At 49.3% G+C, this 142,280-nt stretch overlaps 2 protein-coding genes across 13 annotated transcripts; one reads left to right on the top strand and one right to left on the bottom strand.

Moving 5' to 3' along the window:
* Positions 1 to 25,979: 25,979 nt before the first annotated feature.
* PNMA5 (PNMA family member 5) lies at positions 25,980 to 29,895 on the top strand. Of its 4 annotated transcripts, none has more exons than XM_012477360.1 (3): positions 25,980 to 26,219; positions 26,904 to 26,965; positions 27,162 to 29,895. In XM_012477360.1, the coding sequence occupies exon 3, from the start codon at positions 27,283 to 27,285 to the stop codon at positions 28,615 to 28,617; it is 1,335 nt and encodes a 444-aa protein (XP_012332783.1). In that variant the 5' UTR covers positions 25,980 to 26,219; positions 26,904 to 26,965; positions 27,162 to 27,282; the 3' UTR covers positions 28,618 to 29,895. The 4 variants fall into 4 exon arrangements, with proteins under 4 accessions (XP_012332783.1, XP_012332785.1, XP_012332782.1 ...); XM_012477362.1 differs by lacking the exon at positions 25,980 to 26,219 and adding an exon at positions 26,677 to 26,778; XM_012477359.1 differs by lacking the exon at positions 25,980 to 26,219 and adding an exon at positions 26,677 to 26,799.
* Positions 29,896 to 40,569: 10,674 nt separating this feature from the next.
* On the bottom strand, positions 40,570 to 116,293 carry ZNF185 (zinc finger protein 185 with LIM domain). Of its 9 annotated transcripts, XM_064371536.1 has the most exons (25): positions 116,269 to 116,293; positions 104,332 to 104,404; positions 104,023 to 104,146; positions 103,647 to 103,712; positions 101,884 to 101,922; positions 101,692 to 101,769; positions 100,918 to 101,007; positions 100,047 to 100,136; positions 98,739 to 98,822; positions 98,406 to 98,447; positions 97,015 to 97,077; positions 96,556 to 96,645; positions 91,918 to 92,004; positions 89,001 to 89,105; positions 87,891 to 87,989; positions 82,831 to 82,920; positions 74,568 to 74,765; positions 71,133 to 71,219; positions 54,883 to 55,080; positions 50,932 to 51,042; positions 49,731 to 49,811; positions 47,901 to 47,972; positions 45,302 to 45,404; positions 43,448 to 43,546; positions 40,570 to 42,715 (listed from the first exon to the last, which is right to left on the bottom strand). In XM_064371536.1, the coding sequence occupies exons 2-24, from the start codon at positions 104,363 to 104,365 to the stop codon at positions 43,448 to 43,450; spliced, it is 2,130 nt and encodes a 709-aa protein (XP_064227606.1). In that variant the 5' UTR covers positions 104,366 to 104,404; positions 116,269 to 116,293; the 3' UTR covers positions 40,570 to 42,715. The 9 variants fall into 9 exon arrangements, with proteins under 9 accessions (XP_064227606.1, XP_064227605.1, XP_064227608.1 ...); XM_064371535.1 differs by lacking the exon at positions 116,269 to 116,293 and having other exon boundaries at positions 104,332 to 104,560; XM_064371538.1 differs by lacking the exons at positions 47,901 to 47,972; positions 116,269 to 116,293 and having other exon boundaries at positions 104,332 to 104,560.
* Positions 116,294 to 142,280: the final 25,987 nt, after the last annotated feature.

The raw sequence follows: 142,280 nt of genomic DNA, 5'->3' as shown, positions 1-142,280 counted from the left end.
GAATTGCTGGGTCTTATGGCCATTATATTTCTAATTTTCTGAGGAATCTCCATACTTATTTAATAATGGCTACACCAATCTACATTCCCATCAGCAGTGTACAGGAGTTTCCTTTTCTCCACATCCTTACCAACACGTATGGTCTTTTGACTTTTTGATAACAGCTATCCTAACAGATGTAAGGTGATACCTCACAGTGTTTTCGATTGGCATTTCCCTGATGATAGTGATGTGAGCACCCTTTCATGTGCCTCGTGGCCATTTGTATGTCTTCTATGGAAAAAATGTCTATTGGGTCCTTTGTGTATTTTATAATTGGATTATTTGGTTTTTGCTATTGAGTTCTGTGAGCTGCTTATGTATTTCAGATAGCAACTCCTCATCTGACATATTTTCTCCAGTTCTGGAGTCTGCCTTCTCATTTTGTTGTTTCCTTTGCTGTGTAGAAGCTCTCTATTTTGATGTAGTCACACTGATTTATTTTTGCTTTTGTTGCCTGAGCTTTTGGTGTCATATTGAAACTATAATTGTCAAGACCAATGTCAAGGAGCTTTCCCCTTGTGTTTTACTTGAGGAATTTTGTGGTATCAGGGCTTATATTTAAGTAATCCATTTTGAATTAATTATTGTGTATGGTGTAAGGGTAGGGTCTAATTTCTCTTTTTTTATGCATGTGGATATATAGGTTTCCATAAAATTTATTTAAAAGTTTATATTTTTGTTATCAAACTGAATTGGGGTCCACTCGCTTGGCACAGTAAGACCAGATATCCACACCAAGGTTTGCAGTGGTAGAAATGAAGGTGTTTATTTCAGGGCACTAAGCAAAGATGATCAGGCAGCTAATGCTCAAATCCAGGCCTCCCCAGACGCTTGCAGGTAAGAGCTTTCACAGGCAGGAGCAAATTTCACGAAAGCAGAAGTTACAGGCCAATTCATAGATTAATACACGGTAGTTACACGTTGGTTTTGGCCTAAAAGGATGGGATATCTTTAAGTGATGGGGATATCTGGAAGTGAGGACTTACAGGCCATAAATAGATTCAGAGATCTTCTGATTTGCATTTGGTTAAGGAAGAGAAACTTCATTTAAAATTTTGGGGTCAGCAGAAAAGAATGTTACCTCTGGCTCATGGATGTAACTTCCTCCGGGCCCCTCATGAAGAAATTCGGAACAAAGAACATTGGTCAGAGTTCAGTCCTCAGCTCTAGCTTTTCTGAGGTTTGCATGCCACAGCATCCATTTGGTTGGGGGAGTCCAAGTTTCTGAAAAGCAACTCAGAGACATATGTTAAGATGTTATCTTTAGTTTCTACAAGGGAACAAATCACCCTGTGATTCTAGCTTCCTCAGCTATTGTGGGGTTTTTCTGTATGTTTTGTTTTGTTTTTTTCTTTCCAACATTTAAGTTCGGGGGTACATGTGCAGCTTTGTTACATAGGTAAGCTGTGTGTCGCGGCGGTTTGGTGAACAGATTGTTTTGTCACGCAGGTAATGAGCACAGTACTCAGCAGGTAGTTTTTCACTTGTCACCCTCCTTCTACCTCCACCCTCAAGTAAGTCCCAGTGTCTCTTGTCCCCTTTCTTATGTCCATGTGTGCTCAATGCTTACCTCCCACTTAGAAGTGAGAACATGTGGTATTTCGTTTTCCCTTCCTGCATCAATTCACTTAGGATAATAGCATCCAGTCCATCCATGTTGCTACAAAGAAAATTATTTCATTCATTTTTATGGCTGCGTAGTAGTCTGTGGTGTATATGTACCATGTTTTATTTACGCAGTCTACAGTTGATGGCCATTTACATTGATTCCGTGTCTTTGCTATTGTCAATGGCACTGTAGAGAACATACACGTGCAGGTGTCTTATAGTAGAACTATTTATATTTCTTTGGATATATACCCAGTAATGGGGTTGATGGGTCAAAGATTAGTTTGGTTTTAAGTTCTTCGAGGAATCGCCACACTGCTTTCCACAGTGGCTGACCTAATTTCCACTCCCACCAGCAGTGCATAAGTGTCCCTTTTTCTCCACAGCCTTGCCAGCATCTGTTGTTCTTTGACTTTTTAATAATAGCCATTCTGACTGGTGTGAGAAGGTATCTCATTGTGGTTTGGATTTGCATTTCTCTAATGATCAGTGATACTGAGAATTTTATCATATGTTTGTTGGCCACTTGTATGTCTTTTTTTGAGAAGTATCTTTTCATGTCTTTTGCCTGCTTTTTAATGGGATTCTTTGGGTTTTTTCTTATTGATTTAAGTTCCTTATAGATTTTGGATATTAGACCTTTGTCAGATGCATAGTTTCCAAATATTTTCTCCCATTCTGTAGATTGTCTGTTTACTCTCTTGACAGTTTCTTTTGCTGTGCAGAAGCTCTTTAATTAGATGCTTCTTGTCTATTTTTGGTTTTGTTGCAGTTGCTTTTCTGACTTCATCATGAAACATTTGCCAATGCCTATGTCTAGAATTGTATTTCCCAGATTTTATTCTACAGTTTTCATAGTTTAAGTCTTACATTGAAGTTTTAATTCATCTTGAGTTGATTTTTGTATATGGTGAAAGAAATGGATCTTGTTTGTCTTCTGCATATGGCTAGCCAATTATTTCAGCATGATTTATTGAATAGGGAGTCCTTTCCTCATTACTTGCTTTTCTTAACTTTGTTGAAGATAAGATGCTTGTAATTGTGCAGCTTTATTTCTGGGGTCCCTATCCTGTTCCATTTGTGTAAGTGCCTGTTTCATATCAGTATCACACAGTTTTAGTAAATGTAGTACAGTTTGAAGTCGGGTAGTGTGATGCCTCCGGCTTTGTTCGTTTTGCTTTTTTTCTAATCTGAGAAAAATGACACTAGTAGTTTGATAGAAATCACATTGAATCTGCAAATTTCTTTGGGCAGTATGCTCATTTTAATGATATCGATTCTTCCTATTCATGAAGATGGAATGTTTTTCCATTTGTTCGTGTCATCTCTGATTTCTTTGAGCAATGTTTTGTAATTTTCCTTGTGGAGATCTTTTACCTCCCTGATTAGCTGTGTTTTCTTCATTTTGTGGCAGTTGTGAATGGGATTGCATTCTTGATTTGCCTTTCAGCTTGGATGTTATTGGTGTATAGAAATATTACTGATTATTGTACCGTGAAATTTTGCTGAAGTAGTTTATCACATCTAGGAGCCTTTGCGCAGAGACTATGAGATTTTTCTTGGCTTAAAATTATATCATTTGTGAAGAGAGACAGTTTGACCTCCTCTCTTCCTATTTGTATGCCTTTTATTTACTTCTCTTGCCTGATTGTTCTGGCTACGACTTCCAGTCCTATGTTGAACAATAGTGGTGAGAGTGGGCATTCTTGTCTCATTCCAGTTCTCAAGGGGAATGCTTTTGGCTTGTCCCCAGAGATCACATGTTTAAAAATGTCCTTGGGAGCTCGACTTTATAACACTCTCTTGGTCTCTGCCATCCAGGGAACAGGAATTTTGGGGTTCACGTCAATTACCCTTAAACGAGCAGTTAAAAACTTTTGCAATCTCAAAATTGACTGTTCTAGGCTCCTTCTGGGAAGAGCAGTGGGAACTGCTCAGTGCTGTAGCCCAGCAGCTAAGGTTTTGTCATATTATAATGGCTACCCAGATTCAATTCCTGGCTTAAGGAATGAGTCCTTTGTGGTTGATATCTGTGGAAGCTTTACCATTTGTTAATTTTCTTCCTCTCCAAGAAGTGTCTTGAATTTTCCTTTCTTTGAGCCAGAAATATTGGTCATTTGGCCTCGCTAAAGTTGGGTAATAAGAAATTTAAAATAACTTTTTAAAAAGAGCACTATGGTTAAAAGTCAGCTTAATTGAAAGTGGATATTCAAGCTCTGACAGCCTGGACTCCTTGGGAAAAACCTCCTCTTTGCTATGTAATAACTAGGCAGGAAATAAACTTTTATGGATGGCTAATGGCAGTTATGAGGGAATATGTGGCTCTTGATATGTTTGGATTAGAAAAGCATGCTCCTGGCCACCTGGAAGGTATGTAGATATCCCCCAACTGACAGATAAGACTCCCCTGGGAGATGGACTGATTCCCTCTTTATGGGATCCAAGATCAGGTATAAAAATGGGACCCTTAATTTTGGGGAATCTGTTTTTGCCTTTCAGCTGTGCCTACTTAATAGGCCCTCCAAACTGCATCTTTTAAAGGAAACTTAAGAAACCAGCAAACAAAAATTCTTACAATTACCAGATATTCTTCTGTCTGTGTATTTATATGTGTTTTGTGTGTGACGTTTGTATATGAAAGAGCTTTAATTAATTGGTTTAAAAATAGTAAGTGCTTAAATAAAATATTTTGTCAGAAAAATGAAAAGCATAATGCTTTTTAGTTCACATTACTTTAGTAATCTTTAGGAAATAAAAACAGTTTTAGAAGCAAGGTGTGTAAGGAAGGTGAAATGTGTTTTTGGTAAAACAATATAATAATGCATAAGAATGTGGATTTTTTAGAGGGTTAAACTATTGTTTTAAGTTAGAAAAAAGCTGAAGATTTGAGCAAGTTCTGGAAGGTTTGTAAAAAATTAATCTTGTAAAAGAAATTCTGTGTGTGACAAAACTGGCTAATGTTAAAGGGTATTCAGTTTTTCTGTAAATTGAATATTGGAATAAAAGCACAACAGGTTTTTCTTAAAGCACTAATCTTCTCTTTAACAAAAATTTGTAAAGGGTTTATAAGAATCTTACTTTATGGTCAGACATTAAAATTGTATAGATTTGTCTGTAACGTTTTATTGAGAATTGGGTTTGATATCAATAGTGCACTAATGTGAAGAGTGAAATGTGGCTTTTTCTCTTGAACAGGATTTTCATGTTTTATTCAAAAATAATGAAAGATTTTGTTTGCCTTTTAAATAAACTACGGGGAAATAAGGGAAAGAAAAGAGACATTCTTTGGAAAGCTAGATCTTCCCTCTTCACGAGTGAGGGATTTTGTCTTTTTGAAAATTTTTAAGTTATTATTTTGGTGAAATGAATGACTTATGGTGACGTAGAATTCTATTTTGTGATATCTAGTGTTTTATTTTTCTGACCTAATTAATCTTTTAGATATTAGGAGTTCATCTAAAGGCCAAAAGTGACATTTGGCTTATTTGGTATAAAAGTCATACAGGAAGTATTGTCAAATATGAAATAGTGTTTGGCTTTCTTTGGGTAGTGTTTGTATAAATATATTATTGGTGTGTATTCCAAAATTATAGGAAACTCCTATAATTCTGATATAACTTAGTGTGTGTTATTAGTAGTTATACTTGTTATGTAAAGTTGTTGTATACCATAGAGGTGACCAAAATTTTTTGTCAATTGTGGCTTTAATAGAGGCTGTCCTAAAATTTTGTCATCCACAGACAATTGTTATCTTGTTTTAATACTCTTCAGAAGATGGTTTTATAATTAACATAGAACTAACAGGTGTTCTTAAATGCAGGTTTTCTGATAACTTTGGCGAGTGTGAAGTTCAGATAGAAGGAAAATTTTCAGGACTCATGGACAGCTGAAGTGTTCATGAATATCAAACAGGACAGGAGTTAACTGCATAGATTGAGCTAATGTAAGACTGAAGTAATCTTCTTGGCTTTTTACTTAAAACATTGCTGATCCTTTGTTTTGTTTTCCAGAGTCAAGGAAACTTTTGAGCTATTTACAGCTTTTAGCAATTAAGTAAAGTATACACCTATGAACAAAATTTGGAGCATATTTGATTCTCTCTACCTGATTTCTCCAAAATCTGTAAACTAGTTGTGAGTATTCTAAACTTATGGCAATATAGTTATTTGCATAAGTGCAATAAGAATCTGTTTTCTTTTGCAACAGAACACAATTGGAGAAACTGGTTATTTTACCAAGGCTTTGACTAGAATAGTGTGATTTCTTTTAAGGAACAAAACTTGACTTATAGAGACAATAAAAGCCCCTTGGGAAAACTTTCCTCATACCTTGCCTATACAGTCCCTGTACAGGGTTCCTGACCTGTGGTAAGTAAAGAATATCACTTTCTGACAGGCCCAGGAACCCCAAGTTATCTTAGGACCTCTAGAGGAGAGGAATTTACCCAACTCATAGGTATTTGAGGGTATAAACTCATGGCTGAGCTTGGCTTTTAAAAAAAAAGTCTTATCTGAGATTCTTTCTATGGAACAGAGTTCCATCAAAGCTAATCTTAGAAGACTTTATGTGAAGAATAATTTTTCTTGCTGCATTTCATATGAATGATCAGGCCAAGTATAATAAAGTAAATTGGTCTTACCATTATTTGTTTTTAATAAAAATCAGAGACTAGAGATAGAAAAATTACATTTCAAAAACTGTGGTACCCATGTTATTATATTCTAGGCTCATCAATTGTTTTGGGGCTTTGTTTCTTCAATTTAGACTAACCCTGCTTATCCCTGTGAACCAACCAGTGATCTGTGACTGCTATTCAGAAGAAACAAGAGGGATGGGTAATGTAAAAATCTGGATCAATATTCTAATTCTGGGCATTTATTGGGATCAGCTAACAACCCCATATCAACTCGGTTCCAACAAATGCCCAGTTCATGGAAAGCCTTTTCTAATTTAATTTACTTGAGATAATTTTACTCATTTTGCTTTACTATTGTGGAATATATTGCTGTTGTACTCTTTGTTCAGGACTGCAGGACACGCTTACTGAATGTTTTCATAAATTGAACACTTACTAATCTTCCAGATATCACCTTGTGATATATTGGATATATAAATATATTGTGATATATAAATATATATATATATTTATAATTCAAGAGTTATAAATGGCCTTCACCATACCAACGTCTTCTAACTGAGCTCCTCTCTACCCTGAATGCAAGAGACCCAATATTTAGGTAGGAATACCATCTCCCCTGTTCAGCATAAAGAAGTTACAAAAGATGTATCTTCATCCATCTGCAACCCTTAGGATTAAGGGTTCTCTTGTAAAAGGGAGGAAGGAAATGTCAGAGGCATTTGAACCAGAGCAACTCCATCTTGAATAGGGACTGGATAAAATGAGGCTGAGACCTACTGGGCTTCATTCCCAGATGGTTAAGGCATTCTAAGTCACAGGATGAGATAGGTCAGCACAAGTTACAGGTCATAAAGACCTTGCTGATAAAACAGATTGCAGTAAAGAAGCTGGCCCAAACCCACGAAAAACAAAATGGTGACTGTGGGAGTTCAGTCAGGGCGGTGGGAAAAATTTTAAAGGAAAAATTATAAAGATAGTTATAGGAAAGAGTCACAAAACTTCTTGGAAGGCCAGGGGTGGGAGTTGCATAGCCTCAGTAAAAGGTTTGACTGAAGGCAGCCTAATCCTCTTTACCTTGATAGCAGAAAAGCAAATAACAGGAATATAGAGAAGTTTATCTTTTTTTTTCTTGTCCTTAGAATATATGCTACTTGAGATGTATAGTCAGATATTGTCTTTTTTTTAAGATAAAAAAAGGAAGAAAGTGAGAAAGAAAAAAAAGAATGAAGAAGAGGGAGAAAGAGGGAGAGAGAACGGGAGTCTTGCTTTATTGCCCAGGCTAGAATGCAGTCTAAAAATGGGAATTGAAAACCTCTTTTATGCCAATAATTGTGCTTAACAATGGAGACCGGAAGGAATAAGGGAAGAAAATAACAAACAAGCAACCAACCAATATTTCATTTAAACCTATGAAATGCTATGCAATTATCGAGGAGTGATTTACTTCCAATTACATAGTCACTTTTAGAGTAGGTGTGATGTGGTACTGATAAGAATGTATGTTTTATGGATTTGGGGTGGAGAGTTCTATATATGTTTATTAAATTTATTTGTTCCGGGTCTGAGTTCAAGTCCTGGGTATCCTTGTTAATTTTCTGTCTCGTTGATCAGTCTAATATTGACAATGTGATGTTACAGTCTCCCACTATTATTGTGTGGGAGGCTAAGTCTCTTTATAAGTCATTAAGAACTTGTCTTATGTATCTGGGTGCTCCTGTATTGGGTACGTGTATATATAGGATCATTAGCTCTTCTTGTTGCATTGATCCTTTTACCATTATGTAATGTCCTTCTTTGCCTCTTTTGATCTTTGTTGCGTTAAATTCTATTCTATCAGAGGTGAGAATTGCAACTCCTGCTTTTTATTTATGTATTTATTTTTGCTCTCCGTTTGGTTGGTAAATCTTCCTCCGTCCCTTTGTTTTGAGTCTTTGTGTATCATTGCATGTGAGAAGGGTCTGGATACCATGTACCGATGCGTTTTGGCTTTTTATCCAGTTAATAGTATATATGAGTTTAATACTGCCACTTGATGCTAGCTGGATATATTTTTGGAAAGGCTGATACTGGTTGCTCCTTTATATGTATAGTGCTTCTTTCAGAAGCTTCTGCAAAGCAGGCCTGGTGATGGTGAAATCTCTAAGTACTTGCTTGTTTGCAAAAAATTTTATTTTTCCTTCGCTTTTGAAGCTCAGTTTGGCTGGATATGAAATTCTGGGTTGAAAGTTCTTTTCTTTAAGGATGTTGAATATTGGCCCCCACTCTTTTCTGGCTTGTAAGGTTTCTGCTGAGAGATCTGCTGTAAGTCTGATAGGCTTCCCTTTGTGGGTAACCTGACCTTTCTCTCTGGCTGCTCTTAGTGTTTTCTCCTTTAAGTTGGTTTAAGTTGGCAGATGGGATGGGCATCTCTACAAGTTTTGAGGAGCACCCAGTTTCATGCATCATTCTGAAAGAGGCAAATTCATGGGTGGCATCCATATTAGGCCATTCTTACACTGCTATTAATAACTGAGACTGGGTAATTTATAAAGGTTTAATTGGCTCAGGGTTCTGCAGGCTGTACAGACAGCTTGGCACAGTATCTTCTTGGAGAGGCCTCAGGGAGCTTTTACACATGGAAGAAGACAAAGCAGGAACAAGTACATCAAATGGCAAAAGCAGAAGCAAGATAGGGGAGCAAGGGAGGTGCCACACACTTTTAAACAACCAGATAGTGCAAAAGTTCCCTATCACAAGAACAGTACCAACAGCCATGGTGCTAAACCATTCATGAGAAAACCACCCTCATGAACCAATCACCTCCCACCAGGCGCCACCTCTGACAGTGGGGATTAAAATTCAACATGAGATTTGGGTGAGGACACAGATCCAGATAATATCAGCATTTAAAGTTAGATCCAAAAGTTGTACATACCTCACAGTGTCCAACTCTGATTTTTAAATTTTATTTTATTTTATTTTTACTGTATTTGGGCTCCGGGGTACATGTGCACGTCCTGCATCCTGCAGGATTTTTGCGTAGGTACATACATGCCATGGTGGTTTGCTCTTTCCATTCCCCCGACCCGTTGCCTACATCAGGCACTTCTCCCAGTGTTATCCCTCCCCCTCCTCACCACCCCCTGTTATCCCCCTCCCCTCCCCTCCACCACCCCACCTAGCCCAGTGAGTGTTTCTCCCTTCCCTGTGCCCAAGTGTTCTCATTGTTCATCACCCTCCTATGAGTGAAAACATGCGGTGTTTGGTTTTGTGTTCTTGTATCAGTTTGCTGAGAATGATGGTTTCTAGGTTCATCCATGCCCCTACAAAGGACACGAACTCATCGTTTTTTATGGCTGCATAGTATTCCATGGTGTATGTGTGCCACATTTTTTTTGTTCAGTCTATCATCGATGGGCATTTGGGTTGGTTCCAGGTCTTTTATATTGTAAACAGCGCTGCAATGAACATACGTGTGCATGTGTCTTTATAATAGAACAATTTATAATCCTTTGGGTATATACCCAGAAATGGGATTGCTGGGTCAGATGGAATTTCTATTTCTAGATCCTTGAGGAATTGCCACACTATCTTCCACAATGGTTGAACTAATTTACACTCCCACCAACAACTCTGATTTTTAAATCACTTACCTGTTTGCCTAGTGGTTCAGAATATATAAAGGGTCTCCCATATAAGATTTCATAAGTGCTTAATTGAAGCCTGCTTCTAGGGCCTACTCTAATCCTAAGCAGTGCAACTGGCAATACCTTGTCCCATGTCAGATTTGTTTCCTGACAAATTTTTGCAACAATATTTTTAGGTGTGGTTCACCTTTTCAGTCTTCCAATGGACTGTGGTTGCCAAGAGGCATGTAATTTAATTTCCAGCCATTTGGACACCTCCTAGGTTATCTTGGCAATAAAGACACTCCTGTTATTGCTCTGGATGGTGAATGGCAACCCACATCTGAGGATAATTTCCTCCATTAAGATCCTTACTACTTCTGAAGCCCTCTCAGTGTGGCAAGAAAAGCCTTCCACCTATCCAATAAATGTGTCCACTATTACTAACAAGAATCTAAAATTCCCTTTGGCTCTTGGCATTACAGTAAAATCTATTTGCCAACTTTCTGCTAGTCCGTCACTTCTTGCATGGATTCCCTTTGGTGTGGATGAACCTGATTTTGGATTATTCTTGGCACAGATTACACATTTCTATATGACCTTCTGTGCAATGCTTTGCATATTAGGACCTATGATGCCATTCTGAATCCACTTAAGTGTGGCATCTCTTCCATAGTGGGTGCTCCAGTGAACCAAATTAATTATTTTTTCCATTGAAATCTCAGGGATCAGGGCTGGGCAAGGTAGTTAACACCTGTAATCCCAGCACTTTGGGAGGCCAAGGCGAGAGGATCGCTTGAGACCAGCCTGGGCAACATGGCCTTGGGAGATCATCCCTTGAAGAAGTACGCCCTGGATGTGGGACATGGAATCAAAGGAGACTGTTTTGAAGTTTTAAGATTCAATGAATGCCCTGCTGAGTTTCAGACTTGGGTGGCACCTGTAGCACCTTTCTTTTGGAATGGAAATGTTTACCCACTGCTTGTACATGCATTGTATCTTGGAAGTAAATAACTCATTTTGATTTTATAGGCTCATAGGTGGAAAGAACTCATTTCCAGAAAGACTTTGGACTGGGGACTTGGGACTTTTGAGTTAATGTAACCACCCAATAGGTTCACCTTGCCTGCTGCCTAGATAGAGCTGATTTATTAAGACAGAGGAGATGCAATGAAAAAAGAGTAATTCACACAGAGCCAGCAGTGCGGGAGACTAGAGTTTTATTATTACTCAAATCAGTTTCCCTGAGCATTAGGGAGTCAAAGTTTTTAAAGATAATTTGGTGGGTAGGGGCTTGGGAAGTAGGAAGTGCTGATTGGTCAGGCTGGAGATGGAATCATGGTGGGTTGAAGTGAGTTTTTCTTGCTGTTTTCTATTCCTGGATGGGATGACAGAACTGATTGAGCCAGATTACTGGTCTGGGTGGTGTCAGCTGATCCATCGAGTGCAGGGTCTGCAAAATGCCTCAAGCACTGATCTTAGATTTTACAATAGAGATTTATCCCTAGGAGCAATTTGGGGAGGTTCTGACTCTAGTAGCCAGAGGCTACATGTCCCCTAAACTGTAATTTCTAATTTTGCAGCCAATTTGTTAGTCATGCAAAGGCATACTGGTCCCCAGGCAAGAAAGGGGTCTTTTGGGGAAATGGCTATTATCAATTTTGTTTCAGAGTCAAACCATGGACTAAATTCCTTCCCAAAGTTAGTTTGGGCTGTACTCAGGAATGAAGAAGGATAAACGTTAGAAGCAAGATGGAGTTGGTTAGGTCTGATTTCTTTCACTTTCATAATTTCTTTAGTTATAATTTTGCAAAGGCAGTTTCATTAATGCTGGAATGTGTTGAGACTTTGGAGGACTATTGGGATGAGATTATTGTATTTCTCATGTTGAGATACAGTCCCCAATGCTGGAGGTTGGGCCTTATGGGAAATGTTTGGATCATGGGGGTAGATCTCTTAGGGTTTGGTGCTGTCCTCATGATAGTGAATTCTCACAAGATCTGGTTGTTTAAAATTGTGTGGCACCCTCTCTGCTCTCTCTCTCTCTCTTGCTCCTTCTCTTACCATATGATGTGTGTGCTCCTGCTTTGCCTTCCATCATGAGTAAAAGCTCCCTAAGGCCTCCCAGAAGCTGAGAAAATGCCAACACCATACTTCCTGCACAAGCTGGAGAACAGTGAGCCAAATAAACCTTATTTCTTTATAAATACCCAGTCTCAGGTATTTCTTTATAGCAATGCAAGAATGTCCTAACACAAGCAGTCTTAGCCCTTCCTAGCCTCCCATTACCCCAAGCATCTGGGCTTATCTGCTTTGTGATATTCTCCATATTGATGGTGTGTTTTTCTGCTCTGTGGTCAAAAAGGGCATTTTGGAGTGCACAAGCTTGTTCTGGTAGCACCTCATTTTCCCCAAAGCAAAGGTTACTGTGGTAATTCACTTAGTTAGCAAGTCCCGTCCCAATGAAGGGATTGGGCATTCTGGCATGTACAAGAACTGTGCTTTAGTTTGACTGTGCCCAGTTGGCAGTCCGTAGCTTGTTAAAAGGACTTTTTCATAGGTGTTCCAGACACCTGTGACAGTCATACTGTTGGGTGACAATTTTGTTATTTTGATATTTAGGACTGTATTAGTCTGTTTTCACACTGCTGATAAAGATATACCTGAGACTGGGCAATTTACAAAAGAAGAGGTTTAATGGACTTACAGTTCCACGTGGCTGGGGAAGCCTCACAATCATGGCAGAAGGCAAGGAAGAGCAAGTCACGTCTCACATAGATGACAGCAGGCAAACAGATGGCAGCAGGCAAAGAGTGAGAGAGAGAGCTTATGCAGGGAAATCCCCAAGATTCAATTATTTCCCACGAGGTCCCTCCCATAACACATGGGAATTATGGGAGCTACAAGATGATATTTGGATAGGGACACAGAGCCAAGCCATATCATTCTACCCCTGACCCCTCCCAAACCTCGTGTTCTCACATTTCAAAACCAGTCATGGCTTCCCAACTATACCCCAAAATCCTAACTCATTTCAGCATTAACTCCAAAGTCCACAGTTTGAAGTCTCATCTGAGACAAACCAAGTCCCTTTTGCTTATGAGCCTGTAAAATCAAAAGAAAGTTAATTACTTCCTAGACACAATGGGGGTACAGGCATTAAGTAAATGGCTCCCATTCTAAATGGGAGAAATTGGCCAAAACAAAGGGACTATAAGCCCCATGCAACTCTGAAATGCAGCTCCAAAATGATCTTCTTTGACTCCATGTCTCACATCCAGGTCACGCTTGTTAAGATTCACTTGGGGTGGCTGGCAAAATATTAGAGAAATATTAGGAAAAGTTATAGATTAGTCTCAAACCTTTTGTAAGGCTGAAAGGTTTTATTGGGACAGGATGAAGGTAGCTGCCTCATTTACATTAACATAGAAAAAAGAGAGAGATGATAAAAGGGTTTCCCAGTTTAAGTCTGTTTACCCCACATCCCTTTGTCACTACTCTGTTTACTCATGTAAATTTTGTGCTGGATGGTCTTCTCAGAGGGAGATCAAAGGGGAATTATCTGTTAATAGTGTTTACTCTGGGCCTGGAACCTAAAGTTTTTATCAGTTATAAAACCATTCTTTTAACCATGTTAATTATTTGCAAGCATGTTGACTTAGAACCTCTGTATGAATAAATGTGTGGATGCACAGGGAGTCTTGGTCAATTGGTTGCTTTTCACCCTTGGAAAGCAGACAACAACCATCCCTAGCCCACTTGAATCACTGAACCAGGTGTGAGAATGCATTCATTCATCCATCATTGAGTCAGGATCTGCAGGCCAGACCTCCACAGGTGGTGGTCAACGTCTCACATGCTGATGCAAGAGGTGGGTTCTCATGGCTTGGGCATCTCCACCCCTGTGGCTTTGCAGAGTACAGCCTGCCTCCTGGCTGTTTTCATTGGCTGGTTTTGAGTGTCTATGACTTTTCCAGGTTCACAGTGCAAGCTGTTGGTGGATCTACCATTCTGGGATCTGGAGAATAATGGCTTTCTTCTCACAGCTCCACTAGGCAGTGCCCCAGTGGGGACTCTTTTGGGGGCCTCCCATCCGACATTTACCTTCTAGACTGCCGTAACAGAGGTTCTCCATGGCCACCCCACCCCTGCAGCAAACATCTGCCTGGACATCCAGGTGTTTCGTACATCCTCTGGAACCTAAGCAGAGGTTCCCAAACCTCAATTCTTGACTTCTGTTCACCCGCAGGTTCAACATCACATGGAAACTTCCAAGGCTTGGAGCTTGCACCATCTGAAGCCACAGCCCAACTGTACCTTGGCCCCTTTTAGTCATGGCTGGAGCAGCTTGGACACAGGGCACCAAGTCCCTCGACTGCACACAGCACGGGGACCCAGGGCCCAGACCATGAAACCATTCTTTCCTCCTAGGTCTCCAGACCTGTGACGGGAGGGGCTGCAGCAAACGTCTTTGACATGACCTGAAGACATTTTCCCCATTTTCTTATGGATTAACATTTAGCTTCTCATTATTTATGCAAATTTCTGCACCAACTTGAATATCGCCTAAGAAAATAGGATGTTCTTTTCTATTGCACTGTCAGTCTGCAAATTTTCCAAACTTTTATGCTCTGTTTCCCTTTTAAAATTGAATACATTTAACACACCCAAGTCACGTCTTGAATACTTGGCTACTTAGAAATTTCTTCCACCAGATACCCTAAATCATCTCTCTCAATTTCAAAGCTCCACAAACCTCTAGGACAGGGGCAAAATGCTGCCAGTCTCTTTGCTAAAACACAACAAGAGTCACCTTTGCTCCAGTTTCCAACAAGTTCCTCCTCTCCATCTGAGATTACCTCAGCCTGGATTTCACTGTCCATATAATTATCAGCATTTTGGTCAAAGCCATTCAACAAGTCTCTAAGAAGTTTCAAACTGTCCCACATTTTCCTTTCTTCTGAGCCCTCCAAACTGTTCCAACCTTTGCCTCTTACCCAGTTCCAAAGTCACTTCCACACTTCTGGATATCTTTTCAGGAGCACCTCACTCTACTGATACCAATTTACTATATTAGTCTGTTATCACATTGCTGATAAAGATATACCTGAGATTGGGCAATTTACAAAATAAAGAGGTTTAATGGACTTATAGTTCCATGTGGCTGTGGAAGCCTCACAATCATGGCAGAAGGCAGAGAGGAACAAATCACATCTTACATGGATGGCAGCAGGCAAAGAGAGAGAGAGAGCTTGTGCAGGGAAACCCCCATGATTCAATTATCTCCCACCAGATTTCTCCCACAACACATGGGAATTATGGGAGCAACAAATGAGATTTAGGTAGGGACACAAAGTCAAACCATATTAAAGACAAAATACGTGTCTCCAATATCAATCAAGAAATCAATTTGTCTTTTTCCCACCAAAGAGTTACCCAGGGTTCCAGGTGGGAGATGGGGATGCAGCCTTATTCCCCTATTGTACCCCCTGAGCCCCCATCACTCTCTTGGATACCTCTGGCATAAGTAAAGCCTTTTCTTCTCTCTTTCTCCTGGGATTGCCCTTTTAAACTCAGAAAGTCATTTTTCCAATGGTCCTCTTGTTTACAATACACACACTGCTTGGGTCCCATCTATGGATCCCCTTTCTAGAGGCCTTTCTTGTTTCCAGGGGTGCCTATCTTTTCAGTGGGCTTCTTTTCTTTAAGTGCTGTGGACAGGGCAACAGCCAGCAAAGATGCCTGTTTTTCCATTCTCTATTGCTCTTTATGATCCAGTGCTTGATCTCAGTTTTTGAACACCTTAAAAGCAATCTATAGAGTTGAGACGTAGAGATTCCAAAAGCACCTTCCAATTTTTGTAGCCATTTCTGAATGCCAGGAGTGCTTTGACTGATAAAAGTTATGTTGTGGAGAAAAGGAACATTTATACACTGCTGGTGGGAGTGTAAATTAGTTCAACCATTGTGGAAGACTATGTGATGATTCCTCAAGTCCTAAAGACAGAACTACCATTTGACCCAGCAATCCTATTACTGGGTATATACCCAAAGGAATATAAATCATTCTAAATAAAGACACACACACACGTATGTTCATTGCAGCACTATTCACAATAGCAAAGACATGGAATCAACCTAAATGCCCATCAGTGATAGACTGGATAAAGAAAATGTGGTGCATATACACCATGGAATACTATGTTGCCATTAAAAAGAATGGTATCATGTTCTTTGCTGGACATGGATGGAGTGGGAGGACATTATTCTTAGCAAACTAATGCAGGAACGGAAAATTGAACACTGCATGTTCTCAATTATAAGTGGGGGTTGAATGATGAGAAGACAGAAATACATAAAGGGTAACAACAAACAAACACTAGGGTCTATTGTAGGGAGGAGGGTGGGAGGTGGAAGAGGGTCAGGAAAAATAACTATTGGGTACCAGGGTTAATACTTGGGTGATGAAATAATTTGTACAACTCCCATGACACAAGTTTACCTATATAACAAACCTGCACATATGCCCTGAAACTTAAAATAAAACTTAAGAAAAAACACAACTTATTTGGGCCTAAACTCAAAAAAATAAAAATAAAAAAAGAATAAGTCCTGCTGTGAAAGCCAGGGCTTAGCAAGCTTTGAATAAAGGAATCATGGCCCAGAAGCAAGAGCCTGGACTTCATGATCTGCTCACAGCTCTCTTGGTTGGAAGATTCTATGAATTGACTGCTTTTGAGAGACCGACATGTTTACAGGAAATTTCTTTCCCTCCTCTTGATCTTTTAATGGTAACAAAAACATGGCAAATAAGATGATCTTGGCCAGTTTAAGCCCAAGGAAGCTATTTTTGCATCAGCACACAATAAATGATGCTGCATATGGAAGCGTTTTTTGATCCCTTGTTACAAAGTAGCATCATAGCCATAAGTGGAGGGAAGTATGCAGGTTGATTGACTGACCCCAGGACACAAAAGGAGCATTCTAAAGTTAGAGATGCTTGTTCTGGATTACAAGAGAGAAATACTGCATGATTCCAAGCCCTCAAACCTGAGGATATGGATGACAGAAGAGATAAGAGGTAACCTGGTTACTTCTGGAAAAGTCTACAGTCGTGCTGACTCTGGCTCCTAGGGAAATAGAAGGTCAGTGTGAGAACACTGCAGTTCAGGGTTCTGTGGCATTGAATTGTCCATTCACTACTGTGGAAACCCGTCATCTTTTAAACGTTTACCTCACGCCTGTAATCCCAACACTTTGGGAGGCCGAGGCGGGCGGATCACGAGGTCAAGAGATCGAGACCATCCTGGTCAACATGGTGAAACCCCGTCTCTACTAAAAATACAAAAAATCAGCTGGGCACGGTGGCGCGTGCCTGTAATCCCAGCTACTCAGGAGGCTGAGGCAGGAGAATTGCCTGAACCCAGGAGGCGGAGGTTGTGGTGAGCTGAGATCGTGCCATTGCACTCCAACCTGGGTAATAAGAACGAAACTCTGTCTCAGAAAAAAAAATAAAATAAAAAATAAACGTTTACCTCTCACTCAGCCCTTTGGACATGTTTACAGATCTCCTCATGCTCTGTGCTGACCTTTGCCCTCTGTTTTAAATGTGCTCACCCTGCCCTGTGGCTCAGCATCATGCACTGGTAAAAACACCCTTATATTTGGGGAATAAGGAAATAAGGAAACCCAAGTTCTACTTCTGACTGCCATTAAATTTTCTGTGCAAATGTTAAAAAAAAAAAGTTATGTTAAGTAATCTGAGGTTCTAAGTGCCTCACGGTCTATCTTCAGCTGCCAGGAGGCTTCAAAAATTCTCTCCAAAAACTTTCAGATGAGTTTTCATTTGGCCTCTGTCATATTTCCTGAACTTTACTAAAGCTACACTGCTTTGAGACCCCTTTCTAAGGACTGCTAAAATTCAATCTCTTTAATGCTCTAAGTGAGCTTGACTCTCATGATTTGGATCCCATCAGCATCTAGTACATGTCAGAATGCCCAAACCCTTTGTTGGAACAGGACTTGTCAACTAAGTTAATTGCCATAGTAACCTTTGCTCTGGGAAAAGTGGATATTGAGGTGCCACCAGAACAAGCATGTGCACTCCAAGATGCCATATTGACCACAGAGCAGAAAAAACACACCGTCAGTATTATTCAGAACATCTTAAAGCAGATAAATCCAGACACTTGGGCTGATGGGAGGCATTTCTTTCAACCATGGCTCTATGCAAATTATAGTTTCTTTGACTTGGCTAACTTTGGTACAAAAGTATAGAAGCTTGTATGTACATTCAGAATTTCATCCCATTTACCTTCTTGTTCACAAAACAATTCTAATTAAAAAATTGTAACATAATTTAGATATCTAAATTCTGGCTACGATTCCTTGGATCCTAGGGGACACTGTGGTCAGGCAGAATTTCAATATTAAAACCATATTTTTCTTTTTCATGGGCTCAAAGCTAAAATTGGCCCAAATCTGCAGAATGCATCATCATGGGCTACAAGGAGGAATAGAATTTGTAGTTCCCATTTTAGGTGACAAGACCTTAGGTGAAAAACCCTTCATGCCTCAGCTGGGCTTTAGGCAGATTTTCAAGCAAGCAAATCGAAATCAAAATGTGATTTCTCAAAGTCTCCATCCCTTTAGTTGTTTATGGAGTATTCCCTACTAAATGCACTCTGATGAAGCAAAGTCCAGTAAACTGCCGAAGGCCAGATGTCCTGCCAAAGCAGAACACAGTGTTTGAAGAAAATATACCGTGGAACTATTGCCCACAAATTTGCCACCTACCAAAAAATATCTTTCCAGCCAAGTGTCTCATTTTTAATGCTGCAAAAGTAAAAGCACCACAGGCCCGTGATGCCTGGGCGTCAGCCAAATGCACACATCCATCCCTGAATCAAATAACTCAGGCAGCTACTGGACGGGGTCCAAGGGTGTCTATAGCCAGGGGCTGCTGTGCCATTGGCAAGATGCCCACTCAGGGCTTTTGTCCTTTTGCGTCATAGCTAAATGTTATTGAACTGAAGTGGAGTTCTCTTGCCCATCACAGTAAGATCAGATATCCACACAGGTTTGCAGTGATAGAAGGGAAGACGTTTATTTGCAGGGCACTGAGCAAGGAGGATCAGGCAGCTAATACTCAAATCTAGACCTCCCTGACAGCTTGTAGGTAAGGGCTTGTAAAGGCAGGTGTAAATTTCAGGAAAGCAGAAGTTACAGGCCAATCTATAAATCATTACACAGAGGTTACACATTGGTTTTGGCCTAAAAGGGTTGGATATCTTGAAGTGAGGACATACAGGCCATAAGTAGATTCAAATAGTTTTTGATTTGCAGTTGGTTAAGCAAGAGAAGCTTTGTTTAAAATTTTGGAGTCAGCAGAAAAGAATATCAGCTCTGACAAATGGGTGTGATTTCCTTCCGGCTCCTCATGAAGAAATTTGGAACAAAGAGTGATGGTCAGAGTTCAGTCCTCAGCTCCCTCTTTTCTGGGATCTGTACACCAGCAGATCCGTTTGGTGGGGATCCAAGTTTCTGAAAAACAACTCAGAGACATATGCTAACATATTAGCTTTAGTTTCTGTAGGGAAAGAAAATATCCTGTGATTCTAGCTTCCTTGGCTATTAAGCTATTATCTTATTGCTTATCAAGTTGCTTATTTAGTTCTCCGGGCTAGCTAGGTGCCTGGCATTTCTCCTGAAAGAACTCAAGTTTCTCCTTTATTTACATGCTTAAGGGGTCCTGCAAGCCCCTAAGACAGGGCCCCTGCTCCATCTCACTTTCCTCATTGTGTATTCTTGGCAGCTTTGTTGAAAATTAGTTGTCCACATACGCCACTATATGATCCAGCAATTCCACTACTGGGTATATATTCTAAGTGAATAAAATCACTATTTCTAAGTGGCATCTGGACTATCCTGTTCAATTCAGCATTATTCACAATAGCTAAGATAACAACCTAAGTGCTCATTGACAGATGAATGGAAAAAGAAAATGTGATATGTATATATAACCAAGCAGCTTTAAAAAAGAAGGAAAAACTGCCCTTGGCAATAACGTGAATGAACCTTGAGTGAAATCAGCCAGACACAGGAAGACGCTGCATGCTCTTGTATGTGAAATCTTTCTTTTGTTTGTTTTTTGAGACAGGGTCTCCTTCTGTTGCCCAGGCTAGCGTGCAGTCACGGCTCACTACAGCCTTGACTCCTGAGCTCAAGTGACCCTCCTATCTCAGCCTTAGGAGTAGCTGAGATCACAGGCATGTGCCACCACACCCAGCTAGTGTAAATATTTCTTTTGTAGAGATAGGGGTCTCCCTCTGTTGCCCAGGCTGGTCTCAAACTCTTAGGCTCAGGGGATCCTCTTGTATCAGCCTCCCAAAGTGCTGGGATTGTAGATGTGAACCACCACAGCCAGCCATGTGTGAAGTATTTAAAAAATGAAAGTCAGGCCAGGCATGGTGGCTCACACCTGCAATCCCAGCACTTTGGGAGGCCAAGACAGGCAGATCACAAGGTCAGGAGTTCGAGACTAGCATGGCCAATATAGTGAAACGTCGTCTCTACTAGAAATACAAAAAATTAGCTGGGTGTGGTGGCGTGTGCCTGTAATCCCAGCTACTCAGTAGGCTAGGCCAGGAGAATCACGTGAACCCAGGAGACAGAGGTTGCAGTGAGCCAAGATCACGCCATTGCACTCCAGCCTGGGCAACAGTAGGAGACTCCGTTTCAAAAAAAAAAAAAAGTTAAACTTGTAACAGAAAATAGAATGGCAGTTATCAAGGGCTAAGGGCTAGGATATGAAAAAAAGGGGAGATATTAGTTAAAGAGTACACACTTTCAGCTATAAGATGAGTAAGTATAGTACGTACTGGAAACCTAATGTACAGCATGGTGACTCTAGTTAATACTGTATTGTGTACTTGAAGTTTGGTAAGAAGGCAGAGCTCAAGTGTGTCATCACACATACAAAAAAGGAAGTATGAGAGATGGTGACTATGCTAGCTCGTTGTGGCAATCATTTCACAGTGCATACGCATATTCAAACATCATATCATATGCCCTAAATATATACAATCTATATTTGTCAATCTCACCTCAATAAAGTTTGAGAGGAAAAAAATCACAGGACTTAATGACAGATACATTATTTGAAAGGATTCTTGCAACGGGGGGAGGGGATGTTTCAGTCAGTAGAATAGTCCAACTGTCAGTTCCATAAGCAACTCAAGGCTTAGGCGAAAAGGGGCTTTCTTTCAAAGCGGGGAACAAACAAGCCTAGAAGGAGCTTGGTGTGAGGATGTGGAATGACCAGATGTCAGAGAACGTTTTACCTGGGACCAGCCTATCAGAAGGGCCTGTTAAGATTATCTGTTGGCTCAGACAAATTTCAGGGGTCTAGAGAAAGAAGAGAAGCTACCCAAACTTTGGCTAACAAGCATCTTTTTTTTTTTTTTTGAGACAGTTTCGCTCTGTCGCCAGGTTGGAGTGCAGTGGCATGATCTCGGCTCACTGCAACCTCTGCCTCCCAGGTTCAAGCAATTCTTCTGCCTCAGCCTCCTAAGTAGCTGGAAATACAGGTGCATGCCACCACACCCAGCTAATTTTTGTATTTTTAGTAGAGACAGGGTTTCACCATGTTGGCCATGATGGTCTCGATCTCTTGACCTCATGATCTGCCTGCCTCAGCCTCCCGGTAAGAGGGGAGATCCCCTTGCCTCCTTCAATTTCACCTCCTCCCTCCCCCCTTCCAAATGGGAAGGAGAGTGAAGAAGAAAAAAAATAAATAAAATACCAAAGAGCTGGGAAAATGACTCCCTTTTTGGTTCCCAGCGTCTTTGCTATCTGTTAACCTTGAAAGAGCTGCAAATGAATACTATCTCTGCCGGCTGGAGCCTGGCACTGCTTCACGCCCCCATGTCTCCACAGATCAGGCTCCCTCCTGGAAACGCCTTTGCCAACAAACAGCTTGTTGCTTTTGTCTTGTCTCTGTAAGCCCCCTTCACTGCTGGTCCCCGCTCAGGCTGCATATGAATTGGCAAATCAATGAAGCCAAAAGATTGTAAGGTCGGAGGTCCAGCAAATGGACAATGACATAGTTCTGCTTCAGTTTCCCCTTCAGTGTTGTAAGCCTATAAAAGGGGAGAGAAGCTGAAGCTTGGAGAGCTCGGTGAATGAGTCTATAGACCCTCGCAGCTACCCACCGAATAAAAAGCCACTTCCTGCCTCAGTTTGGTATTCAAGAGGTTTGTTATCCGCAGGTCCTGTTTCACCAAAGTGCTGGGATTACAGGCATGAGCCACCACGCCCAGCCACAAGCATCTTGTACCTATTCATCAGTGAGAATAGGCAGTTCAGCTCATCATTTATTAAGTAAAGAATGGGAATTCGGAGGGTCTTGTGTCTGGCATTGTCATGCATAAACAAGGTTGACATCTCTTAAGTCTTATGTAAGTCATATGGAAAGAAGGATTCTTTGCAGGAAGCTGTTTTCTGGAACACAGAGGGCTGAGGGGTTTCTTAACCTTCACTGTTTTCCAGGATCACAGGGCTTAGGAAAAATTCAACATCGTCACTATCCCTCAATAAGTTTTTTTTTTTTTTTTTGAGATGGAGTCTCACTCTGTTGCCCAGGCTGGAGTGCAGTGGCGTGATCTTGGCTCACTGCAACTTCTGCTGCCCTGGTTCAAGTGATTCTCCTGCCTCATCCTCCCGGGTAGCTGGGACTACAGGGACATGCCACCATATCTGGCTAATTTATGTATTTTTAGTAGAGACGGGTTTCAACATCTTGGCCAGGCTGGTCCTGAACTCCTGACCTCGTGATCCACCCCCTCAGCCTCCCAAAATGCTGGGATTACAGGTGTGAGCCACTGCGCCCAGCTCCTCAATCACTTTTTTAAAGGAAAGTGCTACGGTTTGAATGTGTCCCCCAGAGTTCACGTGTTGGAAAGTTAATCCCCAATGCAACTGTTGAGAAGTGGAACCTTTACCGGTGATTAGGTGAGGAGGACTCTGCCAGTGTGAATGGATGAATGCTGTTATCTTGGGAGTGGGTTTGTTATTGTGGGAGTGGGTTCCTGATTAAAAAAAGAGTTTAGGCCCCTTTCCTCTCTTTCTCTTGCTCACTCTCACACATGCTCTGTTGGCCCTTGGTGGTGCAGCCCCTTGATCCTGGACTCTTCAGCCTTCAGAGGCATGAGCTACAATAAATTTCTGTTCATTATGTGTTATCTGGTCTCAGGTGTTTGATTATAGAAGCTCAAAACAGACTGAGACAGAAAAAAAAAGGAGAGGAATGTAGTCTTCCAGTGACAAGTAGAATGAGCTGCAGTACGCGTCTGGCCAGGGGAGCATTCAGTATCCCAGAGGTGACTGTGAGGCAGAATCTCTTTCCAAGGCTTCAGCTTCTGTGATGTTGTGATACCAGGTAGCTAGGCAGTGGCTTCCAGCACTATTTTCTCCTTGTCACATTAAGGAGATTGATTTAATGGGCTCTCAATTGTCTATTTTTGTCAAGTAGGGAGTATGGAAGTCTGTGTTTTCCTGTCTCAGACATCGGGAACATCTGCAGTTAAAGGGGAAGAAGACGATATCCACCCCCCCTTTTTTTTTAAAGGCAGGATCTCTCTCTGTCATCGGAGCTGGAGTGCAGTGGTGCGATCTGGGTTCACTGCAACCTCCGCTTCCCAGTTCCAAGCAGTTCTCCTGCCTCAGCCTCTTGAGTAGCTGGGATTACAGATCCGCCTCACCACGCCCAGCTAATTTTTGGATTTTTAGTAGAGACAGGATTTCGCCATGTTGGCCAAGCTGATCTCAAGTGATCTGCCCACCTCAGCCTCCCAAAGTGCTGGGATTAGAGGCCTGAGCCACCATACCTGGCTGAAGAAGGTGGTATCTGCAAATTTCTTGCTCAGTGACCTTCAATTTAAAATGTTTTCTGCTTTTAACACATTTATTAAAACATTACCCAAGAGAGCCTGTTCTTTTTTTAATCACAAATTAAGAAAAACAAATATATTCTGTCACCAAAGGTCCATAGCTTCTGGCCCTGAAGTGTAATCATAGGCTTCAGACCCTTGCTACACACAGCCTGGGCAGGGTTAAGCAGCAAATAACCTGGCTTCCAGCAGAATCAGCCCTGCCCCAGACCTCCTCACTGAGATTACCAGGGGATTTGTGTGCATCTTGAAGTAGGCTACCTGTACTGAACCCACACCGTTTTTTGAAACAGCACTTTCAGGCCCCTGTAGGCTCCAGGATTTTCCCACTGGATCTTCCCATCTGAATCTTCCGTCTATGGAAGAAATCTACTTTGGGAAAAAAGGGAAGCAGTTTGGGTACTAGGTGCATAGTGTTTGGTCGTGAAATCAGGAGAATAATGGGAGAGTGGAATATTTTCAGTCATCTGGCTCTCAGTAAGCAGGAAAAAAAAAACAAAACCAAAAACTAATGCCCTTGGGAAATGCAGGCCGTAGCTGTATTTTTTGCACTCCTCCCCCAGAACACAGTCCAATAAAAAATACACAGGTGCTATGACTTTCAGGTAGTACGTAGGCTCACACGGCCTATTCATTATACGTGGCCTATATGTTGCACCCAGTGATTTGCACCAGGCCCTTCACCCACGGCTTCGGATGCCATAGCTCCCGTCCAGTGGAAAAGAACCACAATGGCTGCTGGGCCACGTGGCACGTGGGGAGCCTGGGTGCCACCGTCATCCAGCCAGTAAACTACGGGCTTGGGAGCTAGTCTGCAATGGAAGTGGCACCCAGCTGTTTGTATTCTCTGTTCTCAAAGGTGCGGGCTGGTACGGGCTAGCGTGGGTGGGTGGGGGGGTGAGGAGCTGCCTGGCGCGGGAAGTAGGAGGGTTTATGTCGCCAGCGCGCAACAGTGAGCGCGCCACGTGCAGTTCCGCTGGGCGGGGTTTCGTCAGCCGACGACCTCTTCCCACCACAGCCTGGCGGCGCAGTCGGTACTGATGGCGGCAGCCGCCATAGACGTGTGGTGGTCGCGCTGCGCGATAACTCCGGCTTAGAGGCCTCTCTGACAGGTACGGAGCTGGGCCTGGTCACAGACAGCACCCCGAAGGACCCCTGCCATTTCCAGGCAGAACTTCTGTGAGACCTTAGGCTGGGCACGGCGGCTCAGGCCTGCAACCCCAGCACTTTGGGAGGCTGAGGCGGGTGGATCACCTGAGGTCAGGAGTCATAGCCTAGCCAAGATGGTGAAACCCCGTCTCTAGTAAAAATACCAAAATTAGCCGGGCGTGGTGTCGGGCACCTGTAAACCCAGCTACTCGGGAGGCTGAGGCAGGAAAATCGCTTGAACCCGGGAGGCGGAGGTTGCAGCGACCCGAGATCATACCTGCTGCACTCCAGCCTCGGGGGCAAAGCCAGACTCCGTCTCAAAAAGAAACAAATAAAAAAAAACTTCTGGGAGGCCGGTTCCACCCTCGACCCTGTCCGGAGACACTGCAGTCTAGACCGTGCCTCTTGACCCTTGCCCTTGCAGGAAAGCGGCTTCGGACCTTCCCTCCTTGATCCTGCCAGCTTCCACTGCTGTGGGTAGTGGGTTTATGTAGATAACACGGTGGAGATGGAGGGGAACAGGGGAATGGAGGTAGGGGGTTTGTGGACAGGGGTTAGACTTGCGTGGGGTAAGGAGTTGGGCTTCCTGAGGGGGCAGGGCTTGCCGTAGGAGTTCCACTGTGGGTGAGGGCAGGGTTGAGGCACGAGTTACACTTGGTGGGGAAAGCGGTTGGATTCGGTGGGGGCTGGGCTTGGGGTAGAGGTGCATCTTGGGTGTCGGCTGACCTTGGCAGCAGGCGTGGGGGTTATGGTGAGGTGGCGCTTAGGAAGGGATGAAGCATAGCTGCAGGGGCGGAGCTTGGGAGCCAGTGGAGTTTGCAGTGGGGGTGGGGCAGCAGCCTTAGCCTAGGATCCCTTCTGCCCTAGCAGCAGCCCCCACCAGCCCCCCCTCCACTTCCCTCACCATTCCTCCCCACACTCCCTCTTTCCCCACCCCTCCTCCTTCCCCCCTCCTCCTCCCTCTGCCAGTTGAGCAGTTTCTTCTATCTCTGCACCAGGGTGCTAGCGGACACCTCTGCAGAATCACAATTGGCATGGCCTTAGCAGACACGTGTGTGGGACAGAATCACAGCAAAACACCTCTGCTTTCCCTTGGACAGATCCAGTGAAGCAGGACCTGTCACGCCTAAGTCGGTAGCTGCCTAACTGGACAGAGCTGAAGAGCCCAGCAAGTGTGAAGTGGCTGTTAGTGCAGCCTCCACGCTGCCAGCAGAGCCAGCCCAGCAAGGTGAGCAGCTGTGAGGTGGGCTCTGGTGGGAGGGGCTCTGGAACCCTGGCAAAGAGTAAGGAGACAGGACTGCCTGCAGGGTTCACAGACTGCGGGGGGGCGGCCATCGCTACGGCAAGAGTTGTTGGTTTCCTGCAGCCTGGCAGGGGGGACCCTATGTGGGTCCCTTTTCTGCCCGATTTCAGCTTCCACGCAATTGAAACTATGAGCTCCTGTCCTTTCAGCACTCACTCCTCATGCCTACCTCCCCTCTCCTCTCCCACCCTCCTGTTGCTAGGATGCTTTATTGGTTGGAGAGCAATGACATCACCTGTTGCTTCTCAAGGGCCTTAGCCTTAGCACATGACACTCCCCTGCAATAGCAACCCATGGTCCATGGTATGCTCTGTATCCATGGCAACACTGCAGCTTCTCACACAATCTCCACACCCACCACTCTCATTTCATTGCGCAGAGCTCCGGCCATCTTTCTCCTCTGTCAGGCATTTCCTGAGAAAGAGGGCCACTCCACCTCTCCTGCTGCCAGCCTTCACTTTCACTCCAGCAAGGAGGGTGCCAGGTGACCTGAGCCCACATAGCTGTGAGTGGGCAGTGGGTCAGTCTCCTGCCTTCTTTTGCCTGGTGGGCTTGTCAGTGTCCCCAGGTGTCAGGCCCTGCCTCCTGACGTTGGCCTTTTCACTACAGGCACCTGCAGCACACACGGCTGAGTCCTCTGGACATTGAGGAGGAACCCACAGCAGGAGGAGGTCAGCAGGGAGTGTGGTGAGGTGGGGGGATCTTTGCCTGGGGAGACCCTCCACACTCTATCCTCCACACAATGACTTGGGGAGCCTCGGGAAGCAGGGAGTCTATCCCTGCTGGGGGTGGGGGCAGAGGGAGGGGCGCTTGGGGGTGTAGGTTGGGGTGGGCATTAACAATGCTCTCATCCCATTTGCGTTGCAGGCTGTGGAAACCTGGGACACTTCTGCCTTCCTACGTGGCAGTGGCTCAGAATTCTTTGAGTGCTGTCAAACTGAGCTGATTGCTGCTCTGCTATTAGATCGGTCCATAGAAAGTGGGAGCAATGGCGGCGACACTGCTAGAGGACTGGTGCAAGGGGATGGACATGGACCCCAGAAAGGCCCTGCTGATCCTGGGCATCCCCGTGGACTGTAGTGAGGTGGAAATTATGGAAACCGTGAAGGCAGGCTTGCAGCCCCTGTGCGCGTACAGGGTGGTGGGGAGAATGTTCAGGAGGGAAGACAATGCTAAGGCAGTCTTCATTGAATTGGCTGACACTGTCGATTATGCTACTCTGCCCAGCGAGATACCGGGAAGGGGGGGCTCCTGGGAGGTGGTGGTAAAGCCCCGTAACCCAGATGACGAGTTTCTCAGTAAACTGAACTACTTCCTGAAACATGAGGGCCGAAGAATGATAGATGTGGCCAGAGCCCTGGGATGTGGCAACTTCCCTGCCAGGAGCCTGGAGGCAGAGGTCGTGCCCCGAGTCACACCCGCACCTTTGGAGCCTCTGAAAGAAAGTATGTGGTACCGGAAACTGAAAGTGTTTTCGGGAACTGCTTTCCCTAGCCCAGGCGAAGAGACCTTTGAGGTCTGGCTAGAGCAGGTCACTGAGCTCATGCCCATATGGCAAGTGTCTGAAATGGAGAAGAGGCGTCGTTTGCTGGAGAGCTTACGCGGGCCTGCTCTGTCAATCATGCGGGTGCTCCAGGCCAACGATGACTCCATAACTGTGGAGCAGTGCCTTGATGCCCTAAAGCAGATATTTGGGGATAAAGAGGACATTAGAACCTCCCAGTTCAGGTTTCTGCAGACCTTGCCGAAGAGTGGAGAGAAAACCTCGGCTTTCCTGCTGCGCTTAGAGCCCCTACTGCACAAAGCCGTGCAGCGCAGCCCCATGTCGGTGCGCAGCACAGACATAATTCGCCTGAAACATATCTTAGCTCGGGTCTCCATGACTGCTGCCCTCCGGGGCAAGTTGCAGCTTCTTGATCAGCGAGGGTGTGCTCCCACTTTTCTGGAGTTAATGAAGCTCATTCGAGATGAGGAGGAGTGGGAGACCACTATGGCAGTCATGAAGGCTAAGCATAAGGCCTCAGGGAGAGGCCAGGGGAGAGAGGCAAGGGCAGAAGTCGGTGTGTCTGCCCCTCAGGTCACTGTGCAGCCAGGGTCTTTTACGGACAGCGGCACCCAGACCATACAGGCAGCCTTAACTCCGTTAGTGAAGCGCAGGCGGCTGTCGTGCAGTGAAAGCCCTGGGGAAGACTTCGGCCAGACCATCCGTCCCAAGGAGGAAAACCAGAGTCCAGACAGGGAGGGGCCACAGGACGCAGGAGCGGAGTCGGGAAACGAGGCAGGGGCTGGGGCCATGAGCCATCCCAAGCCCTGGGAAGCATAGGCTCACAAGACTCACGCACTCCTTCCCCTGGCACGCAGCAGGGACATTGTAACAAGGGGAAAGGACAGCTTACACAAATAGGGAACTTGATTGGGGCAGAGGAACAGGGAAGCCAGGTTGAGACCAAGTCCCCTTACTTTCTACCAGTTGGAAGGGACTTTACCAACCAAGACCAAATAGCATGTGGTTCAGTGGGGGCCAAGCCCATGGCCCCTAAGAGGTACAGGAGACACAAACGGGGAGCCGCTACACTTAGCACATGGGGTGCCTGGGCTTTAGATGGGGGCCCCAACATAGCAGAGGCTGAAGAAGGCGTTTCTGAGGGCTCTGGCCTGCCCATGTGGCCACCCCCAAATACCCATCCTGGGGACTTCGATCCCCCAGCCACGTGGGACCTGAAGGAGCCTGCCTGGGGCGTGCACCTGCCAGGAGCCAGGGCTGGTGAGGAAGAGCAGTGGGGCAGAGAAGTAAAGCCCCGCAGGGGAGGCCGCAGGGTTCAGCCCGTCTATAGGATCATCTACACTGCACTAGGAGAGCCCCAGGAAGGCAGCACCCAAGAGCCCCTGCGTCAGTGAGGAGGAGAATTAGAAGGAGGATGATCAGAAGGAGGTGGAGGAGGTTAAGGAGGAACAGGAGGAGGAGGAGGAGAAGGGAGGAGTTGGGGTTGGGTAGTTTTTGGCTTGCATCATCGCCGGGCCCAGGTTCTGTTCGCTGCTGTTCTGTGTCATGAACTCCACCTATTCTTTGCTGGCATAGATCTCAGCCACGGACTGCTGGTTCTCTTGGGGCTGTGTGTGTTCTTATCTGAGCAGCTCTTTTCCAACATACCCCAGCGCAGTTCCGGGAGACAGTGGGAAGGAGGCACAGCAGATGCTCACCTTGTGACTGTGACCTTGACTGCAGGAGGATGAAGTGGACCTGGGATGGAGCAGGGCTGCCTGAGGCTCCCGGGGAAACTTCGTGCTTTGGCTTTCCACCCCTGTTGTTATTTGTGACTCAGTTTCCTCAACTTAGAGTGGTGTTCCCTGCTGTGTTTTCCAGCATCCTGTGACTGTCCTGTGCAAGCCCAGGTGGGTGGGCGCAGGAGGGGGTGACCTGAAGCGAGTAGACCTAGCCAGAGTCCACCATCCTTGGAAGGAGGGATGTGCCAGGGGGCCCACACTGAGGGAGGGGGCCTGGGACTTGGGACCTGTGGCAGCTGTTTGCAGTGTCTCTCTGTGTTAAGATTCCCTTCTCTTCATTACATGTTTCTGTTCAATAAATTTCAGTCAGTGTTCAGCAGTATCTTGCCTCTGCTGTGTGAAACTGGGGTGGGGGTGGTATGCTGGGGACGGGGCCACAGTGGTGGGGCCGACATTGGGGTGAGTGTATGGCGACAGGATGCTGGTGGTCACAAGCAGTGACTGGTTGGGTACTGAAGGCACTCCAGGTGCCCTCAGGAATAAGTGGGTTGGACATCGAAGGCTGGACAAGGGGCAGCAGGTGGGTCCCCAAGCCCCTGATCCCCGGCACCACTGTAGAGCTGTGGCTCAAGGCTTCTGGAAGGGTCAGAGAGGCCACGTGTGTTACCCTAGGCCGGCAACCAAAGAGAAGAACCCCAGAAGGGCCTGCACAAGCGATCAAAGGCCCTGCAAAGAGCTGTGCGCAGGACTTGGGTGTGGGGGAGGGGCTGTTCTGTGCCCATCCTTCCAGTTCAGGCGGCAGGTGGCCAGCTTTGGCCTAACCACCGAGGGATGTTTGGGGACAGGGTGTGTGTGATGGCCAAGGGACAGAGTGTGGGCCAGGCAGGGATCCCACAGTGCTCATGTCTCCGGTAGGGGTGGGGGAAGGGCAGGGAGAGCTGCACTTCATCCTGGGTCCTGTTCAACTCCTTTCCCAGTGTGCTGAGAGCGGCTCCACTCCTGTGTCCGGGGAGCAGGCAGTGGGCCATGAGCAGGAGGCTCAGACGGCCCTGGGGAGTGGCCCCTTTCTGTCCTGCATCCCCAAAGCCCTCTGAGCCCTGGATGCTGCCTGAGAAGGGCTCCCCTAGGGTGGATGGTGCTGCTAATCTGGACACCCCTCCCTCAGCACTGTGGCCAGAGGGGCAATTCTTGGTGGGGGCCTGAAGATCCTGGAACCCGCTCTCCTGAGCCCTCCTGGGACTGGCTGTCTCCCCCAATGGGCCAGTGAGATCACCACAAATTGAGGGCAGTCCTGGATCAGCCATTTAACTAACCCAGAGTCTGTGGGGGAAGGGACTGGAACAAGTGATAGGCCCCTCCCGGCACATGTGCGAAGAGGGGACAGGATCATGGACTCGAAGGTGGCGAGGGTCTCCCGGGAATCGCTCAGTCTGCGCCCACACGCTTCCTCCGGCTGTTCTGGAGCACAGAGTCTCGCACCATCCCCAAGGCTCAGATGACAGCCAGGATCCCCCGAAGCAGCCTCGGAGCCAGTGCTGGGCATGGGTGGCTGCCCGCCTGGCCTGAGGAATCCTGCATGTAGGCGACCTGTCTGCTTGAGCAGAGCTGCAGTGAGCAGAGCTGCAGGGCGGCAGGGTCCCTGGGAGACCCTGGGAGTACACGGACGAGTGCGGGCCTGGGACCTGTAGTTTTGCAGGGCTGTGGGTGAGGGGCAGGGGGCGACAGGTCCCTGGGGCCGGGCCTGCACCCTCCTCGGCCTGAAGGCGCTTGACCAGTGTCTCAGGGACCCTTGGAGTGTGTCCCATGGGGTACCCTGCAGGCACGCCTGGGGCCCCCACTGTGCTCTGCTCTCCCTGCCTTCTTCAGGCTGGGCACGTCCCCGTGTGTCTCTGCAGGGCCGAGCCAACCGCTCACTTGCCAAGGGCCCCTGCAGATCTGGGGGGCAGGACGAGAGGAAAGAGGACAGAGACTGGCTGACCTTGCCAGGGCCTGTCGGGGCTCCTTGGTTTTCCCTGTTCAGAGTGGACCTGTGTGTACCGTGATTCCCCAGCAGGCGTGAGTGTGAGTGTCTGAGTGGGTGTGTTTGGGCGTGTGCGTGTTGAGTGTGCACACGTGCATGTGTTTCTGAGAATCTGTGTGCGTGAATGTGACAGCATGTGACTGCATCACTGAACCTGCGTGAGTGGGAGTGTGTGTGGGAATGAGTGTGTGCCACTGAATGTGAGCGTGCATGTCACTGAATGTGTGTCGAGAGCATGAGTGTGTCACTGAATGTGTGTCATTGTATGTGTGTGAGTTTGTGTCATTGTGAGTGTGCTGACTGCAAATGTGGGTGGGTCAATGAGCATGTATGTGTCAATGTGTGTGAGCATGTATGTGTCAACGTGTGTGAGCATGTGTGTCAATGTGTGTGAGTGAGTCAATGTGTGTACACGTGTCTGGAACGTGAGCGTGTCAGTGAATGTGTGTGTGTCACTGAGCGTGTGAGCACACATGCTGGACAGTTGGGTTGTGAACCCTGGAAGGGATCTAGCCAGGGAGTCTGGAAGGAGGTACCGGGAGGGACCAGTTGCTTCCCCACCAGCCCAGAGCAAGGAGACTGTGTTGGGCCTGAAGGGCGGGCCCCACACCGGGGCCTCCCGCCCCCTTCATCCCCACAGGCCCTTGGCACGTTCCGGCTTGCACAGCTCCCACCATGCAATGTGTTTCACTGCACAGTCCTCAGCAAGTGCCCCTGGCGGGGGGGAGGGTGGCCTGGGGACAGAAGGGTCCACCAAGGTGCCTTCCTCGGCACCCGGGGACTGACCAAGCCCATCCAATAAGCAGCAGCCTCCTGGGCTCACAGAGAGCTTGAGCAGTGGATGAGGGAGCCGGATCAGAGCCCAATCATGGCGGGTGAAGCTGAGCAGAGAGGACTCAGAGAGGTCCTGTCCTCATATCTATCCCCTTAGAACATGGACCGGCAGGGGTCCCATCCTCAGGCCTGTCCCCTGAGCCGAGGGGACCCAGAGAGGTCCTGTCCTCATATCTATCCCCTTAGAACATGGACCGCCAGGGGTCCCATCCTCAGGCCTGTCCCCTGAGCTGAGGGGACGGAGAGAGTTCCTGTTCTCATATTTGCTGAGTAACACGTGCACGTGGAGAGGCGTCCCTTTATGAATCGCCCCTGAGTAGAGAGTACTGAGTGAGGTCACGACCTAAGGTTTGTCCCTTGAGCAGAGGGCACTGAGAAGACCCCTGCTCGCTCCCTGGTTGTCTTGGAGCAGAGAGGGCTGACAGAGGCCATGGCCTTAGCTCTTTCCCTTAGCAGTGGGGACTGAGTTAGGTCCTCACGTCTGTTTCCTGAGCACAGTGGATGGAGAGACGTCCCATCCTCGGGCCTTTCCTCTGAGCAGAGAGAACTAACAGGGGTCCCATCCTCAGGTCTGGCCCTGAGCAGAGAGGGCTGACAGGGGCGCCGTCCTCAGGCCTGTGCCCTGGCCTTCTATGGATGGCACCCCCAGGTCCGTGGAGGGCCAGCATGTGTTGTATTCATTTTAGGCTCATCTGAGTAGTAATTGCCTGCCGACTCGCTGCCTTGGAAGGGAAGTCTGTGTGCCATTGCAGTTGGTTGGGAATGACAAGGCCAGCCTAGGGGCATGGCCGGGACCCCCTGCTGCTTCTGCCACAGGCTCCAGCCCCGCTCTGTGGGCTTTCTGGACTCCTGGCCTCCACCTGTTCCTGGCCTGGGATGACCTGCTCTCGGTGAGCCGTGTGGCGGGTTCCTTTTCCTGGCGATGAAGATGGCACAGAGCAGTCGCTTTCCCGGCCCCTCCCATGGCAGGGTGCCGGGAGGAAGGCCACGCCCCGGGCAGTCTGGCCCTAGATGGGCTCTGGGAATGGGCCCTCTGGCTGCCAGACACAGGAGCAGGGCCTGGCACAGAAGACCGAGACCCCTGGGGGCCGCTTTTTTTCCCAGCCGTCAATCTGTGGCAGGTCAGGTATCACTAATGCAGCCTCCATGACAACTGTTTCAGCACTGACCGCGTGGTGAAGTTAAATATTGAAGGCTGAAAGAGCCAGCGCCCTTATACAAAGGCTGGAATGTAACAAAAGCTCACCAAGAGTTTTGCCCAGGTCTCTCCTGGGCCGTGAAGCAGGAGAAGACAATGAAAGACTTCTTGACGGGACCCGTTTAGGATTAAACACGTTTTATTGAGGGTCTGAAGAAACTCACCAGGCCTCCACAAACAAGTTTTATTGGGGATTAAAGGAATTCTGCAAACCTCCATGACTTAGCAGGAGACAAGATAAGGGTAATCACTCCGGCGCCCAGACCCATTTAGATCAAATAAATTTACTGAGGCTCCGGAGGGAGGTCCTCAGGACTCAGATCTTATTCATAGATTAAAAGAAGTTAACTGGCCGGGCGCGGTGGCTCACTCCTGTAATCCCAGCTACTCGGGAGGCTGCGGTAGGAGAATCGCTTGAACACGGGAGGTGGAGATTGCAGTGAGCCGAGATCGTGCCCCCACACTCCAGCCTGGGCAACAGAGCGAGACTCCGTCTCAAAAACAAACAAAAGTGAATCACTTATGTCTTTTCAGATGAATGCACACCTACGGGTAGACACATAGCTTAGAAGGGATATAAGCTCTGCAAAACTTTGCAATTTTGAGTTGGTCTGGCGATATTTTCCAGGGCTTCTCTCTGTAACCAGTTACAGAAATAAAAACTCTCTTCCTCCCCAGTTCATCTGCATCTCATTATTGAGCCACAAGAAAAAGCAGCCTGACCCTCAGTTTGGTCGGGGAACAAGTCCTCTCCCCCTGAGCAAGATAATCTGGAAAGAGCAGAATGTAAGCTTTTCTCTCCCCCTTTCTCTTTGCCTGTCCAAACCGGGCCACCACCCGGGCCCCGACTCCTTCACCCACAGTGGGTTGTGCAAAGGCCAAAGCCAGGCACCTGCCAGCTGCTTCCCTGGGCCTGCAGGGCAGACCCTGGTCCCCTGCTGCTGCGGTCCCCTGAGCCGTGGGCCCCAGGGGCTCGGCTGGCTCTGGGCCTGGGCTTACACTCTGCCCTCTGAGCTTTTCCCCACCCAAAGACCCCGGCAATTGTGGGGGATCCACTCTGAAGGCTACCATCGTCCTCCAGATCCTATCCCCTCCTCAGGGAGCCTAGAGCGGGGCCTGCCCCCTAGGCCTGCGGTCTCTGCACAAAGCAGTCAGTCCCCTGAGCAGTTTGGCCTCCAGCACGTCCGGCTGCCCTGCTCCTGGCCCCAGGTGCCTGCTGACAATGTTGAACTTTACTCAATCCCTGTGATCCTTGGAAACAGCAATGGTTACAACCCCCCCCCCATCCTTTAGTGTTCCAGAAAATGACTTACTGGAAAAAAAAAAAGACAACACTGTTATGGGTGGGCTGAATTTTATTTAACCTGAAATCCAAAATCCGTATGTTGAAGTCCTAACTCTAGTATCTCAGAATGTGGCCTCATTTAGAGATAGAATCTTTAAAGAAGTAATTAAGGTTAAATGAAGGCATGATGGTGGGCCCCATTCCAATATGACTGGTGTCAGTATAAGAAAAAGAAATTTGGACACATAGACAAACAAACAAGGAAGATAATGGGAAGTGTAACAGCCCTCAGAGAGAACCAAGCCTGCCGGCACCTGGCATCCACAACTGTGACAGAATAGATTTCTGTTTTTCTCTCTTTGTGATAGGTGCTATGGCTCCCATTGAGGTTTGTAGTATTTTGTTATAACGGGTTTAGGAAACTAACAAAATCCCCTTTCCCCGTAAGACTTAGTTAGGACTCAGGATTGCTCTCCTTGTTTACCTATGACAAGGACAGACACAAACCCTCCAAATTCCCATTTGCATTAATCAGAGTTCTCCAGAAAGGCAAAACCAGTAGGAGATGATAGATTTATTATTTTGGGAACTGGCACACATGATTATGGAGGCCAACAAATTCCATGATATGCCATATGCAAGCTGGAGAATAGGGAAAGATGGTGGTGTAATTCAGTCCGAGTTCAAAGGTCTAAGATCCAGGGAAGTTTATGGCGCTACTTCTAATCCAAGGCTGAAGGAGTGGGGAGCGGGGCCCATTGGTGTACATCTTGGAGTTTGAAAACCTCAGATCCAGGAGCTCTGATATCAGAGGACAGAAGATAGACGTTTCAGCTCAAGAAGAGAGAAAAAGAGAGAGAGGGAGAGAGAGAGAAGGAGAGAGAGAGAGAAAGAAACAGAGAGAGACAGAATTTGCTCTTCCTCCATCTTTTTGTTCTCTTTGGCTCCTCGAACAATTAGATGATGCCTTCCTACAATGGTGAGGGTGATATTTATTCATTCTACTGATACAAATGCTAATCCCTCCTGGAAACACCCTCACAGACACACTCAGAAATAATATCTGAGCATCCCTTAGCCCAGTCAAGCTGACACATACAATTAACTAGTGCATCCATCTACCTCAACCTGTTCTGCTCCTTTCATGGCAAAGCTCCTCTGAAGACTTGTCTATGCCTATCAACTACACTTTCTTAGCTCCCATGCTCTCCCTCATTCTCTGTAACACTGGTTTCACCCATTCTGCAACTGAAAGGACTCTTAATAAAGTGACCAAACAACCTAAATCTTGATTAATCCAAAGGTCAGTTGTCTGTCCTCATCTTACTTACACCAATATCTCAGTAGAATTTGTCCCAGGTGACTATTCTTCCTTCAGGAAGCACGTTTTTTTCCCTTGGCTCCTGGGATACCACATGCTTCAGGTGTCCTCCTATTTCACTGGCCATTCCTGGTAGAATTTTCTGGTTCCTCCTTCTCTGCTTGATTCCCCCTAGGACTCAGTGCCCCGGGTGCTCTTCTCTTTACTATCTACATTCACTTCCTTGGTAATCTCAGCCTGTCCATGCTTTAATTATCATTGACAGGCTGCTTCCAGCCCAGTTCCCTCTTAAGCTCTAGACTTATGTATCAAAGTGCCTAACCCACATCTCCACTTAGGCAACAGAACATCTCAATCTCAACTTTCCCAGCACAAAACTCTGGATCCCAAGCTGTGCCATTCAATCAGTGCCAAACTGCTCATAAGCTCTCCCAAGATACTGGCATCACCATCTACCCAGTTGCTCTGATTCCAAACCCAGACTCAATTTGGCTTCTTCTGTTTCCCTCATAGATTTATGTTCCATTATCAGCAAGTACTGAAGTTCTACTTCCCAACACATGTAAACTCCATCCACTTCTATCTCTACCACTGCCATCATTATCCAGGCCACCGTCATTGATACTTGCAGTGCAATAGCCTCCTCTCGCTCTCCTCTTGTTCCTCTATAGTCCATTCTCCAAATAGAACTCAGAGTGATTTTTAAAAATCATATATTAAATGACATCATTTCTTTATTCAGAAGCCATAGATGGCTTCTCATATCACTTAGACTAAAACTCAAACTCCTAACCATGGCCTACAAACCCTACATGATCTGGCCCCAACTCTGCTGTGTGTTTATCACACTCTAGCTCCACTGGCTAGTCCCTCAAACACACCTGGCTCTTAACCATCTCAGGGCCTCTGCCCTCACTGGCCCCTCTACCTGGAAAACTTGTGGGAATGAGAATGTTCTAGACCTGTGCAGTCAAATGGAATAGTCTCTAGCCACGTGTGGATACTAGGTACTTGAGATGGAGCTAGTGTGACAGAGAAACTGGATTTTTAAAGTGTTTTTCAGTTGATTTCTATTTAAACACAAGTAGCCTAATGTGACATGTGGAGACCATATTTAGCATGTGGAGACCACAGCTCTACCCTGTTCTTTATAATTTTCAGAACTTGTCTGAAATCATCTATGGTTGATTTAGATCAATTTAGATCAATCATTGATGTCTATGAAGACATCAATGGGCAGAAGATATTCGTGGGAGGAGATATTGAAGCAGGGGGATCTGCCGAGGGCACTGCAGGCAGAGGACATGATAAGGAGGTGACCTAGTAGCAAAGCATTATGCATCCCATATTGTTCCAAGCTCACAACTGGACAGCTTGTACGATGCAGAGCACAGTGTATGGTGGGCCTCAGAAGTGAAAAGCAATGTGCAGCAGGCTTTCAGAGAGAGGGAGAGGCAGTTCTCAAGCAGGGTTCATTTTTCAGAGGCTGTGAAGGCAGAGGGCAGAGTGGAGAGTGGTCACAGGTAGAGACCCACACAGGCAGCTGTGCAGGGAGAATCCCATGAAAACACATTCACAGCAAAGCACAGGGCCATAAAACAAGCCTCCACCAATTTTAAAAAGTTGAAGTTTCTCATCTGAGGGCTCTAGAAGAAAAGAAAAAAGAGAAAAAAAAAAGAAAAGAGAAAAAGAGAAAAAAAAAGTTGAAGTTATACCAAGTGTAATAACCTACCATAATGGAATGAAATTAGAAACTGATAACCAAAGGAAATTTGGGGAACCCACATTAAGCAACAAACTCCAAAATAACAAGTGGCTCAAATAAGAAGTGACAATGAGAATTAGAAAACCTTTGAGATGAATGGAAAGGAAAACACAGCATGCAGCTAGAGCAGTGCTCAGAGAACAACTTCTAGCTGTAAATGCATACGTTCAAGAAGATGTTGGCCGGGTATGGTGGCTCAAACCTGTAACCCTAGCACTTTGGAAAGTCAAGGTGGTAGGATTGCTTGAGCCCAGGAGTTCTAGACCAGCCTGGGCAATATGGCCAAATCCCATCTCTACAAAAAAATTCAAAGAAAAAAATTAGCCAGTCATGGTGGCACGTGCCTATAATCCCGGCTACTCAGGAGGCTGAAGTGGCAGGATTGCCTGTGCCCAGGAGGTCAGAGCTGCAGTGAGCCATTATTGTGCCACTGCACTCCAGCCTGGGTAACAGAGCTAGACCCTGTCTCCCAAAAAAACGAAAAAGAAGAACAAAAGAAGGATCTCAAATCAATAAGCTAACTTTATACCTTAAAGGAACTAGAAAAAGAAGAGCAAACTAAATCCAAAGCAAGTAGAAAGGAAGAAATGATAAATATTAAAGTAGACATTAATGAAACAGAGATTAGAAAATTACAGAAAAAAATCAATGAAATGATTTAAAAAAAGTCAATGTTGTTCTTTGAAAACAACAAAATCAACAGACCTTAAGTAAGACTAACTAAGCAAAGCACACTATGGCAAGGGCACTTACAGTCAGAAGGCCTTGTGTAGACAGGCCTCATTGGCTGAGCCCTAGATGATGAAATAATTCAGCATCAGATATCAGAAAGCAGAAGGTATCTGCAGGTAGAAGGCACTGTGCAAGAAGCCCGGAGCAGAAGGCATTCTGAGGCAGAGGACAATGGGAAGAAGACATTCGCAGGCAGGTTTGAGACCTTCACAGGCAGAAGATACTGTGCAGAGAAGTTTCACAAGAGGAATACATTCTGGGGAGGAAAATCCACAGGCTGAAGACATTCATAAACAAGGAGCAGTCCCCAGAGGACATAGAGATGCATGGGTAGGGGGCCATCACAGATACATGAGATGTTGACCAGTACCTGCAGAGGTCTCTCCTGCAGACCCTGACTTAACAACAGATGAATAAATGCACTCTCACACCTGGTTCAGTGATTCAAGTGGGCTAGGGATGGTTGTCGGCTGCTTTCCAAGGGCAACAGCTGTCAATTGACCAAGACCTCCTGTTCATCCACACATTTACTCAGTAAAGATTTCATAACAGAGGTTCTAAGTCAACATGTTTGTGGATAATTAACATGGTTAAAAGAGTGGTTTTATGAATGATAAAATCTTTAGGTTCTGGGCCCAGAGTAAACACTATTAACAGGTAATTCCTCTTTGATCTCCCCCTGAGGGGGCCATCCAGCACAAAGTTTACATGAGTAAACAGAGTAGAGACAAAGAGATGTGAGGTAAACAGACTTAACTGGGCAAGCCTCTTATCATCTCTCTTTCCTATGCTAATGTAATGGACCTGCCACCTTTGGCCTGCCCCAATAAAACCTTTCGGCCTTCTAAAAGGTTTGAGACTAATCTATAACTTTCCCCAATATTTTGCTAATATTTTGCCAGCCACCCTGAGTGAATTCCAACAACAAACCCAGGACAGGAAGAAGGAGTTATGGTAACAGAGGAGGCCTTAATACTAGCATTGACTTGCTGTTTCAAAATGACACTCCCCTATTTTTCCTTTAGGTCTTTGTGTCACACACTGTTACCAATTGAGAGTCCTACAAATACCTAGTTAGGAGCTCCTGTTGCAGTCCTTGTCTTTTGAATCAGCAAAAGCTCTTCCTCCCCATTGTAACAAGATGAAGTTCAAGGTTGGGATGAAAAAATAGCTAGAGGAACACTAGTCCAACAGCCCCGAGGTCCCTACTCAGTGGTGGAAGGAGTTCTCTGAGTATCATGTCTATCTTTGGACTTCCTGATCACCCTTTCCTGTCCCTGGGTTGAATGAAGACTTTGATGGCATGTAGATTATATTGGTATGCATCTAGAGGAATGAGTTGGGGTGTGTGTTGGGGTCACCTTTGAGGAGGGCCTTGGAGAGATGTGTATTAAGAATTACTGTCAAGGAAGAGGTGGAGGGACTGGGAGTGTTTAAATGTGAGAAGAGTTGACCAAGACAGAATCTGAGAAGTATTTTCATCTATTTTAGGGGCTGGCATCTAGCAGAGGGATTAAAGAGCACCAGTGGCTGACAAACAGAAATGGACTTTAACTCAACTGAAGAATGCATCGTCTAAACCCAAGGCTGTCCGCAGACAGCAGGGGCTTGGAAAGAACTGAGCTCCTAGCCACTGGAAGTGTGCAGTAACAGCTAGGTGGCTGTCTGTCTGCAGTGGTAGTGAGGAGAATGGACCCCCCCACAATACAGTATTCCTCATTAAGATTTGATGAGTCTAGAATTCCACACTTCCTGTGCATGCATAGTGTGTTGATCTTGCTGTTAAGTACTTGTTTACTTTTGTACAGAGAAATGGCTGCAGGAAATAGGAATAAAGAAATCACACAGCTGAATACACCAAGTTATTACACTTAAAAAGGAAACCTTGATGCTGACACATGTAATATCTTACCATTTATTATAATTGTGCACATTAATGTGGATTAAATATGATTAGAAACACTAAGCAATAAAAAAGAAGCAAAACGTAAGGCAACCATCCCTCTTGCTTAGATCTGCAAAATTCTGTGCCTTTTTAGACATGAAAGAAGCTGTTTTGGATCAAAATCAATAATGCTTATTTCTTTCATTATCTTGCATGTTGGTTCTAAAACTCCCTTAAAGGCAGACTATACTTTGAAGTGAGGAAGCCAGCCTTTCTTGGGCCTCTTTAACTTACATTCCATCCACTGGGCCTGCAATAAGACTCAAGGATAGCACCTCTCACCAAGGGGGTGACATTTCTTTCCTTCACTCATTCATTGAGTAGCTGTGTGTTAGTATCCACCATGTGCAAAGTCTGATGCTGGGGACTACAGCTGAGGGAGAGCAGTTGGTATTTAGTGTGGGTACATGCTCTCCAGAGCAAAATCCAATGCAAATAAATGGAGTGTTCCTCTCTGATCATTTGCCAGGAAGAACAAGTCCACAAGCCAATGTGCATAGGGCTCAGAAGCTGGAGAAAGATGGAGACCTTTTATAATTAAATCAAGAGAAGACACCCTCATTTTGTATCAGAAATATTCTAAGGTTGTTCTTCCTTTCAAGGAACTTACAAAGTGATGCTGGGCCCAAAGGTGGCAGAGTCCAGCTGAACCTGAGCAGAGGGTCATCTGACTACATGAACAGTTGGCTTGTATCTGCCCAGCCATCCGAGTTTCCATGTCCCAAGTACCTGGGGCTCCAGCAGTTGTCAGTAGCTTGAGGCAGAGTCTTAACTGGAAAATGGGTCACTGAATGCTCTCTGCTCAGATCAGCTAGCCCCCTGGAGCTTTTCCTGGATTCACAAGCTCCTCTTTGGTAATATCTGTGAGCCAAATCTGTTCTCAGCTGAAAGCATCTCAGTTTGCAGGCATTTTCATAGGCAGAGGGGAAGGAAAGAGACAGCTTGGCCCTTGAAGTACTTCATGGAGGAGGGGTGGAGATCATTCAGGGATCCAGAATGCTCAGAGGAAGAGTGTGATTTCACACCTTCTGCTCTTAGGGAGGCCTGAAGGGAGGGTATAAACCTGGCAGGAACTATGTACCCCCTGCATAGTGCTTGGCACACACTCAGCACAAAATCAATGCTTGCTTTTGTGGGTGCTGCTCTGGAAAGAGCATGGGCTCTGTAGAGTTCTGCACAATGCAATGACCACCTCTACAAGTTCCAATATCCTCATCTCTAAGATGGGGATGAGAATGTCCCCTTCACGGGATTATTATGGGAACTAATGCCATCACTTTGTGATAGTGCCTGGTATGTGGTAGAGCCTCAAGAAATGTTAGCTGCTTTTCCCTTCCTTACTCGTGCTGGGATCTATACACCCTAAAACCCACCTGGGAGGATTTCTGAGTGAAGTTCAGGGAGTGGAATTGAAGGCAAATTAATCAGCTATCAAGATTTCAACAGACACAGATATCACTTTGGTCAGTAGCCTCCTAAAATCACATCCTATTGAATTAAACCTAATCGTGTAAACTTTCCAATACATGCCAACATACCAACAGGGGAAAACTCAAATATAGTGAAAGGTGGGTGGAAGACAAAATGAAACACTGCTATATAACCCAACAAAAGCAGCTAACTACTTTTTAAAGTGTATGGAAATTAAAAACAAATAGATATGGCAAATAGACAAGCTAAACACTAGCCTATGCCAATCCCTAGCACTCAATGTCTGCAATTTACCCACAAGGGATCATCAATAGTCTTCAACTTGGCCCCTCAGAAGGTTCAAGGGAGTCAGGACACACTGAACCCTACACTTCTGCTCACCTAAACTCATTAGAAAGCCAATCTGTCTTAGGGAAGGCAAGATGGAATTCTTGTTTGATCCTCTTTTGTTGAGCCTAAAATGAGATCATGGATGTAAAGTGCTTTCTAAGCTATAAGAAGCTCCACACACAAGCAATTATCTAGCATCATTAAGATATGACTTCAACTTGAGAAGGGCAAAAGTACGAAGAAATCCAACAGGGAAAGGGAGGAGCAACTTGGGGCGAAACTGGGGACAGCCAAACTTGTCCGGGAGTCATCAGCTTCTGATCAGCCTGGCGGGGCTAAAAGCAAACAGAAGTAGCCATGAGACTGGAAACACATCTGCCAGGGGCCCGCAGGGTGGGTGACTGCTTCAGTAATCAGGGGTTACCGCCTAGCTCAAGGTCACTTCTGGAGAGAAGGCCATCAGCATGGAGCTGGTTTAAAGCCTGGTTGCTATCGATCCCGATTACCTTCAGGGGATATATTCTGCTCTGTGCTCAGAAACTGTGGTAAATTCCACTGGCTATGAGAATGGAAACATGTCTTCAGGCAGTGCTCATAATGCGGCCCAGAGGTTTGTTTTACTGAGCACCATGGCTATGCAGTCCTGATCTGAAGCTATGCAAGCAATGGTGGAATGGAGAGCCCTGGACAAGAATCCAAAGAGCCGGGGTGAGATCCTGATTCTACCTGGGTTTCTCCAGGCCTCCTGCCTTTCTACATCTTTATTTCCTTGTTGCAAAATGAGGCTAACAACAGCGGCCCAGCGAGCATCCCAGGGCAACTAGAGGCCTTGGCTCAGGTGCTGGATGGAAGGTGTGATATGGAAGTGTCCTCACAGAGGGCCTTTGTCTATGCCACCTAATATCTCAAAGTATCACGAGGCATAAGAACATGAGGACACAGGGTCCCCTGAACATAAGGAAGAGCCAAGAAAGGCAACAGTGTCTGGCGCTGAGACTCCAGGCGAGAGCAGGACACATCTAGTCTCCTTAACTTGGCCACTTGTCCTTTGCAGTGTCAGCACTCACCTAGAAGAGCTTCTCGTAGCATTTCCCACAGTGAATGGTGTCATGGTGAATGAAGATTTGATCCAGGAGATCTCCCATCGGTTTACTGCAAATCCCACACTGAAAGAGAAAGCAATCTGGAAGTCAACACACAAAGCAAAGCAACAGTGAGTGAAGTGGGAAGGGGATGCCTGACCAAGGTGGGCAAGCAGATGTTGTGAACCCATGGTACATCCTGGACCTCCAAGAGGTCAAGAAAAAACGATGAAAAGGGATCACTTGTACACCAAGCCTCAGCGACATACAATTTACCCATGCACCAACCCTGCACATGTAACCCCAACCCTAAAATAAAAGTGCAGAACGATGATGAAAACCAGAAGTAAAACACAAACTCAAAAACAATACAAAAACAAAAAACTAAACAACAAAACAAGTCCCATAAAAACTAGCTGGCAGGATGATCATGTAGTGCTTAGGAGGTCAGGTTCAGAATTCAGCCTGGGTTTGAGTTGTGACTTCACTACTCATTAGCTGTGTGAGCCCCAGTTACTGAAACTCTCCCAGCCTCCGTTTCCTCATCTGTAAAGTGGGTGCACCAGCAGGATGGACTTCTCATGATTATTACAAGCATTCAGTGATGTAGTCCACAAAGAGCACGCAGCCTGGGGTCAGGCATCAAGTAAGTGTGCAGTAAGTGTAGCAGGGATTGGAGAATATTAAGAGTGACGTTCAAGGAAGGTGATAGGACAGTCCCACAGAAAGGAAAGATATCTCAGCAGTCCAGCTCCTTCCTCCAATCTCATGACTTTCAAACTTGTCTCCCCAGGAATGCCTATGGAGGAGAAAAGCCAACCATCTGCAGCAGGGGACCCTCCTGGCACTGGGGCTTGGGGCAGCGTGGCCTGCAGACAGCCTCAAATAAGAGGAGTGCAAGAGTCCTCGTGAGTCTGGGTCTGCAGCCCTCTCCAGGCCCCAGGCTGAGTTTTCTGGCTTCAAGCTTTCACAGGTGCTGAGACAGGCAGAGAAGGGGTACTAGGATCCTCCAAGCCCCTTTGCTCATTCTAACCAAGCACCTTTCTGATGGCAATGAGGCTGGCTATTTCGATTTCTCAATTCCCTCCTCCTGGCAGTTTTTTATTTATTTATTTATTTATTTTTTATTTTTATTTTTTATTGCATTTTAGGTTTTGGGGTACATGTGAAGAACATGCAAGATTGTTGCATAGGTGCATACGTGGCAGTGTGATTTGCTGCCTTCCTCCCCTTCACCTATATCTGGCATTTCTCCCCATGCTATCTCTCGGTTCACTATAAATTAATTAGCTCTCTGGTTCATGTATTATGCTTCTCTCATTATAATTATTGTAAACCATCATAGTACTTAGCTGACTGATGATTCCAATCCATTTAGGGAGTCACCTCTGGGTGCACAGAAAAAAACAACAACCTGGGGTTACAAAGTGCTACACATCATGGAGAATGGGGACCCTGATGGCACTTAGAATAAAATCCAAACTCTGTGCCCTCCAAGGCCTACATGATCTAGAGCACCCAGTCACTCATGCCATTCTACCATGCAAGCTAGAACACTCTAGTGCTTCTGCCCCAGGTCCTTTGCACTTGCTGGTCCTCTGCCAGAAAGAGTCTTCCCTGAAAAGACCTCTTTTGTCTCCCCTACAGTACTAAGCATGTGGAACCACCAGCACTCATCCACTCTCTTAGATTTGGAAGCTCATTCAGCTCCCAGTTGTGCAAAGCCTCTGTGACTGTGTGTAATTGCATATGGAGATCAAATCTTCTCTGTATTGTCTGAACCCATAAGACTCCTGCGCTCTACAAAACATTCTTAGCAGCATGGCCCCACTTTCTTACCTTAAAGCAATATTCATGGCAGCAGATGCCAAGATGTTCTAGGGTAATCTTTGGGCAGTCTCGGATCTCACGGTTGCAGTAAGTACAGATCCCTTCGGTTGTCCTGTGAGATGAAGAACAGCAATCTGGTGGTCAGGCTGATGTAGACCTCTGATGTGACACAGCCAGGCCCAGCTTTGCTGCTAGGATCCCAGGCTGCAGTCTTTCTCTGTGGTGTGCAGCATAGCCCTGGGCCAGATCAGTTCTCAGTCTGGGCTGCAGACCCAGACTCACGAGGACTCTTGCACTCCTCTTATTCGAGGCTGTCTGCAGGCCACACTGCCCCAAGCCCCAGTGCCAGGAGGGTCCCCTGCTGCAGATGGTCCCCTGCTGCAGACCTTTGCATTATTTCCAAAAATTAGTCATGTATCTTTTCCTGACTCACTACAGTATGCGTGGACACCTGATGTGGTACTTATTCCACACAGTTTGCCTCCCTCTGACCTTCTGCTTAGAATATTTGCTAGAGGCCAGGTGCGGTGGCTCATGTGTGTAATCCCAGCACTTTGAGAGGCCGAGGCGGGTGGATCACGAGGTTAGGAGTTTGAGACCAGCCTGGCCAACATGGTGAAACCCTGTCTCTACCAAAAATACAAAAAATAGCTGGGCATGGTAGTGGGTGCCTGTAATCCCAGCTACTCGGGAGGCTGAGGCAGGAGAACTGTTTGAACCCGGAAGGCAGAGGTTGCAGTGAGCCAAGATTGTGCCACTGCACTCCAGCCTGGACAACAGGGTGAGACTCCATCTCAAAAAAAAAAAAAAAAAGTATCTGCTGGGGCCTATTACCCTCTACGGCAAGAAGATCGATGCCTTCTCCTACAGGAGACATGTCATTGTGTGCCTGTCTTGATGGCTCTTCTCCTCATGCCTGGGCCAACTGAGCCCTGCCCCCACCTACACTGCTGGACCCACTCTGCCATGCTCTGTCTGTAGAGCCTCCTCAGATCCTATGCTGAAGTTCTAGATACCGAATCCTGAGGTGAGCATCTTTCCAGTTCCAGGATGCCTATTTTTGTTTCTGAGAGTCACGTCTGCTTTTCCTCCTCAGACAGGACTTGCTGAAAGTGACTGCTTGATCTGATCCTATAGGCCAAAATTTGAGGTCCTTTCTTCCAGAGATTTGGGTCTGCTTCTGACAGGAGCCCAGAGCCGGGGGAGGCATTACCAATCTAGATCTACTTTAGCTCTGTCACAGGACCCAGAAGTGCCACGGGCGGCTTACTTGTGGCCTGCCATCTGGCTGCTGGCCCAGGGTTCACTCGGACAGCAGTGCTGCTAACGACCCCTGCCCTTGGCACAGCCCTGCTCCTCCTGCTTCTTTCACCAGCAGCAGCACCAGCTCACAGTTGTTTTTTGTGCAAGTGCATGGGTGTCTGTGCATACACATGTGTGCAACTGACTGAGATTGTCCTTAGAGAGTCCCCTTCCTTTCTCCAAGCTTAGCAATGGATCAGTAACATCTGATTCTGGATTTAGTAGTTGTGCAATGGAAAGGAGGGTCCCTAGGGTATCTGGTCTGTCACTCCACTAGAAGTGGAGGCCTCATTCCATTCACTCCTATTAGGTGGTTAACTCCCAGGTTTCTGACCAACCTGCCCTTCTCTCCTAAGACTTCAACTGATGTGCCTCACTGAGTCATCTGTAGTTACCCAGGACCAACTGCTTCTTCAGCTATACTGGAGGGAATTCCCTGGCCCCATATGCTTGCCTGCCCCTGTATGTTTGCCCTTGAGGCCCAGTAGGATTCTCTTTATCTTAACCCTCTTTCTTCTTTCGTTTTGCTCCCCAGTGTAGCTTTGGCCTCTGAATGTCATCCACAGGAATTTAGATCTATCAATGAGAAGGCAGATGGCAGAGTAGAAACATCCCTAACCTGGGAGTAGTCAGGGCCCTGGGGTTTAGTCCTGGGTCTGCCATATCCAGTCACCGTGGACTGAAGGCTACTTATTCTGCCAGATCTGTTTTCTTCACAGCAGCCTGAGTGAACTCAATCTCTGAGACTCTCTTCTCTCCATTCCAAGAAATTTAACATAGGATTTCTCTGTCATTAAGATGGTCTGGTGACTGTGGCATCATCTACTGACAGCTTTCAAAACTGCTGAACGAGGTGCTCTCTGTTCTTGCATTCTTGGCTCTGTGTGTCTTTTCTGGCTTCTTGATGCCAGCAGCCCACTTTCTTCACTCTCTGCCCACTACTGTCTTTTGTAGTTATTTTATTTTGACTTCTGGTCAGATTTGCAAGTTAATTAAGTGATGGATTAGGTTCTAATCTGAAGGGCCTCTCCTGCTGATGTGAGTCCCCTGGGCTGTCAGACACTACCACTTCCCTTCTCAGTCACCCTGGGTGTCTACCCTGTGGTCTTGGCTCAATTCAAAGGCTTTAGGTGTCACAAGTGTGACATCCCAACAAGGGAAGCACCAGCCTATGTCCCTCACCTTTCTGCAAATGTAGTGGAGGCTGCAAAGCACAAGACAAAAGCAAACAGGCTCAGCAGGAACTCTCCCTTCCCTGTTTTTCCGCTGTAGAACTGCAATCTCCATGCTAAGAAAGTCAACATACCTCTCAGAGTATGGAGTGCTGCCGTATGGGGGTTTCTTCTCTATGGCGAATGTGTCCTCAATGCTGCTGACACTACAGGGAGTGTGATGGGGGAGAGCCAAATCACCATCATAGTTAATGTTCTCATTAACCTTCGGCCACAAGCTGAGACATACGTACGCTGCCAATTGTCATGCATCACGTGGTGCCATAAAGGCCCTTCCATGCCGTTGCGGGGGAGGGGTGGCAAAGGAGACCTTTCACAATGAGGGAGATGATCGGGGCTGGGTGGCTAGGACTACTGAGGTTGTATATGCCAAGGGGACCCAACTGACCAGTGGGAAAAGAGTAAAGTTTCCTTCCTGCCTATGTTATAATGTGACAGTCACCAGGAGCCCACTCAACAGAAATCAGATACTGGGAATGAGAAGAAGGAAGGGAACATTCTGGCATAATACCTGTGCTCAAGTCATGGGTTGAAATTAGGAGGTGCAGATGGGTTCAGGGTTTCTTTTTGGGGTGACAAAAGTGTTCTAGAATATAGTGATGTTTGCATAACTCTGCAAATATACCAAAACTTTGAGACTGTACACTTTAAAGGGTGAATTCGGGAGCCGTAGTGGCTCGGGCCAGTTGTCCTGGCGCTTGAGGAGGCAAAGCTATGCGTTCAAGGGCAACCTGGGCAATATGAGAACCTCTCATTCATTAAAAAAAGGGGGGTGAATTATAACTCAGTAAGCTGTTGAGAAAAACCACCCTAAGGGGCTACAGATGGTGAAACCGAAGCTCAGAGAGGTTGAACATCTCGTCCAAAATGATCCAAACAGGGGGCCTGAGCTGGTGTTTGAACTTGACCCCCACAGCCATGCTCATCATTCCACAGCACCAGTGAAAGCCAGCTCAGAAGTCCCAGAGACCCGATCCTGAAATAAGGCTAGGATGCTCCTCTCTGTTACTAAAATCCTCCAGTGGTGTGATGTGTTGTAAGAAACATTCCGAGGGACCTCATCTCAGTGTGGTAGGTGACAATACACTGAGATGACATGGAAGTGCCCCTCCACATGGCATCAGGAAGCAAGCAGATGAAGAGATGATCAGTGGAAAGGGGAGGCTGAGGTGGGTGGATTGCTTGAGGTCAGGGGTTCGAGACCAGCCTGGCCAACAAGGTGAAACCCCATTTCTACTAAAATACAAAAATTAGCTGGTCATGGTGGTGGACACCAGTAATCCCAGTTACTAGAGAAGGAGGCTGAGGCAGAGGAATTGCTTGAACCCAGGAGGAGTAGGTTGCAGTGAGCTGAGATGGCGCCACTGCACTCTAGGCTGGGCAACAGAGCAAGACTCCATCTCAAAACAGAAATAATGAGAATAAATAAATAAGTAAATAAAATTAAAAAGCAAAGTCACACACGTTATCAGGAACTGCAGTCACATGTGCATTAAAATGAGGTAGGCTGGCATGACAGAAAACATGGGACTCAAAAGAAGAGCTCTGTGATCTGAAAGGAAATAGGATGAACTAGTTGGTCCCCAGGGCTCTGCCAGCTCTGCCAAGAGGGATGCTCTCAGCATTTGACAAAACAAAATAACAAAGACAAGCAGAACAGGATGGCAGTGAAAATGGCGTGCAGGATGAATTTGCTGTAAGGGACAACCCAAAGGTGCCCAGGTAGGCAGAACACCTGAAAATCCATCAATCCCATCAGAGGGCAATTATATCACTCACCCACTCGACCATTACCAGAAGCTACTCTAAGTCAAGCCCTGGACAAGGACCCAGAAATGTAGGGATGAGAATATGGGAGCCAGCAGCAGAAGGCCGATGTGGAAGGGTCTGGGACTCGCTCTTACCTGCTGTAGCGTGCAGATGCTGGCTTCCCAGAAGACACTTCACTAGCATTCACATACTCCTTCACAAAGAGAATCCCTTTGCTGTAGAAAGAGCACAGCAGAAATCAGAGGGATCAGAAGATTCCAGGGAACCAGGCCTGGCCCACAGGAGTGGTTCGGGGCTGGGGAAACCCCAGTCTGGTTTGAAGGAAGTGAAAAAGCTCATGGGAAGGCCCAGGATAGAGGCACTGGCATTGAAGTGGACTCGGGCTACAGTCCCAGCCCATGAGTGTTGCTTGTTGTGTTTGGACTGAGATCTCCAGTAAGGGGCTTCCTGCAACCAATGGCAATGTACTGTCCTTCTCCATGCAGACCTCGGCAAGCCATCTTCAGTCCCGTGAGCTTTCCACCCCTACTTCTGGGCTGCGTCACCTTTACCCTCTACCACAACCAAGATATCCTCCAAGGCTTAATCCTACAGTCAGTCTTCGCCACTCAGCAGCTCCCACAAGGCACTCAGCTACTGTGCAGTTTCCGTCTCACATCTAATCTCTCCCTTCTCACTCCTGGAGTCCAGAGACCTAGAGGGTGCCTCATCCTGGACTGGTCTCTGCAGGACAGGAAACAAGATCTGCCTCATGCTGGGCTCAGCACGACCCCAAATTTGCGCCCTCCTTTCCATGCTGATGTCTGCAGAGGCCCCCTTGGATATGCTCCCCACCCCGCAACAAACACACCTCACTGAGCAGTGTTCCTGTAGTAACATCCCTTCCTGGGATGCAGGTGAAGCAGTGGGCATGTGAGAGAGACATGTGGAAGGTGAGCTAATCAAAATCAAATCTCTTTTCTTTATAAATTACTAGGCTCAGGTATTCCTTTAGAGCAACACAAGAATGGCCTCACGCGCCCGGCCTTCACGGACTTGAGCTGGCTTCCCAGGCATGTTCCACAGTGACATCAGCAAGGACCCATGGATGGCACAGCCCACATCCACTAGAGCACTAGGAAGTACCACTGCAGCCTCTTGCAGGGATAGGAAAAAGGAAATGTGGGAACACGTAGGCCTGCAGATGGGCATTTATATTGGGGGACTAACACTGTCCTGGGTGGCCCTTGCCTCATGGCCTTCTGGGAATTGGGGAAGGCACTAAAGGCCAAGGAGGAAATGGGTAACCCCCATGCCCAGAAAACATCTCCCAGGTTGCTAGATAGCCCTTCTTACGTGGTGGAACTGGAGTCCAATTCACTTGGCGGGGCTGGAATATAAATGTGAGGCTGCTCAGAAGTGGCAGTGACAGTAACAGTGACCATGCAGCTCGGGGTGCTTCTCACCCTGAAAGAAAGAAAGGAGAGGTGGAGATGTCAACCCTGAGAGCTGATACCTTCCAGGGCCAAACAGGCTTTTCTGAGCCTAATCCTTGAGCACTGCTCTTGAAAGTTCCTCTGAGATCAACAAATGGAACTTCTCACTTTACAGATCAGAAAACCCAGGTCACATGGTGGGTTGGTAGCAGGACCCCAATCTCCCTGTATCCACACAGAACTCCTGATTGCAGCCGAGCGCCCTGGCCTCTGTGACTCACTCAGAGTGGAATCATGGGCTCCCAAGGATGTGAGAGTCAGGAGGGAGCAGAAGGGGAAGACACAGCCCAGTTCACCTTCTCACTGGATGGGACAGTCCCTTACTAGGATCAGCTCCTTCTGCCACCCTGCAGGGAACTCTCCAGAGAACACAAGGCCACATGAAACTAGGCATCACTGAGGAGGAGAGTCAGATGCACCTCATTCCCAGCAAACGCAGGAAACTGACAGCTGTCGAAATTTTTCTGAGCCTCCACACTTCAGCTGTCACAGATGGCCCTTGGCCTGGAATTCAGCCTCCTAGGCTGCCCAAAAAGGCTTTTCTCTGGCCAAGCCCATACTGGCTCTCACTCTGCCTGACCCCAGGCTATGAGCCTCGTTACCAAGGCTTCAGGGCATGGTGTTGGGCAGCACCACCGACCACTCGTTTGCACCTTCTAACCTCAGTCTGCCCACCCTCCAGTGGCCTGAGGCCAGTGCTATGGGTGCACACTGCACTGGGCTGATTCTGGCTTCTCTCCAACATACCACGGTTCACATCATACTCAGATATGGCTGCCTCCATCTGTCCCAGGCTATGGGGTATTGTCTCCTTGCCAGAGAATCCGATCCCCAAGATTTCAACTCATTGAAGAGTGGGGAAGGGGAAGAACAATCACAATCTAGCATCTGCCTAACTCTCCGGCCTCGTAGGCTCAAACTAGATCATAGGCTCAAACTAGTGCTACCCAAGCAGAGGTCACACAGACCAGCCTGCAGTTCCCCCGGACTTGCCGAGCTCTCACATGACTTTGCAGACAACATCAGCTTCTCCTCTGGGAAGCCCTTCCTGAGGGCCTGTCCTCCTACCTAACCTCAGTGTACCCAATCATCCTGTGCCTGTTCCTGCTTCAACCTATGACAAAGAAATGTGCCACAGAGACTGGAGGAGGTGGACTGGATGGGAGAGGAGGCCACACAAAAGCCTGAAAAGACTCATAGGGTATAAAATGCAGAGCCAACAAGTGAGAAGGGGATTGATTCTAAGAGGAAGTGAGGCAAGAAGACCTCCTACTGACTGAACAACTACCAGGTGTCTGGTATCCTGTGATCCATGTCAGCAGAACACTGAAGGGGACAGCAGAACTGAAGGGGCAAGGTAAAACATAAATCCCCTGGAGCTACTTGGGAGGCTGAGGCAGGAGGATCACTTGAGGCCAGGAGTTCAAAAACAACCTGGGTAACACAGTGAAACTCTGTCACTTAAAGCAAATCCCCTGGGGATGCCCCCAGGACTGCAATGTGAACTACAGGAGCTCTCCCAATAGCCTCCTCTCCCTCACATACAAGTGCCTACAGGGCCCAGCTCCTGCCCCCTGCTCACACTCACCCCTACCCCCCAAGTACAGGGCTCATTGCTCAGGCCTTCCTTCCGATCTTCCTTGTCCATGGTGCCTCTCCCCAGGCTCTTTGGAAGGCAGGCTCCTCCAGATGTTTCAGGTCTCAGCTGGACTGTCTCCCCCTCGATAGAAAAGCTGTCCCTAACCATCCTTGCTACCACACTCTGCCCTAACCCCTCTCCATCAGAGCACCTGGTTTCTTTCCTCCCTGGGCTTATCACAAATGGAGGAGCAGTATGGATACCACAGCGATGGACAGTATAGGCTCTGAGCTCTGTCTGGGTTCTAATCTTGGTTAGGCCACTTCCTGGTTGCATAACTGCTGGCAAGTTACTTAACTACCATCTGCCTCAGTTTCTCCATAATAAAAGTACCTCCTTCCTAGAGTTGGTGTGAGAATTAAATGAGTGAGTCCACATGAGGCATGGAGAACAGTGCTTATTCCCTAGTGGACTGTGTGCTCTTTGAGGCTGGGTGGATGGGGCCTTAGCCATCGTGTTCACTGTGTACATGGCTGATCACAGGAAGCTTTTAGTATGCAGCATCTCCAGCTGGCGGCCTATGGCTCCTGGTTATTCCCTAACTCATGGCCACTTTGGGAAAAGATCTCTGGGGAACAAAGGGAGCTCTCAACAGACACCTACACCTTCTTTCACCATAGTCAACTGCAGCTCCAGGCAGTGATAAGGGAAGGACCTCTGGCCTCACACAAAAAAGGACCAGAGTGACACCGAGGCTGACTGCTGGCATGCATCCCATCTGTTAGGTCTGACAGACCAGACCCAGGCTGAGAATGCAAGAGGTCAGCAAACACTTGCTTTGCTGAGTTCCTTGGCAACATGAAGCTAGCACAGCCCTCCCCTCACCCTGTTCCTGGAGCCACCCTTTCAAAGCAATGGATCATGGCAGAAGAGTGAAGGCAGGGCCAGAATACTTCATTGGCAGGGACAAGATGAGGAAAGACTGGAAGCTGGTCAAGGGAATGACCTGGAAATGAGAGACAGAGAGAGGACAGAGGTCACAGCAAGGCAGTGGGTCAAAATCAGTTAGGGGTATGGGACAATAGCCACAAAATACCAAAAATAAAGACATCTTGAGAATGCAGCCAGTCCTGCCTCGGACTGGAAGCCTCTGCCACATGTCCTGCTGGTGCAAGAGCCAATGGGTGGGTTCCTAGTGACCAAAGCTGGATGTAAGTGCCACACAGTTGTCATAGAGAGGGAGAGGAAGTTCACCTGGCAGGAATGGGGAAAATGTCATCAAATCATGGCATCCTCTCCTGCCCTCTAGGCCCTGCCCATGTTGCAATGGCTGTGAAGCCCTTCCTGAGGCCACACTGTTTCCAATCTAACAACTCCAGTTTTCTGTGGATTTTTGCAAATGAGAATTGACAGAATGTTTCAGGGTGATATAAAATCTGATACTAGATTGTCTGTAAAAACATTTTAAAAACTCAGTTATTTTTCAAATGTGAAAAAATGCACTACAAGTCACCTAGGATTCCAAAATTGGGAAATCTCTTACAGCTACCAAAAACGTCATAATTTGGTGTGGACCCACACTGCTCTACAGAGGCCAGAAGTCAGGAAACTACCACTTAGGACACCTGAGCTGCTCACGGAAAAGTGTCTGGTGCTGTCTGTTCCCTACTACTTGGCTGCTCCTTGGTTCTTCGTCTCTCTTAGAAAATGCAGAGCCCTGTTTCCTCAGGCTACTGCTGTCAAGTTCTTGCAACCAATGAGCGACCCTGGGTCAGCACCGTGGAGCTGCATTACTACCCAAATCCGTGGCCATCGCAGTGCTGACAGCAGGGGAAGAGCTCTTCCAACTGGTACAGTCGTTATTTCTGGCAGTGGATCCCATCTACACCGTGGCACACTTTGCTCAGAGAGCTTCCATCTCCATAACTGGAAAAAGCAACCCATATCCCTCTTCTGACCCAGCTTTCCGGTCTCGAACTGGCTACCAGACAACATGGTGCTCTGTGCACCTTCTCTGTGCCAGGTTTAGTCTAACAGTTTTGATGCTATGGCTCCAAGCTGAAACCCATGAATATCTACCCCTGGGATGCTGGTTTCTCTGGTTTGCTTCCCTTCTAACTCACCTGCAGAGGTAACAGGCATGCCTAGTGTGTGGGGGTTTGTCCTGGGTTGCTGTGCTGGACAAAAACACTGGCTCTAGCAGGCAGGGGCCCAGTACAGCTCGGCTCTTACCTGCTGGCGCAGCGCTCTTGTCCGACGAGTTGCTCAGATCCGCTGGGGCTGCTCTGCCATTCTGGGGTGCTAGGATCTGCTGGTTGCTGAGTGCGTACAGCTGGGTCTCCTTGGCCACCTCCTGGGGCTTCAGGCCTGTCCTGCCAGGCCTCTCCGACCTCGGTGGCCATATTCTTCCCCTCATAATCAGCTAACACACTGAGGAAGAATAAGTACCCCTATGAAGTGAGTGCCCTGAAATTACCCCTTGTTTGCCCATGTCAGGTGGGCTGGCTGTCATGTCTTGTGGACTTGGAGGGACTCATCTCCCCAAGGGTGGGGCAGACAGGAACCAAGCACAACCGCCACCCCAAGGAGCAGGCAGTCTCCTCCTCAGCAGGACCCCAGCACTGCTGCTCCTTTCTGACAAGGACAAAGTCACCCGACGATTTCAATGAAGTATTAAAAGACATAGTCTCCTGGCTGGAAACACACTGCCATTCCTGTCCTGGTCCTGCCACTGTCATCTCTCCTTTCTCCAATCCTTTCCTGCCTCCCGCCTTCTTCCCTGACCATGGTGCTCAAGACCAGGGTGCTGGCTAGACTCATCAAGGGCCCAGCAATTTAAGGAGGGGCTTCTCCCCCAAGCTACCCTGGAGGGCTCGGTAGGGGCAAAAGTAGGGGAGTGGGTACGTGTTGTTCGCTGTTGAGCCCACAAACAGGGAGAAGGGCCAGGAGAACCCACAATTTCTCGGGTAGGGCCCATATGAGAATTCAGGCCCATTTGTGATCCTCGAGCGCCGTCTCGCGGCAGGCACCGGGACTGCGGCAGAAAAAAGCCTCACCAAGGTCGCCCAAAACCACCATTTTCTTTGTTAATCTTCTCATTTCGAGGCGGGCATCGTTGGCCGAGTCTGTGGCTGCAGGAAATGGCGGTGCGCGCAGGCGCACTCACGCCGGTAGCAGGCCGGCCTGTGCACGCGCAATCTCAGCGAGTGTGCGCGCACCCGCCCACTTATTGTTGTGATAGCGTGTTTTTCACAGCTGGAAGCTTCTTGTCTTCTTTATTGTGAAATAGTTATAGCTATTACTACAAAACAATAGCATTTTCATCTTTTTTATTTTAACAGATGAAAAAGTTGATGTCAGGGTTCAATTGCGACTAGTACATGGTAGTCAAAATGGAACTTCGTTGTTCCCTCTGCTAAGTTTACAGTATCTAAAATTAGTTTAAAATCTCTCAACTTAGTTACCCCCACCTCACCCCAGCTGCTTCTCTTCCCCTTCCAGCAGCCAAACTCCTTAGAAAGAGCTGTCTACACTCACTGTTGTCACCTTTTTCTTCCCTTCTTACCATCAACATTCCATGGAACCTATTAATTGCTTCTCAAACTATCTGCACTGAATGACCTCCCTTTCCCACCTGTCTGGGACTGACATGCGGTCTTAAGGTGCAGCCCCCACACCATGGGACTCACCACAACACCTGAATAGTCTCTCTACCCTGTTCAACCAGAAAGTCTATTGATCTCAAGCTTACATGTCCTGGCAATGTCAAAGTGCTACAAAAGTATAAATATTCTCAATTTCTGTACTTGTCTAAGGTAGTAACAAATTGTTGATGGGGAGTTAGGATGTTTTAATCACAGGATCACTGTGCAGATCACACTACTCTAGACCTTCTTGCAGCTAAGTTCAGTTAACTGGCACAGTTGGTGACTCTCCTTCTTTTATATTTTTCTTCCACAGCAGCATACTGGTTGGCCTCCTACCTCTCTGGTCACTGCTCACTCATCTCTTTCACAAGCTCCTCCTATTCTATCTTACCTCTTAATATGGGGTGCTCTTCCTGTATGTCTTCTTTTCTCACTTTATGCATGCCTCCACAACAATATTATCCATTACCCTGGCTTCAGTTGCACTGACATACAGAGGACTCTCAAATACCTATTTTCAGTCAAGACCTCACCCCAAAGTTCCAGTTCCATTTCTCATTGTTAAAGCAAACTAAATATGACCTGAGAAGGACTCTGAACTTCTACATTTGAGTCCTTGTAAATGAAATGTAACCTAGCTTAATAGGCAGATAAAACTGAAAAGCTAAGTTAGTAGTATGTGCCTGTAACAATAGCTAAGTCTTGGCCAATCCCAGTAGCCATATTTCAACCATTCATACATAGCAATGAACACTCAGCAGAGTGTTCAAACTGTTCAAATAAGGCATACACCAATCTGTAACCAATCCAGCTGTTCTGTACCTCACTTCAAACTTCTGTACATCATTTCCATTTTTTTGTCTATAAATCTTCCATCACGTGTCTGTGCTGGAGTCTGACTCTGCTGTGACTCTGGAAGCTGCCCAATTCTCAACTCATTCATAGCTCAGTTAAACTCCTTTAAATGTAATTCAGCTGGTTTTTCTTTTATCAAATGGTGTCAGAAGTGTGATCCAAAGTGGAGCTTCTACCGACCCCCCCAGGAGTGCTGACTGAACACACAAAGTACCTTCAGGACCCACTTGTGTCCATTGATCTCTCAGAGCAGCTGGTGGTCATCGGTAAGCTCCCTCTCAGATTTCAGAGCTCCAAGGATTTGTGTTTTGAGCAAACTCTCCGAGTTTCTTTGAGCAAATTTTTGATCCAAACTGGGTTTGGAAGTTGTGACAGAAAATGGGCTAGGTACAGGAATGGATTTGATCTGGGAATTAACTGGTTTGGATCCAGTTAGAGGCCTCTCACATCTGACTGGGTCAGAAACAAACCAGTAGTAAGCAGTAATATTGCAGGGCTTATACAATTTGGCTTTTAAAAATTCACAGAGATTGTGTTCTACCCCTTGGTTTCATTTTTGTTGCATGCCTTGGTAGGAAAAATCATTGGCTAAGTTAATCAAGAGAACTTGAGAGTAAGGTCAATATTTTAGGTAAAAATGGGATACTTAATTTCTGGAAAACTGAGTTCTTTCAGCTTATACATTAGGCCCTGGAGGCAGCAAACAAAGTCTTATAGAAAGGATGAAATCTTACAGAAGATAACAGTTGAATGTTCCAAATGAACAACAACACAATGAAGTGCATTTTTAAAAAATTCTTTTGTGTTGTGGCTTGGACCCCAGGGTGATGTTACAGACAGCCAGATCACCAGGGCCACTCAGGGAAAGGGAACCTAGAAGCCTGGCATGCCAGTGAAAGGGTAAGAATTTCTTACCAGTCCGATTTCAGGCTTTTCTCTCTCTGTGTGCAAACTGGTTGTATGAATGGTAAAAATCACTATTTATCTCCTCTGTAAAATTTTAATTAATGCAAAAAAGAATTCTGAGACTAGTCTTAAGCTGTAGTCAATCTGGTGTATTTTGTGTTATAAATTCATTTTTCTGTGTTGAGGGGTACTTTAGGATAAAACATGGGCTTAGGCCCCCATAAGCTCGCTGCTCAAGATGGCCCAGGAAGCTGGTCAGTAACAAACCTTGCTGCAGTTCCCTGAAACAAACAAAAAACTGAATGAGGTCTCCATCTTGCTTTATGTCCCTGGGAGCTTGACCTTGTAACCATGTGGCAGTACTTTTTCCTTGTCTCCAGCTTCCAGGGAACAGGAGTTTTAGGGTTGATATCATAGCTAGCTCTAAAAATTATCTTGAGTAATTAAAGGCCTTTGCAAGCTCAATATTAACTACTCTAGACTCCTTCTGAGCTCAGTAGTTAAGGTTTTGTTCTTTCACATTGGCAGTCCAGGTTCGATTCCTGGCTTAGGAAGTAAGTTCTTTCTGGTTTAATATCTGCGTGACCTTGTCTATTCCCTTCTCCTCCATGGACTATCTTAAATATTCCTTTCTCTGAGCACCTGGGATGTTACCTTTGGTAAAGTTCAAAAGCCAGGAATATTGGGCATGTGGCCTGGCTGAAGTCGGGTAATAAAACATTTTAAAAGGACTTTATTAAAGAGTGCGATGGTTAAAAGTCAGAATAATTAAAAGCAGATATTCAAGCTCTAACAGCCTGGACTCCTGGAAAAACAGGAGGCACCAGAGACCCTTTCTTGACCTTGTTCTTCCAAGGACTCCACCCTAAAGCCAATAACCAATTGAGAAACTTAAAAATTGGCAAATGAAAAATCTTATGGCTGGGCACGATGGCTCACGTCTGTAATCCCAGCACTTTGGGAGGCTGAGGTGGGTGGATCACGAGGTCAGAAGTTTGAGACCAGCCTGACCAACATGGTGAAACCCTGTCTCTACTAAAAATACAAAAATTAGCTGGTGTGGTGGCAGGCACCTGTAATCCCAGCTACTCAGGAGGCTGAAGCAGGAGAATTGCTTGAACCTGGGAGGTGGAGGTTGCAGTGAGCTGAGACTATGCCATTGCACTCCAGCCTGGGCAACAAGAGTGAGACTCTGTCTCAGAAAAAAGAGAAATCTTACAAGTACTGTAGTAATCTTCTGTCTATCTGTGTAGCTATATATGTGTTGGGTGTAATATTTATATAAAAGAGCTCTAATTAATTGGCTTAAACAAAAATAAGCACTTAGGTCAAAATTTTTTTTAAAAAAAACGATAATGCCTTTTAGTTCACGTAACATTAGCAATTTTGGGGAAATAAAAATAGCTTTAAAAATTACTGGCAAAATAAAAATATTTGGTCTAAATTATGCAGTTCAGATATTAGGTTTGCTAAATGCTTTAAGGTCATAAACTGCTTTCACTTTTGAAAATTGCCCAGTTTATTTTGGGTCATTAGATCCTAGATGAGGCCTTGGGACATGTGGAATTAGCCATGCTCCTTAGTTATGCAAAGAAGGTTATAAAGAAAAGAAATTTTACATAAGAAAGGATCTTGTATGGTAAATTCTTGTCCTAAAGTAAAATGACTAATTGTTTAAAAAGAGGGATGTTTAGTACAAGTCAGAAAGTCCAAGAATGTCTTAGGTGGTCTGTATAAGTCATGAAAGAATTTATGAAAGGGGATTTATGCAAAATATATTGTACAATTTAAAGGTGTTTAGGACTCCTGAATGCTTCATAAAATGTTACTATAACTCTTAACTGTACAACCTGTCTGATTTACAGTTAGGTAAGTTCTGAGAGACATGGAGTGAGAAGCTGGAAAGAGTCAGACCTTATCTGCATTTCTGTCTGGGTCCTAGGCTCCACTTAGTACATAATTAAAATCCCGAACTTATCAAGGTTTTTACCAAAAGTAAAAGTCCCTAAAAGTTAACACTGTAACATGTAATTGAGACTACTGAGGAAATAGTTTTACATGCAAGGTGCATAAGAAAAGTGAAATGTGTTTTTGATAAAAGATTATAAGAAGGCATGGGAATGTGGAGCTGTTCTGCTTAAAGAGTAAAAGGATTGTTTTAAATTAAATAAAGCTAAAGGTTTAAACAAGTTGTGAAAAGTTTATAAAAATTAACCTTGTAGGCCAGGTGCAGTGGCTCACACCTGTAATCCCAGCACTTTGGGAGGCCAAGGCAGGTGGATCACCTGAGGTCAGGAGTTGAAGACCAACCTGGCCAACATGGTGAAACCCCCTCTACTAAAAATACAAAAAGAAAATTAGCCAGGCGTGGTGGCACACACCTGTAGTCCCAGGTACTCCAGAGGCTGAGGCAGGAGAATAGCTTGAACCCAGGAGATGGAAGTTGCACTGAGCCAAGATTGTGCCACTGCACTCCAGCTTGAGCAACAGAGCAAGACTCCATCTCAAACAAAACAAAACAAAACAAAACAAAACAAAATTAACTTGTAAAAAATTCTATGTATGAAAACATTGGCTCAATTTAAAGGGGTATTATTTGGTTTTTCCATAAATTGAATCTTGAAATAAAAGCACAACAGATTTTCTTGGAGCACTAATCAGCTCTTTAACAAAAATTGTAAAGGGTTATAAAAGGTTTATAACATTCCTACCTTATGGTCAAACTGATTACGATTGAATATATTTGTCTATAAGGTTTTATTAAGAATTGGGTTTGACATCAATAATGTACTAGTGCAACAGTGACATTTGGCTTATTTTGCATAAAAACCATGGGAAGCATTGTCAAAATAAAAATAACGTTTTCTTTTTTTTGAGACAATTTCACACTCGTTGTCCAGGCTGAAGTGCAATGGCATGATCTCCACTCACTGCAACCTCCACTTCCTGGATTCAAGCAATTCTCCAGCCTCAGCCTCCCGAGTAGCTGGGACTACAGGTGCCTGCCACCATGTCCAGCTAATTTTTGTATTTTTAGTAGAGACGGGGTTGGCCAGGCTGCTCTTGAACTCCTGACCTCAGTTGATCTGCCCTCCTCCTCTTCCCAAAGTGCTGGGATTATAGGCATGAGCCACCATGCCCAGCCTATAAAAATAATGCTTAATCTTCAGGTTATATTTTTAGTGAATGATATTAATATATATTCCAAAATTATATAGGGTTTCTAAAACTCTAATATGTTTGAGTATATGCTATCAATCATAATTAAGGTTATTATGTTAAGTGATTGTAGACCACAGAAATAACCAAATTTCCTTGTCAACTGTGTTTTTATTTAATGTAACTATTTAAAGTCATTTACACAGTTAACTGCTTAATGCTGATGCAGTTTCTCAAAACTTCACAAGCATGCAAAATCCTAGAATATGGTATGTTTTAGAAGGTTCATGAGGGCCAGGCACAGTGGCAAAGGCCTGTAATCCCAGCACTTTGGGAGGCTGAGGTGGGTGGATCACAAGATCAAGAGATCGAGACCATCCTGGCCAATATGGTGGAACCCTGTCTCTACTGAAAATACAAAAATTAGCTGGGCATTGTGGCATGTACCTGTAGTCCCAGCTACTCGGGAGATTGAGGCAGGAGAATTGCTTGAACCCAGGAGGTGGAGGTTGCAGCGAGCTGAGATCATGCCACTGCACTCCAGCCTGGGCGACAGAGTGGGACTCCATCTCAAAAAAAAAAAAAGGTTCGTGAAAGGATGGAAAGGACTCTGAAAAGCAGTCTTGAATACAGGTTTCTGATAACTTTAAAATCATATCATGGGTAAGAATTCCTCATGAATTTCCCAATTCCAAGAATTGAACTGGGTAAGAATTCCTGAAACTTTAACCAAAAGACTGATTGGTTTATACAACTGCTAACCCAAGTAGAACAAAAATTAATTAAATACCAAGAAAATGCTTTACCAGGTTATCATGCTAAATCAGCCAATACTAAAATTGTTTAGATATACAATTTGAATGAACTCCATGGTCTAAGTCAAATTACCTATGACAATCCATCAATTATCAGTACTATGCACCTAAATTGGAGAAACAACTGGTATTCAAGAAGGACATAAGTTCAGTGTTAAGCATGAACTCATGGAGAACTAGGACGGCTGCCTTGTCCTTCCTGGGTCCTTAAAGCTTTTGTTATTAAAGGTTCTGCATTACATGACTCATCATGGAAAAGATAAAATAATCCAAAGTGAATATATTGGTGTGGTGACTTATAAATTGTGGAAATAGTTTAAAACCAATGTTTGGTTCAATATTCCTGGGAAAACAATCAAAACTTCACATACATTTGGCTACCTTATGGCCCATTTAAACATTTATAAAGGGATTTCATTCAATTGTCATTTTCGATGCATGTTTTCTGGTTGTATAAAAGCTCTCCCATGCAAGAGGGTTGATGTTGTAATGGTAGATTATTATGCTACAGTGTATTTTCACCAGGTAAAGAAAGCTTTTTATGGTTCACTGAGGACAACCCCTTCACAATCTAGAACCCAAAGATTGAATCTTCTAAAAACATCAGAAAAAGACTCTCCTTGCAATCCACATTGCAGCAAAAGTTTGGAACCTTAAACTTTGGGTTCATAATTCCACAAGTGAGAAGGGTCCCTCCACATTCTTGGAACTGTACACCCACTGGAACCCTTAAGGTAAAACTAACCAGGGGAGTCTCTCTCCAGAAGAAAATGGCATCCTTAATGTGAACAGCTTTTCCCAAGATCATGGATCAAGGCTTTTCTATCATGAGACTCTTATCTTGGAATATTTTTTCTTGCTTATGCCTCTATAAACAATAGAAGTGGAAAAGGGGTTTGTTATGTGCACTTATGGGGTATACTTTTATTTATGAAGGAGTTTGCAGCCAGCTTTATACGTGGCTAACCTTATACCTTAATAGCTAAAAGATGAAGGCCCGATGTAGGTGAAAAACTTTAATGGTACATACCTTGCCTTATAATCAGTTAGAAACAGAACATTGGTTCACTCCTCTTAACTCACATCATGTGTTAAAGAAAACATTGCCAGGAGGCCTTCACTCTTCTGGAAGGACATCATTTGTTAGGTCCTTTTTCCATGGTTTAGAATGAAAGAGGCAATAATTAGAAATTTCTCTCTCATGATGGGCTATATACCAGATTCTACTATAAAAACTATGGTTATGCAACAGACTTCAATTCTCTTGTGAAAGTTACGCTAAATAATAGAATTAGCTAAACAGAAAAGTACCTGCGCAGCTGCTGGGACTTGTGGCTTATGGAAAAATACATCAAATGCAGATTACAGAAATTCAGTTGTAGGGGATTAATGAAAAGACCACTTAGTTAAGTGAGCAGACTTTTCATCTAGTTCATTCTTTAGTCTATTTAATCTTAGGTGGTTTGGTTTATGGGGACTCTGGGTAAGGAGCATACAACAAACTTTAGGTAGTATCCTACCAATAGTCATAATAGTCTCCTTGGTGCAATTATGAGGATACCATAACCTATGAATGATACACTAAGACTGGAAACCCAAAATGATGGTAACTAAAAGTGGTGCTAAGGCCCTAAGTTTTGGTCACACTCTCACCTAAGTGAGAACCTGGCCAAAAAGGGGGAATTTTTTAAACAAAATTATGGCATGCCATTGTTTTGAACTGAGCTCATGCATTAGGCCCTAACAGACCAAACTAAACAAAATGGAGCCACTCATGCTAAATGCAACATAATCAAACTAAGACTTAAAAAAAAAAGAAAAACAGTTCCTAAAACAGACCAGGTTTTGATTTTCTCCTGTAAACAGAACATTCTAGCATAAAGAGGTACCCTCTACTCAGTCCTTGTTCTCTCCTTCAACAACCCAGTGGGTTTCAAGACCATATAAGTACATTTACAATGGTAATAGTGATACCAATAACTAAAGTTTTGGTCAATCTCTCAAAATTGAGAAAATGACCAAAAGGGAGGAATTGTTAAAGCAAACTAAATACAGCCTGAGAACGACTCCATACTTCTATATTTGAGTCTTTGTAGATAAACTGCAACCTAGTGGCAGACAAAATTGAAAACCTAACTTAGGAGTGTGTATCTGTAACAATAGCTGAGTCTTGGTCAATCCCAGTGGCCATACTTCAACCATTCATACACTGCTGAGTGTTCAAACTGTGTTCAAATAAGGCATATGCCAAGCTGTAACCAATCCAGCTGTTCTGTACCTCACTTCCAATTTGAGTATGTCATTCCCCTTTGTTCAGTACGTATTTCCACCATGTGGCTACACTGGAGTCTATGAAGCTGCTGTGGTTCTTGGGGCTGCCCTGTTCACAAATAGTTCATTGCCCAATGAAACTCCTTAAATTTAATTTGGCTGAAGTTTTTCTTTTATCACCATGCATCTGCCTCCTGCACCTCACCTCTTACATGTCTCATAGGTATCACACTTAACATGCTCCCAAACATTTCTTCCACCTCCCTGGTTGAGAGTCTGAGCCAATGAGGTGATAACATTTTTTTCTGAGATGAGGAACACAGTGGTGAGATGCATAATTACCACATTAGTTAATCTGTTTTATTTGGCTGTTTTTGGTGAGAAGGTGTGTTGGTAAAGATTGGGACATGCTGAGTTTTGGAAGGTGGCAGAAGTCCATAAGGCTACCTCGTGGAACTACACATAGGTGACCCTGCTGCTCCTACCAGCTATGTTTCCCCTTGTTTCTTTTTTTTTTTTTTTTTTTTTTTTTTTTTTTTTGAGACGGAGTTTCGCTTTTGTTACCCAGGCTGGAGTGCAATGGCGCTATCTCGGCTCACTGCAACCTCCGCCTCCTGGGTTCAGGCAATTCTCCTGCCTCAGCCTCCTGAGTAGCTGGGATTACAGGCACGCGCCACCATGCCCAGCTAATTTTTTGTATTTTTTTTTAGTAGAGACGGGGTTTCACCATGTTGACCAGGATGGTCTCGATCTCTTGACCTCGTGATCCACCCGCCTCGGCCTCCCAAAGTGCTGGGATTACAGGCGTGAGCCACCGCGCCCGGCCTGTTTCTTAAGACTCTTGAGCCAGAAACCCAGAATGGGTTATTGCCTGGAGGATGACCAAGTGTTCACAGTTGTCTGCTTTTTACCCTCTCCTTTGCCTTCACAGAATGTTAGGCAGGCTTCTCTCCTCCCCACAGGTCCTGAACTTTGCTTGCTCCTGGTTAATTAAGTGCTAAAATGCAGAATATGCCCCACTTAGCAGCTTACCCTGAGAATTAGCTGACCACAGGAAAACACATTTCTAGTCAAATCATGCCAAATAGGTTCCCCTTTGCTTGCCCACTGTCCTTTGAAAGCAGCTCCTAGCTCTACTTACTACTCCCTACCAAAGAAAAAGAAAAGCCTTTTTTTTTTGGCTTTTTTTCTGTATTATTTTGTGATGTTTGCAAGTCCTGAGGTTGCAGCATCATTTCTATTGCAATGGTCTTTTAAAATAAAGTCTTGACCGGGTGCAGTGGCTCACACCTATATTCCCAGCACTTTGGGAGGCCGAGGCAGGTGAATCATTTGAAGTCAGGAGTTCGAGACCCGCCTGGCCAAGATAGTCAAACCCCATCTCTACTAAAAATACAAAAATTAGCCAGGCGTGATGGTGCACGCCTGTAATTCCAGCTACTCAGGAGGCTGAAGCAGGAGAATTGCTTGAGTCTGGGAGGTGGAGGTTGCAGTGAGCCGGGATAGCACCTGCACTCCAGCCTGGGTGACAGAGCAAGACTCTGTCTCAAAAATAAAATAAAATAATAAATAAATAAAGTCTCTCCTTATCTGAATCCATATTTTCTTTTGTTGTTCTTGTGACAGGGTCTGACTCTGTCACCCAGGCTGGAGTGCAGTGGCACAATAATAGTTCACTGCAGCCTCAAACTCCTGGGCTCAAGCAGTCCTCCACTTCAGCCTCCCAGGTAGCTGGGACTATGGGCACACACCCCCACGCCTGGGTAATTTTTAAAATTTTTGTAGATATAGGGGTCTCGCTATGTTACCCAGGCTGGTCTCAAACTCTTGGGCTCAAGCAGTCTTCCTGCCTCAGTTTCTCAAGTGCTGGGATTACAGTTGTGAGCCATCATACCCTGCCCAGAGTTGGTATTTGTTTTTATTGGACACTTTTTATGGTTCCGTGATTTGGTTACTTTGATTCTGTTAAATGAGCTCTTCCCAGTTCTTTTCTATGTGAGCAAGAATCTTCCCAGACAGAAGTCTTCCTAGCTCTTTTTGAGTGGGAATTTAACCCCTGACTGTTGAGCAGAACGCTTTCTGGTCCTTTTCCATTTGACCCAGAATCTTCCTGGATAGAAGTTTTCTAGGTTCCTTTTGCATGGAGATTTACTCCCTGACTCTTGAGTGGGACATTTCTGGCTCCTTTTTGAGGCCTCATTGATTCTCTTGATGCCTGGTGTAGAGATTGCACAGGGAAAGCTTCAGCTCCTCAATGAAGACTGAAGAGAAACTTTGAGTCCCAGATGAGGGCTGTGTGCAGAACTTTCTAATGAGACTGTCCAGCCTGGCTCCTTTCTCTATTTGATCTTCCTCTTCCCATGGTAACCCTCAATCTACTGGGTTCCCTTCCTCCTCCTCCTCCTCCCTTGCTGACTACATGCTCTGCCCCTAGGGCACTCATTCTGTCCAGTATTTCCAAAACTGGTAAAAAAAGGTAATCACAAAGGGTAATTTGGAACGTAATGACCTTACTGGGGAACTTGGGGCCTCCGCAAACCTGCTCATCTAAGATTCTCCCTTCCCATCTTCCCACCGCATCCCTCCTCCCTCCTTTTCACCACCTTGGATCTTCCTTTCAGCTCCCTGAATCTTTTCATCTGTCCCTTTCAACGCCTCTACCTCCTACATACCCCTATCTACTCTTCACCAGGCTTTCCCCTTCCCACTCAGGCCGCTCAACTGCCTATAGCCAGTAGAGCTTCAGGCCCCTGCCCCCATTAAGGGCTCCCCATTAGATCTCTATTTGTGTCTGTCTGTATGTTTAGTGTACCTGTATGTTGTATATGTGTAGTATTTCAGTACCTCCAGATGGTATTACCAAATTAATTTATGAAATCTCCTCTATTCTATTTGACTTAGAGATAAATAAGTATCTATATAAATTAAATAATTATAAAACACTCGTAAATTAAGGAAACAAATTCCAATACTTCCAATGTAAACAACAAAAAAGTATTCTAATAAAAACTAACCCAAATGCTTTTAAAATTCAGGTTCACTGAATTTACGTAAAATTTGGCAAACAAGACTAGTTTAATATTGTTAGTTTAATAGACAGCTATGTGTCTTGAGTTGTCAGCATTACATATAATACAACAGAATACAAGCATTTATTTTTACTCTACTTGGGTATAGTCCTCCTAAACTTAAACAGGTTTACATGTTGAATAAGTTAGTGTTATATCTACTACATGTTCAAGATTATAAAAATTTAAATTTACTTTTGACCAAACTGAGTCATTATTCTGGCAAACTTTATTTCAATAGTAATTATGTTTTATAATGTGTCAGCTTAAAGACAGTTTCTAAAATCTTTTTGGTAACTTGAAACCTTATACTTATGCTGAATTAAATTAACTAAATTCATTAAATACCTAGATCATTTATAAAGAAGATAAAATACATAATCACTAGACCTAATTTTAAGTTTGTATACTTTTTGCTTCTTTTTTTATGGTACAGTGTGACTGTATTTGGATCTGTTAAATGTGTTCATTTGTCCACATTGCAAAATTGTACTATAAAAAGTATATAACTATAAAAAGTTATAGGATGTATATTCATAAGCTTTACTAGTCTGCTACAAAATGCTGGTATATGATATTTCAAAATTACCTATCTCCTGTTTTCTCTATAAAACAAGTTAGTAATGGTTAAAACTATAATAAGTAAATAAGTATCTACATATATATAAATGAGACTACTAAAAGTAATAATGGCAAAGCAAAACAACTTTGTATGCAAGGTATGTAAATATGCTTTCCTTAAAGGAAAAAGAGAATAGCTTTGTCCTAAATTAAAATGACAAATAATTTTAAAAGGTGTAAGTCAAAATGTAAACATATGTCTTTGAAATTAGAAAATGTTCACAGAAAAGGAATTTTATTTGTCATGGTTAAAACTGCCTAATATTTATTCAGTGTATTTATAAAATTTTCGAAAAAGAACTAGTATCAAATATTATACTTGTATAAAAATTAAAATGTTGATTTCTCTGTTAAAATAACAAAATTTTCTTAGGCTGGGCACAGTGGCTTATGCTTGTAATCCCAGCACTTTGGGAAGCTGAGGTGAGCAGATGACCTGAGGTCAGGAGTTCGAGAGGTCAGCCTGGACAAAATGCTGAAACCCTGTCTCTATCAAAAATACAAAAATTAGCTGGGAGTGGTGGCATGGACCTCCCTGTAGCCTCTCAGGTACTCAGGAGGCTGAGGCAGGAGAATTTCTGGAACCCAGGACGGGGAAGTTGCAGTGAGCCCAGATCATGCCACTGCACTCCAGCCTGGGCAACAGAGCAAGACTCTGTCCATCAAAAAAAAAAAAAAAAATCTTGATCATTGGTCTGTCCCTAATAAAAAGTTATAAATGGTCTGTTTTTCTTCTGAGTAATCTGCCTAAATGTCAAAGATTTTATGTCTTATCAAAATACTGTAATGCCCTATCTGTATGTTGACTTTATTATGTCCTTAATTATTTGTTAAGTCTTTTCAATTTTAAACGAAATAAAGATTCTTTAAAATTTTTATAACTCTAATTCACTAACCAAGTATTATTTTTCACTAACCCATAATCCTAGTCAATCAAATGTTCAAGAACTCCTGACAACTCTTAACATCTGCCTTCCCACAGTTAAATCTTAAGTATATTTTACACCTAAAACTGACTTTGGGATTTTCCAGGGATTTTCTGGAAAATCTCGAAGTTCCTTCACCTTGTAACAAGAAAGGTGCAAAAATGAATTAGTCTTATTTAATATTGTATAACTCGCATTGGAAGCATTGTCAAATGAAAAAAAATGCAGAAGCTTCGGACTGGGTGTGGTGGCTCACGCCAGTAATCCTAGCACTTTGGGAGGCCGAGGTGGGCAGATCACCTGAGGTCAGGAGTTCGAGACCAGCCTGACCAACATGGAGAAACCCTGTCTCTACTAAAAGTACAAAACTAGCCAGGCATGGTGGTACATGCCTGTAGTCCCAGCTGCTCAGGAGGCTAAAGCAGGAGAATCACTTGAACCTGGGAGGCAGAGGTTGCAGTGAGCTGAGATCACGCCTTTGCACTCCAGCCTGGGCAACAAGAGCGAAACTCCATCAAAAAAAAAAAAAAAAAGAAAAAACCAGAGTCTTTCCTAAAGTAGTCTATAATGGGCAAAATGTTCTTAATACAAATATTCTAGAGATTCCATAGAATTCCTAGTGGGTTTTCCGTGTCCTCAGTGCACATGAGATACTGCTCTTTATCACAGCCCCAGTTCTGCTTTACCTTATATTAGACAAGAACAATACAAGGTTATCAGTCATTATGTCAATTACTTTTTAAAACGTTAACTTCATTGCAATTTTGCTTCTTTGATTTGCATCCAGCATATTCTAGGCTAGTGGTTTTCCACTGGAAATTCACATTGCTCACCAATGGAATATTGTTAATATACAGATGTTTAGGACCTTTCTTTAACTGCCAATTTCATTTTATTCTGCACCCAAATCTCATGGTTATAAATATGTTCTTACTAGGATATTTATGTTTTTCTCACTGGTTTGAAGCTTTCCCTTATATAAAAGGAACACTGCCACTAATGTCACTAAGCTTTTGTTAGAACAAGTATTTCCCCACATGGGGAATTCTACTGCTTCTTTCAAATGACTAAGGAATCCATTTCCCCAGTAAAATCATTCAAGAAATATAATGAGTTCTTCCTTTATCCCCCAAATTACATTGTCCTTATCATCCCCAGTCATCTGAAATGATGGAACCAATGGAGTAGTAAAGTGAAAAACTCAATCTCCTATGGCCTAAGGTTTTATCCTTAGCACTGACTGCCCTCTGGTCTTCTTGTGCTGGGTGATACCTACATCCCCCCATATGAAATAATAACTAGCCTACCCACGAGAACTCCCTAGTGTCTAGACTCTCCAAGATTTGAACCTGGTCAATTCAGACATTTAAAAATAATGACAAGGATTTTTTTTCTATTTTTCCATCTACTCTTCCTTGAAGTTCTGCTACTATCATTGCCTACATCCCTGAAGGCTCTCACTCTGCCTGTCTCTGCCCTTCTCGGAACCCCAGGCTAGTTATCCACTAGGAAAGCACATCTAGTGGCTTCCTTCCTGGTGTGTGCTCAGACTAGGGCTGAGGGAACGATTGCTACTTAGAATTATTAGCAGTAAGCAGCCCTTAAGCCCCTGGTCCATAGACTCCAAATGCTGCCCATCAGGTGGCATAACATAGTTGACCCCTCCTGATGAACCTAGCCTACTGGGATGCAATGCCAGCAACCAGACCCGAAGACTGCAAAGAGAGAACTCAGCAGGCCTGGACAGGGGATTTGTCCACAGTCGCACTCCAGCATGCTAAGGATTTAGACCACTAAGAGGAAGAGGAGAAGGGTACTTGCAGAGTGCTGCTGTCCACCTCGGAAACACAGCACAGTGTGCCAGGGCAATGCAGCCAGGCCAGTCTAGGCAGGGCCTCCACCTGAAGGCCAGAGGCTTGCCTCAGGTGCCCTTGTTAGCTTGGGATCTCCATGGACCAGGCATTTGCTGAGTCTGCTGCAGGCGGCATAGTGGCAGGTTAGAGATACTTTGGCCACCCCCTAAGCCAGGAGGGGTCACATACTCCACTCAGTCACTAGACCAGAAATGTGGTTTTTTAAATTGTCACTTCCCTCTCCCTCACTGCCCTCCCAAGTCTTATCTGTCATCCAATTTGGGATCCATTCTACTTATTTTAGTTTTCTCTATCTCCATCTCCACAGCTAGGACCCTAGTGCAGCCCCATAATTTCTTACGTGGAGGATTCTGTAGTCGCTTCCTCTTGTCCCTGCTTCCAGTCTGCCCACTTCAGTCCACTCTTCTCACTGCCACTGGAGAGCCCACTGCAAAGCAAAACTCTCACTGGATCATTCCCTGCTTCAAACCTTCCTGGCTCCTCTTTGCCCTTGAAAGAAAATCTAAAGTCCTTGTTATGGCATGAAGTTCCAGTCCTGCCCATCTGTGTCAGGGCTCCCGAAGCCCATCACTGGGTTTGGTGATTCACAAGGAGAACTCACAGGACACAGCACATCGCCATACTCAAGGCCATGGTTTATTATAGTGAAAGGATACGAAGCCAAACCAGCAAAGGGAAAAAACTATTAAGGCAAATTTCTGGGGAAAGCCAGGAACAAGCTTCCAGAGTCCTCTCCCAGTGGGTCACACAGGATTCACTCAGTTCCCCTCAGCAGTGAGTTGTGACAACATGTGTGAAATGCTGTCGACCAGGGCAATTCATTAGACTCAGAATCCAAAGATTTTATTGGGGACCGGTCACATAGGCACCCTCTGCCCAGCCTTTACCTAACATGCACACGTTGCTTTCACCTATAGGAAACCTTCTCCATTATCTTGTAGCTGTAATTATCTATGCACCCCTCCCACATCCATCACATCATGGCCAATTTCAGAGAGTTGTGTACCCCACCAACTGCACCTCCTTATCTTCCACTCCCTCCTCAATCCATTATAATCCAACTACAGCCTTTCTCACTGCCCCAACCTACTCCCATCAAGGCAGTCATGCATTCCACATCGCCAAATCTGATGTGCTTATTTTAGGATCTGCAGTGCACTGGAAAGTTAGCTCAGTGTGGCTTGGTTTCCATGACTGTAGTCTTTCCTGATTCTTCCATTTATCCAAACTTTTCCTTCTCAATACCTCTCTGCAGCTCCTCTTCCTCCTTAAGACCTTTCAGTATTATTTTCCAAAATTATGGTCCATCTGCCTTTGCTTTTCTCATATTTTTACTTCTTTTCATTTCATATATTCAGCTAGGGTTTTAGGGGATCAATAATTAATACCCCCTCTTTTTTTCTTTTTGAGACAAAAAAGAGAGAAAATGGAGATAAATGTCAGCGGATGAGGCAGATGGCTTTAGATGTACATCCCAAAAGGAAGCCTCCCTCGGCATCCCTGAACCACGTGGACTTACCCACCCAGCCAAGGGCCTGGCTGGACAAGTGGCCCTGGAAGTTTGCAGAGAAAAGCAGAGAATACATGGTCTATACACACCGGCTTCCAAAGGCATTCTCCAGGCAACCTCATCCATTCCCTTCAGTTACTTCTTATGAGCTGGCAACTCCCAGCTCTCTAGCCCCAGGTCAGATCTTTGCTCAACTCCAGATTTGTCTACTCCGTAGCCTACTGGACATCATTGGCTGGAGCCCCTGCAGGCACTTCTCATTCAGCATGGCCCAATGACCTTATCATCTCTGCATCTCTCAGCATCCCTGCGCACAACCTCTTCACCCTCAGCTAGTTCCTATCACCATCTATCCAATTGCCTAGCCCTGAAATCTGGGGAGCAGCCTTGGCTACCACTTTTCCCTCACTGTTATCTTTATTTCTTTAATTTTTGTTTTGGAGACAGGATCTCATTTTGTTACCCATGCTGGAGTGCAGTGGCAGGAACATGGCTCCATGTAGCCTCGACATCCTGGGCTCAAGCAATCCTCCCACCTCAGTCTCCCAAGTAGCTGATACTACAGGCACGTGCCAAATTTTTTGTATAAACAGGTCTTGCTATGTTGCCCGGGCTGGTCTCAAACTCCTGGGCGCTCAAGTGATACTGCCACCTTGGCCTCCCAAAGTGCTGGGATTATAGGCATGAGCCACCACACCAAGCCCACTTTTACCTTTAAGAAGTTAAAACTACCTGTACCCTTATCACCTCACCCCTGGCGTAAACAAACAGTCTCCTGTATGGTCTCCTGCCTTGTCTTGTCGTACACTCCCCTGGCCTAATCCTCCACAGGACAACGGAGGGATCTTCTTTGGACTCAAGTCTGGCTGTGGCACTCTCCTACATGAAAACCATCCGCAGCTCCCAGGCCCCTCAGGATGTGGGTCATGCTCCTTGTCCTAGGAGCAGGGGCCTGAGCAGCCCCCACTCAGTGCTTCCTGCCAAGCCAGGCTGGATTAACCATCCTTTGCTATGGCTACCCTGACTGAATGTTCCCTGTGCACTTTTGTGAGCCTCTACTTGGAATGCCTTCCCAAGCACATCCATCTTGCAAAGTCACCCTCAGCCTTCCAACTCCAACATGAGTCTCCCTGTAAAGAAAGCCTTTCCTGACACTCCCCCTGAAAAATCAAAGTTGTTCACTCCGTGTTTCTGGACTGGGCCCCTCCAGGCCCTGGGGCCAAGGAATCAAAGATGGGTTAGATATTCTTAGAAGGCAAAACTTGTTATCTAACAGTTGAGTCAGGCCCTAAAAATAACCTCCTGTCTAACTATTAATAATTATGGAACCTCTGTGGTACAAGAAGCCCCAGAACAAAGAAGGTGGATGACTGTGTTTATTTCATCCCAGCAAAAGGAGCCCCAGGCCCCACCTGCTCCCCACAGCAGATGTGCTGCTGGACTCCACCAACTCCTCTCTCTTGGGGCAATGTGAGTCTTGGCTCTCTCCTTCTACATTTCTATCTTGTGTAAGAAACTGTTCGCTTTCCACCCCCAGAATCACTGGCCTGGTGACATTTCCAGAGTTGTATGGACGTGTAGTCTTGGCACTGGTAGGCGAGATGCCTTCAAGAGAGCCTGAGTTGAAACTCTCACACCAATGCCACATGGTCAGCTCCAGGCACAGGCACGCTTGTCCTCCTGCTCATGCACCTGCACACAACTGCACACACCTACACATGGCCACCGCATCCTGTGTCAGTATCTCACTCTCTCACGCCTCCTCACATGTGCTCCCTTTCTCTCCTTCTGGCCTCTCTCTCTCTGCTTCACTCTGTAATTCTTTTGCACTTTTACCCTCTCTTTTTTGCTCTTTCACACTCTGTCCTTCTCTGACAATGTCATTTTACCCACGCAAATAGCCCTCACCCTTCCCAGGATGCCCCCTGTAGGGCATCTGGACTCTGGGAGACAGCCTTCCTTCCTGTCCCATGCATTAGGAATTAGCCTGGACTTCTCACACCTGGGGACAGACACATCCACCTATCACAGTCCCCTCCCAGCTCCTTGAGCCACAGGAAGCCCAAGGACAGTGCTCTACTCCCACTGGGTGATTCCCATGGGAATCACCACCATGACCCACTCACAGAACAGGAACCCAGGCACCTGGGTGCACAATGTGTCGGGTACTGGTACGAGGTGTGGGGAAGTGGTTCCTCCACGGGTCGCAGACCTCAATAGAAACACCAGCCCTAGAGGCGGAGCCCAGTGCAGCTCAGCCCTTACCTGCTGGCGCAGCGCTCTTGTCCAATGAGTTGCTCACATCCACTGGGGCTGCTCTGCCGCTCTGGGGTGCTGGGATCTGTAGGTTGCTGAGTGGGTACAGCTGGGTCTCCTTGGTCACCTCCTGGGGCTCCAGGGCTCTCCTGCCAGGCCTCTCTGGCCTTGGTGGCCACATTCTTCTCCTCATAATCAGCCAAGGCACTGAGGAAGAATAAGCACCCTTATGAGGCAAGTGCTCTGAGACTAACCCTGGCTCAGCCACAGCATGCAGGCTGGCTGTAACCTCCTGTGGACTTGGAGGGACTTATCTCCCTGAAAGTGGGGCAGAAAGGAGCCAGGCACAGCCCCCATTCCAGGGAGCAGTCTCCTCCTTGGTAGGAGCCCAGCACCACTGCTCCCTTTTCACTGAAAAGACCTCCATATGTAATAGATGAAGCTGAAGCCTCCGATGCTTTTTTTTTGACAGAGTCTTGCTCTTGTCACCCAGGCTGGAGTGCAGTGGCATGATCTCGGCTCACTGCAACCTCCGCCTCCCAGGTTCAAGCGATTCTCCTGCCTCAGTCTCCTGAGTAGCTGAGATTACAGGTGCCCACCACGCCCAGCTAATGTTTGTATTTTTAGTAGAGACAGGGTTTCACCATGTTGGCCAGGATGGTCTTGATATCTTGATCTTGTGATCTGCCCGCCTCAGCCTCCCAAAGTGCTGGGATTACAGGCGAGAGCCACTGCACGTGGCCACCTCTGATGCCTTTGTGATTGTTGTTGTTTGGAGGCAGGGTCTCACTCTGTGGCCCAGGCTGGACTGCAGTGGCACCATCTCGGCTCACTGTAACCTCTGCCTCCCAGGCTCAAGTCATCCTCCTGTATCAGCCTCCCGAGTAGCTGAGACTACAGGTCCACACTACCATGTCCAGCTAATTATTTATTTATTTGTTATTTTTATTTTTGTAGAGATGGGGTTTCACCAAGTTGCCCAGGCTGGTCTCAAGTAATCCTCCCACCCTGGCCTCCCAAAGTGCAGGGATTGCAGGCATGTACCACTGCATCCGGCCCTCCAATTTTTGGCTTTTGCCACCCCTGAATCCAACAAAAAGGGCAGGGCTTCCCCAGATGTCTCAGGCATCAAGCTCTGCAGGGGTCTTCCCTGGTCTCACCCCATGCTTGCACTGCACCCTCAAGGCTGGGTGCCATGGGAAACAGGCTGCTAGTTGATTTTCCACTTGCATACCCCTCCCACCACCAGCTCCGACCCGAGGTGCAAGGTACTGCTTCCAGAATCTACTAGGCCAGGGGCAAACACCAAGTTGGGTTACTAAGAGTGTGAGCCCAGCATTTCAGAATGAAAATGTAGTTCACCATCACCTCAATCCTAGATCACTCTGAATGTAACTTTCCCAGTATCATCAGCTTGCCTTCAATAGCTAGTGGGGGCTTCCCGGGACAAGAACACACTACCAACTACCCTGGGACTCTTTATATATAGGAGTTAACTTTGTCTAGGCAGACTCGCAGACTTCGAGGTGGAATAACAAGGCAAACGGTGGCCACACTTTTTGGAAAGTACGCCCTGAAAGCAATGTGATTCTTCAGCCTCAGGTGGAGGTGGGGAACTAAAATTCTCCAGCAGGGACAACAAGCTAACTGCCACCTCCAGCTGCACCAGGCAGAACTGCAGGCAAGTGAGTGTGCCGCCACACAGTAACTGGGGAGCCCTCCCATGGGGCCTGTGCTTCTTTGTGCAGTGTCCACCCTTAGGGTGTGCTGCAGCCCATGTAGATGCCGACGGTGGTTTGCACAGGTAACACCAGTCCCAGGGTTGCCAGCAGGCTGCCCTGACACACCCACTTTACCTCTATCAGTGACATGCTTGCTTGAGCCAAAGACAAACATACAAGGCCTGAAGAGCTTGTCTCCCTACAGTGATAGCCCTGAGCTAGCTTTACTGTGGATTTTATCCGAGTGTCACCCTGTCCCATGTCCGCTGTAGAAATACTCTAGTAGAGGTTGCCCTAGCCAAGTTTGTCAATAGAGCTGGGATTATCCACAAAGGGAAATTTGAGGCTCCACTGTGACACAAGGACAAATGGATGAACAAGGCTTCTTCGTTCCTAGACCTGTGGCAGGGCCACTATGACTTTAGGAGATATGACCTATGTGGGTCATAAAAGGGAAATCTTAGGCAAACATTCACAGGAAGCTCTGGTGGACAATGTAACATCCAGGGGAATGACTTCCCAGCTATCCTGTCTGAGCCCCTCATGAACTGCCTGGAAGTCAAGTGGTTAAAGATAGGCAAGGTAACACAGGGGATGGTGACCAATGGGGCTTGGATTTGGGATTAATTTCTCTGAGGCCTTTCCTTCTGAATGTAACTGGACCAAAGATCCAGTAGCCTAGTACAGCCACTGTCAGTTCCTAACTCTACACACTTCCATTCTTGACAAAAAAAAAAACAACAAAACTTGTAGTCCTGGCATAGTGGTTCATGCCTGTAATTTCAGTACTTTGGGAGGCAGAGGGGGTGGATCAGTTGAGGTCAGGAGTTTGAGACCAACCTGGGCAACACGGCAAAAACTCATCTCTACAAAAAATACAAAAATTAGCCAGGTCCAGTGGGGTGTGCCTGTAGTCCCAGCTACTTAGGAGTTTAAGGCAGGAGAATCACTTGAGCCTGGGAGGCAGAGGCTGCAGTAAGCCAAGATCACCCCATTGCACTCCAGCCTGGGGCGACAGAAGTGAAATACTGTTTCAAACACACACACACACACACACACACAAAATATATATGATACATATTTTCATATATACCTTATATATTATATATATTTAATATATATATATATAAATATTTGTAGAGATGAGGTCTCACTATGTTGCTCACGCTGTTCTCAATCCCCGGAACTCAAGTGGTCTTCCCGCCTCGGCCTCTCAAAGTATAGGATTACAGGCAGGCCTGAGCCACTGCACTCAGCTGATACTTCCACTCTTGTACTACCTCCACTAGACTCCTCCACTGGCCAACAACGTTGCCAGTGGTGAGGAAATGTGGTGCCTAAACTTCACCTGATCCTCATGCAGAAAAAACATAAACTTGAGAAGCCCATGCTGGCAACATAATGAGGAAAACAGCATGTTCTAGATGTAAAATTTGATGACAAAAGTTTAATAGGAAGGAGATGAGATATTGTGTCTTGTCAAATGAAATCAAGCCAATAAAGCTGACTTTGTCAGCTTTCCAGGTGTCCCTGAACACCTCTGAGAGAGGAGGTATTCCTCTGGTGCTGCTTCACTTAGCTCACAGGTTTAAATGTCCTACATGCTTTACATATACAAACTCATTTAGCCGTTTCAACAACCCTATATGGTAGGAAGTATGATTACCACTATTCTACATGTGAGGAACCTGAGGCACAGAGGAGATGAGTAACATGCCCAAGGCCGTAGAGCTTGTAAGTGACAGGGCTTGGATTGGAACCCAAAGAACCAGAGTCCAGGCTCTCAACTACATACCATACTCTCTCTCCCTATAGTGTGATGGAGTAGCCCAACGTAGAATAGAGCAGAGTCCCTACAGTTTGGGACAGTTGAAATTGTGTTGTAACCTGTGGGGGTTCAGTTAGGATGGTGGGAGAAATTGTAAAGTTATAGAAAATAGTCACAAACCTTCTTGGAAGGCCCGGTGGGGGGCGGGGGGTTTGCATAGTTTCAGTAAAAGATCTGGCTGAAGGCAGCCTATTCTCTTTAACTTAAGTTGACAGCAGAAAAGCAAATAACAAAGGAATGTAAAGGAGTCTATCTAAATAGCTTCTTTACTCATGTGGTCCCAAGACTAACCTTTAACCATCCGCAGGTGCATGATTGCTCTCTACTCGGGGGGTCAGCAATGTTAATTACCCTCTAGTAGTGTTTACTCACAACCTCTGTCATTTAATCTGTACTAAATAAATGTGAACTTTGCCAATCAAGGCGACGCTGCAGACTGAGGAGCAGAGCCCCTTAGTAGGACTGACAGGTAAGATATCTGTGTCGGTGTATGTTATTCATCCGTCGTGCAAGCCTGGGTCTGCAGGTGAAACCCCAGCAGTAACCTAGGGAAAGTAAGTCTCCACTGCCCTGCAGGATGTCAGGATAATGCCACCCCCATGGCGCTCCATCATCAAACTTCCAGGGAAGGAAACCCCTCCTCACTGAGCCCCACAGCCCAGCCCAGTCAGCCCTAGGGCCCAGCGTGGTTGGAGGGTCCAGCTGCCCTCCCTGTCCGCACGTCCACACCCGCTTCCCCTGGACAGCCCTGACGACCCGTGTCCGGTGTCCCAGAGGCCATGGCCGCCAGGGCTCCCTAAGAAACAACCTCAGGCCGCAGGAGCCCCATTCAGCCCCTCGCGGAACCGCGCTTCCTCCCGCCGGCAACGGTCCACGCGCGGTCACCCCAAGGCCACTCTGGCCGCGGTTGCAGACCTTGCGCGTAAGACCGGGCAGCCAGCGCCTCGTACCCATTGGTGATCCTTGGGCGCCCTCTGGCGGCCGGCGCGGGCACGGCCTCATGAGAATCCCCACCGATGCCGAGCTCGACCCCGGCGGCCATTTCGCTTTGTGGACGGTCGCATTTTCCCGGCGGGCACTGCGACTGAGTTCGCGGCTGCAAGAAATGGCGGCGTGCGCAGGCGCACTCACTACGGGCGCGCGCTCGCCGAGGTGCACTGGCACGCACGCGTCGCGTACGCTGGTGGCGAGTGCGCATTCGTGCAGGCGCACACGTCCTACGCCCGCTACCCAGAACCTGGGGAAGGCAAGGGGTGCCGCTGTGTTCCGTCCCTTTTTCTCTTCCATCCCTTATGTTTTCTCAAAGAGATCGTGAAACCTCTAGAGCAGGGGTTGTCAACCTCAGCACTATTACCAGTTTGAGCCAGATTAATTCTGTGGTGTGTGTTGGGGGATATGGGACGGGTGCTATCCTGTTCACTGTATATTTAGCAGCATCCAACATATCTACACATAAGAAGCCAGTAGTATCTCCTACTCCCGGTTTTGACAACCAAAAATGGCTCCCAGACATTGTACCTTAGCAGGCTGGAAGGTTTGGGAGATTCCTCCTGGTTCAGAACCACTCACTGAGAACAACGGTTCTCAACCTAGCCTGGAAGGAGAATAAACTGGGGAGCTTTGAAAAAGATGCAGATGATGGGGACCCTCCCCAGAAAAATAAAATCCAAATCTCTACCTGGGGCTTAGGAAAGTTTTTGTTGTGTTGTAAACCAAAAATAGAATTCTAAGCTCCCAAACTGACACTTATCTCAGCCAAGGGGACACAACGTGAAAAACTAGTTCAGGTCATGATGAGAAAGGGGAAGGTCGGACATGCCTCAATATATTCTCCTCCCTTTGGAATTCAGGCACAACTGACCAGCATTAACATTGAGAGAGATATTCAGATTGACAAAACAGATTCCTTGAAGCAATAAGATGTGAAATTCCAACCTGAGTCTAGTATAGCATGACAGAGAGCAGGTAATGAAAGAAATTGAAGCATTTTACACCTATATATATAGAGAGAGAGACATATTTTGAAATTACCCTGCAAAGCTGTCTCTCCTGGGGGAAATGTACATTCTGTAGAGAATCTCCTTCCCTTTCCAGGACTTTTTCTGATCTCTAGAGTTTAGCTGAGAGTCTAGCACCTGTTAAAGGTCTGAGTAAGAAACATTTGCCATCTATTGCTTCTAAGGGCGGCCACCTATGAGACTTCATCTATATAAAAGAACCTTGGTCTCCACAACCCCTTATCTTAACCCAGGCATTCCTTTCTATTCATTCCAGGTCCTTAGATAATAACAACTCTTTCAACCAATTGTCAATCAGCAAATCTCTGAATCCACCTATGACCTGGAACCCCACCCCCACCCCCACCCCCACCATACCCCAGCTTCGAGGTGTCCTGCCTTTCTGGACCTAACTAACTGTATACCTCACATATATTGATTGATGTCTTATGTCTCCCTAAAACATATAAAACCAAGCTGTAACTGAACATGCTCTCAGGACCTCCTGAGGCTGTTTCACAGGTCATGGTCCTCACATTTGGCTCAGAATTTCTTCATATATTTTACAGAGTATGGCCTTTTTCATCAGCAGTGTGTTTCAGTCCTTCCTAGTTAATTAGCAAGTACAGCCAGAGTTGTGAAACACCGTAATCAAGAAAGTCTGTATTGGCCTTGCACACTGGCTCACGCCTGTAATCTAAGCACTTTGGGAGGGTAAGGTGGGCAGATTGCTTGAGGTCGGGGGTTCGAGACCAACCTGGCCAACATAGTGAAACCCTGTCTCTACTAAAAATACAAAAATTAGTTGGGCATGGTGGCGCACGCCTGTAATCCCAGCTACTCAGGAGGCTGAGGCGGGAGAATTGCTTGAACCCAGAAGGCAGAGGGTGCAGTCAGCCAAGATCACACCAGTGCACCCCAGCTGGGGCAACAGTGAAACTCCATCTCAGACAGAAAGAGAGAGAGAGAGAGAGAGTCTGATTTTGTAGACATTTAAACATCGGGGGGGGAGAGAGAGAGAGAGAGAGAAAGTCTGATTTTGTAGGCATTTAAAAGTCAAAGGAAAGTAGTTTGAGCCTGGCTCTAGAGTTGGCTGGATCTGGGCTCTGTTCATAGGTGTGTTCATCACAGGAGTGAGTTCCTCAATCTTCTCCTCTGTCAAGTTGCATACTAAGAAGCCTTATCCTTTTCCAGGTTTGGGGAGAATTAAGTACGATCACACAGCATGTTAACCATGTTAACCAGCTGTAAGTTACTGATTCTGGGTCTTGAGACTAGGCTCCAAAGGCAAGATTTCATAAAGTAGTTTTTCGTAGTTTCTCCTGAGGATTTTCTTAGAGCCTCTTCCCTTGGAACTCAGCTCTGCCACTTGTAAGGCCTTAGCTAAGTCACTTAATCTCTCCGTGCTTCAGTTTCCCACCTTACCCATCTCACAGGGTTGCTAAGGAGGCTGTAAGGCACCTAGCACAGCACAGTATTGGTGTCAGCTATTGTTTTCACTCTGATTATTAATTGTCGGTGCAATTTGAAAGAGAAAAGAAACAGAATAAGACCCCATACCTTAGATATCCATTGCCCACCCCAGCTGCCAGCATCCTGGTTTAAATAAAATAGCATCAGCAATGTGGTGTGAAAATGCAAACATGCATTTACCTTTTAAACATCTAAATCACATCAGGCTCCCCTTTGGCTTAAAACTTGAAATAAGATCCTATCTCTTAATCATGGCTTACCAAGGCTCTGCTCCATCTATGCCCCTCCTCACTGGCCAGGCTCCAGCCACTCTGTCCTTTGGACCATACTAAGCATGTTCCCACCTCAGGGTTATTTGGTTTGTGGTTCCTTATCTACAGCTCTCTCCATCATGCTGTTTCGAGAGTTGGCTCCTTCTCCTCTTTAGAGGAGCTCGCCTGAATTGCCTTTTCCACCCTCCTCACCACCATCACTGTATCTCAGTTGTGGCTATTTTCCTCAGAGCACTATCCTTCCCAGGAGACACAGAGACCTAGGCTCCAGACTTTTGGGTTTTGTTGTAATTAGGCATAAACCTTTGAGAGACTGTGAAGAGGACCATATGAGATACTGTGAGTAGAGGGCTGTACACACAGTAGGCTCCAATATCACAGCACAAGAGGCCAATCAAGCCCTACCTAGTTCACTGAGCCTCCTCTGCCAGCACTCCCCGACAAGGACACTCATCGCTGGCTACACCCAGCTAAATACGGTGCCCAGGAAACACCAGGATCTCTTGAGCCCTTTGTGTATCCTGTTCCCTCTGCTTGAAGGACTCCTCCTCACCTCAACATTCCATTCAAAACCCACCTTCCCATGAAGCTCCCTTCCCCTGCTCAAGCGCTGATATATTGCTCTAATCTGGACCAGCCTTTGCCCACTCCCCTGCCTGAGAGCTCCTGGAAGGCAGCGGTGTTTCTGATTTGTTTGTGTGCTTCAGCGTCCAGCAAAAGGCAGGTGCTGTAAGAGTGGTTGCTGACTGAAAGACCCTTTCTGACTATGGGGTACATCCTGGTCAGGCAATAATGTTTCGTGGAAAGCTCCCTGGCCCCAGAAGCAAGAGGGTTCCAGCTGGGGCTTCTGCCTTTGCTATGTGCCTCAGGCCAGCTCACAAACTTTCCTGGCCTCACCTTCCCAACCAAAGGCCAATGGACACACCGCCTAAGCTGCCTCTCTGCACCCAAGAAGCTCAGCACTGTCTGCTCATGTCTTACCCCTTTAGGTCTGCCTTTGCATTCTCCAGGGCTGCTGTGCTGTCGCTCTTCCTATCAGCAGGGACAGCAGAGACTGAAGTGGCACTGGAGCTGAGGAAGTAAACACAGGCTTGCTGAGATCTCAAACCAAAGGAGGTTGCGGCCCAGGTCTTCCCCCTCTAGGCTGCCTTCTCACCAGAAAGGGAGGAACTGTGTCTTCCAGTAAAGGCTGGTGTCAGTCCTGGCATTAGTGTGGCACTGATGCCACTGTGTGTGACAACCTTGTGTCAGCTTGGAACATGGCCTTAGCACCTGAGTTCAAGAGCAAGCACTGCCCCTGACCAACTTTGGTTCCCTGGTAAATTCTCCTCCTGGTTTTTGGTTCTAGTATCCTGTAAGGTACATGGATGTTCTTTGGTCAAGGAATAGGCGGAGGGGATATCCAGGCCTGCATGACTCAGTGAGTCCGGCGTGCAAGTGCATACCTCCACTTGTTATAAAACCTGTTTAAGTTCATACTTGGCTCTAAGCCACAATTGTCTGTAAAAGGTATAACTGCCCTGTTGACGCTGTACATGGGGGACGTGGCTCTTGGGCTCTTGGGGCTCGGCTCAGCTCAACATGGCTTGACATGGCGGGTGTGCGGGCATCCAGAGAAAGAGAGACAATAAGAGCTGTCCATCTTTGCAGATGGACAGAGGGTAGCCAGGACACAGCTTGGCCTGCTTGTGCCCAGGGAGAGGAAAATGTAAGCTGCTGACCCTGAAGGCAAGAGGGAGCTGGCCACGCAGCTGTGCATGGGGGTCGCTGGACTAAGCAGCTGAGACCGGGCAGACAGTGTGAGAGAAAGCTGCTAATGAGAAAGCTAGTTTGAGAAAGCTGTGTAAGAGAGCTTCTGCTGAAAAAAGCCACGTCTCATTTACCTGCTATCTCTCGAGTGTTTTTCCAGCTCCCTGCCCCATGTCCATCCACTCCCTTTAGCCCTCAGCGGGGGCTGGAACCTGACCCTGAGCATGACATATCCTTACCTGACCTACACCTCCTTAGGGTTTGCGAGTCAAGAAAGGTTGTTCCTCACTAGGGTTTGCCAGATGCTCCACATACCCACAGCAAAGTGGCCATGCCCACTGGTGGATTGGTGGGTGAAACAGGGCAGATGCCTACAGCATGGGAATCCATAGCTTCTTCCATTATATCTTTGTGCCCCAGGAGCCATTTGCCCATCCCAGCCACCTATCACATGCTCCTGGGGACTGAGCCCTCTAATGCTGGCTGCCCCGGGGAATCTTCTCCCTGAATCCTGCTTGCTGAACCTAGCTGTAGTCCCAACAGCAGAGGTTCCTGAGACCTCCTAGCAGGATCTCTTCCCAGGCTCTGTCTTCTGATGCCCTCCTCTCTGCCACCTCCGCTTGGGTCCATGTAGGTTGGTGCTGGACTCTCTGGGTGAGCAGACATATCACCAGTCCCTGTTCTTCCACTGCCCCTGGTCAGGGCTCCCCTTGGGATTCCCTGTCTTGCTGTGATCACCTGATGTGAAAGTGGCATGGAGCTGAGAAGTTTGAGGGGGACCTTGGGGTGCTGCAGCTGAGGCTGAGCCCTGAAGGCTGTGTCTGGCAATGGGATAGGGCACTAGGGCAGTTGTCCTGCCCTTACCTGATGGCTGCTGGTCCAGCCTTGCAGGACTGAGAGTTGGCACTGTGCACATCCAGGAAAGAGGCAAAGCTAGCAGCTGAGCATGGCCTGTGGAAGGAGGCCAAGCCTGGTCCAGGTTCAGGACTGTGTCTGTATGTCTACCCTCACTCTCGAGAGTGGCTCCTGCCCCAGATAGATCATGAGGACCAAGAAAATGCTCAAATGGACACTTGGGGCACAATATTTATCTCTCAAGGCAGCCTGACACCTGGGGCTCTTTGACATAGTGGTTGCTCCCTGGCGTTGCCTGCATTCAAATCATGGCTTTCCTATCTCCCATCTGTGTGACCTTGGGCATGTTACCTGACCTTTCTGGGCCTCAGTTTTCTCATCAATGAAATAGGATGATAATCATGTCTATCTCATAAGTACTCTGAGGAAAGTAAATGAGTTCATAGATGCCAAGTACTTTGAATAATGCCTGGGCCATAATATGTGCTAATGTGTTCCTGTTACTACTGGGCCCTGTGGCTGTTTGTGGAAGCCGTGTCCCTTCCCAGTCCACCTGTATTCACCCACTCCATAAGGATTTATTGGGGACTTTCTTACTCAACCTTCCCAGGGTTGAGCCACCTTCTCTGTGTCTCTGTAAACCGGGCATGCTGAACAATCAGTGCCTCTGCAAGCCTGTGCCCTTCACTGACCACTCACTAGGAGGCCCTCTTGTTTGGTCCCAGACCTCTTTATGCCAGTTGTATTTGCACAAGAAGAGGACAGCAGGCCCTGGCCTCTGAAACCAGTGTCTCTGAGCAGGTGCAAGGAAAGGTCCCTGGGCCAGGGACTCGGTTCTTGGTTCTTTGAGCTGCCACTACTGGGGAAGAAACACTAAGTTCAATGATTAAGGAAATCCATGAAAATGAATGGAAAAGAAAAGTGGTTGTTTCCACAAGAAACGGCCTTTCCTTTGGAAAAACAGTAAAGGATTTTGTTGAAAATTATTGTCAAACTAAGTGCGGTCAGCCCTCTGTGTTGTGAGTTCCACATCTATGGATTCAACCAACTTCAGATTGAAAAGATTTGGGGCCGGGTACAGTGGCTCATGCCTGTAATCCCAGCACTTTGGGAGGCTGAAGTGGGTGGACTGTTTCAGCCCACGACTTTGAGATCAGCCTGGGTAACATGGTGAAACCTCGTCACCACTAAAAATACAAAAATTAGCCAGGCATGGTGGTACACGCCTGTAGTCCCAGCTACTCGGGAGGCTGATGTTGGAGGATCTCTTGAGCCTTAGAGGTTGAGGCTGCTGTTAGCTATGATCATTTCACTGCAGTCCAGCCTGGGTGACAGAGAAAAACCCTGTCTGAAAAAGAAAAGAGAAAAGAAGAGGAGAGGAGAGAAGAGGAGGAAAGGACAGGAGAGGACAGGAGAGGAGAGAAAATATATTTGGGAAAAGTTTTAAAAGAATGAGTGCATCTGTACTGCACATGTACAGGCTTTTTTTCTGTCATAATTCCCCAAATAATACAGCATAACAACTATTACATACCACGTACATTGTATGAGGTATTATCCTAATCTAGAGATGTTTTAAGGGTACAGAAGGTTGTGCATAGGTTACATGCAAATGCTACACCATTTTATATCAGAGACTTGAATATGCATGGATTTTGGTATATGAGAGAAGTTCTGGAACCAATGCCCCACCGATACCTAGGGACGACTATATAGTCAGACAACTGTAAAAGACTGGGTTAGGGCGGGCGTGGTGGCTCACACCTGTCATCCCAGCACTTTGGGAGGTCGAGGCAGGCGGACCACCTGAGGTCAGGAGTTCAGGATCATCCTGGCAAACATGGTGAAACCCTGTCTCTACTAAAAATACAAAAATTAGCTGGGCGTGGTGGTGCACGCCTGTAATCCCAGCTACTCAGGAGGCTGAGGGAGGAGAATTGCTTGAACCCAGAAGGCAGAGGTTGCAGTGAGTTGAGATCGCACCACTGCACTCCAGGCTGGCTGATAGAGAGAGACTGCCTCAAAAAAAAAGAAAAAATCCAGAAGATTCTTCAGATAATTTTACAAGTTACTTTGAGGCTTGGTTTCACTTTAAGGAACAGTGGAGAGCACAGGCTTCTTGTTATGAGGGTGCATAAGCAGGAGGGGGCGACGTGGAGGGGACAAGAACCACATACAATCACAGGAGACCAGAAGTCTTTTCTGTGACAGCCATCAGCAAAGCCAGTCAAGCTGCGCCACCGTGCGGAGAGCAGTAGGACCCAGACTGGAGTGAAGGCCATGGGTTCTGCCATGCAGGACCCAGTGGGCCATGGGAAAGCGTTTGGACTTTATTCTAAGGCAAATGGAGGGCCACTACAAGGTTTTAGCGGGGGAGAAATGTGATCTAACTTTATTTTTAAAAGATCCCTCCAATGCCTCTGCAGACAGCAAAAAGATGCAGGCTGCATGGAAAGGGCTCTAGCACAGTCCTCCCCATTAGTGGCAGCTCCAAGAACACAGTCTTAGGTGGCCTTTCCTTGGACCTGCTCAGAGACAGGGATTTCAAATGCCAGGACCTGCTCTCCCCTTCCTGTGTTGACTTGTGGGCCTGGATTTAGAAGTCAGGCTCAAGCTCCAGGCATGAATTGCACACTGTTGAAAAGGGGCTTTTTCAGACAGAGGGAAGCAGGAAAGCAGTCAGACTGCAGTAGGATTCAGGAGGCAGGTGGTATCTTGCGGTTGTAGCTCTTTGCAGACGCTGGCTTTGCCACTCTTCCCTAGCCATCTTCTCTAAACCAGAAGGGCTCTAGCACAGTTTGGAACTAAACTATTTATGCCAACATCTGCATACTTAGCCTTTGCCCCAAAGATGATTCAGGCTTCGTTTGGAACCATTTAGGGACAAGTGGGACCTTGCCACTCCCCAAATTACCTGAGAAAGTGGCCCAGGTCCAGCTGCTTTTCCTCTCCCTGAACCTCAGAGCAGAGCTGGCTGGGGAAGGTATGGGGCAGGAAAAGGAGAGAGGGGAAAAAGCAGGAGCAAAAGGCCTCCTAGCTGGTCCTCGGAGCAAAACCGAGAAGTAACAAGGCGCTGACTCTTCATCATTCAATCATTCACTCATTAGTTTGTCCCTTCATGTAGTCCCCACACGTTCATTGGACCAGCCCAGGACCAGCACCATGTGGGGGAGAGGGCTCCAGCTGTGAGTGGGCCTGGTGCCCACTCTGGAGGAGCTTGAGGGCCAGTGGCAGGGGTCAGAAAAAAGAACAAGATTCCAAGAAGTGGAAAGCCCATGGACACAGGATGTGGTGGAGGGCGGAAGTGTAGGAGAAGCAGTAGACAGGGGCCATGGTAAGTGACCAGGGCCCACCCCCAGCAGCCCAAGCAGCCTGGCAGCTTGACCCTGGCCTGTCACCAGGGGCATGAGAGAACATGCCTCCTCTGGGCAGCTCACCTTCCTCTCTTGGAGCCGATGTCTACTGCAGCCACGCCTTCAGGCTGGGAGCCCAGGGCTCCGGATCCCACATTGCCATCACTCAACTGTGCACTTGACCTGTTATGAGAAGGGGAGCATTTGCTGACTCTGGTTGCGTTTTGATCTCAGCTAACCCAGATGCCATGGCAGTGGGCCTCAGGACCAGAAGCACAGGCCTTTGGCTGCTATTCTGTGTTGCTCTGACCAGAGCTGAGCCAAGCCCAAGTTGACTCTAACAGGAAGTATTTATGTGTTTTTCCCAAACCTGATGGGTTGGTTGGGAGCAAGGTGGAAGATAGGGAGGAGGCCAGATCGTTGGGGGGCTGATTGCCAACAGAGAAAGGGGCATGGCATGTGAGGCTGGTAATAAGCCATAGAGGGCTCCCCTTCCTCATTCCCAGGGCTCAGTGTCCCAACTCGGGGCTCCAGGGATGCACAATGAGAAGAGGGGTGTGTAGGTTCTTAGCTGTAAGTTGCCACCAGGTTTGCATTGAGGAAATGCCCAGGCTGCAGCCACTGCTCACCAGACATATTTGGCGCTGGTCTGGCTTAAAACAATCATCCCATCTGGACTCATCCTCCACCGCTATGGCTCCAACTTCCCTTCCTGGACCCCTCACCCCTTGGACAATGTCTCCCATAGTCCACAGGTCATCTTGACAGTCTCTGCCACATGCTCTATGGGGGCCCGCATACTTTGGTCACTGACTCTCCCAGACTGCCAGCTCGGTGGTCTTGCTTTGCCCTAGCCATTGGCGGGGCTGCTTTACCCTGCAGTAAAAGCATAGTGAGTGTGGAGGCTTCAGGGGAATGGAAGGAACCCAGCACGGGCCAGGAGCTGGGGGTGGCCTGCCCTGGAGTTTGGTCCTGCTCTGCAACTGGCTCCCTGAGGAATCACGGCAGGGGCCCACACCCCTCCAAGCCTCATTTATTTATTCATTAATTCATTCTTTCAACAGATATTCATTAAAGACCTGCGCTACAACAGGCACTGGGGGCACAGCGGGAACAGGACCATTCTGGCCCCAGCTGGGTGTATATGGGCTCTGTGTTCTGGGAATGAAGTGTCTGCTTCCTGTACTGACTTGCCTTTCATCATCTGCGTTGGGGCCCCTGAAGGCCTCCTCGCCAGCCAAGTCCCTCTGGAGCTCTCTGGAGCAGGGAGCCTCCTTGTCTTTGTGGCCTGGGGAAGACCTAGGGAGGAAAAAAATGGAAGTCAACCACGCGGCAGCCATTCACACTGAGGTGTGGGCTGTTACCTTATCTGCAAATGCCAGCTGTCTCCACAGAGCTTAAAACCTGCTACCGGGGTGGGTGCAGTGGCTCACGCCTGTAATCCCAGCATTTTGAGAGGCTGAGGCAAGAGGATCACTTGAGCCCAGGAGTTCAAGACCAGCCTGAGAAACATAGCTAGACTCCATCTCTAAAAAAAATATATTTGAAAGTTAGGAGTGGTGGTGTGTGCCTGTGGTCCCAGCTACTTGGGAGGTTGAGGCAGGAGGATCAGTTGAGCCTGGAAGGTTGAGGCTGCAGTGAGCCGTGATGGCACCACTGCACTTGAGCCTGGGCACAAACAGCAAGATACTGTCTTAAAAAACAAAAACAAACTCTGCGGATTGACAGAGTGGCCGGTTCTCAAAACCTCATTACTAATAGCTACTGTTTTTTGTTTTTATTTTTATTTTTCTTTTGCTGCTATGCTGGAATTACAGGCACGAGCCACTGTGCTTGGCATAGCAGCCTGTTGTCGTGACTTTATATGCATTAACTCTGCAAATCAACCCCAGGTTATGGGCACATTTTTCAGATGAGCAAACAGAGGCACACAAAGCTCATGTGATTTGCCCCAAATTTCACAGGTAGTAAGAGGAGTAACTGGGAATTGAACCCAGGCTTCCTGACTTCAGAGTTCTGGACTATATTCCTTTATGGTGTGAGACTGATCCTAACCTCCTAATTCAAGCCCCCTTCTGTTCTCCTTCAGGTCATCAGGGAACCCCATGTTGTCAAATCCAGCAGAGACAGTCCCATCATTATTTCAAACCACTGTTCAATACTGCCAGCCCTCCTCCCTTGACCCTGTCAACGCCTCCTACCTACCTCCCTGGCCACACCCGTTCCTGGTCTCCACCTTTTTCTCCTCCCCTTCACGTGCTCCACTACCTGCTGGGCCGTCTCCTCCCCTCCCAAGGCGTCAACTGCCACCCTTGAACCAAGGATCTCCACTTGTTCCCGCCTCTCCTCAGGAGGGATGGCCAGGTGGCTGCCACCTGCAAACTGAGGATGGTGCCCAGCTTCCATTGGTTCGCCATGAGCCCCACGAAAAGCTAGTTTATGCTCATGATTCCAGCTCTATTCTGTCTGCATAAATGCGGAAATCTCTGGATCCTTGATCACTCTCTCAAACCTCAATCACAAACCTTCAAATACCTCCCTCCTGGAAATTTTTACTTGAATGCCTACGAATAAACTCATCAAATGAGTTCACTCAGCAAATACCAAGTCTTTCTATCACAATGAGCTGTGGTACAGAAGGTGGGAGGTGGGAGGCGGGCAGGCTGGGCAGATCTGCCTGCTCTGAACCATGTGACCTTAAGCAAGTTACTTAACCATTCAGGGTCTCAGTTTCTTCATTTGCAAAATGGGCATAGTGACTGTATCTACATCCATGCGCAATGGACACTGTGATGCCTGGGGAAGAAACTTAGGAGAAGGAGGTGACCCAGAGGAGAGGACATTTGAGGTGGGACAGGAAAATGAACAGGGGAAAGGGCATCTCAGGCAGCGCCTCCAGCCTGCACAGAGAAAGGCCCAGGGAGGGAGGAGCCTGAAGGTGGGGCCAGGTACTGAGTTCAGGCTGCAGAGGATAGTGGGAGGGGCTTTGCAGGGCTTTCTGCAGGGGCTGGCATAACTACTTCTGCTCTTTGAAACATCATCAAGGTAGATGTGGAAGGCAGTCCCGGGATGGGATAGTAGGAAACGGCTGCAGACAACTAGGCGAGTGGCAGTGGAGGCCTGGACCAGGGGCAGGGAAATAGGGATGGAAACATCTCTAAACTAAAACGGATAGGACTTGCTGCCTTGGGGGTGGAAGTAAAGTGGGAGGTGCCAAGGGGGAGTGTAAAGGGACCTAGAGACAGCTCGGGACTCATCTTGAATGTCACTTCCTCTAGGAAGCCTTCCCCAAGCACGCCCACCCACCACAGTGTTGAGAGGCCTCTGCTCAAAGCTCCTGCCACCCCAGGGATTAAGGGATGACCTTCAGTGTACACTCCTGTTTCCCTCCCTGGTCTCTGGACTTCATAAGGTAGGGGCCCAGTCTCCCTGCTCAGATGTCTCCTAGCCTCCACCCCAGTCCCCAAATCCTGCCTTCATGTCACCTGGCTCTCTGTCCCCTGCCCCAGGGCAGGGGCTGAACCCCTCGTGATCCCTGCTGGTGGCCTCCTTGAGCTATCCTTCCCCAACACAGCACCCAGTGGCATGGAGTCCTGTGGACTCTGACCCAGTGACCCCAATCGATTCCCAGTGGCCCTCTTACACAGTGGCCTTCACGGGCTCCTCAGACCCAATCCTCCTCCCACCCCCACCGAAGACCCCAGCATGGCTTGCTGGTCCCATCTTCAGGGATCGGCAGGGTTGAGCTGTCACTTCCAAGGGGCTCCTGTCACACAGCGAGGTCAGCATCTCTGGCTGACCTTACTCATGCTCATGTTAACATCTGCCTCCCCCCACCAGGCAGACAGCAATTCCAGCCGAGGGTTCTATTCACCACTGTGTCCCAGGGTTGGACTTGCGGCCTTCCACAGACCAAGCGCTTGCTCCATAATGATTTTCTGAGTGAGAGAATGAGATAGGGCAGAGAACCCAGGTCGACCGTGCCTCCCACCAACCTGTTGGCCCCACAGTGGCAGAACCAGCCCTAGGCCTTGTCATTGGCCAGCTGAGGCCGCTGCCTCCATCTCTAGAATGTGTGCAGGGAGCCAGGACAGCAGCAGGAGCCCCGTACCTCATGCCTTCCAGGTCTGGGGCCACCAGGCGGAGTCCTGACCTGGGTGTCAGGATCTGCAGGCGGACAATTTCCTCACCTCGGGAGCTGTGGGCCAAAGGAGAGACTCAGCGGGTTGCAGGTGAGAAGGGCCCCTCCCCGCTGCTGAGTTTTGCGCATCAAGGGCCCCTTCCCCAGTCTCCCGCCCCTGCCCTAAGCCCAGCCCTCCCTCAGGCACAGCAAGGGTCCTTCTGGGTAGAAATGAGACCTCCTGACCCATGATTCTACCAACCATTTGCAGGGGCAACCCCAGCCTGTGGCCCCACCAGGAGATCCAAAGTGGCCATTTGTGAGGCAAGGGGTAATTCTGCATTTGTGGGCTGTTGCAGACTTAGGGGTATGAGAGGCTGAGAAAACCCAAATCTGGAATGAGACCCAGTGGGAGGGGATGTCACAGAGTCAGGGGTGAAGACAAGTGCTCAGGGGTCTGTGAGCTGGAGCCCAGGGAGGAACGACCCAGCCAGTCCACAAAGGGCGCCCGTGAGGTTTCCTCTTGCCAGCCATGCTCAGACCCCTCCCCCAGGTGACCACAGGCCACCCTGGACACACATCCTCCAAATCTGATGCATTCTCTGGCTGCACTGCAAGGCATGACGCTCAGCAGGTTTGGCCATGGTGCTGGCCAGGGCCAGAGAGAATATACAGTTCACAGGCTTTGTGGGGTAGACACTCTACCCCAAACCAGACCTCCTTAGGCCCGTGGAGCAAAGCCTAACCCCAAGTCACATTGCAGTCACTCCTGCCTTTCACTGTCTGTGGCTGCTCATCTCTGTCCCTCCACTTCCGCCCTGGCCAGGGCCTGGCGCACTCAAAGCTACCAGAGGGAAATGGGAGGGCTATCAAGGACAAGGCCTTCCCCAGCATGAAAGCCAGGAGGGGCCCTATACACACAGACAGCTCTGACTTCTCCCCATCTTCTCTCATGATAACGATGATGACATCGTTGTTGAGGATGATGACAGTATAAAAGCCCTGGCTGCCCTGGATGCCACAGAGAAGCACAACATATTTTCTCACTGGCGTTTCTGGTTCTGTCAGGGACGAAATGGGAACAAAGTGTCACCCCAGCCTTTCATGCCCTTGTGCCTCTGCCCAAGCTGATGTCTCTCCCTCAATGACTTCCTCTTCCTCTATCATCCCGCAAACTCAAATGGCACCTCTGCAAGGAGGGCTGTTACGGGGTTGAATGGTGTCCCCCTAAAAGACATACTGAAGTCTCAACTCCTGATGTTTGTAACGTGACCTCATTTGGACAGACGGTCTTTGCGGCTATAATCTAGGTAAGATGAGGTCATGCTGTAGGAGCAGGGTGGGCCCTCATCCAGTGACTGGTGTCAGACCAGGGACATTTGGACACAGACACGGAGGGAAGATGGAGGTGTGAAGATGGAGGCTGAGATGGGACTGAGGCGGGTGCAAGCCAGGAGACAGCAAGGCCTGCAGGCAGCAAAAGGTAAGAGAAAGGTGTAGAACAGATGGTCCCCCAGAGCCTTCGGAGGGAGCATGGTCCTGCCGACACCTTGATCTCAGACTTCCAGCCTCCAGAATTGTGAGAGGATAGATGCCTGTGGTTTTAGGACATTCCGTTTCTGGTACCTTTTTACAGCAGCTCCAGTAAACTAATACAGGGGTCTCTCCTCCCCTGCAAACTGCTACCAGCCCCACCACCACCCCAGACTCTCAGCCACAGGCAGCTCTAGTCCGTCTGAAGTCCAGGACGACGCTGAGAGGCAGCACACCCTCGCAAGGCACTCAAGGAGCAGAGGCATCTGCTGAAGCCGGAGGCCTGAAACTGATCATAACCACCTGTGGGAATACAAGTAACTGTGGCCTGTGCCAAATGGTGTGTGACTCGTGATTCATCCTGCCAAAGAGCAGGGAGGCTGGGGGTGTCGGGGCAGGTGGAGGGGGAACGTCGTTTTCACTGCTTTTGGCTGCATTTCCCTCAGAAGCCAGCAGGTGGAGATATTGGTCTCTTTCTGCGTTTGAATAAGGGCCCTGCAGCTCAGCAGGACTATGACTGGGAGCCCCCGAGGATACCAGCACCCAGGCACTGTGCTAAGTACTTCAACTGCGTTATCTCACTTAGTATTTGGAACAGCCTTGGGAAGTAGCTACTACTGCTCTCCCTATTTTACCCATGGGGAAACTGATGCACGGAGAGACAGAGACTTGCTCAAGGTTACACAGTCGGTCTGATGCAAAGCCAGGGTTTTGTCCCGTGCCCGAAGCTCTGCTCCTACTCCCTGCTCCCCAGACCCACTGCCAGACAGGATTCTGGGCACAGCCTAGGACCAGGACCCAGGGGGCCTTGCCCCGGTCAGGTGAGGCAAGATTGACCAGTGCTGCGGATAAAACAGTCAGGTCTGGGGTTGTCAAGAAGGGGTGCTCGCGCAGAACCAGTTTCTGCAAGACGGGGTCCCTAAGGTGGGCTCAGGTCACAACGGAGGCAAGAGTTCTGAGGAGCCGACCTTTGCACTGTAGCTGAGAGAGACAGGGCAGGGCCAGGGGTGGGGAGAGGGCCGCCTTGATGGGGTCATGCCTGGGGACAGGGCTGTGACATTCTCCTCTTCCACTGTGCCACAAACCAGCCTTTTCTGAGGTGCTGCAGGACTCTGAGTTTGGTTGAGTCATTGCTCCTCACCGGTTGGGCTGCTCAGACGCCAGGCAGATGGGAGCTGGGCCTGGGAGGACTGACGGTGGCTGCCTGGCCAAGTGCAGCACCTAACGGGGTAGGGTCTGAAAAGACGGCCCTCCAGCATCAGGATCAGCCAGCGGCTTTCCTGGAAGCTGCCTGGTGGGCTCCAAATATTGAGTGACCAGAATTGGAGGGAAGAACTATCAGAAGCATCAAGCTGAGCCTCCTGTTGGGAGCTTCCCCTGGACCCTGAATCTCTAGCCTGTATGTGCTACAGCAGCCTGAACAACCTTAAAAAGCCACCCTGCAATGACAACCATATGATGGCTGTTAAACATCCAAAGGAGGTTTTTGGAATAAATGTCAAGGTGCCTCTTAAATCTATAATACAGAGCAATCTAATGATCCTCCATTATCTCTCGTTTCTTTTTTTAGAGGCAGGGTCTTGCTCTGTCGCCCAGGCTGGAGGGTAAGGGTGCAGTCACAGCTCACGGCAGCCTCCAGCTCCTGGGTTCAGGTGGTCCTCCTGCCTCAGCCTTCTGAGTAGCTGGCACTACAGGTATGCATCAGTGCTCCCAACTAATTTTTAATTTTTTTGTAGAGATGGGGTCTTGCTATGTTGCCTAAGCTGGTCTCAAACTCCTGACTTCAAGCCATCCTCCTGCCTTGGCCTCCCAAAGTGTTGAGATTACAGGCACGAGCCACCATGCCCAACCTCCTATATTATCTTTTAAAAGACACCTGAAACCATTTCTTGCCTTTCTTCAGTAGAGAAATAAGGAGGAATGAGAAGTGTAGACTGCTAGGGCTGACCTGTGCCCCTCAAATTTCACACATTGAAGTCTGAACCCCAGGACCTCACAATGTTACTGCATTTGGAGATGAAATCTTTAAAGAAATGATTCAGTTAAAATACAGTTGTTAGGGTGTGCCCTACTCCAATAGGACCAATGTCCTTCTAAGAAGTGATTAGGGTCTGGGCGCGGTGGCTCATGCCTGTAATCCTAGCATTTTGGGAGGACGAGGTGGGCGGATCATGAGGTCAGGAGTTTGAGACCAGTCTGGCCAACATAGTGAAACCTCGTCTCTACTAAAAATACAAAAAATGAGCTGGGTGTGGTGCTGTGTGCCTGTAATCCCAGCTACTTGGGAGGCTGAGGCAGGAGAATCTCATGAACCCGGGAGGCGGAGGTTGCAGAGAGCCGAGATCACGCCATTGCACGCCAGCCCAGGCAACAGTGCAAGACTCCTTCTCAAAAAAAAAAGAGACAATTCTGAACTCTCCCTTTCCACATCTTCAAAGCTTCGTATGGATGGAAGTTCTTATGGCGAGAGTCAGACAAGCAGAGAAGATCAAGAGGGGGAGAGAGTGAAAAGGAGGAGCACTCTGGCAGTCTGCTGCCCAGGGCCATGGAGGAAGCCGGCCTCGAGCTCCTGGCTCCTGCTGCCAGCATTTCTGCCTCCCTCCCGGCACTGAGGAAGTAACCCTGAGAACAGTGGTCACCTGTCTATAAATAGCTGTGCAGCTCAAATTCGGGGATTGCTATGGTATTAGGACAGGCACTCTCCCCTTCCGGCTACAGGGGGCTTCCAAGGGTGCTACAGAGATGTGGCTCTTAAGAGACCTGGATTTGAGCAAAGGTCTCAATCCAGGCAGACACTTTAAACAGCAGCAACAGCAGGGCAGTGGCTCTCCCTGCAGGCGCTAGCACGATTCTGCATAAAGTACAAGAAAGTATTAGTTGTCCACAGACAAGAGAGCACCATTATCTGCCCAGATTCTCAGGGATCAGAAATCAGGACAAATCACGGCCTGTCCTGGAGTGAGATCACCTGCGCTCAGCCTGTCCCTGCTCTGTCACCCCACTGCCAGACCCTCCCCAGCTGGCAGAACCAGCCAGCCAGGCCGGCGGGAAGCCATCACACTTGCTCACAAACCAGAGTAAACCCTCGGCACCCACCTGAGCTCCTGACTCCCAGTGGGGCTAGGCATGCTCGGCAGGGACTCGATCCAAATTGCCCGAGATGCTTTGGTCCTGCCTCCATCCACACTAGCAAAGAAGGTGGCTGTGAGAGGTTCTGGAGATGTCACAGCCTCCCCCTGGGTGAGCAAGTCCGACAGTGGCAGGCTACTGCCATAGTGGCTGGCCCTCTCAAACCCCAAGGTTGGCTCACTGGTGCAAGGGTTAAGGTGACACAGACACGTACTCAACAGACAAGAGCCAGGCACTCTCTCTCTCTGGAGGCTGGACTGTGTTGCTCCTTTCAGCCCTAGGACATTCAGCCAAATGGGCCCTCACTGACTTCTGTGTCCCATCTTGTCACTGGGCACATGGGACACTGATCTCGAAGCCCAACATGGAGGTCCCCTGACAGAGGTTCCTCAGTGACGAGTGGCAGGGATGAGTGCAATGGATTACCTGTTTGAGCTAGGAGCGTCGCGGCTCTTCTCGGAAGGCCCGTCCTCTTCCACCACCTCCACCCTTTGGGCAAGAAGAGAAATGGGGCTCGTGGTCTTCTTGGCTGCCCTGGAGCTTGCAGGCCTCAAAGGACATGCTTTCAATGGCGTCTAACTGGCCCAACCCTTCAGGATCAGGGCCAAGAGGTGGCCCAGGAGGGGGGCTCAGCAACTCCAGCTCAAGATAAGGACAGCATACTGGGTTGAATAGTGTCCCCCCCAAAATTCATGTCCCCAAGAACCTATGACTGTAACCTTATTTGGAAATAGGGTCTTTGCAGGTGTAATCAGGTAAGATGAGGTCATACTGGAGTAGGAGGGTCCTAAATCCAATGACTGCTGTCCTTCTAAGAAGAGGGAAATCTGGACACAGACACACAGAGAAAAGAAGGGCACGTAAAGACAGAGGCACAGACTGGAGTGATGCAGGTACAAGCCGAGGAACGCCAAGGATCACTGACCACCGCCAGAAGCCAGGAGAGTGGCCTGGGACGGTGTCTCCCTCAGAACGTCCAGAAGGAACCCACCCTGCCAACACCTTGATCTAGAGTTCTGATCTCCAGAACTGGGAGAGAATCCCTTTGTGGTGTTTGAAGCCACTCAGTATGTGGTACTGTGTTACAGAAACCACAGGAACCAAATGGGGCCAGCAAAACCCCCACGCGCCATTCTCTGTCACTTCCTTTGTGCTACTCACTGTATTCCTGCCAACCTTCTGTCTTCCAATGCACCGTGGGGCCCTCTGCCTGGGCAGTGGGTATGCTGGCTTCTCCTGGGTTTTCAGTCCCCAGCTAGCCACCTCAGCACGGAGACAGGCCTTCCCTGACCACTCAACTGGAAGTCCCTCAAATTCAACTTTCCAGAAGTTTCTTTCCTGCTTTTCCCCGAATATTTTCCTCCTCCAGAAGGCAGCCTGTGTCAACTAATGGTGACACCCCTCCCTCACTCAGCTGGAATGTCCTGACTTTCTGATCATTCCCTGGTAAGCCTTGTTCACCCTTTAGGGCCTATCTCCAATGTCACAGTCACCTCCCAGGGGAAGTTCTCCTGATGGCCCAGGGGCAGGGGAACAACTCCCAGAGGGCCTTGGAAATGCTCCATCTTGGCTCAAGGGTCCAGTCCCATTAGCCATTGGCAAATGGAAAAGCTTGGCCACATACGCTACCACAGCCACCCGGGTGCTTGCCTGGCCTCCAGACAGAAGCCACAAGCCCCTCACGACTCCCCTTGCTCAGGGACAGTAGTGACCCCACCCACATCCCTTCTGCACAGCTCCCACACTACACCCCTGCGGACGGAAGGCCTTCCTGTGGCCACTAACAGGCTTCCAGGGTATCCCTTGATGACACTTACCTCTTCGCAATAACCGGAGCCTGTGTCTCCTGTGTAGGAGTGCTGGAAAGGAAGCAGAAAGGCAATGTTTTGGGCACAGCCCGTGGACAGGTGACATCACGACTGCTCTACCACAGAGGGTCCTAGGCCCTTTCCCACTCCTGTCACCTCACCTTCCCTGACAGTAGCTGCCAGACCTCTCCATTTTCTAGAAAGTGCATCTGAGAATCTGAGAAGGCTCAGCTAGGAAGGCCTTTGGAGGTGACCTCTCCACCCAGCCTTTCATCAGCCAGAGAAGACTGAGCCCTGAGGAGAGGACAGCTGTCCTTGAGCTTGGAGCTGGCGGCAACTCACCCCGTGCTCTTCTTGGCCGCTGACAGCACGTAGGAGTGCTCCCGGGGAGCTGTCCTCCTCACAACACTGCTCGCAGCCTGTGACCTGGAGTGACACGGTGGGGAGAGAGCATCTGATGGGTGCCAAGCTGGACATGCACTGCCAGCCTAGCCTGCGATGGACTTGGGATGACTCAGGGCCATCCCAGGGAGGCGAGGGTTTAGAGAAGCCAGATTTGTACCTGCTCCAAGGACCATTCAATGTAGAAACTGAAGGAAGGGCAGCCCACATTTATTGAGTGTGTGGCGTGTGCCTGGCCCTGCCCCTGATGCCAACATCCTCACATTGGCTTATTGCTCTTCTCAGTCCAGGAAAGTAGGCGCTAGCATCCTCTGTGATTTACAGATGAGGCAACTGAGGCCAGGAAGCTTTCATTACTTGTCCAAGAGCACTCACCTAGCAGGTGGTAGACCCGGCATTCAGTGCTAGGCGGCTCCTAGCTTCTGGCTCTTTTCCTTGCTCCACCCAGGCCTGGGGGCCCTGCCACTGTGAACTATCCCCTGAAGATTGCCAATCTGCCAGGGCCTTTGGCAATAGGACTTTGCTGTGCTTCCTGAGCCACAGACGGGTCAGCAGATCTGGAACTGGGGGCAGGTTGAGCCCAGGGAGCGAGGGCGCTATTTCCTCAGGGCCCAACTCTGTCCAGGCCCCAAGCCGAAGGCAAACAAAAGGTGCTTGGCAAAGCCTTCCTGTCACAGTTCACTAGCACTGAGGGGTGTGAGGTCAGTCCCCATGGACAGAGGGCTGAGGAGGGGCAAGGGCTGACAGATGAGCCTTTCATCCATTCGGTTCCATGGAGCTTTGCTGGCCTGTGTGGATGAGGCCAGCTTGGCGCAGAGACCGGGGTAGAATGTCAGCAGCATGGGGCACGCTCCCACTGCTGTCCATGCCTAGACCTAAGTTTACGATCCAGGGGGCATTCGGAGCTGTGGCGTCAACACCTTCCCCTAAGGCATGCAGATCATGCAGGTAGAGGGCGCTGTGCAGGCCGTTTCTCCCTGGATGTTTTTGTCCAACTGTCTCAGGGCCCTTTCTAACAAACTGAGGCTTTTCCCTGGACCCGCATTACCTAGGGTCCACCCCACAGAAGCTGAGTGGGTGGCTCTGGTACTCAGAGAATGACACCTATTCTCATGTCCCGTGTGCTACCGCGGATGGCCGACGTGTTGTGCATTTTGTCGCCCCAACCAGTATAGTTCATTCCAGCAGTCTTCAAAGACTCAGGCTCCTGCCCTGCCCCCAGATGCCCAAAAGGCACCATTCCGTTACCTCCGTTTCTGTTCACCTGACGAGAAAGGCACCTCCTCCTCTTCCTCGGTGTCCCCTGATGTAGAGCTGCGCCTGACATTGTAGGGTGCTCTAAGAGAGGGGAGAGCCTTCCTGTCATAGGCTGTCGCCCTCAGCAGCCGGGCTTCCCGGTTTTCAACAACAGTGATACAGCACGTCGGTATCTTTGGACCTTAGCTCATGCCACGTGTTCCTCCTGAGAGCCAGCTCTCCCCTCCTTCCCTGTTCAAGCCTCCCCCGCTTCCCCAGAAAGGTTTCCCAGCTGCTCCCCATCCCTGGATGATGGAAGCAAGGGACAAACAACAGAAAGATGTGGTCCCCTGGGAACTGGAGGCACAACTCACATGTCTGTCCAGACGCCCCTCTCTCAGCATGCAATGGGGGTGGTGTGTTTTGAAAGGGACCCCAAGGGGAGCACTAAGGGCCCCAAAGGTTTCTATCCAAGAGGCAGCTCAAATTTAGGCACATGATGCTCAGGCGGTAACAGCATCCTGAGAATCCCCAGGCCCCCAGCCCAGCCAGGCAGAGCACCTGAGGCTCGGCGGAGGGCAGGGCCATGGCCAGGAAGCACGGCCGGGCAGCAGCAGATGCGTGGGGACGCTCCTACAAGCTTCCTGCAGTCGCTGCCCTGCCTCGGATCAGATGCGCAATGTGAATGGCCATCCAGTTTTCTGGGGCTTGTTACCCTCTGGTGGGCTCCAGGCCACAGCTGCAACTGGCAGAGAGTGTCAGGGGGGTGGGATCTCCTGGGCTGCACTCGGAGGCAGGTAAGCCAGCTGCCTTCAGCAGACCTAGAGTCTGGACTGGTTCCTTGCAGGAGGGAACCACGCTGAGCCTGGCATTGCATACTCACAGCTTCTTGTAATCCTCAGTGGTCATCTTGTAGCCAGACGAGGAAGGGCGTGGAGGACCAGTGTTAGCTGTTCTCACCAGACTGGCAGCACTAGAGAGCAGAAGGTTCCATGTGTTGACCTGCAGGCCCCCTCTTGCCTCCAGATTTGGCCACACAGCCCATTGGCCACATGACAGGTGGACCAGGAGCTGCCTGAGGGCCTTTTCTCTTTGCTTTTGGTCCTGCAGACACCCAGAACTGCACCACTCAGAGCAGAGCAGCCCCGGCTGCCACAGGCAAACCCCAGCGAGCTTCAGGGAACAGCCCAGCGGGTTGCTGCCTGTGTCTTTGCTTCCTGTCTCCTGGTTCCCTTGGACTTTCCAGCGTGATGGAGCCCCAGGCGACACCCGATGCCAAGGTGCTTGAATGGCATGCCACATCTGCCTTCTCAATGCCATCAGCAAGTCAAATCAAAGGTGCCCACTGCCAGGCCACGGCGACTCTACATCCAGCCCCTCCCAAACTCCTGCACCTCTCTGTCCCAGTAGCCAGGCCTAGTCAGGACTGACCCCAGGACAAGGTCACTGTCAGTGGCCCAGGACCTCCCAGAGACCCACCCTAACTCATCTGCTGTCCTCCCTGCCCTGCTCTCCAGCATCCTGCCCTACAGAAGATGAGAGCTGGCACCTCCAAGGCACCACACCGCTGACAGGCAGAGCGCTCTCTCTGCCATGAGCCCAGGCCAGGCCCTCACACCTCCCCACTGGCCGACTAGCCAACACCCCATGGACGCACCTTTTCGTAGTCCCATTGGCCTTGGGGAACTGCTGCTGGGGCTGGGAAGAGCTGTCTATGGGCTTGGTGAACACTCCCCTAAAAGAGAGCACAGGAGATGCTGCTGAGCTCCCTGGAGAAGCTGGAGGGTAAGAAGTCAGGGGGTGGTGCGAGGGGACACAGGAAAGCTGGCAGGGTCCTGTGGTCGCTTACCGGATGATGTAGCCAGTGGGAGCCCTGGTGCTCGGAGGCCTGCGGAAGGGAAGGAGGGGTGGAGTGAAGTCTACTTTATTTATCCTGCCCTTAGCTATAGCAAATAAGGTGCAGCAGAAACGAGGGGTGCCAGCCCTCTGTGCCCCTAGCCAGGTGCCCTCTCCAAAGTCCAGCTTCTCCTTGGCCAGCCGGGCCCCAGTGCTGCGCCGAGGGAGCGCTCCTCTCAGCTGACAGCCTCCCATCCTCTGTGCTCCGGGCAGAGCCAGTGCAGGTTACAGGCTCCCGGGTCAGAGCCCAAGGCTTCCCCTCAACCCGGGGCCTGTCCTCATTTCCCTGCCAACATGTTCCACCAGGAAGGTGAGTGAAGGCTTGAGGGGAAGAGGCCAGGCAGCTGCCAGTTGTCCCCTCTTCCTGTCCCTCAGGCCCTCTTTGCTTCGCCTCATACCACGCCCACATCCCAAGTCTTGGTGGAAGTTTGATACGAGACAGCATGGCCAGGGCTTACTCGGTGGCTGGGAAACATTAGGCTCTGGGTGCTGGAGACCTCCTGCGGGCAGCAACTGAGGGGGCTCAGAGAACTCCATGGACTGGGGGTGGGGTGGGGGCGCAGCCAAGGCGTGCAGGCTGGGAGCTAACAGACAGAGTGGTTGGCCTGGAAGTTCTGGGCTCAGGAGTGAAGGGTCCCTGCAGAGTCCTCCTCAGGGTTGGGGGAGGAGTCAAGGGGTCAGGGTAGACACTTCTGTCCAGCAGTCGAGGGGATTTGGGCTGGAGCATCTGGGTTTGGGTCAGGGGCAACGCAGAGCCCCAGCATTCTCCAACCCCACAGTCTCCTTCCCTAACAAGGGACAGCCTCCCAGAGGTAGCCATGTTGCAGCCACACTTAGAGGTTCTCTCTTTCATATTGGGCTGTTTAGTGGGGTCCTCCCTAAGTCCCCTGCTGGGATGTCAGTTTCCTGAAGACAGGGCCTTTGTCTTGACCACTACTGCATCCATTGCGCCCAGCAGGGGACCTGGCAGGTAGTGGGCGAGGAGTCATTGAGGGGTGACAGAGAGACATAGTTACTAAGGGTGGCCCCGAGGGCCGGCTGTAAGCTTGAGACCCTCCCTTCCAGGTGCCGCCACTGCCTCTACCACCCCTGAGAAGCCACCTGCCAGCTGTTTGGAGCAAGGAGCGAGCCTGAATTTCAGTTCCCTTTCTGTGAGGAGCAGTTCCTCCAGATGCCAGCAGGGTGTGCCCACGCTTCAGAGTCCCCCTGGACACTGTTAGGGAAAAGTCCCCAAAGAGAGAGAAGCCAGTTCTCCTTGGTCGACTGCCAAAATATGTCACCGTCAACTTGGGAGACAGTCTCCCGGCAAGTACACTCAAGCAGTCAGCGTGACCTGCAGGAGCGAGTCACTGTGACACGGTCTCACTCCCTGCAGAGATGGCTGGGAGGTCAAAATGGTAGTCTTCTTCTTAAAGACAGTTGCAATCCTAGTTGACAGCGGGAGCCATGGAAGTGCAGCAGGGGTCGGCTGCCCCACAGCCACACAGCAAGGCTAAGGGCCTGGACCGAGTGACTTGTACACTCCCCTCCCCAAAAGGAAAGTGCACTGGAAAAGCCCCTCCTTCCTGTGGATTTCAAGTGACTCACTGCAGACCTTCACGCTCCCTCTTGGCTGGCGCTGCATCCCTGTCCCCTGGGAACTGCCCACCCTTCCCAGTTGAGCTGCAGGAGAGTCCCTGGGGCTGACCGACCAGCCACCTGGGCAACACCTCTTACCTGGACTTTGGAACCTCCCCAGCGGATGAGAAGGATGTGGCGCGACTCCGGCCTGAGGGCAGCTCTCTGGGGGAAAGAGGTGTCCTGAAAGAGGCCCCCAGCCTCCCTGCTGCCTGCCATTCTGTGGCTTCCATTCTCGAGGCTGCCCGGCAAGTCCTGCCATTTCTGCCTCACATTTTCCTTCCCCAGCAGCCAGGGGCTCTCCCACCCTGTGACATCTGTGACATTGCTGGATAGGCTTTCCCATGCTCTGCCCTCTATAGGGCCCAGCAGAGCTCTGAACGGTGGAAGCCCCTCCGCATCCCCAGGGAGGGTCGGGCCCCCGGGACGGCATGTCCCCGTGTCGCTGTGCTCCCTCCTTGCCTCCTTGCCTTACATGGTGCGGCCCTCCGATTCGTCCTGCTTGGTGATCCAGCTCTTGTCCCCCTTCAGCGTGGTTCGCACTTTCATCTGCTTGAGGACGTTATTGCGCTCCTCCTCGCCAGGTGGCAGAGGCTTCCCTGCAGTGGGCAAAGCCAACCGCCTCAGGAGAGGAGCCCAGCCCCAGGACCCTCCGCCTCCTTTCCAGTCCTCCCTGTATGCTGCTCTCCCTTTGCTGCTGGGACAGTGCTTGTGGCCTGTAGGGGCAGTCTTGGAAGAAAACAGCCTCAAGCAGAGCCCAGGACAACAAGGAGCTCAGCCTCACCTTTGCTGCTGCCTCCAAGAGCTGAGATACTCATGGTGATCACTCCGTAGGTCTCAGTTATTCAGCAGGGCTGCTGGGGACAGAGGCAAGCAAATGCTGTCACTTCATGCATTTCTAGTGTCTTGCAGGTGAGCATGTGGGTCCTGGTGCATCCAGATCATCCAGACTGCCCTCTGGGCATCGGGGCTGGCAGGAGTTGGTGGAGTGCTAAGTGTGGACAGAAGGCAGGGGCGAGCAATACCATACTGCTGCCCAGCAGCGCACCCGTCTCCTGCCCAGGGCTGCTCACCTAAAGAATGTGGAGCTCAGGGGCTGCCAGGGACTGTCTGTTCAAAGTGATCACTGATAGCGGGAGAACATGAGCTCCTACAGTGCTAACGGCCTGGCTCAGGCTGGGGAGTGTGGGGGAGGAACTCAGAGGGCAGGACAGTGCATCCAGAGCCCGACACCTTCAGGGCAGGCAGATGGCCTGCGGGGAGGGACGAGCTGGGGGATCGGCTGCTTTGGTGTTGGACCTTGCTTCTCAGCCCTTAGGAGTTTTCCGACCGACCTTGGGTAGGTCAGCTAACCTCTCTGAGCTGCCTCAGTTTCACCATTTGCAAAATGATAGTTTTTTTAAAAAATCTACTTTTTAGGGCCGCTGTGAGGATGGAATGCGCCGATGTTCCTCTAAGTACCGGCACCACCTGAACAGGAGTCAAGTGGCAGTTGTTCTCAAGTCACGAGCTAGGAGAGGGATGGTTAGCGGACCTCAGCCAGCGCTAGAATGGTCTGGGCTGTGCAGCCCTGTTTGCTTCGGGGGTTGGCTCTGCCTTCAGTAGGGGAGGCCCACGGCTGCGCTGCCAAATCCTAGCGGCCCTCAGGGACCAGGCGAGTGTGGCAATGTGGTAAGGGCTTCCTTTCACCCCTGGGCCACACCTGCCTCACGCTCTGCTTCCTCTTCCTCTGCGTCTTCTCGCCTGCTCTGCCCCCTGAGCCCGATGCTGCTCCTGCTGCCCAGAGGGTGCCACACTGCCTGCAGCCCCTCTGCCCTTGAACCCAGTGCTGCCCTCCCGTGTCCATGAGGGGTGAGCTGTGGTGGTCTTGAAGGCCTTTGCCCTAGAGGAGCGGCCAAAGTGATGAAGCTGGCTCTTCAGGCTGGGAGTGACCCAGAGCTGCTGGGAGCCCTGAGTGGCCACAGCCAACCCCTTGGGTCTTAAGAGAAGGGCTGGGAGCTCAGGCTTGTGGACATGACAGGAAGCAGGACCCTGGCTGTGCTGGCATAGTTGCAAAGTAGAAGAGCCTTTCTCTCCAGGGCTGTCCATCTCCTGGACCCCTCCAGGGCTAGGATCTGACCAGCTCAGCACTGCTGCCAGCTGGCAGGGCCTGGACATGTTTCTGTGGAAGTCAGGGGCACACTCAAATGGACAGGGCAGGGGGATGAGACCAAACCCAATTCGCCACGTCAGCAAGAGCTGGCTCTCCCAGAAACTGCAGCGAACGAGCAGCCCAGGCAGCCAGAGCCTGCTGCGTGCCAGGAATGGCACCTCATCACTGCGAACAGGAGTCCCACGTGCCCAGCCCTGCACCGAGGCTGCCACGTTAGAGTTCTTTTGAGAGGAGCTCATTCCACGGGTGATTCTAGGGCCACACAGACCCAACTGTCCCCACCCCAGCGACCTGTGGAGTGGCCCCATAGGCAGGGCACATGGGCAGAGTCTCTGGGTGCCACTGACTGGCTACAGACCTTCGGAGAGGTCCTCATTTCCTCTGGGCTCAGCTTTTCCCCTTCTAACCTTGCTACACCGCACCGGTCACCTCAAAGATATACTCCTTTCTAAGGCCTCAAGGACTGCAGCCACCGGCTTCCACATATGAATGTGGCAAGCAGGTGACAGTCATCCAATTTTGGGAGTGGACTCCATCCCAGGCCCAGTCCTAGATGCAGGGACTCATCAGTTTCCCCTTGTCAAACCTGATGGCCACATTACCTCGAAGTTTACCAATAAATCAGAACCAAATAAGCCACTTCCAAAGTCAAGACAGATACTTTTGCCCATGCATAGTGACAGAGGCAGAGGGGCCCATGGCAAAGGAGGGCAGGGCTGGGTGGAAACGCTATCAGTCCCCTGCAGAGGGCACCATGCTGCCTTCAGTCCCTTCTTTATAGCTGAGACTCCAGTGAGAAGACTCGGGGTTTACTGCCAGACAAAGACCAGGGCTGTGTATCTGCTAGGGCTCCTTTCCCTCACGCCTGGCTGGGTCTCACAAGTGAATTTTCTTTTTAAATGAGACAATAAATATGAAATAGTCAGAAAAATCTCTGCCAAAGTAGAGTCTTTCCAAACGATGAAGTGTCAGGCAGTTCTCTGAGACAAGGAGGCTTTAAAGTGATGCGTGTCAGGCAGTGAGATGGGATGGGGTGGGGTGGGATGGGGTTGGATGGGGTGGAGTGAGGTGGGATGGGATGGGATAGGATGCGGTGAAATGGGATGAGATGAGATGGGATGGGGTGGGGTGGGATGGGGTGGGATCGGATGGGGTGGGGTGGGGATGGGGTGGAGTGGGTGGGATGGGATGGGGTGGGATGGGGTGGAGTGAGGTGGGATGGGATGGGATGCGGTGAGATGGGATGAGATGAGATGGGATGGGGTGGGGTGGGATGGGGTGCGATGGGATGGGAGTAGGGTGCGATGGGGTGGCATGGAATGGGATGAGATGGGGTGGGGAGGGGTGGGATGGGGTAGGATAAGATGGGATGAGATGGGATGGAGTGGGATGAGATGGGATGAGATGGGGTGGGATGGGGATGGGGTGGGATGGGGTGGGGTGGGGTGGGGTGGGATGGGGTGTCATGGAATGGGATGAGATGGGGTGGGGAGGGGTGGGATGGGATGGGGCGGGGTGGGGATGGGGTGGGATGTGTGGGGTGGGGTGGGATGGGTGGATTGGGATGCGATGGGGTGGGGTGAGGTGGGATGGGGATGGGGTGGGATAGGATGGGGTGGGGTGAGATGGGATGGGATGGGGTGGGGTGGGGATGGGGTGGGATGGGTGGGGTGGGGTGGGGTGGGATGGGGTGTCATGGAATGGGATGAGATGGGGTGGGGAGGGGTGGGATGGGATGGGGTGGGGTGGGGATGGGGTGGGATGTGTGGGGTGGGGTGGGATGGGGTGGGGTGGGGTGGGATGGGTGGATTGGGATGCGATGGGGTGGGGTGAGGTGGGATGGGGATGGGGTGGGATAGGATGGGGTGGGGTGAGATGGGATGGGATGGGGTGGGGTGGGGATGGGGTGGGATGGGTGGGGTGGGGTGGGGTGGGATGGGGTGGCATGGAATGGGATGAGATGGGGTGGGGAGGGGTGGATTGGGATGCGATAGGGTGGGGTGAGGTGGGATGGGGATGGGGTGGGATGGGATGGGGTAGGATAAGATGGGATGAGATGGGATGGAGTGGGATGAGATGGGATGAGATGGGGTGGGATGGGGATGGGGTGGGATGGGGTGGGGTGGGGTGGGGTGGGATGGGGTGTCATGGAATGGGATGAGATGGGGTGGGGAGGGGTGGGATGGGATGGGGTGGGGTGGGGATGGGGTGGGATGTGTGGGGTGGGGTGGGATGGGGTGGGGTGGGGTGGGATGGGTGGATTGGGATGCGATGGGGTGGGGTGAGGTGGGATGGGGATGGGGTGGGATAGGATGGGGTGGGGTGAGATGGGATGGGATGGGGTGGGGTGGGGATGGGGTGGGATGGGTGGGGTGGGGTGGGGTGGGATGGGGTGGCATGGAATGGGATGAGATGGGGTGGGGAGGGGTGGATTGGGATGCGATAGGGTGGGGTGAGGTGGGATGGGGATGGGGTGGGATGGGATGGGGTGGGGTGAGATGGGATGGGATGGGGTGGGGTGGGGTGGGGTGAGATGAGGTGGGGTGGGGTGGGGTGGGTGGGGATGTGGTGGGTTGGGATGGGGTCGGTGTGGTAGAGTGGGATGGGATGAGATGAGGTAGAGTGGGGTGGGGTGGGATGAGTGGGGATTGGGTGGGGATGGGGTGGGATGGGATGGGGTGGGATGGGGTGGGGTGAGATGGGATGGGATGGGGTGGGGTGGGGTGGTATGGGATGGGGTGGGTGGGGATGGGGTGGGGTGAGATGGGATGGGATGGGGTGGGGTGGGGTGGGTTGGGGTGGGGTGAGATGAGATGGGATGGGGTGGGGTGGGGTGAGATGGGATGGGATGGGGTGGGGAGGGGAGGGGTGGAGTGGGGTGGGATGGGGTCGGTGTGGTAGAGTGGGATGGGATGAGATGAGGTAAGTGGGGTGGGGTGGGATGGGGTGGGGTGGGAAAAAAGGGTTAGAATCTATGTCCCAGCTGGAGAGCTGGCTTCTCCCTCCACTTTGCCCAGGTCCAGGCAACAATCCCTTGTGACCTTCTCCCTGGTCCCTGGCCTGCTGCCTTTATCTGCACCTCCTCCAGGCAACACTCATTGGTCTCTAATCCCACTTGACCCACATCAGCATTCAATTCTCACTCAGCACCTGATGGTTCACTGTTATTTCTAAGACTGGGAGCAAAGTCCCCAGTCCCCTGAGCCAGCTTCTTTCTTCGCAATACTGACACTGTGCTCCAAGCAGACCATGTGCCTTGGAGTCCCTGGAAGGTAGCCCTGCCAAGGGAAGGTCTGTGCCTTGGCTTATGCTGGCCCACCCACCTGAAACGCCCTCCCAACTCCCGCCGAGCTAAGCCCTGCTTCTCCCTCAGGGCCCAACACGTCCAGGCCAGTCCTGCTCCTACCGAGCACTCCCACAGCCAGGCACAGACCTGCACACCCAAGTCTTCACAGACAAGCCCTGCTCCTCCCCCATCCTCAGCAAGGATCAGGACCAAGCACCTCGTGACAGCCCAACACACCCCACCAGGAGTGACTGCCTGAACCCACCTACCCCTCCTCAGACCCAGGTCTCCTCCCAGACCCACCGCCCCTTCCCCTCGTCCGGCCCTTCATGGAGAGCAGGACAGAGTAACCCTCCACTCAGTGATAGCCACGAAGACCCTTGCTACAGTTGGAAGCAGCCTTGGAGAATGGAAGGTGGACCCCTCCAGAGGGGACTTCCTGGTGGCTCTTGTGGGAAGGAAAACCAGGAATCTTTTGACAGGACGAGTCTCTGTACGTATCGAAAGGCTTAAGGGCAGGCCCACTGGTCCAGGAGTTCCCCTCACAGCCAACTAGCCTGAGGAAGAAATTGCGTGAGTATAACAAAGATGTATAGGAGACGGGCGTCATGACAGTGTGGAGTGTCGCGGTGAAAATGTGGCAATCATCTAAATGCCCAACAATCATATTTAAACATATTACAGTGTATCCATTCAAGCAAATACTATGCCCCTATTACAAATCATACTGAGACACGTAGTATTTAACATGCTTTGGAAACCCGTACTGTGTACAGTTTCTATACATCACTCAGTGAACAGCAGCCTGTAAAGCAGTATGTGGATGATGGTGTCACCTAAGTCAAAATATATTTACACAAAAATGCACAGGGAAAAACATCGGAAAAGATAAACACCAAACTATTTTCCTCCTCTGTGTAGTTCTAATTTTCCTGTCATGAACGTGTATGGTCTGTGTGCTAAAGATGCTTCAGCAGCCAAGGATTGGTCTCAAGAGTTGATGCCAGAGCCAGGCACTGTGGCTCACGCCTGTAATCCCAGCATTTTGGGAGGCCAGGGTGGGTGGATCACCCGAGGTCGGGAGTTTGAGACCAGCCTGGCAAACATGGGGAAACCCCATCTCTACTAAAAACACGAAAATTAGCCAGATGTGGTGGCAGGTGCCTGTAGTCCCAGCTACTCCAGAGGCTGAGGTAGGAGAATTGCTTGAACCAGGAAGGCGGAGGTTGTAGTGAGCCGAGACTGCACCACTGCACTCCAGCCTGGGCAACAGAGTGAGACTTCGTCTCAAAAAAAAAAGAAAAAAGAGTTGATGCCAGGCAGGCAGTGCCCAGGAAGGACAGGAAGGCGAGGAGACTGAACGGATGCAGGGACTGGATGCCCTTCCCAGGGCTGCACCCGGGTCCTAGCAGTGCAGCCGGAAGACGTGGTCACTGGGACGGTGGCCTGGGCTCTGCTATGCAATGGGAAGCATGCCTTCCTCTGGGAAGTAATCACAACACTGGCTGCCCTTGCTGGAGTGTGGCCCCAGTGCCAGGTGGGCTCCCTGTATGCACACTCCCAGGATCAGGTCCCTGAAGGCCAGCAGCATCGCGTGCAGTTCGAGCACGAGCACGGTGTCAACGTCCCTGCTTCACCTCAGCAGAGTCAGCCAGGAGTGGCTCCGTGGCAGCCCTAGCCACACTCCCAGGGTTCTGAGCCCCAGCCATGCAGTGGCCCAGGTAAGCCCACGCACGATGGCCTCAAGTGCTCCTGGGGCACAGGATCGAGGCCCCAGCTGCCCAGGCATACCCACCGCCAGTTGCCTCTATGGCTTCCTCCAAACTGCTGGGCCCCAGCAGCCATCCCCACCCGCTGGAGGGAGGAGACTCCAGACTAGAGCCACCCACCCCATGCCTGCCTGTGCTGCTCAGCCTGCTGCAGCCACAGAGGCCTGCCACACGTGACTCCAGGACCCCACGGAGCAGCCTACCCACCCCCACCGCCCTACACTCTCCGTCTGAGTCCAATATGCCAAGCTCTCTCATGCCTCTGGGCTTGTGCCTGAGATCCAAGATTCAGAAAAAGTTCCTGAAGAAAAAGAAACTGCTGTAACTCGGGTCCCTGCACCTTCCCATTCACCCTGCCAAGAAGATGGAGAGCAAATGTCCCTTCCTTAGCCACCTTTGAAAGTGGGCCGAGGGACCTGTCCCTGCCCAAGTCTACCAGTCCTCCTCTTCCTCTGGAAACTCAGGCTTCTTCCAAAGTCCATTAGCCCTGACATCCACAGAGGCCACACAGCCCGAAAGCAAACACTGTCCCGTGGGCTGTGGCCCGTGCTTACGTCTCTGCTCCTCTTCCTTGAGTGGCCTCACATGGCTGTGACATCCCACTCTAGAGCATGTGCCTCTCTGGATTTCTCAGACCACGGCACGGGCGTCTCGATGGCCTGCGTGAGCACGGTTCTGGTCAGGACAGCTACTCTAGGCCTTTTCAGTGCCATGGCCCTCATTTCTACCTTGATTGGGAGAAGACTTCTGCTTTTTCGGGACTCTCCATATCATTCTGCTTAGGCCTGGCCTGGGCCACCACAGGCATGGCTGGCTTATCTGACACCTTCTGCATGAACTGTCCCTCATGTATCCCCACTAGATGTGGCCACGCCTCACAGTACCCATCTCTGTGCTGCCTCTGAGCAAAGCCCTGTACTCAAACAACACCGGCCTCTCCCAGGGCAGTTCAGCCCCAGCGGCCTCAGACGCCAGGCAGGGGCCCCGGCCCACGCTTCATCCCCTTCTTTCTCCTTCTTCCTGTTTCGGGTCAACCGGGCTGAGAGATGGCAATCAGGGGAAGTGTCCCTGGCAGGGCTGGGTGGGGGAGACGGGGATAGGCCCTCCCTGAATTCAGATGGCCGCCAAACGCCCATGGGCATGTTCCTGCTCCACCTCCTCCCTGCCGCTGTCTGCCTCAAAAGAAGGGGCCTCTGGACCTGATTGGATGGATAGGAGCGGGGAGCCAATGGGGTGGCAGCACGGAGCCTGTTATCCCGACCACAGCAAGCCTGGTGTCATCAGCCAGTGGAGTGAGAGGGGAGCTGACGCAGGGGGCTGGAGTGGGAGGAGATGGACGCGGACGGGAGCGGGAGAAGAGGCTCCCTGTCACACCAGAGGACGTGCTCAGCCTCCAAGATGAGAGGACTCACTCAGAGAAAGTTTTGTAGAAGTTCCGTCCCGCCTGACTCCCCAAGCCTGGCACCTCCCAGAGAAGCTGGCTCGCAGGGGATTAGGATGGCTCCCAAATTGTGCAGAAGGGAAGCAGGATGCCAGGCAAGGGCCTCCTAAGCAAACTGGGAGGGCAAAGGAGCTAAACACCTTCAGCCTTGCCATCCCGGAGCACTGAATATTGCTGCACATGAATAAGATGCAGCCAGAGGGCACGGGTGTCAGGGCTTGTCTCAGTGCATGTGTGCCGGGCACTGGCCACCATGCACAGGCAGGAGCGGGTGTGCCACAGGCAGAGGTGCAAGCAGAAGGGCTTCTTTCCCAAAGGTGAATTGGAATGCTTTGCACCCAGCAACTGAGCAGATGCCTAGTTTTGCCTCCCCACATGTGCCAACCTCAGCTAGGCTCACAGGGATCACTCACAGCTTGGATCTGTGTGGACCCCTTCGCGGGGGTTAGGCGTCAACATGAGGAAACAGCTGGACAGGGCAAGAAGAGGGGCACAGCCCAAATATGCATGCAGCCCGCTGCAGAGGCCGATTGCTGTGTTTTAGGAAAGCTCTGTCTGCAAGCACCTTCATGTGGCTGTGGGACAAGGAGGTTTAATGGAGGTAGAGGCCCAGAATAGAGCTGGGGAGCAGCACCTAGGCCTGCCCCCATCACTTCCACAGAAACATAAGCACTCCCATCTGTCATGAAGGAAGTAGTGAAGGGATAAGGCCCTTGTCTCCCAAGAACTTGTCCCTAGAGATGGGTGGACTCAGACAGTGCTGATCCCTCCGGGCGATGCCTGCCGGGCGACTGCCTGCTGGGACCCTCGGAGAAGATGGCAGGTCTGTGGGAAGGAGATTCATCCCAGGTTGCCACCCTGGGCAAATCCTTTCTCCCCTCAGGGTGCCTTGGTTCCCCACCACTCAATAAGGGTGGCAATGACCAAAGCACGGAAAACACATGTGCAGGGGTGACCCCAGCTATTACACCTGTTCCCTCAGTCCTCCTACAAGAGCTTTACGAACCCAAGGCTCCAGGATGCCCAAGCCCCAGAGCCCAGTCAGTCCAGGTAGCTCCCCTGGCCAGAGTCCCTCCGCCCCTCCGTTCTGTTCCTGCTCAACCTGGGAACCACCAGCACCAGCACCAAGGGGTGAGGGGGGGCAGCTCCCTCCCAGACTGTGCCCCTCCCAGCCTGTCTGCCAGCTTCACTTGCTGGAGGACTTTCCTTGGTAAATGGGGGTGAGGTTGAATTCTTCATAGGGTGGGGGTGTGGAGGCTCCTGCCCATTTCTCACTGTAAGCATTCCCTTTGGACAAAGAGCCTCCAGTGGCCCTAGTGTCAGGAAAAGGACTCAAAGAAAAGTGCCCGTGTCTTAGGTCCTCTTTCGCTGTCTTTCAAGCAAATGCCTGTGAGCTCAGAGTAAGGGCCCTCCCGCAGGGATCCTTCACAAACTCCTCGCGGTGTCATGAGCTGCCCTAGGGACGGTGAGGGCTGGGTGACCAGGAGGAGGGTGAAAGAGGTCATCAGAGCTGGCTTGCTGGAGAATGCAGCCTGCTAAGCAAGAGGCCGCAGATGGCTTCTCCCAGCCCATTTTCCTTCCTTAGAGAGCTTGCCTCTCTGCGGCCAGACTGCAGCCCTGAGCCGCACGGGGCAGCAGAAACAGATGCTGAGCGGGTGGTAGGGGTACAGAGCCAGCCATAACTCATCATCTGTCATGTCATGAGACAGGCAGTGGTGCCCTCAGAGCTGGGGAGGGCTTGGTCAAGGCCGCAAAGCCACACATCCATGCTTGCTCTTCCAACTCTGGAGCAAAGGAAAGAGTACTGACAAGGAGTCCAAGGACCTGGCTTTTAGTCACTGGACACGTCACTCACCCTCCCTGACCTTCACTTCTAGCTTTTAGGGTAAATGAGAATGTTCTGTGCCCATGGGAGGGGTAACGAGCTTCAGGAAGTCCTATTCTCACAATGCTCCCTGGCCCCTGCACCTGGTCGTGTGGGGAAGGTGGAGGCTTCAGTGCAGCCCCTCCAGTCATCACCAAGGCCGCAGGATCCCATGCAATGCCACTTCCCTCCCGGGGAGGGGGCTGAGGTCAAAGGCCTAGCCAAGTAGGGAGAGCCTTGGCTGCGGCACAGACTCCCCCTGGAGGCGGCCGTGGGAAGTGCAAGGACAAGCCTGCACGCTCGAAGTGCGGGTCAAGGCAAGGAGTGTGAGGGGGCTGAGGAATGATAAAAGCCCGGAAGCGCGACCTCCACCTCCGCTCAGATGCCCTCGCCCAGTCCCTTCTCAAGGCACGTACTTGGCTAACTCACTTTGGACCCAGGCTGATTTAAGCCGGCGCGGGTGCTGATGTTCCGGACCAAAACGGCTGGAATGATGAAACGTTCCATTTGATCAAGCAGCCCCCTGTGGCCAGGTCTGGTGAATCAGGACATTCTGATTCCCAGTGTCCTGTCCTGGAGTCTCAGCAGCTGGCAAGGCAACAGTCAGCAGACAGGTTGCTTTCCTCTGGGAAGGGAATGGAGGAGGCCACCGCTGCACTGGCTGTAGCTGCTGTTCCAGGAGTCGCTGAGATCCAGCAACTGGGATGGGCCCTTCAAAGGTGATTCAGGGACCGTGGGCAGGGCTGAGCAGCTGGGCCCCATCTGAACCTCCTAGTCTGCTGCTCCGCGTGCAGCTCCCAGGAGGCCCAGGGTGGACCCCTCTTGCCAGAGCCAGCGTGCACGACCTGCCTAGGATGCTCCAGTCCCAGCGGCTCTTGCCTGGAGGCCAACAGCGGGGCAGGAAGAAGGAGCAGCAAGTGGAAAAAAAGAGCTGGAAGAGACTTAGGTTGCAGAGGGAAAAAACAGAATATGGAAAAAGACGCATGGGGGGTGGTATTTGTAAATGTGCTTTACAGGTAAATGACTTCTGCATGAAAGTCTGGAATTTCACCTCTCCCTATCCCGACTCTAACACCGCAGCATCTAGACATCTCGGCGTCTGCGCTGGAGGGACCCTGGGAGGCAGACGTCTAAGGCAGGCCAGCTCCTGCCCAAGGTGGTGGGGAGCTGGGGGTGAGGAAGAGGAGAGGAGGCCGCCCCGGCCACCTGCCACTCCTTGGGGCTCCATGATTCCTCCTGGCTTTCATGCACCCATTTTCTAGTTCTCAGAGAGCCAGATACAAGCAACTGTTCAGGGAACAGGGCCATTTCAGGGCTGGCTTGGCTTCAAGGGCCTTCTAAGATGTCTGCGGAGAACAGAGGGCTGGGCGGGGACCCTCTTGTGGGGGCCTGGCTGCTTCTGCACCCCTCGTCCTGCAGCTGTTTCTGCAGCCAGGAAAGCAATGTGGTCTTCAGCCAATCCCAGTCACGCAGAGATGCTAGTCACATTTGCAGAGAAGGCAGCCAGTGGGAAGAGGAGGCTCAGGGTTTATGGAACCCACACTTCCCCCTCCACAGTACCTCTCTCCCTCTTCCCCTACTTCCTTTTTTTTTTTTTTTTTTGAGATGAAGTCTCACCCTGTCACCCAGGCTGGAGTGTGCAGTGGCACCGTCTCAGCTCACTGAAACCTCTGCCTCCCATGTTCAAGCAAATCTCCTGCCTCAGCCTCCCAAGTAGCTGGGATTACATGTGCCCACCACCATGCTCGGCTAATTTTGTATTTTTGGTAGAGACAGGGTTTCACCATGTTGGTCAGGCTGGTCTCAAACTCCTGACCTCCAAGGATCTGCCCACCTTGGCTTCCCAAAGTGCTGGGATTCCAGGTGTGAGCCACCACTCCAAGCCACTTTCTTTCACCCTCTTTCCCTCTCCCCTAGGAACACCTCCCCCCACAACACACACCATTGCTGCCATCCATTCAGTCTTTGCCAGAGCAGGGCCAGTGACAGGAAGTCACCCCACTTGCCCTTGACTAACATCAGCCAAAGCTAATCCTTCTGCCCCAGATGCAGGTGATCACTAGTGAGGACCAAAAGGAACAGAAGGAACCAGCTGCCTCCCCACCTCCCCCGAAGCTCTGACTCCCCATCCTCCTTCTCCCCTCCCACAACCCTCATTCTCATCTTCCTGCCTGCCCCAGGCCCAGAGTCCCCTCGACTCCACACTTACCTCTAACGCGACCCGTATTTTTGGATAAGAATAAGGAAGTCCAGAGAGGAGAAAGCACTTGCCCAAGATTGCATTGCCGTGTGTGCAGCAAGCCTTTCCATAGTGCTAACCGCTAGGCGGGGTGCTGGGGAGATCGGCCTAGCGGGGTGTTTCCAAGGAGGTGCCTAGGCTGAGGCCCGAAGGAATGAAAGCATGCGTAGGGGATCACTGGCACGAGTGGTGAAGCAAGGCCTGGTTTTAGGGTTTGTTTTTTTTTTTCCAGTTTAAAGCAGGCACTGCCTGATGTAAGCATTTTCACCAGGGATGCTGGTTCTTGTGATTAAAACCCATAGCAACTCTCTGCCACATCAAGCTGTCTGGGAAATTGACCTAGTCATCAGAAAGTGGCATGCTGAGCCAAAGATCACAGGGACTACACCAAGGGACCTGGACTGGGTGCCCGAGCTGGGCCCACAGATGGGGTCAAAGCCAGGGACCACTGCCAACAACCACCAGCAGCTTCAGGCTTGCCCACCACTGGCTCCAGAGGCGATGTCTCCTCTCTGACCCAGGGCGTGGCTTCAGAGCTCTGCGGTAAGAGGAATGGCTCAGTGGGCGTTGATGAGTGGGTGAGGAGCTGCTCTCTTGGCTGGCCTGGACTCATCTCCCTGCTCCAGGCAGGCACCCTTCCAGTTCCCAGCTCCCTTTTCAGATAGGAAGTGAGCACACTCCCCATAGGAAAAGCCCAGATGGTGTTTCTGAAAGTGGCCTCTGGGACCGTCTGGCAGTCAAATTCCCTGGGACACATGCTTAAGCTGCAGATTCCTTCTGCATTCCACTTGCGACGTCGAGAATGATGCCCATAGGGCTTCTTGGCTTTTCCTTTGCCAGTCCCTTCTCCACGCAGACCTGTCCTGCCCACGTCCCTGTCAGTTCTGTCACTCCTGCACCCCAGTGCCCAACGCAGAAAGTGATCAAGAAAACGCCTGCCAAATGCATGCGTTGTGTCCCTGAGAGAAGGTAATCTGGTTCAGTTTCTAATCAAAGGCACTTGAGCAAGTCCCTCTCTGTGCCTCAGTTTCCCTTTGGAAAAATGAGCTGACACCAGCCCTGCCCACCCTCTACCCCCTCCAAAGGCTACAAGTGAAGAAAGCTAATGAGAAATGTGGCAAAATGTTAACAGCGGGAATTCAGATAAGGCTTCAGGAGTTCTCTGCACGATTCTTACAACTTTTCTATAAGTTTTAAATCAAGGTTAAAAAAAACTTAAAGATGAAAAGTAACAACAGTGCTGGCATGATGGCACTCACTTGTAGTGCCAGCTACTCAGGAGGCTGAGGCATGAGGATCACTTGAGCCCAGGAGTTGGAGGCTCAATGTGTTATGATTGTGCCTGTGACTAGCCACTGTACTCCAGCCTGGGTGACAAGGCAAGACCCCAGCTCTTAAAAAAAAAAAAAAAAAAAAGCGAAAACCAAAAAGAAAATGAATCAGACTTTGGTAGGCATGAGAAATCACCCTAAGAATTAAGTGTTCTTTAGTGAGTCATTTGAAATGTGGGTAGACACCGTTTGCATCAGCAGCAGTAATTTCTAAACTGCCTTCCTCAGGTGGGGGCCCACATCCCAGCCAGCATCTCTCTCTCCACCTAGTCCTACCTCGCTCCTTGCCACCACAGCCCTGGAGGAGGGCACCATAGCCCTGGCTTCAGTCGCCCTTCTGTACTGGTGAGAAAACCGAGGCCTTCAGGGGTTGCAAGACAGGCCCAAATTTGCACAACTGGATGGCGGCTGAGCTAGACTTTGAACCCAGTCTGACCCCTGAGCCATTCTCTTAACCACTAGGCCATAAAGATGCCACCCTCACCTGCCACACACCTGACCAGGTGTGGGACAGTTCAACACCTGCTCCTCTTCTTGGTCTTTGGAAGCAATGATGGCAACCTCTCTTGAGCATGTCTCAGGGACTGGTCCCCCCATGGCACCGCCCTTGTCTTGGCATCAGCTGGTTCACTATGGGCACAGTGGGAATGAATGCAGAGCCCCTGGACTGCCCCGAAACATGAGGACCCAAAGGCCTGGACTGCTGCGTGGTTGTCACTCAGGGCTCCAGAGCACTGAAAGGCAGTTCTCCACTCTGGCAGTGGCCCTGTCCCCTGCCACCAGGGACTGGCAGTGGGGGCAGCCTCAGGGCTGAGAGACAGAAGGAAAGCTCGTGTTACATGTGACCTGGCACCCTATGAGTTGTGGCTTGAAACAAAACCCACACCAAAGTGATCAGTCACCTGTGGAGGCTGGAGTGGGGAAGCAGGAAGGCAGGCTTCTGGCTTCCAGAATGCACTGAGCCAGAATTGGGGGACTTTGCTTGGCATGCAACTGAGGACAGTTCAGAGAACATGTGCTGACGCCTATCGTGGCCAGGTCCCGGGTCCAGTGCTGGGGACCCAGAGTCCCTGCCCTGCCAGATCTGAGGAGTCCTCGGGGACAATGAGCAGGAAGACAAGGAGCACAAGTCAGGCTAAGGGAGGCTGGCATAACTGCCCTCACGTGGGAAAGGCTTTTTCTGGAGTCTGGACTTGAGCTGAGCAGGAAGTGAGGTGGACAGTCACTGCTGCCATTTCCCTTCAGATGGCAACTCCTTACTGACAGATGGCCTCTCTGTCACTCCTCAGGGCAAGTCACGGGGCTGATTTCTCTTTGGACCCCCATGTGCAGGAGCTCAGCAAGAAGCAGTTTATCATCTTTAAGGAGTAAGGGGAAGGTTAGACTCGAGCAGCCCCAAAGGACGTGCGGGCCTTGACCTGGTGGCTGCTGAGTTTCTCCTCCTGCTTCCAAGCTCTTCTCCTCCAGGAAACCTTCCCTGATCTTCCCAGCCAGGGGTGCCTCGATGCTCCGGGACTGAGGAGCCTGTAATGTTTTCATGCTACTCAGAGCTGCCACACCCTGAGTGCCACCTCTGTTGCTTGACTCATGGGTGTCCAGAGGATGGAAATGAACAGATCTTGAGCACCTGCTGCATGCCTTGCCCTGCGCTGAGTGCCTTCGGTCACCTCCACACGGCTGAATGTACTGCGCCCAGCCAGGGGCTGGGAATTAATGGGAGGGGCAGGTGAGTCTGAAGGGCCATGAGACCAAGGCAGGACTTAGTCAGGTTCTGAGGCCTTGTGCACTGCTGGATGGGGTGTGAGAGGTTCTCTCTCGGGGCTCCCAGCTTTGGGTCCTGAGATGCTGCTGCGCAGTCTTCCACAGTGTCAAGGCTCCATGTGCATGGCTCAGCGAGAACACAACTCCTACCATGCCTCAGGTGTTCCAAAGCCGGGGCACACCCGCCACCTACCTTATCTAAGTCCCCAGCAGCCCTGGGTGGGAGGCAGCATGATGTGCCACCCCCTTAACCCGATGGAGCATCCAGGTGTCCCCAGCTTAGAAGTGGCAGAGCAGGCAGGAGCACCTGAGCTTTTTCTAAGGCAAGGACAGACTCTCGGCTCCCCCTGCCCCCATCAAAACAATCCAGCCACAAAGCTGGTGCACTGCTGATCCCAGCGATAACAGCCAGTGACACCTGATTCGGCGCCTTCTGTCTGAGTGTGATCAGCCACCACTGCATGGCCCTTCCTAAGATTGGCCTGTACCCAGCACATGCCCATCACAGGCCCCAGAGCCATCGAGGGGATACTCTGGGCGAGCCACCCTCTGGGTCTCAGTTTCCTCATCTATAAAATGGACACAGGGAGACGGAGGGATGTGAGATTCCCTGATTCTTACAGGCCTACAGTCAACTGAGAGCATCATGCCCCCTAGCCATCTACTAGCAACCAAACCGCGTCTTTCCTAAAGGGCAAGGTAAGGGGCTGAGGCCGGCGAGGGGGACACTTGCCTCCTCTGTCTGTCAGTCTCTTCGCTCACAGCGAAAACCTGAAACCCACTGCCTCCCCAGGGCAACCCAGAGAGAGATGCTTGGAGCCAGTAAGGGTTATGGATGGGGAAACTGAGGCCCTGACTTGTCCCCAGCTGGGCACGGACTGGGTGTCCCCCGCTGCCTCCCCGCAGGGCCGCGTCCGTGGCGACTCGACAGCCCTACCTGGCACAGGTGCCCGGCTCGTGGGGCGGGTGGAGGGTCGGGCGGTCGCGGGGTGTGGGCTCCCTCGGGTGGGCAGCGCCCCGCCGGGCCGGGTCTGGGAGGCGGGCGCGGGGCGCAGCGGGGAGCGCGCAGCTAGGCGAGGAGGCGCGGACTGGGCTCCACCCGCAGGAGAACAGGTTTTCCCTGGCCGCCCGGAGCCTCGCCCCTCGCCCCTCCCCTCGGCCGGCCCCTTCCTCTGCCCCTCCTGAGGTAGGTAGAGGCGCCTGGCACATTCCGCACATTCTCCCGCCGGCGTCCTCCGCCCGCCCGCCCCTTCTTGGCCCCGCCCTGCGGGGCTGCTGGAGAAATCAAGTCCGGGGCTCCCCTCGCCGAGCACGGGGCGAGCTCCAGAAGGCTCTGCGGTGATGGAAAACTTCCAGGCAAATTCCTCCGGGCCGGTGGCCCCCAGGCCAGGAAGCCTCCGCCACGTGAAGGGCCCCCGCTCCTAGTTGCACGATCTGGCCCCGGCACAGGGCCAACGACTTCCACAGATGCTGTCGGGTTAATTCAATCGAGAACTACTATTCCTAGATCCATTTTACAGATGGAGATCCCAGACAGGGGCGGGGAGGGGGGCGGGGGGCTGGCGGCTGAGATCATCCAGGAAGTACTGGAGGCAGGAAAAGGGAATGAGGGAGCCGCTCACCGTGGAAGGCCATCGTGTGAGGGACCCGGGCTCACAAGGCACAGCCAACGGGGTTACCTCCCAGGCTGGGCAACGAGATACATCCAGACCCCCAGAGCCAATGCCGCTCGATGTACCTGAGTCGCGCATTGGTTCTCAGGCAGTTCTTATTGTGTGCAAGGCCCTGGGCTGGGCTAGGATGGAGAGAGCACGGATGAGAAACCCCTCACCCCACAGCCTCCCAGGTAGGGAGACAATTAAGCTAGCCCTAGAAATGGCATTGAGTTGGCCTACCAGCATGATAGGCTCAAATGAATGAACCAGCGGCTTCTCCTTCATCAAGGCCTGCCAGTGTGATGTTCCCATGGACCTCCAGAACACCCACTTCTCCCTGTGCCTGCTGCCACCACCCTTGTCCAGACCTGGCCCGGAAGACCAGCCTCCTTGCTGGCGTCCCCTACCTCGGCCCTTGCCTTCCTTCCCCTCAGTCTCTGCACAGAGGTCAGGTTAATAGTTCACATGTGTCAATACGATCATGTGCTGTGCTGCTTACAGCTCCTCGAAGGCTTTCCATTGCTCTCAGGGTAAAAGCCAGACTCCTCAAGATGACCTGTCGCTGCAAGTCCAGCCACTCTTCCCTTTGTTTGCTACCTCACAGCCACACTGGCCTTTCCCCATCGTCTTCCGAATACATCACATGGCCCTCACCTTAGGGTGTTTGCTCCTGCTCCCTGGACTCCCTAGAATGGTCTTCATCCCTCTTGGGCTATGAGCTCTTAGTCATTCTTCAAGCCTCCACCCAGTGTCCAGAAAGCCTCCCCTGCCTGCCACCCAGTCAAGCTGATCACTTCCTTCTGTGCACCCCCCTAGTTGCATCAGATGACATCAATCCAGCATAGTGGCTGTCACCCTTTATTGTTCTAGAGCCTGAGCTCTGGGAGGGCAGGGCCCCTTCTGATTCATCACTGGGTCACAGAGACCAGCACAGGACATCTGAAGAATTTGCAGAAGGAAGTGATGGAGGGGTGAGTTAACACTGTGGGAACTGTCCTCATCCTTTTCTTCTTGGGGTTCATCAGACAGGGAGAAGGTGACCCTGCGTGTGCATGTAAAGTCACTTCTGTTCATGTCTGTCTCTTGCCAACAAGCATTTTTCTGCTTCCAATATTGTATGCCCCTGTTTAGTGGCCAGCAACTAACACCTCCCCTCCCCCGCTGTGGCTACGGGTGGCCATGGATTTGGCTTGGCGCCTTACCTCCTAAACATGCTCACTGTTTGACTTAGGCCGCGTCATACTCTTTGTCTGGGCCCCAGTCTTCTTCAAGAGCCCCTAACTTGAAGAGGTAGAAGACATCGCGATGGGTGAGATGTATGGAAAGGAAGCAGGAAAAGGCAAATTGTTCCAGAGCCGAGCGGGGGATGGGGTCCCAGCTGGAGATCATGAGCAAACGTGTTGTCCAAGGGCACGGCCAGCCAGTGACGACTGCCTTAGGCTGGGCCGCCCCAGGGCCTCAAGCTCTTCCCATGTCCCAGGTGACTCAGTCCTTGCCCAGGCCAGATTTGTCACGACTGCTCCAGCCAAAGAGACCAGCCTTCCCTGAGCCCCTCCCTCCCTGCCAGGCTGCCTGGCCCTGCAGCTGATCTTGCCTGCAAACGGGTTTGACTCGAACGGTGACTGCCCTGCCCTGCCCTGCCCACCTGTCCACTGCCCCAACAGCCTTCCACCTCCACCCCTGCCAGGCACCTCCAGTCGCCTCAGCCAGGCTCCAGGTGCCTGCTGGCTTCTTCAGCCTTGTCAACACCAGACATGCCCAAATGACACGTACCCAGATAGACCAAGTGCTCAAATACCACCAGACCCTGCACAAGACGCTCCCTTTGTTTAGAACAACATTTCCTCCCTCGGGACACCAGATGGCCTCCACTCACTCTCAGCTGTGACATTATCTCCTTCATGAACCTTTCCTCAGACCTCCCTCAAGTTCTAGGCCAAGGCTGTGGTGGCTGCTGGCTGCCTCCAGACTGGGCTGTCCCTGCCTGGCCTGAGCTCGCCCTATCTTTTCCTTTTCACATCTCCTCTTGCACCTTAGCCCCCAGCTCCAGCTCCAAGACAGACTACCTCCCACCCCCTGGCTCTGGCAGTGCCACCTCCAGGGGACAGGACAGTCTTTCCCACCAACAAGTAAGCCCTCAGCAAGGCTCTAAGTGAGAGTTGGGGGCTTGAGGGTAGGCCCAGACTGGGCTGTCTGGGCAGGCAGGAGGCTGAAAGGTTGAGGCAGGGAGTGGCAGGGGATGAGCCCTGCGCTGGGGAAGCCACAGCTCACGAGCAGGCAGTAGAGGCAGCTTCTCTGGGAGGCTGCATCAAAGCAATAAGATGGTGGCAGGACAGGTGGCTGCCGGGGAAAGGACGGGCCAGCGGCACTCCTCCCGCCCCAGGGGAGGCCCCATCCTATCTCCAGGGCTGGGAACAGAACTCAGGCAAGGTAATCTAGCCCGGGTTCCCCGGCCAGGAGCTGGGCATGGTGGGTCATGCCTGTAATCCCAGCATTTTGGAAGTCCAAGGACGGAGGACCGCTTGAGCTCGAGAATTCAAGACCAGCCTGGGCAATATGGCGAGACCCCCATCTCTACAAAAAATACAGAAAACAAAGAGTTCCAGGCTAGAGAGGGGAAACAGCGGTTGGGCCCTGAAAGCTATCAGGCCCCAAAGTTGACCCAGGCAGTGTCTTCAGCTAGAGGGGACTGAAGACAGGCAACCAGCCCCAACCCTTCAGTAGTACAAATGGGGAAACAGAGGCCCACAGAGGGACAGGTTACTGCCAGGATTACACAGCTAGTCTGAGGCAGAGCTAGGCCGAGAACTTGCGGATGCAGTTGCTCTGGCAGTCCCTGCCCAGCCGGAGAGAAGCTGGGGTGCTCCGGCTCACGTGTGGGGAGGGCTGGGGTCCTGCTTGGGCCCTAATCCCCTCCTTGCCAGGTCCACCCTGCCACATCATCCTCCTAAGCTCTTCAACTAGTTTGCACTTGCTGGGTGACTCTGCCTACTCCAAGCAGGGTGGTTGCCCTGGAGGCAGGGGCCCCAGGTGTGATTGCAGGTAGGATGGGCCCTATGAAGCCTCAAACCTGTGAGGCTAGGCCTTTGTGTTTGTAACCAGCTCTCTTGCTCAGAGCTGGTGCAGCCTCTCAGCATATGGAGTGACTGCCTCTCTCACCCAGTTCTCCACCTGCACTCCAAGCTAAGGGGTTGTGATCCCCCCTCTGGCACACACACACATTCTTTTTTTTTTTTGAGATGGAGTCTCACTCTGTTGCCCAGGCTGGAGTGCAGTGGCGCAATATTGGCTCACTACAACCTCCGCCTCCCAGGTTCAAGTGATTCTCCTGCCTCAGCCTCCCGAGTAGCTGGGACTACAGGCACATGCCACCACGCCCAGCTAATTTTTGTATTTTTAGTAAAGATGGGGTTTCACCATTGGTCAGGCTGGTTGCAAACTCCTGACCACGTGATCCACCTGCCTTGGCCTCCCAAAGTGTTGGGATTACAGGTGTGAGCCACCACGCCTGGCTACACACACATTCTTATTTGCCCCACTGCACTGCCACCCCCACCGTGGCCAGAAACCAGTCAGACCCTATCCTGGCCTGTAGTGGCTCCCAGTCTGAGGGAGGAGGCAGCCCACTTCTACTCCAAGGGACGACATCCACGCCTGGGGATTGTTTGCTGTATGAACAGTGGCCTCATTGGGAGCAGCGGCCCTGTCATAAAGCGAGGAGCCGGCTGGTGTGACATCTGCCGCTCACGTGGCCTGGATCCGCACTGCCGTTTGAATCTACTACTTCAAATGAGCCCAGGAAACACGCAGCCATCAGTCTCACGCTGAAGCAGCCCCAGGCCAGGCCCCCTGAGCACGAGTGCACGAGAGGAGCCAAGGCCTCGCTGGCAGATAATCTCTGCATGCCCTGAAGAATGGCTTTTTGCTGCTTTAAGAATCATCCACAGATCGGAAAAAGAATGTTCTAATTGGAAAATCTCCCCGCCATGGTTTTCCGGAGTTTTAGTACAGTTGGCCGGCAGGGAGACTCCTGGGATAAAGAGGAAGGGAAGTCATGAGGAGGAGACAGTGGGCTCCCTGCCCAGCGCCCCCTCATCCCCTCAAGCTCAGCTCAGCCACTGCCGGCAAAGAAGCCATGATGAGGGCCCCCGTGGTCCTCAGCCTGGAGACTACGGAGGCTGTCTAGCCTCAGCTGGGAGCTCCTCCCCCTGAGCTGGGCCCAACCCCGCCCACCTAGAGGCCCTGCTGCTGCACTAGAAGCAGCCCAGGCTCCTAGGCCCTCTGGCAGGACTGATGCTCACTAGGCACTGCAAGTGTAGGCCTGGAAGAGGAAAGGCCTGGACGCCGCGCATGCTCAAGAAATGGGAAGGCCAGAGTCAGTGTTGGGGTCTGTGAGCACGCCCCAGACCCCTCGGGAGCCCCAGGTTGGGAGGTCTGGCAGAGAGACGCAGACTGCAGGTGATTGCTGACTTCTGAGCAGCTAGATCTGTCCCGAGAGGGAGGGAGCTCTGACTCTGGGGCCCTGCTAAGTCTGGCGTGGCTAAACCTGAGGGGCTGTCTGGCTCCTAGAGTTGCGGATTTGTTTCTTTTTTCTTTTTTTTTTTTTTGAGATGGTCTCAGTCTGTCACCCAGGCTGGAGTGCAGTGGCACAATTAAGGCACGCTGAAGTCTCAACAACCGGGGCTCAAGCAATTCTCCCACCTCAGCCTCCCTAGTAGCTGGGACCACAGGCACGCACCATCATGCCTTGCTAATTTTTTGTAGAGGTGGGGTTTCACCATGTTGCCCAGGCTGATTTTGAATTTTGAACTCCTGGTCTCAATCCATTCATCTGCCTTGGCCTCCCAAAGTGCTGGGATTACAGGCATGAGCCACCATGCCCAGTCTTGTTCCTTTTGGTTGTATGCTTCTTTATTAGTCTTTTCCAGAAACCTCCCTGGGTGCTTAGCTGCCTTGATTTCCTCATGGGGAGCAGTCTTTGAGAGATTAAAGGGGAGAACAGTTTAGAGGGTGTCCCTTTGTCCAGCTGAGTGGACTGTGGTCCCTGACCTTTTGGAGTCAGACCTGCTGCTTTCCTCCTTCTTCTGCCCACATTGCTGCTGGCCAAAGCCTCACTTGGTGAAAACTCTAATTTTCTCAGCATAGGGGGAAGGGGCTGCCTCTCGTCAAAGAGGATTGGACCAGCCTGGCTGGGGATGCATTTGGTTCCTGTTGATTGCACTTGGCCCAAGTAACCTGTACTTGGAGACCTTGAACTCTGGGCTTCCTGGCATTGTGCCCTCTCTTCCTCCTCCCCTTCTTCCCCCACCTGTCCCATCCCAGGCCTTGGGGGCTGCAGCTCTGTAAACTGTAACCAGCACATGTCTCTAGAGATCCTCTGCTTATGACAGGTGCCACTGGTTACATGTGGCTATTTAAATTTAAGTGAATTATAAAGGAATAAAACAGGAAATTCTGTTCCCCAATGACACTGGCCACATTTCAAGTGCTCAATAGCCCCATGTGGCCAGTGGCTCCTGTGTTGGACAGCACAGATCGTGGACATGTCCATTATCACATGCTACCCTTCCTCCCTCCCTGCAGCCTAATCCAGTGGAGGCTCTTCCTTCTCTCATGCCCCAGCTACCTCAGAATAGACCCATCTCCCATTGGATGAAAGCTTCCCCTCCTTTGAGGCTCAGGCCAACTGGTGACACCATCCCCCACCTGACATTCAGGCAGGTCTTTGCCCTGAATGTGAGAAGTGGCTGGGAGAGTGAGGGTAAGAGCAGTGAGGTGGGGTAGTTACTGTGTGACCGGAGCATCCATGCTTGTGGCTTAGCTATCCCCAACCCTCAGGCTCCCCAGCCATCTCCAAAGACCCCATCAGCTCCATCACAGTCACCTCTTCCCACACTTGTGTTACCTCCAGAATTGGGAATGCCGGCTTTCCCATTTCTCGCCCCAAATTCCTCTCTTTTCAGCAAGCTTGTTCAACCACTTCTGTGACAACTATCTTTCAAGCTCCTGACTGCTGGCTCCTCCACTTTCCTGCCATCCGTTAGCCCTTTCCTCTCTTCATTCCCCTCCCTATCCAGCTTACAGTCAATGGCCTGTCGCTTCACTTTAACCGCTATCTTGTGGACATCCTAATCTTCTCACCCTACTGTCTCTTTGTCACCTCCACCTGATGACAATGGTATCAAATCTGGACAAAGCTAAACGTCTGCTTTCTTCACGCTTGCCCCAAGGCAAAGAATCATGCTGGCAGAGGTCACACAACTGTGCAGAATGGTGCCAATATAAGCTTCTGGATTCCACTCCTCCTTTTCACAGGCTCTTACCTCTTTGTAATTATCCCTTTCTCTTCTACATCATAAAAATGTCCGTTTCACTTGGAGCTTTCCCATCAACATTAAAAAAAAAAGAATCTCACCTGACCACACTCCCACCTCCAGTTACTGCCCCATCTCTCCCACCACTTTGCTAGTGAGCAAAACTCCTCAAAAGGGTTGTCTAGACTCACTGTCTCTACTTCTCCTCCCATTCACTCGTAAACTCACCCGATCGGGACTTCAACCCTACCACTCCCTTCACAGCGTTCTCGCCACCAGTCATCTCCACGCTGCTAAACCCAGTGTTCACATTTCAGCCTTCACTTACCCCATGGCCACAGTTGATCACTCTGCTTTCCCCTTCTGGAAAAACTTGCTTCTCTTGGCTTCCCTGACACCCCACTTATCTGGAGGCGTGAAGGTTATGAGCACAGACTCTGGAACTGGACTGCATGCAAATCCCAGTTGTGCCAATTAATAGCTATGTGACCTTGCAAGTAAAATGCCCATTGAGTTTCAATTTCTTACCTGTACAATAGAGATGACAGTGCTAGCATCTACCTTCATAGGTTGCTGTGAGATTACGTGGGATGGCGTGCATAAAGTGCTTGGAATAGAGTTTGTTACATGGTGGTGCTCAATGAATGTTTACTATTGCTACTTTTGTTACTTGGAATCACCATGTGAATGTCTGAGTCAATCCAGATGCAACATGTTCAAAGCAAAACTCTTGTTCCCCCATCCTGCACCTTCCAAACCTCTCCTCCCTCAGTTTTATTCATCATGAAAGGTATCTCCCAAGGCTTAGTTGTTTAACTGATTTTCTTCTTTCCCTCGTCTCCCACATCCAATCCAGCAGCAAGTCCTGATTGCAGCTCCCAAACATATCCACTTCCACTGCCACTATCCTGGGACACACTAGTGTCCCCGATCAGCTCCTCCCCAGTCTCCTGGCTTCCACTCTTGGCCCACTGCCATCTAATTTCTGCAAAGCAGCCAGAGCCATCTTCCCCTATGCTCTGCTTGGGTGATAAGGTCACTCCATGTCCAGTGGTCCAGGCTAGAAACAGGGGCACCATCTGAGACTCCTTCTTCCCTCTGCCATCCAAGTCTGGTACCTGCTATGGCTCCAGTCTCTTCATGCGCCAAGCTCATGTCATATTGAAGCCATACTGGACTTCCTGCTGATTCCCCACACAGGTCTCCATTCTGTCTCTAGACCTTAGTGCTGATTTAGGTCCCTCGAGCTGGTTAACTGCTACTATACTCCGGTCTCAGTTTAGAGGTCATTGCCTGTACAGGAAGTCGTCCCTAACTATCAAGACCCAGCTAAGTGCCTCTTCCACCTCATTCCGCCCTAGTACTTATTACCCTGAAGGGTCGCTATCTCCTGTGTCTTCTCTCCCTTTGTCCTGGGTGTAGGAAACACACCTCATGCCAGTATGATGCCTGAGTAGACACACAGGAAGAGATGCCAAATTAATAAAGGGAGGGATAGAGGGTAGTTTCTAATGTAGTGTGTGATCAAAGTGGCATTTTGAATCAGTGAATTAAATGTGTATAATTCAAGAGATGGTGTTGGAATAAATGGTGATTTGGAAAAACAAGCTAGATTTCCTACCTCACTCTCCACACCAAAATAAACTCCAGATGGCTCAGAAATTTAATGTAAAAAAAATAAAACCATAAAAGTACGAGAAGGAATCCTGGGGTGGGGACAGCCTTTCTAAGTATGTCATGAAAACCAGAAACCATAAAAGATGGAGAAATTAAAAACTTCTGGATGGCAAAACTCACCATAACTGTCATTAGACAAATGACAAATGAGGACGAGCTATTTCCACTGTGCACGACAGCAAAAGGCTTAATCTTCCGAAAATAAAATAAGGACTCCTTTTAAAGCAACCCAGTAGGAAAATGGGCAAAGAACAAAGGAAGGGAACAGAGAACCACGGAAGAAGATTTGGGAGTCGCCAATTAGCATGTGAAGGAATGTAAAACTGAAATCTGCAAAACCCCGGGTTACCTGGGGTGTGGGAGGATGGGCACTCTCACGCCGCATGGGCTCTAACAGTGGGAGGATAAGTCAGGGCGACCTTCTGGGTGGTGATCTAAAAATACGTCACAAAATGAATGATGAGGTATCCCTTGGACTCAACAATGTTAACGTTTTAAAATTCTTTTTATTATCTGAACATATAAAAATGGTACATATGTATATTAAATGTGATGCATATAAACATCTTTACCCCTAACCCCACAGGACATTATCTATACATTCTTTCCCATCTTGGTACAAGGGAATGGTGTGTCCTGAAGCAGATCAGTTTTCAGTTTGCATTTTACTGGACATGTAAGTAGCATTTAACATTTCCAGATCTGGAGTGGATTTATCGGGATGTAACTCCATCATAAGTTCAGAATACCCTAAGTAGAAAATGCATTTAATACACTTAACCTGCCAAAGATCATAGCTTTGCCCAGCCTGCCTTAAATGTGCTCAGAACACTTACATTAGCTTACAGTTGGGCAAAATCATTTAACACGAAAGCTACGTTACTATAAAGTGTTGAATATCTCATGTAACTTATTGAATACTGCACTGAAAGTGAAAAACAGAATAGTTGTATGGGACTCCAACTTTGGTTTCTACTGAATGTGTATCGCTTTCACATCATGATAGAGTCATTACAACGTAAGTTTCTATCAGAAGATCCACTCCAAAGTTATAACAGGACAGTATGTGGTCAATCAAGATGATGATTTTAGATCTCTAATTAGGGGCATGAAAATATGATACTCCTACTGGCCTGAAGGAAGGGACATGGTGTCAGTGTGCAATAGGCATGTCTTTTCCAAATCTTATAAGCAGGAACATTATTTCCCTACCATGTTCTCTCCACCCACCAGTTTCCATTCCAGAGGTAAGGTGGAATGGAAACTTCAGCTGATTCTGTTGTAATTCACTTCAACATTTCTAAATATTATACTAACACTGGTTGTATTGAGTTGAATAGTGTCACTACCCCAATTCACATTCTTCCCAGAACCTCAGAAGGTGACTTTATTTGAAAACAAGATCTTTGTAGATGTAATTAATCAAGTTAAGAGGTGGCCATATGGAATAGGGTGTGCCCTAAGTCCACTATGACTGCTGTTATAAGAACAAGAAAAGAGACTCACAGAAAGAGACATGAGGTAAAGATGACCAGATGACGTCTTCTCTGGTAGCAGAGATTAGAATTCTGCAGCAAGCCTATGACCAAGGACTGCTGACAATCCCCAGAAGCTCAGAGAGAGGTATGGACCATATTCTGCTTCAGAGCCTTTTAAGAGGAGCCAACCCTGATGACACCTTGATTTTAGACTTCTGGCCTTCTGAACTGTGAAAGAATACATTTTTGTTGTTTTAAGCCAAAAAAAAAAAAAGAAAATTAGATCTCTACCCTATTCCCTTCCCCCAGCTGTTGCCCATACGGCCTCTAATTCCTGAATAAAGATTTGTACGACTGAGGCCAGCAGGCCCTTCTGTCTCTCCTTCCCAGCCCAGACTCCCTTTGGGCGAAGCTCATTTCTCGCTATTATGCACACCAAACACGTCTCCTTTGATTTGGGGCTGCAGCAAACAGTTTAACTCTCCAGTCTTAGGAGGAGAGGTCTCCCTTGTTGAATATGGGAGTGGAGGCCAGGGAAGGGGCCTCTAAAGTGCTGGGTTAATTGGGTACCTGTGTAGAAAAAAATGTCTGTGAATCCTAACCACACATCATATAAAAAGATCAGTTCCCGATGAACTGCAGACCTAAATGTGAAAGGTCAAACAATAAAGCTTTGAGAAGAAAAACATAGGCGAGTGTCTGTGTGAAACTGCAACAGGCAAAGATTTCTAAGTGTGACCAAAAGTGTGATAAATTGAACCATATTAAAGTGAAAAACTTCTATTCATGAAAACACACTGTTAAGAAAGTGAAAGGATACCAACATGTGGGAGATCTTCACAAGACACATCTTCAACAAAACCCTCATCCAGATACATCAAACAAATAAACAACTCCAGGCTGGGCACAGTGGTGCTCACCTATAATCCCAGCATTTGGGGAGGCCACGGCGGGAGGACTGCTTGAGCTCAGGAGTTTGAGAACGGCCTGCGAAACATAGCGAGACCCTCCTCTCTACAAAAAACTAGAAACTTGAAAAGTAGACAGGTATGGTAACACATGCCTGTAGTCCCAGCTACTTGGGAGACTAAGGTGGGAGAATCGCTTGAGGCCAGGAGTTGGAGGCTGCAGTGACCTGAGATCGCATCACTGCACTCCAGCCTGAGCAACAGAGTGAGACCGTGTGTCTATAAATAAATAAATATGTACATAAAAAAATTAAACAAGAAGACAGAAAATACTAACTATTGGCAACTAGAATACTTATATTTTACTGGTGGGGAGGGTACATTGGTACAACCACTTGGGAAACTCACTTTATCACTGAAGCCAAATACACACATATTTTCTGACTCAGTAATCCCACTTTCAGGCTCCCACTCAACAGAATAGCCTACGGTTGTTTTTAAAAACATATTCACAAGAAAAAATACCCAGAGCAGAACTGTTTGTTATCGCTAAAAGCAACCCTAATGCCCATTAAGGTAGAAGGAACAAGTAAATTGTGTTATCTTCACACAATGTAATGCTCTGCAGCATTTTATTTTATTTTTATTTTTTGAGACAGAGTCTTTCTCTATCACCCAGGCTGGAGTGCAGTGGCCAGATCTCGACTTACTGCAACCTCTGCCTCCCAGGTTCAAGCAATTCTCATGCCTCGGCCTCCCAAGTAGCTGGGATTACAGGCACATGCCACCACACGTGGCTAATGTTTGTATTTTCAGTACAGACAGGGTTTTGCCATGTTGGCCATACTGGTCTTGAACTCCTGACCTCAGGTGATCTGCCCTCCTTGGCTTCCTGAGGTGGATTATAGGTGTGAGCCACCGTGCCCCGCCGATTTCTTTTAAATAAAACACAAAAACCGGTGAAACTAATTTCTGCTGCTAGATATCAGGGTAGTGGCCATCTTGTTTCTCAGTCTGGGTGCTGTGACATGGATATGTTCTTCTTGTGAGCAGTCATCAAGCCATATACTTATGCACGATGTGCGCTTTTTAAAGTGTATATTACACTTCGATACAGAGTCAAAAAACCCGAGAGCATGGAACTCCGAGGTTTTGGGTTTTTTTAAGTTTTTTTTAATTTTATTTTTCATGATCTGAAGGATTGAAAGATAATTGAGCAGGAATGCCCTTTCTTTGCTATTGAACAAAGATGGTCATTGTACTACCCATAATGTCCAAGTTCATCCCCTGGGACACACGGCTGAGGCTTTTAGTGGTCAAGGCCAGGAGCAGATCTGTCTGGTGCATGGATAGTGCTCCTGGCCACAGGGTGGAGGATGAGGGAGAGACCGCATGGAGTCAGGGACACCTGGAACGGGCCTGCCACTGTTGTCCAGGTTAATGAGTGGCACAGTTAAAGGCAGGATTCTAACCCTCGTCTCCTGACTCTGTTCACTGCAACATGCCCACTGTCTGTCCACCAAAGACGCCTCCTCATCATGCCCTTCTGGCCCTGGTCAGAATTTCTCTCAACTCTGGCTTCTGGCTCAGATGGTCTCTGACTTGCAGGCTCCTGCCTCCAGGCCTTGCAAGCAGCTACTTGCCCAGCCCAACCGATGCTCAGCTCCTGGGGCCTGGGCACAGAGGGATTCTTCTCCTTGGTTCTACAAGGCAGGGGGTGCGCCTCAGGGTCACAGGGACGCATTCCGAGGACTATTTGAGAAAGTGCATGTGTTTTTGGAAGCTTCCATTTAGAACAGCCAATAAGACAATCTCGGTGATGTGCAGAGTGCACACACGCACACACACAGACCCACACACACTCTTAATCACAGAAATCGTTTGTTGTGTGTGCTTGACTGGCTAAGTGTACCCACAGCTGGCCGTTTTCTGAAGCCCATAGAGCTAAAGTGAGTAGAACGCCATCCCCAGCCATGTTCTGTGGGCACGACATGTTCCCACAAGACAAGGCTCATAGCCCAGCAGTCCCAGATTTCGCTTGTGGCTAGATCTGGGCACAGAATGGAGATGATGTCATTAGAGCTTCATGTTCTTTCATCCAATTAACCGAGAGTTAATTAGTATTTCCAAAGTGCTTTGAAGATGAGGAGCACTATTTATTCACCATTGGGGCAGTGGCAAGCCTGGAAAGGTAATGCAAGGAGGTGACATTGGAATGAGGAGACGGGGCCCATGCTTCCACCTCTGTCTGGGTGCGAGGCTGTTGTGAGACATTTGTCAAAGTGTCTGTATGAGTTTGCTAGTGTAGCTGGAACAATGTTCCACAAATCGGGTGGCTGGAAACAACAGAAATTGATTATGTCCCAGTTCTGGAGCCAGAAGTCTAAGAACAAGGTATCAGCAGGGGCATGCTCCTTCAGAAGCCTCCAGAGGAGGATCCTTGTCTCCTCCAGCTCTGGTAGCCCCAGGTGTTCTTGGCTTGTGGCAGCATCACTGCAGTCTCTGCCTCCATCTCCATGTGACTGCCTTCCCACGTGTGTCTGTGTCTCTGTCTCTCCTTATGAGGACAGTATCATGTTGGATTAGTGCCCACTCTAATGATGTCATCTTAACTTGATTACACCTGCAAAGATCCTCTTTCCCAGTAAGGTCACATTCACAGGTACTGGGGATTGGGACTTCAACGTATCTTTTGGAGGAATTCTACCCAGCATATAATAGTGCCCATCTGATCTCCAGTGGCCAATGGGTGCTTCCTTCCTGTGAGCTTCCCTTCCTCACTCCTGTCCTCAGCAGAGGAACGTGAGAATGACTGAGAGGGTCGTACTCTTCTAGGAGGAGCTGGAAAGAAGACTTTAGAAGGAAATGGGAGTTGTAATAGCTCTTCTTTCATGAATGAGTATTCCTTCTTCAAAGACCTTTGCCAAACCTCAGCCCCTCTTGGAGTCTTGGCCCACTCGTGCAAGCAGTGCAGGGCTGAACTACATGCCCCGCAGCCTACTTTCTGAGCTCTAAACACTGGAGGAGGAAGGTCAGGCTGAGGAGGTGCTGGACTACATGCCCCGCAGCCTACTTTCTGAGCTCTAAACACTGGAGGAGGAAGGTCAGGCTGAGGAGGCTCTAAGAGGCCTCCAGGCAGGGCCTGCCCCATCCTCAGGCAGTCACAAGCCAACCTGGATCCACAGAGCTTGGATTCTGGAGGATTCCTTTAGCCCTGGGCCATTACTGTTTTCTCATGATTCCTGGGCTCTCGGTCCTCCTCTTGCTCACCCCCAGGAAGCTTCTGCCCTCTCTTCAGTCCTATTCAACTCATGGCACAAATGCCTGTGCTGGTACTGCAGGGGTCACAGGGAAGCTCTCATCAGGCCCCGCCTTTGAGGACTCCTTGGTCTAGAAAGAGGCAGGTACAAGACCCAGGCTGGTGTGATGGTGGAGGAAGTCCCTGGACAGGCACAGAGGGAGCCTCACTTGACCAGGCTACCAGCCCATAGAGATACATGTGGGAGTCAGGCAGGCAGACAGGGCAGAAGGCATTGCAGAGAGAGGCCTCCCCGTTCAGCAGGAGTTCCTCTAAGCTCCTGAGCAGGCTGACCGTGTTGCCCTGCCCAGAGGATTGTAGATGTCAGAGGTTATCTTGGGCCCCTCTACACCGAAGGCAGTGTCTCAGCACCCAGGGTTCTGAGCCACAGCTGGCTTTGGAGAAGGGAGCAATCAGACAATCATGCTAATAGAACAGGGGTCTTGGGAGCTTCTGGTTCCACAGTGGCATGAGGTGCCCTCACCTGAACCGCCCACAGTGCGCTGGGGCCTTGCTTTGTCTCTCTCACAGGGCCCAGTCTCTGCAGCCTTGGTCTCAGTGCCACCTAGGACCATGTCGGAAGCGCCTTTGCTTGGTCCGTGGCTAGATGGCCTTTGGCTGGGAGGCCTTAGATCAGTCCCTGAACTTCACTCCCCTAAATTCTAATCCCAGCACAATACAAGTTACAAGGATGTGTAAGTCTGAGTCCCTCTCCTGCAGGATCTGAAGTCCAGACCTAGGATCGGAAGCCCAAGTCCTGAGCGTAGGAGCAGTGCCAGGACAGGCACTTGCTCACCTGGGCCACCGGATTATCTTTTGAACCTGCCCTCTGGATCCTCCCACATTTTCTAGCACTTTCTAAGTTGGCAACATCCTATTAGTGACTTCTGTACAGTTTTCACAATCATTAGCTGGTGCCAAACCAGCACAGTGAATGATCTGGACAATTCTGGCAGACAGGGCTGTAGGGATCTAGCAGAATGTGCTCAAGGTCCTTAGCCTGTTGGAGCCAAGCAGGGTCCCTTGTGAGGTGAGCTTGCCTCTCTTAGCTAGCTTCATGTCCACGTTCTAACCCCTGAGAGCTGTTACTCTTCTTACCTTATGGGGCAAAAGAGACTTTGCAAATGCGATTAAGTTAAAGATCTTTTTCTTTTTTTGAGACAGAGTCTGGCTCTGTCACCCAGGCCGGAGTGCAGTGGCGTGATCTCGGCTCACTGCAACCTCTGCCTCCTGGGTTCAAGTGATTCTCCTGCCTAAGTCACCCCAGTAGCTGGAATTACAGGTGCCCGCCACCATGCCCGGCTAATTTTTGTATTTTTTTTTTCAGTAGAGACAGAGTTTCACCATACTGGCCAGGCTGGTCTTGAATTCCTGACCTTGTGATCTGCCTGCCTCTGCCTCCTACAGTGCTGGGATTACAGGTGTGAACCACTGTGCCCTGCCAAGTTAAAGATCTGTAAATGGGGAGATTATCCTGGGTTATCTGGGCAGGCTCTCAGTGTAATCACAAGTGTCCTCATAAGAGAAAATCAGAGGGAGATTTCACTACAGAAGAGCAGGAAATGTGATCATAGAAGCAGAGATTGAAATAATGTGCTTGAAAGATGGAAGAAGGGGCCACAAGCTAAGGAAAACAAGCTCAAAAGAGGAAAGAAAATGAAACTCCCCCCTCAGAGCCTCCGGAAGAAACCAGTCCTTCCAACTCCTGGTCTTTAGCCCAGTGAAACTGTTATTTTGGGCTTCTGGCCCCCAGAACTATAAGATAATGCATTTGCATTGTTTTAAGCCACTTAACTGGTCTTTATCTGATGCAGCAGTCATAGGAAAGGAATACATTCAGTGTTCCCACCCAGTGCAGAGGCAAGGAGTTCAGGTCACTCAGCAGTATCCCAAGAGAGTAGAAGGCCATTGAGGAAAAGGATGCTGTCCCTAACTCGCTGTGCATCTTCAGAAATCCCCTTTCCCTGTCTTAAGCTTTGGGTTTCCCTATACAAAGTGGGGATAATGGGAGATCTTGCTGGACTCAACAGGCTTGTTGAGGATCAAACGAGAAACTGCATGACCACCCGGGAAGGCGCTGGCTGGCTGAGGAGGCGCCCTCCTTCCCACAGCCCTGCTCCTGTCATCTTGCTCAGCATTCACCTTTGGCTTTTTCTTTAATTCTCTCCCATCAAAACGATTCAACCAACCTGGAGTGCCCACCGCCTGGCTAGCACTGTCTGGGTCAGGAGCTGGAGGGGTCCCCGAAAGGTCTAAGAAAATCTACGTTTGAGAAGAGCGCAATCAAGGAAGAATACGGAAGGGAGGATGAAGGAAGGACACAAGTCCACGAGCAGGGTATGAAAATCCACGGCGGGCACAAGTGTCCTGCCAAGTGGGCCGTGCTCCAGCTTCCCTGGGGCTGCTTAGCTCAGTTGGAATCAACTGTGGTTCTTTTCCTTAGCTAGATCGGGAGCTCCGGAAAGGCTCTTGTATAGACTGTTCACCACAGTGGCCCTTACCCCCAGCACAAGGCCAGTTATAAAGTGGGTGCTCAGTGTTAGATTTCAGAGACATTTCCTTCCTCAGTCTTCAGCCTCCGTAACTTCCCAGCACTGTGCATGCTGCTGACCATCCTCTCATGCTTGATCCCTCCTCCCTAGCTTTCCTTGACACCCGGGTGTTTGGTTTACCTCTGAATTCTCAGGGTCTCATTTTTCATCCTCCTGCTTTTCCTGTGGCTTTTGGTAGCAGCAATAGGCCACAATCTCCAAAATATCTATCTCTTGCTTTCTAGACGCTTCTACCTGAAAACTGAAAGCTTCCTTCAACTGATTATGGCCAGAATGGAATTCGGCTTCTTCCTTGCCGCTGTCCAAATCTCGCCCTCTCCTGGGTACCTAGCTCAGCAGAAGGCGTGACTAGTCACCAATTCTTCTAAGCTTCAGCCTCCTAGTTCTCTTTAACCTCTCCCCTCCCTTAGCCCCACATCCAATCAATCACCATGAATGGTACATTCTTGCACAGAAGTATCTCTCCATTATGTCTGCGCCATAGCCCTGTTGTCAGTTCCTCGGGACAGACACACTCTTATCGTCTCTGTCCTGGACTACAGAGGTAGTTCCCCACTGATACCTTGCCTCTGATCCCTCTCCCTGCACTCTCCCTGCCATCCAAACACAAATGTCACCATGTCACCTTCCAGGGACTGATCAAGTCCCAGCTCTATTTCCTACGCTGGAGTGCAGAGGCATGATCTCAGCTGACTGCAACCTCTGCCTCCCAAGTTCAAGTGATTCTCCTGCCTTAGCCTCCTGAGTAGCTGGGATTACAGGCGGGCACCACTATGCCTGCTAATTTTTTGTACTTTTAGTAGAGACAGTGCTTCACCATGTTGGCCAGGCTGGTCTCAAACTGCTGACCACGAGGGATCCACCCGCCTTGGCCTTCCAAACTGCTGGGGTTACAGGCGTGAGCCACTGTGCCCGGCCTGTGTTTTTTGTTTTGATAGTAGCCACCGTAATGGGGTGAGGCCACTGCATCGTGGTACAGACGTGCACGTCCTTAATGATTAGTGATGCTCATGGCCTCACAGTCACTCTTAAGCAGGGGTTGACAAACCTTTCCTTTTCTTCTTTTTTCTCTGACCTCATTCTTCCATCACAAAACCTTTTCTATGAGGGGCAAGATAGTCAATATTTTGACTGGCTTTGTAGGCCAGATGGCCTCTGTCATAACTGCTCACATCTGCTACTGTAGTGAAAAGGGAGCCTTAGTCAATATGTAAATAAATGGATGTGCCAGCAAAACCATATTTATAAAAGCAAGTGGCGAGTAAAATTGAGCCTGAGTTCTATTTCATCACCTGTGCTCTTAAGGGAAGGAGCAGTTGGGTTATGCATTTCTGCATTCCATTTCTTCTATGGGACTGCGAGCTCTTTGAGAGAAAGGGCTCTACCTTGGTCACTTCTGCACCCCTTTGGAAATGGCAGATGCCCAGTTAACATTTTCTGAATTGATGTTCCCCCTGCCCGCCATGGAGAACACAGCCAGTGGTGTGCACGTCTCCCGGTACCTGCTACAAGAGGCATCCCAAAAGTGTTGCTGGGAGCCAGGCTGCGGTACAGGACAAAAGAAGCAGAGAGGCCTTCACCCTCTTCCCTCCTTTTCTCCCCTACTCCTGTCACTCTAGAAAGTTCTTGGGGAAATTCTCTGGGCTGAATGAGTTAATATTAACAAACCTCCTGGGGCTGGTATGAGGCAGAGCTGGCAAAGAGGCTCGAGTTTGGATCCACCATCCTTTGGAGCCTTCCACAACCAATGCCTAGGCAGTGCTGGTGAAAAGAGGTGCATACTGGAATGGAAGGTTCTAGTGTTTCCCAACACATCTTCTTTCTCACAGTTCCTAATTATCTATTTGTGCTTTTTGAGCCCTTCATGTTAGAGAACCTCAGGTTGGAGCCTATGTCCTGGCTGCCTCCTTCCCACATGGGCACCTATGTGGCATTAGGCTGCCTGGGCCTGGATCTGAATAGGTGACCTGGGGTGTGCTGGCCTAGGGGATCAGGAGCTAGTGGTCCAGCCCTGGCTCTGCTAACTGCCCTTGAGTGCCCTTGGTCATGGCCTCTTTTCTCTGGGGCTCCCCCAGCTGGCCAATGTGGAATTGGTGGCTTTCTCCTGTAAATGCCCTTGAAGTCTTGGCACACGAGCTGGGCACACTCACTTCCCTGGAACAGGTAACGAATCAAAAGCCCTTGAGGAGCAAAGCAGTTTGTAGAGCTCTATCTGGGCAGCAAGTGGATGACTGTGCCATGATGGAGGAAGTGCTTTGATAGAGATGTGGGCCAGCCATTGTATGAAGCCAGAGGGACCTGTGGTGTAGGAGATGGAGTCTGAAGAAGAGTGGCCGGCCCTGCAGGACCAGGTTCCCTGAGGCCGGTGAGCTGAGCAGAAGAGGGTGCGGCTGGGGAGCTGCGGGGTAGACGTAGGGAACAGCACCTGTGCCAGCCACACTTGCTGGAGTTTGGTAAGGGGAGGAAATGAGGGAAGATAAGGGAAGTCACATCCGATGGTGTTTCAGTTCAGCAGAAGGTGAAGCTTTCTACCAGCAAGGGCTGTCTCATGCAGAAAGCTAAGAATCTTCCAGGGGCAGTGGGCACCAGAGCCCAGAGGGCTGGGGACAGAGGCCTCGACCATTGCTGCCCTGTCGGCCGAGCCCTCCTCCTTGTGGATTCCAGTGCTTCCCTGTTTTGAAGCCATGGACCCCATGATGGAACAGTCAGCCACACACACAGTCAGGGGTGACGGTGAGGCCTGGGAGCTCCACTTTGCCCTTGCCATGTCTCCTGGTCCCTCCCCCAGCAGCTGCTGGCTCCGTCCACTCGCTCATAGTTTTTATTAGGCCACAGTCCTCTTTGAGAAGCTGGTGAAAGCCATGTGCCCTCTCATGCCAAAACACACACACACACGCACACCCCAAAGGCTGCATCCAATGTACGGAGTTCACAGGCTTCCTAAATCCCCACCCGAATGTCACGTTGGGAACCTCTCTCTGCTTCAACCCAGTCTCACGGGCTGTGCTTTTCCCCATTCTTGGGGTCATTTTCTTTCGTTGCCACTGTGACTCCAGGATTCCAAGTCAGGGAGGTTTCCAGAGCACCCACTATGCTGTGGGGACACTGGTTGCCTCTGTCCTTAAGAACTCCTGGCCTGGTGGGGGTGAGAAAAAGCACAAATAGGAAACACGAAGTGAGACACAGGTCAGCCCCAAGCCGGGAATCCAGAGAAAACGGGTGGTTTCCAGCTGGAAGGATTAGGCCTGGCTTTTTAGGGGAAGGGAGCAGGCCATTCTGGGCCTGGCACACATGAGGGAGAGGACGTTGCATGCAGTCATGACAGCCTGAGCAGGGCTGGTGTGAAGCCCAGTGGAAGAAGCTGGAAACGTGGGCTGGGAGAAAACTGGGCCCCACTGAAGTGCTTTTAGCAGAGGAGACACAGGACACCCTGGGTGTACACATAGCCGCTGGATAGGAGGAGGGGCAAGAATAAGCAGACAGATCAGGCCGGCTGTCCCAGGACACCCGACCTAGGTGCAGATGGGGTCAGGTGCTGAACTAGGTCAGTGCCGATACGGACGGGAAGGAAGAGGGATTGAATGAGATCATCCCAAAGGACACACAGCAGTTGGCAATGGGGCTTTTAGCTGTCCCCAATCTGGGAGACAACTGCCTTCCCTTGGCCCCGATTCTCCAGATGGGATGTGACACGAGGGACAGGCACAGGCCTGGGTCCACACTCCAAGACGCCATCTTAGGACGGTGTGCTGCAAAGCCATCAGTCGTCAGGAAAGAAATTGGCCCCCAGGCCTTGGGCCTGTGAGTAGGCAAGTTCAGTCTTGCAGCGGCCAACGGGAGGTTCTAGCTGGACTCAGTGACCTACAGGAAGGCTCCTTCACTGGCCAGAAACCATCCACAGGGCTTGTGAAGAGCATTGGCCCAGGCCCAGGGTCTCGGTTCAGTAGGTCTGGGATGGGGCCTGATGGCTTCTAGTAAGCTCTCAGGGGGTAATGAGGTTGTGATTTCCTGTGATTAGACTTGCTCCAAATGGGTGGGTCGAGATAGGTCTGGGTCAGGAATGCACAGAGACACAAGGAGCGGCGAGGAGGGCACCGGCTGAGCAGCTGGGGGCTCAGGGTGTCTGTGCACAGCCTCATCTTTCGGATCTGAGCAGACGTTGCTTCTGCAACTGTTCTGCCATGACGGCCACCTGGGCCAGGCTTGCTGGCAGCCCTGTCCCTCTCACAGCACTTTTCTTTTTGGTCTGTGGGCTGCATGTTTTATTCAGCACTGAAGCTCAGGGCAGGGCAGGGCGGGGCCCAGTGAATATGTGTGGTCTGCGTGAGTGAACAGAGGGCAAAGAGGTTCCATTAGGGACGTCTTTGGTCTAGATGGCAGCTAGCATTTTTCTGAGTGAGTGGTTAGGTTGAAGCCGAGGGCAGTTTGGCCCTTCCTCTCATCAGCAAGGTCTGCTTGCCTCACCCTCTCTGGGCCCGACACCATCCTCCCACGAGCTCACAGCTGCTCTGCGGCTTCATCCCAGCATGAGTGGCCTCCTCCCTCCCTCCCTCCCCACAGGAAATCGGGCGCTGAGCTCTGACCCCTTCCAGGTCATTTCTTGCAAGGCAGGGTGGGGTTAGAAATGAAGCCATCATTGCGTGGCCCTTTGTTGCTTCCTGTCTGATCTCCCAGGCTCCATGTAAGAGCCAGGATGGTTTTCTTGACTCTTGGTCCCCACTGCCTAGGAGATAAAAGTTCATCCCCTTCAGCTTTGCACCATCAGTCTGGCTGGCTTCCCCCACAAACCAGGCTGCCATGTCTGTCTCTCACTGAATCTAAGACACATCAGTGAGTGTGTAAGACACCATTATCTCATGGACCACTAAGAAACACAATGTGCTGCTAATTAGACTATAACATGCCATTGACTGTGACACTTTGACATCTTTAGCCTGAAATGCCAACTCTGACAGTAAGTCTGACTGCTTACCCATTCTTCAAGGTCCGACTCAAGGCATCCCCTCCC

The sequence above is a fragment of the Aotus nancymaae genome, unplaced genomic scaffold, assembly GCF_030222135.1.
Source record: "Aotus nancymaae isolate 86718 unplaced genomic scaffold, 86718_ANA_hifiasm-v0.15.2.pri h1tg000138l, whole genome shotgun sequence".
Taxonomy (NCBI): Eukaryota; Metazoa; Chordata; class Mammalia; order Primates; family Aotidae; genus Aotus; species Aotus nancymaae.
Note: the sequence above shows the minus strand (reverse complement) of the source record. Positions and strands in the feature narration are given on the sequence as shown.

Bases quoted from the DNA above. Each gene is read 5' to 3' on its own strand.
- PNMA5 (XM_012477360.1), top strand. From the start codon at position 27,283: ATGGCGGCGACACTGCTAGAGGACTGGTGCAAGGGGATGGACATGGAC.
- ZNF185 (XM_064371536.1), bottom strand. From the start codon at position 104,365: ATGAGTATCTCAGCTCTTGGAGGCAGCAGCAAAG. The intron at 101,923-103,646 runs GTAAGAGGTGTT...TCCCTTCCGCAG, and splicing joins GGGGAGGTTCCAAAGTCCAG to GCCTCCGAGCACCAGGGCTC. The intron at 45,405-47,900 runs GTATGTTGACTT...TTCATCTCACAG, and splicing joins AGCACTCCATACTCTGAGAG to GACAACCGAAGGGATCTGTA.